At 45.2% G+C, this 121,896-nt stretch overlaps 1 protein-coding gene across 3 annotated transcripts; it reads left to right on the top strand.

Annotated features, from left to right (window-relative positions):
- The first annotated feature begins 24,429 nt into the window (after window positions 1–24,429).
- Window positions 24,430–112,641, top strand: Uaca (uveal autoantigen with coiled-coil domains and ankyrin repeats). 3 transcript variants are annotated; one of them, XM_041679671.1, is made up of 19 exons: window positions 24,430–24,605; window positions 73,391–73,524; window positions 78,444–78,532; window positions 81,743–81,807; window positions 82,561–82,618; window positions 84,007–84,077; window positions 84,173–84,279; window positions 87,264–87,445; window positions 89,566–89,603; window positions 92,386–92,454; window positions 94,361–94,468; window positions 96,438–96,470; window positions 97,191–97,289; window positions 100,183–100,219; window positions 101,530–101,582; window positions 103,294–106,011; window positions 107,528–107,680; window positions 109,356–109,421; window positions 112,455–112,641. In XM_041679671.1, the coding sequence occupies exons 1-19, from the start codon at window positions 24,522–24,524 to the stop codon at window positions 112,524–112,526; spliced, it is 4,236 nt and encodes a 1,411-aa protein (XP_041535605.1). In that variant the 5' UTR covers window positions 24,430–24,521; the 3' UTR covers window positions 112,527–112,641. The 3 variants fall into 3 exon arrangements, with proteins under 3 accessions (XP_041535605.1, XP_041535606.1, XP_041535607.1); XM_041679673.1 differs by lacking the exon at window positions 24,430–24,605 and adding an exon at window positions 69,876–70,316; XM_041679672.1 differs by lacking the exon at window positions 96,438–96,470.
- Window positions 112,642–121,896: the final 9,255 nt, after the last annotated feature.

Raw genomic sequence — 121,896 nt, 5'->3', positions numbered from 1 at the left:
GCCACCCCCTTGGAGCTTTAATCCTTCCCCCCAGTGTGCTTCCTGCCACCTGTAGTCTAAACTTAGTGACAAGCACGTCTTCCCCAACCACTTTGGCAGACCACCACACTGCTAATGAGCAAGTGCGCTCTCCCTCGTCAGGGATACCTTGACAGGACACGCTTGGGCAGGAGCCGTGATAATAATCTTCCGGTGGGTTTTAAACTTTTTCCCCCACTCTGTATTCATATATATGAAAACGAATAACATCCTTACACTTCTTACTGCGAAACCTCACTGCCAATATTTTCATCCAGGCTTCTGTATGTTTGTATTTGAATATGATTTTTAATTCTGACAGCAATAAAAGCTTACAGATAAAAACATTAGATGAAAATGAACAAGAGATGTCCTAAAACCCAGAAATAACAGTTAACATTTTACTAGGTTTATTTTCAGTGGTTGTAGTTTTTCTCTGCCTGCCTTCTGCTTTATATCCTTCCTTCCTTCCTTCCTTCCTTCCTTCCTTCCTTCCTTCCTTCCTTTCCTTCTTTTTGTCTGTCTGTCTGTCTGTCTGTCTGTCTACTGAGTTGAAATCATGCCTCTCTCCTTCCCTTTCCCAACCTCCACTTATTTTGGGAAATAATCAGTCACCACATTTTAATTCCAAACTGCTTCTGTCATTTCTCAACACAATATTCCATCATTTCAATGAACTGTAACTTGGCCATTCTTCTGCTGTGAACAGCAAAATAAAAAAGATTGTATTTCTCACCCACTCCCCAAAACTATGTAACTCGGAGGTTTACATTCTTATCCTTGACTCCATTTAGAATTACTTCCTTAAGATCGATCCGTGTACCTGAGGCTGTAGCTCAACTGATAGAGTGCTTGTCTAGAACCCCTGAACCCTGGGGCTCAACCCTCAGCACCTCATAAACATGTGTGGTGGCACACGCCTGTAATTCCAGTACTCAGGGGGCAGGGAGATCAAAAGTTCAAAATAAGTCCTGCAAGATGACTTAGCATGTAAGGGTGACTTGTCACCAAGCCTGACCAACTGCACTCCATCCCTGGGTCCTGCAAGACTGAAAAAGAGGACCAATTCCTGAAAGTTATCCTCCAACCTCTACATGCAAATTATGTACGCACGCACGCACGCACCCGCGCACACACACACTCAATGTAATGAAATATTTTTAAAAGCTTAAGTTCCTCCTTGGTTACATAAAATTTTTGAGGCAACCTGGGCTAAATAAAAATTAAAGATCGATTGCTAGATATAGGATTGATTATGTGGGAAAAGACAATGAATCTTTTTAAGCTCTGTGGTCTTTTATATGAAAACATTTTCCAGAAGAGCTTGAGACATTTCCCACAACCCCTTCCCTGGGATTTAAGGAGTGGATGTGGAGGGCAATCTTGATGTTAGTGAACCCAAATTCAAAGACAGAAAAGAAGTTGGGGTGAGTGGAAAACCATGGTCTAAGGGGGGGGGCAGTCGGCACGGAGGAAGGGAGTGTGAGGCTCTGCCTCCTGCAAGGGAAAAGCCTTGCAGACAGGGTGGTGGAAATGCCAGCCTGGTGGGGCTTTCCTCCACATATAGTGGGGAAGCCGCTCCCTCCTCTGCCCTCCTTCCAGGACAGCTAAAGTTCGATGACCACAGCTCTGAGGACACAGGACTGGGGCAGTTGTGCTGGCCAGCCCTTGAAGGATGGCTGTCCTTAACCATGGTGACCACCTGAAACATGGGAGCAAAGCACCCAGGAGCAGGGGACCTTCAGGCTCCTGCAGTGACGTTCACAACAAAGCCTCCAGGAGCGGAGCAACTTGTCTAAGCCGTGACTCACAGGGAGTCTGTGTTCTCTTCTCCATTCCTGTGTGATGATAAATGAAAATGACTGGGTTTCATTTGAAGGTGCACACCTTCCAGACACCATTCTTTGTGTGCCTGCCTTCCGTGTCCTGTGCCCTCCCTAACCGTCAAGGGTGTGGCTGGCGCTGTGCAGCTGCCTACAACACTTCAGGCAATTGCAAAAATTCTGGTACGGAAGGCTTTGGTTCCTGCCTCTCAGGTATGCATTACCTGGGCGAACTGTTTCTCATGTCTTTACCCATTTTCTGGATGCATTCAAAAGAAGTTAATTAACCGTAGGTCTCTGCCCACCTGGGCTCCAGCTTGTTTGGACGCACCCTCATCGTGAGGTATTGTGATCCATCGGAGAGAGAACTGTAGCAGCTAGATATGAAGTTGGAGGTGCCCCCTCCGTGTGTGTGTGTGTGTGTGTGTGTTGTGTGTAATGACATATGACATACATTGAGAAGAGAACCAAGGTCCAAAGACTGGGAAGCAAAGACTTTCACATTTATTTACAGTGAAGCACAGACTCCTAATATTGCTTCTAGTGGGACCTTTTCCATCAGTCATACCGAATCTCTCCCGAGAGCAGGGATGTCCACTTAGATGCTTTTATATTCTTTGTTTTGTTTTTGATTTTTGAGACAGAGTTTCTCTGGGTATCCTGGTTGTCCTGGAACATGCTCTGTAGACCAGCCTGGCCTTGAACTCAGAGATCCTCCTGCCTCTGCCTCCCAAGTGCTGGGATTGAAGGCACGAGCCATAACTGCCCATCACTGCTTATATATATATATATATATATATATATATATATATATAATATATATATTTGGTTTTTCGAGACAGGGTTTCTCTGTGGTTTTGGAGCCTGTCCTGGAACCAGGCTGGTCTCGAACTCACAAAGATCCACCTGCCTCTGCCTCCCGAGTGCTGGGATTAAAGGCGTGCGCCACCATCGCCCGGCCATTGCTTTTATATTTTTAGGGGGTGGTATTTTTGAGACAAGTTTCACACTCTAGCCAAGCCTTGGCCTCCTGAGTACTGGGATTTGTAGGGGTAAGTCACCACTCCCAGCCTACTTCTGTGTGTTTGTACATTCACTGCCAATGGACTGAACAGTTAAGGACCACAATGAGCACCAAGCACTAGCCATGTGCAGCAGTAGACCCTGGGGATGGATATACAAGGAGATAGTGGAATGGCTACGCTCCACGTCTCATGATCTAGTTATAGACGTCTTCCAGTCCTTTAAAACACAAACACATTTATAGGGTTTACCAAAATCCAGTGGATTCCCTCTATGGTGGAAAGAGGAAAGGAGAATCATTTCAAATGAGTTAAATGGGTGCCAACTGCTGTGGGTCGTGTTGTAAAATTCCTCCATCGGGGGTGGGGGGGACATAAGTGTCATCTACAACTTCTCATAAAGTCTCAACAGTGAACCAAGGCCCCATGTTGCCATGTTCCCTCTCGGGAACCAGTGACCCATTAGCTAGGATGGCCTTACACCTCAACACTTTAAACATGCCTTAATCATCTCTATGTGTCCATGTTTTAGATCTTACTAATTGGTTAGAAATTCATTGCATAATAACATCTACACCAAAGGCAGAGATTACTCTGTTTTCAAAAGTATGAACAAGTCATCAGGGCTTTCAATACACTCCCTGCGACAGCAGCTACCTCGTAGAACCTTCTGTTTCTGTTTTGTGTTGTTATGACAGAGCTGGATACCGGGCAATGAACAAAGACCTTGTAACCACAGGGTCTCAGCACCGCAGCACCAACACCGTGAATGCTTTCTTGGCCTTCACGATGCACGGTAAAGAAAGAGAAAGGAAACAGCTATTCACAAAAAGGGCATGTATACAAGGAAGGAAGCAAGAGAGATGTGGGGGCGGTGTCAGGTTCTCTTATTACAGCCCACACTCAGGAGCCAGGAAAAGATCCAGGATTAACCTTAAAGACTCAGTCATGTGTGACTAGTCCTGACCTTTTAAAGGTTCTCTTGCCTCAATACTCAATATTGCACCGGGGCCAAGCTTCCCTCTGCACCACCACAGTGGGGCTAAACTTCCTTGGTACTAACATACTGGGAGCCAAGCTTGCAACTTTGGGGAAACAAACCACAGTAGCGGAGAAATGAGGTCCACTGACATTAATTATCAGCCTACGCACTACCACGTCTTACTGTTCTGCTGCTGTGAGAGACACCATGATCAAGGCGACTCATAAAAGAAGGTGTTTAGGGCTGGAGAGACGGCTCAGCTGTTAAGAGCATTGTCTGCTCTTCCAAAGTTCCTGAGTTCAATTCCTAGCAACCACATGGTGGCTCACAACCATCTGTAATGGGGTCTGGTGCCCTCTTCTGGCCTGCAGACATACACACAGACAGAATATTGTATACATAATAAATAAATAAATATTTTTTTAAAAGGTGTTTAATTGGGGTCTTGCTTACAGTTTCAGAGGGTTGGTTCATGATCATCATGGTGGGAAGCAGATAGGCATGGTGCTGGAGCAGTAGCTGAGAGATTTACACCCTGCTCCACAGGCAGCCCACAAAAAGAGAGAGAGACTGAGCCTGGCATGGACTTCTGAAACCTCAAAGCCCATCCCTGGAGACATCCATCCTCCAGCAAACCCACATCTCCCAACCCTTCCCAAGCAGCTCCACTAACTGGAGATGTAGCATCCAAACACATGAGACTGTGGAGGCCTTTTCATTAAACCGTCATGTGCCAAGAACCAGGTGAGTGGCCGACAGCATGTGCCAAAAGCTTCTGTGAGGAAAGAGCCACGAATCACAATGACCAAGGAAAGCTTCATGATGGCAGCAAGGAATGCCAATGATGAGACGTACAGGAGTGAGCAGGGAACAGGTGAGGTGCACCATGGGAAACAGACGAACTGATCCTGCTCCCTTGACCCCAGAGGGGTGCAGAAAGAATATCTGTCAGGGAGATCAGCACACAAGACCTTTAAGAGTCACGGGGCCCCTCTAGGTTTCTTTGATGGAACTGTCATTTTCCAAATTCCTATATCCTTTAAGTAACCCTTTGGTTTTCCCGTCAATGGATTGAGTACTTGGTCAAATACAGGATTTGTTGTTATAATATTCAACTTCTTATCCACACGTTGTCTAACACCTAAGTACCAAGACAGAAGAAGAAAAGTGACTGGTGAAGAGGCTCCAAGGGTCAAAGGTGGCCACTGCCGAGTCTGATGACCTGAGTTCAAGTTCTAGGAACCCTCCTAGTAGTAGAAGGGATGAACAAAGTCCCACAGCTGGCCTGTGACTTACACACAAGTTTATTGGGCTTCCTTACAGAACTTAGGTGAGGGGTTACTGACAGGAGTGTGGGTGCCTCTCCCCTGCAAGTTATCATAATGTCTACACAAGTTTCTCTCTCTCCCTCTCTCTCTCTCACACACAATAGATAGATAGATAGATAGATAGATAGATAGATAGATAGATAGATGATAGATAGATAGATGTAACATAGAACAAATGGATATTCCACATAGTTGTAATCAAGCCTGCAAATGGCCACACCGTGAGAGGTGCCCCCGCACCGCCCTCCCTTTGCTGAAGAGCCAGCCAGCAGAGGACTGGCTGAGAAGCGCTCTGGGCCTGTGGAGGAGCAGAGCTGTGTGAGGCTGACAGAAGGAAAGTGACTGCTGCCTTCTGTCCAGATCACTCGCCCTCAGTATTAATTGTCATTTGGTCTCCACGACCTTAGAGCTGTTGATCTCCCCTCTTCCTCTCTTGGCTGCTCTCAAGCCTCTGTCCTAGGCTGTGTCCCTCTGCACACTTCCTGGGCTTGCCTGTGCATTCCCATGACTTGCCATCCCTTCTGCTGATATCCAATCCTTTATCTTCAGCTCCAGACCCACACGTCTTCCTGGATGCCGGATGTAGCTCAGGTTTCTCTAGTCTAACAGCCCAGACAAAACCTTTCCTATCTGACAAACACGTTACTCTGTGAGTGTCCACTTTTAGTCAAAGAACATTATCACTAAAGGTGTAGTTCAGGAGAGGGAACTTTGCTCAACCTGTGTGAGAGCCTGGGATCCATCCTCAGTGCTGTAACAATAAAAACAAACACCCCGTGAAATTACTCATTCATGTAGTCAAGTTTAAAACTGGGAAGTCAGCCTTGACTTTGCATCTTTCACTACTATCTATGAACGGGTTGTTCTGATTTAATTTCTGTCACTGTGATAAAATATTCTAACAACAAGCAACTTACGGGAGAAAGGGCTTGTTTGGCTTACAGTTTTAAGTTATAGGGAAATCAAGGCAGGAGTGTCAAGTGTCATATCCACAGTCAAGGGTAAGGAGAGTAAATACAGCTCTCAGAAAGCTCTTTCCTCACTTAAAGGTTTCCTGAACCCCTGCCTAGGGCATGGCGCCACCCACAGTGGGCTGGTCTTCTTATATCAATCAACAATCAAGACAGTCTCCACAGATATGCCACGAGGCCAATCTGATCTAGATATTTCCTCAATTGGGGCTCTCTTCTCTGGTAATTCTAGGCTGTATCAAGTTAACACAGCATGTAGGCTATCTGAGTCTATCAGTTATACCTCAGAATCTCTTAAGCCTGCATCCACTCCAGTTCCTGTGCGTTAACTTTTAACCAGCATGACTACAGCCTCTTAACTGATCATAGGCCATGCACATATCTCACAGTAGAATATCTCTTGCTGTTTGTCAACATTAAAAAAAAAAGACTAATGAAATTGGAAACTTAGTGATTTTGTCAATCAAAGTACAACCCCACATTCTGGTTCTGGTATTTTTAGGGGAGTCTGATGTCCCCACAGACCCATTAATTTATGGGTTGTGTCATGGGGTTGTAAAAAGCAGCCGTGAAGCAGCCATTGTGTATCAGCTCACACATTAAATAGTAATACAACTGAATTTATTTCTCTTGTGTAGGAGAAAATTAAGTAGAAATATAATTTTTAGTATTTTCTCCCCTTTCCTCAAAAGATTGTCTGAGTGACTCTAGGGGGCCTTACTTCACTTTGTGGACTTTGCACTAGTCCCTTCTAGAAATTGTTCCCTAAAAATATGTTCATGGCAGAGAGAGTTCAGGTGATAAAATGTTCCCTTCTCTTGCAAACATGAGGACCTATTCTAAAAACAAAAACCAGGCATGGTGTTATATCTATAATCCCAGAACAGGGGAGTCAGAGGCAGAATAATTCTGAGGGCTCCTCGTCTGCCAGCTTAAGTCTCAGGAAACAAAGTGGATAGTTCCTGAGGAACCACACCCAAGGTTGTCATCCGGCCTCCATAACCACGCACACACATGCATGAGAGTGCGTGTGTCTGCACACATGGGCGCATGTGGGCACGTGCACACACATGCACGCATACACGTAGGTACACATACACGCATGAACACACAGAAATATGTCTGGCTCTAACCCTTGGGACCTGTGAGTATCCATGTCCTTGTGTGGAAACAGGGTCATTGTGGATATAACTAGCAGGCTGAGGTCATCCTTGTGGGGGCGGGGGGGGTCCATAGCTCACTCTGACTGGTGCAGGAGAGGTGCAGGGGTGCTTAGAAAAAGAGGGTTTGGAGACCTACAGGAAGAAGGCGGGCAAAGGATGACCCTGCGGACGCTGGAGCCAAGTGATGCATCTACACAGAAGAGCTAGGGAACAGCAGCAGCTGTGAGCGGCCGTGGATGAATCTCCTGTAGCTTTGCCACCACCTGAATTTCAGGCCTTTGGTCTCAGAGATGGCCTTGACTTCGCACATTGATGGTGGACTATCGCTATGGTGGCTGTAGCTAGCCCATGTAAAAGAGACCCTGAAAATGAGTGAAGAAGGTCCAGAGAGGCAGCAGGTGGCCCAGGAGGTTGAGGTGACCCCTGGGCCTGAGGAGGAGAGAGCTTGGAAAGGCGAAGGAATCAGATGACACCTGAGGGAGCTGGAGGATGTGAGCAAAAGCCTTGGAACGCGCACGCTGCATGGGCTCTGAGCTGACGGAGGAAACGCCTGCCAAGTGGAGGTGTCCTGAGGACAGTCAAAATGCCCCTGTGTAGGATACGCAGGGCAGCTGAGAGTTCTCTAGATGCCCGTCCCTTCTGCTCTTCTGAGCTTGACTTCCCTCCTCTGGCACCTGTGTTTGTCACAAGCCCCCCAGGGGGTTCCCTCTAGTCATTGTGGTGGCACATTTCTGGACTGCCAAGTACCCATCCCCATTTGTCCAGCCGCTCCCGGCCCCAACCCTATGCTCTCTGCCTAAAATTCTACCTTATTGGAGTCTCCATCATAAGGCCCTTTTGATGAAGGTTAAATTCATGGCCATAGACCCCTTAATGGCACACAAAGCAGCTGTTGCTGAGTAAAAAGTAAAGTTTTTAAAAGGACAATTCTATTTTTACATGTAAAATTCATCCATGTGCAACACATTCTCCCTCAAAACAGAAGCAAAGAATTAAACTATCGAGGCCAACTTGCTTTTCAATGTATGTATTACGTATTTGAATTAAACACATGTATTACCTATTTATGTTATTTTATTTTTAAGTCTTCTCATTTTTATTTTGAAAGTCTTTGCGTTTATTTATTCATTGGTGGAAAGGATATGGCTTGGCATGAGTGTGGAAGTTGGGGCGACTTGTGACTGTCAGTGTTATCCTTCCACCATCAGTGTTATCCTTCCACTGCGTGGGCCCCAGGGGGTGAGCCTTTCCCATGAGGTCATCTCACTAACTCTCTAATTACTTTAAAAAATTAAGTACCCATTCTTCTGGTGGGGATGTCATAAACATTTGCATATGGCATGAACTCACTGGCTAGGACTAGATTGTGGAGATGATCTTAGTTAACCCAGGTGAGCCCATTCTAATCATGCTTTCTTGTAACAGAGAACCAGAGGGAGGCATGACAATGGAGAGTCGTCATGAGTTGGTTTTCGAGGATAGGAGGGGCCGTAAGCTAAGGAATGTGAGCCTGTCTCCAGAAACTGGGAAAAACTGAACGCTTTACCACACTTTGAATTCATCTGAGTGTATCTGTGTGAGATTTCTGATTTACAGAGTTGAGTTATTTTGAGCCATTAAATTTTTTGGTAATTTATCCAGCTGTAGTAGAAAGAATGCCTCAGATTCGTCCATCAGATTGAATAAAACAGAATCTCTGTCTTAAAGAATTTATATCTTACCAGGGCTTTTTTCAGGTAGATATGTTTGCTTGTTTGTTTAATGTGTATCTGTGTATGTGTGTGCCCAAGTTTATGTCTGTGTACCACACACATGCAGGTGCCTGAGGAGACCAATAGAGGGCGTTGGGTTCCTTGGAACTAAAGTTACAGGCAGTTTTGATTTGCCAGGTAGGAGCTCTGGTGACCAAATCTGAAACCCCTGCAAGAGCAGTAAGTGCTCTTAACCTCCTCTGAGTCCTCTTTCCAGTCCCTAGGTGGAGGTATGTAAAGAATACAGTAGAATTTCCTGGCGGCGGGGGGGGGGGGGGGGGTGTTTACAAAGAGCTACGTACATAAAATTTACCTGGGACATTCTGCTAATGTCCCCCATGTTGGAAAAGGCACACCAGCGTCACTGCTCACACTTCTGCAGTCCCCTTGCCAGGATGATTCTTTCAAGAGCTCACCTATTATTATAGCCCCCAACTCTTCTAGAATTTCCTCTTAGAGCCAAGTTTAGCTAGCCTTTTGCAGTCACTACCCTCCCAATATTACCTCCCTGTTGTCCGGGTGGCAAATGACCTCCACTGGAAACTATAGCGGTTGTCAGTCTTCGCCCAGCACACAGAGAGCAACACGGACAAGACTGGCCATACTTCTTTCCTTGATGGAGGAGCCCAGCTCCTTCACTTGGCTTCCAGCATCCCATAGTCTTAGTTCTCCTCCTTCATTTCTCCATCTGTGTTGTAGGTTTCTTATCTTTTCTTTGGTGTCTTTTAATTACATTTCCTTCACTGGTAACCTCAGGAAGTCTTGCACCAACCATATGCTGATGACCTCCAAACTTATCTGTCCATCTCAGACCTCATCGATGGCTTCTAGATGAAAGATCTAACCTGCTACGTGGACACGCCACCTGCTGCTAAACATGGCCAATATGGGAGTCCATCTTCCCGGCACCTCTCTACCACCTGCTCCGCCTACCGTCTTCCCCAACCACCTTCAGACAATTCCTTCCTTTTAGATGATTAAATTCATAATTGACTCTTATATTTCCCATCAGCCATCAGGAACTTCGACTGACTGTGTGTCCAGAATCCAATCACTTCTACGGCAGTAACTTTAGTTGTCCTAGGTTTCTTTTGCTGTGATAATGACCACAACCAAGAACAACTTGGGGCGGGGAGGATTGATTTCGGTGGATATTTCCAGGTCACAGCCCTTCATCAAAGGAAGTCAGGAGTTAGGACAGGAACCTGGGATCAGGAACTAAAGCAGAGACCACGGAAGAACGCTGTTTCCTAATTTGCTCCGCACGGATTGCTCAGCCTGCTTTCTTGTACAACTCAGGCCACGTGCCTAGGATGGCACTGTGCAAATCAATTGCTAATTAAGAAAATGCTGTGGACGACTGCGCGCGAGCCACTCTGGTGGGGAATAGTCTCAAGTGAGGGCTCTTATTCCCAAACAATTACAGCTTTTGGCAAGTTGACAAAAAACGAACCAGCACACTAATCTAGTCACCAGTATCCCTTACAAAGCCCTGATGTCCCACCAAGGAAAGTCCCACGCGCACTGTGTCCTACCAGGCAGGCTTTGCATGACTTAGACATCAGCCCCACCATGCACCTCTCCAGGCCACCTCCCCCTCCATGCTCATTCTGCTCCAGTTGCACTAGCATGAATTATTTTGTCACGCTCCACTGAACACAATTAGGGATTGTGTCAGAAGAAGGCAGGGCAGTACTGTGAGCACCACTTGGGTGCCTCTGATGTGGGAGGGATGGGGAACACAGATGAGGCCAAGGTGGGACTCAATAAAAAGGGGCTATTGAAGGGCATGTGAAGGGTCAGGGAAAGCCCCTACTCCTTTGGACATGGTGGTAAATTTTAAATATTCTTTTTGTGTGTGTGTGACAGGGTTTCTCTGTAGCTTTGATGAATGTCCTGGAACTCGCTCTTGTAGACCAGGCTGGTCTTGAACTCATAGAGATCCGCCTGCCTCTGCCTCTTGAGTGCTGGGATTAAAGGCGTGCACCACCACCACCACTCAATGAATTTTAAGTATTCTAAACAGCAGAACTCAATAACTGCTTAGTGAGTTCATGAATAAATTTTTGGTCATAAATTCCCAAATGACCTAATTCTCTCTATTTTGAAGAATGCTATTTGTAATGTCATTTGTTTGTTTGTTTATTAATATTTATCTAGACTGTTGATTTGGAGGCACCATTAGCTAGGTTTTTAATTTAACAAAAGACTGTAGGTTTCGGCCAGTGAGAACGCTCAGCAGGTAAGGGTGCTTGAGGAGCCTGAGGAGCCTGAGGAGCCTGAGGAGCCCAGGTCAATCTCTGTGGCCCACACAGAGGAACGAGAGAACCAACGTCTCTGATTGAGCTGTGACCTCCCTGTGCATGCCGTGGTGTGCTTCACCCCTCTCCCCAGCACACACACAAATAAATAAATAGGAAAAAAAGATTGTATTGTCCATGTGACTCCAGGGACATTGTCATTAATAAGCAGTTCTAGAGGACAGATCTCAAAGGAAACATAGCTCTACTTACAAGGCTTGTGTTAAGCCCGGAATCTGAGCTGTACCTGTTGTGACAAGAGTCATAAATGAAACTGGGAGGACACGATTCTAGAAGCTCACCTCCCAGTCACCCGTATCTCTGTGAATGCTCCTCTCTGGTGAGCATTCCTGCCCTAAGCTGGGAGCTAGACCATCAATGACCCTTTGTTTAGATGGAATGAAGCTAAGTCTCTTTGAGCGAATTGTTTTTATACAGAAAACTCAACCAGTTACATGGTCGGCTAAATTGACAGGAGTGTCTCGGGCTCCTACTCGGGAAAGCTGTGTCAGCTGTTGCTCAAGAACATGGGCCCTGGAGTCACAGGCACGCACACTCACGCACACACGGACATGTGCACACACACACACACACACACACACACACACACACACATCCGTTACACACGGAAGCGATCAGTCTGAAAAATCTCTATATTGAACCTTCATTCAGTTGTTGTCTTCTTTACACAAGCCTCTCAGGACTTTGTGGGTAACGTAAATGAGAGACCAGAACTGAATTTCTGTTATCTATTACCTATTCCTCACTCTGATATCAGCAAGTCATTCAAATCACTGCAATTCATACTTGATACTCCCTTGTTTTGTTCCATTAACTTGGTTTGTAGGAGGCTTGGTGTGTGTGTGTGATGGGGAAAGTGGTTCTATAATCTCAAATTTATCCTCATTCCCACGAGATACCCCAGATACCTTCCCTGGTGGCCTAGTGCTGTGCTAGAGTTGACTCACAGAAGCTTCCAAGAATTCTGGTGAGATGGTTGAGGTCCCATGCCAGTTTGAACTCCAGATGGAAGTATTTCCACCTCGGAAGTTGGCAGCAACTGAGATGAATCAGGTCTCTTCCCACCCAGTTGCAAAAAGCCAGTTGTTGAACAACTTACAAGCACACCTCTGGATGGGTCCAGCACCAGGCTTGATGACGTCAGAGTTCCTGTTTCAGCAGGAGCTGACTTTCTGTCTGAATGTTAACTTTCTATGGCATATCCTGTGTCTGTACAAGTTGTTTGCAGTTTCACGTGTGTCCAAACGAGTGACAGGCATGAATGTCGCTTCCAGTTGTGGTTTGACACCCATTTATACCTCTTGGTCCGTAACAACATGGCCTGATTCGTAATTGTAACTCTCCATCCTTCTCCTGGACAACTCTAGTGTTGATATAATTTAGCAGCGTAAGCTCCCAGTCCATTACTTAGTACAATTGGGATATTATTATAGAATATACTACCCATTTAGTTGCTGGGAGTATTAGGATAATGCTTGTAAAGGATTTAGCACAATGTTTGGCACTTGGTAATATTTTAATAAATGGTAGTTACTTGTAGTGTGGGGGGGCCGCTGAAGGGTGGAATATAGTGTGTTATCCACAGATATTTTGATCAGTCCCTTCTAGCTTTTGAACACAAACTGTGTTCCTGTGGCTCAGCTGTGGGGAGTCCAGTGTGTATGGCACTTGGAAAGACAGCAGCTGAGAAATTACCTCCCCTCTAGAAAGAACACTAGCTATTTCTGAGATCAGCCATACCTCACTGATATTAGGGGCTCTAAGCCTGAAATGTCCCGGCCTCTACATCAGACCTTGCTACCCCTTTTCAAACTTGCCCAAGCACTGCTCCCAATGATGATAGTGGTTCATGAGAGGCCTCTTCCTTCTATACCAGCCTAGTCACACTGGTATCTGTATCTTTCACCTTTATCCCCTTATTACGTCCCTAAGCTTCTAAGGGCTAACAACCCTTCTTGCCTTCTCTCTCTGTCTCTTTTAAAATGTTTGATTTAATTTTATGTGCATAGGTATTTGTCTGCATTAATGTCTGCATGGGGGTGCCAGATCCTCTGGATCTGTTGGGGGCTGCAGACTCCTGGCCCCTTGACTTTCTTTGCCTGCCTCAGACCCTTTGCCTGCTGGAGTGAACTGAGCAAAACAACTTGTTTACCTGTGCCTGCAGCTGCTCTGAGCATGAGACTCTCATGAGTTCCTAATGACAGGGGACTGAATTCTGGTGGGTTTTACAGCTGGAAATCCCAAGAGCTGGGGCGTGGCCATTAGTTAAGGAAAATCCTGTATAAGTTGTCCTGGAACACAATAAAATTGGCATTCTTGTTTCAAGGATGACCCCCACCCCCCGTGTGTGTTTCAATCTCAAGTCCCTTGCCTGATTCATGACCCCAGCGAGTTAGGGAACTAGGGATCTCTGAGAAATTGCCCTCGGGAATGGTGAGGGTGGATTGAAGGCGGGTATGAGTCTATGTGTTTTTCACTTGCCCAATAGTAGTTCCGGGTGGTGCAGGCGCCATATCCCCTAAATCAGATTTCTCCCCCAACTGAAGACTGGTAACACATTTCATTACCATAGTTATTTTTTTTTAAGGAGACAATAAACATGGGGAAGGAGAGCATGTTCCACATTAGGGAACCTGTGACTGCAGTCCTTGAGTCTGAAAGATGACTTTCAGATTCCTAATGAACAAAACCACACCACAAAAACAGCTGTTATATCAGAAGTGAAAGACAACAGGTTCTCAGCAATTATCAGCGCAGCATTCTGAAATACATGCCATGCAAGGAGTGGCTTTACGGGGAGCATTATAAGAGGCGGTCTCAGCTATAAGAAATGTCTTTGTTGGGCATCCATCCATTCCTACAGTAATTAGAGGTTTGTCACAGCTGATGTGTAAGACACTGACAGAGACTCAACAGGAATCAGTAAGCAAAGAGGTAGATAGTGGCCCTGAGTGGGTAGGAATGATGATGTTTTGAATGAACGATGTAACCATTCTCCATCATATTGGCCTGGGCTGACCATGGAGTCACCGAGTGAGGCTATAAAGAGGGAGTTCAGGTATAAGACTGAAACTTTTTGGAAAGGTGAGGTTGGAGACACAGATTTAGGGTTCATGGACAGAACAGATGAGTGAACCTTAAAACCATGGGAAGTGGGAGAGATATCTCACAGAGGAATACCCAGAGTTGTGATGCAGACACTGTGATGTTGAGACATCATGCAGAGAGAAGGGACCACAAAAGAGGCTGACAGGGAATGACTAGACAGCGGCAGCAGTCCAGAGAATGGAATGAGACAGCAGCCAAGAGAGGGTGGCTTCTCAAAGACCAAGGCTGCCAGGTACCTCTGAAAGACGGAGAGTACAGGAAAGATGAGTACTCAACAGGCTTCACCTTCCAGGTATTCTCAATGGCTTTGGTAAAACAGTTCCCAAGAGTTTAGAGGAGAGAAGGTCCATAATTGAAAATTTGAAATGGGATTGAAATAAAACCATTGAAAATAGGGAGTGGTCAATTGCTTGTTAGATGCTGACTTGGGCCAGTATAGAGGTGATGGGAGTTTTCTGGTTGGAAGGGTTTATGTGACAGCGTGGGCAACCTTCCCTGTTGTCAGTGGTGTTCTGTGATCCTCCACATCTGGGGACATCCCAAGTCTCACGACTCGAGTTACAATTCGATTTGCTGCTAGTTCTCGACTGTGAGGAGCCTGGATTCATTTGCATTTGTGACCTGACTTGTCACCGAAAAGTCAGGAGCCAGAAAGCTGACAGGTCGCAGGCTTCTACTGTTCCTTCAGTCCCCTGTCTCAGGGGTGGGAGGAGGTGCACCTTGGAGTTAGCTTTAGAATGCTCTGCCTTGATCCTGGATAAATGCATGGCTCCACCCTTCTGAAGTTCAAAGGAACGATTCTTAATTGCTGTTTAGTCCAAGGGTGGTTTTGAAGTTTATGGAGCATAATAGATACATACGTCTTCCCAGCACGATGAAATTAAAACGTAACTCGTTTGAAGTCCAGAGTGTGTTGGTGTTTTAGTGTGTTTGTTATTCTTGCACATATTCACTCGTGGCAACAGTTTTGATTAAAAGCGATAGGAGAAATGTAAATTGTAGCTGAATATTTGTTGGTATTTATACTAAATGAACATAGGTGCTATAAGGAATTTATCATGATGAAACCATGAAAGCAGATCGGTAGACAAAATTCTCAGAATAAAGTGTGCATTGAAAAGCAGTGCTGTGGCCTTGCCCTGTAGACAGACTGATGAATATCTTAAATATCACCACAGAACCTTCATCCAGCAACAGATGGAAACAGAGGCAGAGATCTGTTTTGGAGCACTGGACTGAGCTCCCCAAGTCCAGTTGAAGAGTGGGAGGAGTGAGAATATCAACAATGAGGTCAAGACCATGATGGGTACAACCACTGAAACAGTTTACCTGAGCTAATGGGAGCTCACCAACTCTAGCCAGACAGGGAAGGAAACAGCATAGGACCAATCTAGAACCTCTGAATGTGAGTGACAGTTGTATGGCTGGGGCATACTGCGTGTCAACTGGCGGTGGCACCAGGATTTATCCCTGCTGCATATTCTAGCTTTTGGGAACCCATTCTTTTTGGATGGATACCTTGCTCAGCCTAGATGTGGTAGAGAGGGCCTTGGACCTTCCCTAAAGCAATGTGCCTTACCCTCTCTGAGGAGTGGAAAGGGGAATAGGTGGAGGAAATGGGAGGAGGGGAGGAAATGGGAACTGGGATTGGTATGTAAAATGGAAAAAGATAGTTTGTTTTCATAAAAAAAAAAAAAACCAAAACACAGTTCTGATGTCCACAGTGTGACACAGAGCAACAGAACAAAGGTGGGAGCTGGAACAATGTCCCAGATTCGAGGCTTATACCTTGATTTAAAATCACCTCCCCTGAAACATGGCAAGCAACTATTACTTAGCAATTGCATTTTATTTTACATTTTAATCTTCAATGAAAAAAATATTTATTACTGTAGACAGGATTATAGAAGAGATACACAGGGGGAACAAACCACTAAAAAAAAAAAAACATTCTCTTTCAGGGATCAAAAGTTTAGGTTTTCACAATCAAAGTAAAAAAAATCATCAGTGAATCACGTATCATGCAAAAAATAATTTTTTAGACTTATCTTTGCGTGTGTGTGTGCACGTGCGCACACGCACACGGGTGCATGCACATAGGGAGGAACGAGGTCAGTGTTAATGTCTTCCTCAATCACTCTCACTTTATGATTTGAACTCAGCCACACTGGCTGGCCAGCAAGTCCCAGGGACCCCTCCGTCTCTGCCTCCCCATTGCTGGAATTGCAAGGACGATCCATCGCACCTGCTTCTCCCATGGGTGCTGGGAGAGAACTTAGGTCCCCGTGCCGGTCCAGCAAGCCTTTCATCAACTCAGCCAGCTGATCTGCCGCAGCATTAATCTTTCACAATATCATTTTATCTAGACTTTGTATTTTACATAAAAAGCAAGATTTACATGCAGATATATTCATTTGCTAGCATATTTGATGGAAGAAGTCAAAATAGCACTTGAAAAGATGAAGTTTTTATCTGTGGTCTCATTTAAAGTATTCTTTTATGTATAATAAATAATACAATATATGACAAATATTTACATATAATTTTTTCAGAACATGAATTCATCTGATACCTTTCAACAGAGCTTAATATAATCAACAGTAATTTCAATTTAAGTGTCTTGAGACTCTAAGTTCACTGTTGGTCAGGAAGCTTAATTGGTAGTTTTTTTTTCTTTTCTTTTCCTTTGTTTTTTTTTTTTTCCCCTTTTTGGTTTTTCAAGGCAGGGTTTCTCTGTGTTACAGTCCTAGCTATCCTGGAACTAGCTCTTGTAGGGCTGGCCTCGAGCTCACAGAGATCAGCCTGCCTCTGCCCCCGAGTGCTGGGATTAGAGGGCTGGACCACTACCGATCGGCTCAATTAGGTTGTTTCTTAAGTGCATTAGAAAATGAGAATTAGAAATTGATTTGTTCGTTTTTAAGAGTCTTGCTATGTAGGCCAGGCTAGCCTTGAACTTGTGATCTTCTTGTCCCTTTCTCCCGTAAACTGTGGTTGCAAACTTATACCACCGCACCCATTTTTAGTGTGGCACATTCCTTCTCTTTACAGTTATCTATTCGTGTGTGTGTTGCATGGACATGCGTGTGTATGGGTATGTTCCTGTCATAGTTTTCCCGTGGAGGTCAGAGGACCACTTGCAGTAGTAGACTCTCATTTCACTACCACGTGGGTTTTAGGGATCAAGCTCCGTTTGCCAGGCTCGGCAGCAAGCACATTCACTGGCTGAGCCATCCACCAGACGTAGCTTGACTTATTCTTCCTTAGTGTTCTCCACTGGGACGTGGTGCAACAAGTGGCCTAGAATTGACTGCATTATGTGCTGGTAATTTAATCATCCAGGCATGAATATTTACTGAAAATTGCCAGAACTTTAAGAGGTCCCTTGGAGATCTGAAAGAGGAAAAATAAAATAGTCAGAATAAGTAAATGTACCACTTTAAGATCTGTGGAGACAGACTTCGCCATCTTTTTCCATTCAAAATCAGTATCTTTTCTAGTATTTCACAGAGCTCCCCACTGGGTTTATCCTGATATTCCCGCTAAGAAAACTTCAAGGTTCAGAAATACTTCCTCAGGTTCACATCAGTACTGATCCCTGAACCGAATTCCTGGCGGTTATCTGCACTCGGATGACATCAGCTTGCTTTGAAAGGGGTAATGGAGAGCTTCAGCCTTGAGCCTGGGCTCCCGGGGGCCATCCGTCAGCTGACTAAAGGGAAGGGCACGGCATAAAGTTCACAAAGTTCACGAGATTGATAACAAAGGTCCGTTTTCACAACTGGAACCAGTTGGCTTTTCTTACTGAAGCCAGTGAAGCAACCCCAAATGTCTCAGCCGCTTTCAGATAACAAGGCTAGCTCTAGGGGCGGAGGGGTCTGGCTTTGATCTGGACTGTGACCCCACCCCAACCCCCTACTGCTGCACAGCTACGGATCAATGACAGTCTGTAAACGTCAAGGAGCCTCGGAAGGCTGAGGGAAAGCAGGCCTTTCTGTGAGATAACTGGTCAACAGGAGTCCTTGTTATGCTAAGCACAAGAAGCCTCAGCAAGGGAGAATGGAGAAGCTGGTTCTGTGGTTAGAGAAAAGGCTCAGCGGGTAAAGGGCTGTCTGGCACTGACAAGGACCTGATTATGATCCCCAGAACCTATATTAAAAGAAAAAAAAAAGGTGGGCCTTGCACTTCTATAAGCCCAGCATTAGGGGGGCAAGCAGACAGGCACCTGCTGGGCAGCCTACTTGGTGAGTTTCAGGCTCAGGACAGTGGCTGACAGCTTCCTCTGGCCTCCACATGTGCACACATGCATACATACCCCCGCTCACTCATGAGCCCGTTCACGTGTGTATATTTTTTTAGGTTGTTTCTGTAAGAGGGAATTGATAGGCCTAGAAGTTTTAGGGCAAACTCACACAAGGGCCAGAGGTTACACAGGGCAGAAACCATCTCCTCGGCACATGGTCCAAGTTTTCCAGGATGGAGTCACCGGACGGCCTGCACAGATGGTTTTACAATTAGGGGCAAAGCTGGACTGTTTATTTTTTTAAGGCTCACTTATGCAATGGATTTTGGTTTTGAGTGTGGTAAGGGAGGAGGGAGTGAGAACTGCTTTAGGGCTCTCATTTTGGGGCTGAGATCTGGATGGCAGTTTCCTTCTTCATGACCCCATGGCTGGGAGGCTTCGCCAGCTATCTGACAAAGCATCAGAACTCAGAGAGGCTGAGCAATGTGCTGGCTGTGGGGGCTGGACACGGAGCTGTTGACTGGTGCCATTGGACAGGAATGCTGAGGTCACCAGATGTGTAATTCCCAAGGCTCACTTGGAGTGCAATGGTCCTGGTTAGAGAGGCAGTGTTTGGGGAGAAACTGTTAGGTTCACCTTGCTTGTTGTTTACCCCCCTCCTCCTGAGAGGCCATCTTGTTGTCATTAGTATCTGAGTGTCTTTCACTCCTGCTCTCTCCCCGTTTTAGAAGGTCCCCTGGGCATCCTGGCCTACCTGGTTCTGCGGCTCATTCATGCTCCTTCAAGGAGTGGCTAGCCAGCCTTGGGCTCCTCTCTCCTTTCAGGCATCTCTTCTAATGGTTTCAGTCTGAACATGGGTCATATCTGCAACCCTGCTGTGCCTCTGAGGAAGTAGACACTGGACTGGCTCTGTTCCCTTCTCTAATGCTCATGTTTCTTGACAGGAGGTCAAAGAAGGAGGTTACTAGAGGCAGTGTGAATTCTTTGTAATATGGAGACATCTTGGTTAGCTTGTTATTTATGTACACAGACTGCCACCACCACCGTGTACACTGTGGCATACTAAAAAAATTTCTTTTTTCTGAGACACCGTTTTTCTGTGTAGTCCTGGCTGTCCTGGAATTTGCTCTGTAAACTTGGCTGGCCTTGGACTCTGCCTGCCTCTGCCTCCTGAGTGCAGGAATTAAAGGCTTTTTCCACCACCACCTGGCTACTAAAACACTTTTTAAAGTGCCTCCCTAGGGGGCTGGAGAAATGGTTTAGTGGATAAGAGGACTTGCTCCTCTTCCAGAGGACCCAAATTGAGATCCCAGCACCCATGTTGTCTAGCTCACAACCGCCTGTAACCGCAGCTCTAGGAGGTCTAATGCCCTCTTCTGGCTTCCTTGTGTACCTGCATACACGGACATAAACACCTACACATGACTAAAAATGTTTTTTTCCTAAAGTGTGTTGTCCTTTCTATTTACATGTATTTCTCAAAAGAAAAATAAAAGCAAAACCTAAAACTGATTTCTGCAGATACAGTATGGTAAGAAAGAAAATTTATTTAAGTGTTCTCTGAAGAGATTAAAATAATTTTCATAAAGTGAGAATAATGAACCAAATCAAAGCCAGCCTGGCTAAATGCAGCTTGGTGGCTGGACTTCACACACGGTGCCTCTGGATGAACACAGAAAGCCGTTCCGTACATTCAGCGCGGCGCTCTTTACTTAGTTTCTCTCAGATGAGAGTGAGCAGACGCCAGTTATCAAGTTTCTAGACTGGAAAAATCCAAAAAGGCCACTGGACATAGACACCACGCAGACATCATACAGACAGTTCATAAAAATAACTTGCCCAACATTTTTGGAGCGTGATGAAAACTATTCTTGTGGCTGTGTCTGCTTCCTTCGCTTTACCAGTAGCAAACAAAAAGAAGCTAGCCACCCAGACTACACCAGCAGAGAGTAAGGCCACAATTAACATGACAGTCAATTATGCAGGGGAGACAGGCTACTGAAGGCAACAGGGGACCAGAATGCAGGGGGCAGGGTGCTCATCTCAAGCCCTTAGCATAGGTGTTGAGTATTTGAGCGGCAACACAGCCCCCAGACTACTCCACCTGTGTCCACAGCTGACAGGGTCCCAATTAAACGGCACCTGGAAACTCAGAAAGACCAACCAGGATTCACTCCAATAAGCACAAACAACAGCTCAGTCCATTGAGAAGTATGTATTGAATATCCATCACACTAGCATTCCAGGACCCAAATATCTGGCTGCTGGGGCTGGGAGAAGACTCAGTGAGTAAAGCACCCATGTAGGAAGCCAGACAGGCTGTGAACTGTGATCCCAGCTCTGGGAGGTGGGGATGGGCAGACTCCCAGAGTCTGCTAGTTTGGCTGAATCACTGAGCGTCAGGTTCAGGGAGAGACCCTTCCTCAAGAAAAATAAGGTGAAGAATAAGCAAAGGAGACTTCTGATGCTGACCTCTGGCCTCCAAACAGTGCACACCACTGCCACCCACGCATGTGCACACAACACCCAACAATCCATATTAAAAATGATGTTATTCTCTTATGTTAAGGAATGAAGTTTGACATCAGTGACATCTGAGAGTCACAGTGACTGTGCAGAAGGGTGGGGTCAGCGGAGGGGTGGACTGCTTCTACTTGAGCAATCGGGGAAGCTATGGTCAGAGGAACACACTTGGGAAGAGTCCTGTTTTATTTTTTAAAGCCACCTTTTAATTGAAGCCTAGCCCAACCAGCTGGGTGTGGTGGAGCATCACGTCTGTAATCCCAGCACTCAGAAGACAGAGGCAGGAAGATGGTGAGCTCCTGGTCAGTCTGGCCTACAGATCAAGCTGGCCTCAAAACAAGCAAGCAGGCAAGCAAACACAAACAAGCTAAGAAACTAACACGCAAGAGTGCATAGGTCCCTGAACTGTGACAAATGGAATATACTGGTTGTGTGACCAGCACCTACATAACGGGGTGCAGCCCTTCAGGGTGTTCCTGTCCCTTGTAGTCCTTTCCAACCACTCTTGAGGACAGAATGTTGTCAGGTAAATGCAGGCAGGCTCTTCAGAAGACTACTTAGTCTCTGTAAAGATGTGGACACTGGTAGCCCTGGCCCCTGCCTGAAGAATGGGCCCAGGCTAGTTGACTTCCGGTGCCAGGTGAAGGAAAGGCTTCGTCCGTGCTGTAGAGCACTGGATGCCAAGAAGGCAGATTCTATTCACAAGCTACCAAAGGGTTCCTGTCTGGGTTTCCATTTAGTCTTTCTTTTGTTTCTTCTCCTTCTCCTGTTTTTTTTTTCTAATCCCTTCCTCTCCTGCCCCCACTACCTTTTCTTTAGCAGTGTCTTGCCACGTGCCTGGCTTTGAGCTCACAATTTTCCAGCCTTAGTTGTCTGTGGCAGTTTGAATGAGATGTCATCCATAAGTCGCAGACATTTGAAAACGTGGTCTGGATTTGGTGACATTTTGGGGAGGATTAAGAGGTGTGGCCTTCTTGGAGGAAGCATGTCATTGGGGGTATGATTTGAGGTTTCAAAAGACTCTTTGCTTCCTGCTGTGGTTCAAGATGTGAGCTCTCAGTTGCTGCTCTGGACTTTCATGTCTGCCTGCTGCCTGCTACCTCTGCTACCCCATCACGGACTCCAGCCCTCTGGAACCATAAGCCCCCCATACTTTTCATAGCTGCCTTGGCTATGATGTTTTATCAGCAATAAAGAAGCAAGCATCCTGAATGCTGGGATACAAGCACACATTAGCCCTGCCATAGTCCACCTGAGGAGTTTCGGGCCAAGGTTCCTGTGGAAGACTTTTTTGTTGATGGTTACTTTTACAGTTTGCTTTCTGCTGTAAAACACGTTGGGGAAGAAAGGGTTTATTTGGCTTCTGGTTATGGTCCATCACTGAGGGAGGTCAAGGCAGGAACTAAAGGCGAAAATCTGGAGGCAGAAATTTGAAGCAGGGGTCATAGAGGAATTCTTCCAGGGTTATATAGTCTACCTTTCTTAGACAGCTCAGGCCCACCTGCCTAGCTGTGGCACCGCCCACCGGAGGCCAGGCCCTCCTAAGTCAACCAGGAATCAAGACAATGCCCCACAGACACGCTCACGTGCTAATATGACAGGGACAATCCCTCAGCTGAGGTTGCCTCTTTCCAGGTGTGTCAGGCTGACATCCAGGATGAGACATCAATTAGTCACTCGCTGTGATGGACAAGGTGAGAACCGAGAACTGGGACAAGGGCTGGGACAGCTTCTCCAGAGTCCAGCGTGAGATAATGCTGGCTTTCTTCACAGCAGTGAAGACAGGAACCTGCCACCCACAGGCGGTTGGGTCACGGCCGGCTAAGTCAGAACAGATGTGGATCTTTACAGGGGGAAGAGTCAAGATTTCCTAAGCCTAACGAAGAGAAAACTGACTGTTTTCCTGAATGCTTGTTACTGACTTTACTGAGGACTGCAGGCTGGGTACTGTGCTGAAGGAGAGTGCTGAAGATTTTCTCACACATTTGAAACAAAACCTAGAGTCATTCTGAGGGAAAGCTGAAGAAACTCTCCTTGGAGACAAAAAGAGCCTTTGTGAGAATGGCAGGTTGTTTGTCTTTTCATGTGGTTGTATGGGAGAATTAACATTTTGCTGGGGGAAATCTCACTCCAAGGAAGACTCTTAAAGCCATCCTATTGACAGGACATTATTGGGTGTTGGTCACCAGACAGTGTCTTCATTCCATCCTTAGATGGTTTTCATTAACTCAGACTTCGGAGTCGGATGAGCAAATGCCTTGTATTTTTACATCTGTGCGGCTACAAAAAGGAGATGGCACTCTTAAAATGATATTTTACATTTATTCTTTGAGAGTTTCATATCCAATGCATTTCAGTTACATTTACCCCTAACTTCCTCCTCCAACTGCTCTTGGATTTCTTTTACCACTTCGGCTACATGTGAAGCCTTACTGAAGACACCTATTTCCATCTTTCCCTCCACACCAGTACATTAACAGGTGCCTTGAATTATACTATTAAGTCTAAGTGTGCGCCACCCACGGAGGCTAGAAGAGAGGAGAGTATCAGCTCCCCTGGGACTGGGGCTGAGAGTGGAACCCAGCTCTTCTGTAAGAGCAGTCAGTGCTCTGAACCTCAAAGCGTCTCTCCAACTCCACTGCACCCACTGATCCAGCTGTTAACTGTCGATCTGCTAAACAGCTCCTTTTTCTTACAAGCTTGTTTGTCCCAGAGTTTCCCGTGTGGCCGTGAGATTTGTGGTCCTGGGGTTCGTATCCTTATGAAGATCCTGAATGGGAACTTGCTTGAGGCTGGTTTGTGTGTAGGTATGCTGGGACTTGATGGAAGAAAAATTTTACCAGCTAAAAAGAAGACGGATTCTGGGGAGATAAGAACCGGTCTAGGCCGGATTTCTCTAACCTTAGACCACCCAAGTGTGCAGGCACCACAGGCCAGAACCGGCGCTGCGCCTCCGCCCACCCAGCAGTCCAACTCCACGCGCTGCAGAGCTGAAGTTCCCTAACTTTTCCTCCAGAGGGGAGAGGAAGGGTGTTATGAAGTTTAAAAGGGAAGTCCCGCCCCCTTCCCGGTTTCCAATTGGTCGAGACCGACCCCACCCTAGCCAGGCAGCGGGCCCGATTGGCTGCCGGAACGACCGTGTTGAGCGAGGCCCCCGGGCCCCAGGTGGCAGGTGGGGCGGGCCCGGCGCGCTCCAGGGCGTCCGCTGCTCTGGCCCTAGCGCTCGCAAACCGCAGCCGGGTGGGGACCGGGACCCTTGAGAACCGCGGCCATGAAGAGCCTCAAATCCCGGCTGTGGAGGCAGGACGCGCCCGGCCCGACATCGCCCTCATCGCCCACCGCGGTGGCCAGCACGGTGAGCAGCGCTTGCGGCGGGGACCCTGGGGACCCTTCCTGCTGAGCCCCTCACAGAGAATCTGAGCTTCTCGGAGGAGCCCCACGTCTCCTCCTCACTTTGACCTTTGCTGGGGTCCACCATTCCCATCTTTCCGCAGGGGACTCCCTCTCTGCCCTCCCGTGGTGTCCCCCTGTTCTTCGCGTGTCCCCATCGCGCTCACTACACGCGGTGCCGGGGTCCAGGTGGCTCCGGTCTTCCAAACCCGGTGCCGCCCCGCGCGGACTCCGGACCCGCCTGGGCTCCGCGGCTTCCAGCCCAGCCAGAGTTGGGAGAGACGTAGTGTGTCCTCCGCTGTCAGAGGGAAGTCTGGTTCTCAGCCAGGCTGGGAGAGAATAGGGATCTCAAATGCAGACAAAGCCCCGCTTGTGTGTTTAACCCTGGGGATGGCGAAGTCGGGAAGGTGATTGTCCTGTTGTTGGCAGAGTAAATCCCACCTGTGAGGCAGGTGGGTGCGGGATGTGGGTGCCCAACTGAAGCCTGGCCTCCGTGTGCGGCCGGAGAGAAGTGGAGCTAGCTGTACAGCTTCTCTGTGAGTTGGCAGAGAGAACAGCAATCTTGGGAAACATCCTGCCTGCAGATGTTGGAACTTGGATAATTTGGCAGGTTAGAATGGCCGGATCATCAAAATTCTGTCATTAAGGACGTTCTATTTAAAAGTTTTACAGTCAAACAGAGGAGGTGGAGTGTGCAAACTGCCTGCTTACCTGGTGGTCGTAATTAAAATAGACCTCTATAATTTTATACAGAGTTCACCGAGGGGATTGTATGCTTTTTGTGAGAATACAAATTAATTTGTGGCCGGTTTCGGACTAATTCTGATCAATGTCTTCCTGAAGGACTTCCTTTAGTAGTAGTTCAGTTGTTCTTAAAGGAAACAGGAGAAACGAGATTAAAAAAAAAAAAATAGGAAAAATTATTTGGAGTCTGGGTGTGGTGCTGCCTGCCTGTAATTCCAGCTTGTGAGGCAGAGGCAGGAAAATCACGAGTTCAAGGCCAGTCTGGGCTAAACGGGGAGTTGGAGTCCAGCCTGGATTATGAGATCCTGACTCAAAAACAAACCAACAAAATGGGTAGGGTGGGGAGAGAAAGAAATAATTGATTCAGACGGCTTAGTCTTTGACATTGGATGATATGTTTTGTAAACTCACAGGAAAATTTATTTGTTTGACTTAAATATATTTGACAGAAAAAACGTAATGTATTGGAGGTAACCATGGTTACAGATCAGTTTCTCCCCTGCTAGCAAAAGATCTGCCTTTCCCCAGCCTTGCAGCTGTATTCCTCCCAGGTTGATTAGCACCAAGGATTTATGTTCCCACGTGGAGGTTATGTCCCTTTTCTTCACTCCCATTTTCCAGACGCCCAGAGGTCGTAGCTGTTGCTGGTGTCTCAGTATGCATGCTGGCTCAAACACTTGGACCGTGAGGCTCTCGAGTTTGGCTTTCGCATGCACTAAACTGAGCATTCTGCCGTTTCTTAGCGTCATACAAGTTAAATGCATGGTGCGAAAACTACCCTCTCTGAAGCGGCACACACGGCTCAGTTTGTTAAGGCACAGGATATATTGTGTAGGAGTTTTAAAATGAAAGAGCTGGATGTGGTGCCCGGGAGAAGCCTGCCAAACCATCGGGAAGGACAGGCCTTAGAGCTTTTCAGTCTGCACAACCCAGAGCCTGCTTTGGCCGTGTGTGCGCGTGTTGTGTGTGCGTGTTGTTCCGTCCGGGTCTCTCTCTTCAGCTCCGCTTTTGGCCATAAACCTTTTTTTTTTTTTTTTTTTTTGGTTTTTCAAGACAGGGTTTCTCTGTGGCTGTGGAGCCTGTCCTGGAACTAGCTCTTGTAGACCAGGCTGGTCTCGAACTCACAGAGATCCGCCTGCCTCTGCCTCCCGAGTGCTGGGATTAAAGGCGTGCGCCACCATCGCCCGGCCCATAAACCTTTTTGATAGATCCAGCACCTGATTTAATGTCTACCAGGAACAAAAATATTTTCAACAGATTGTCAGTCTCTCATCTTTGTGCTTCAGCCCCACCTTCCTCAGAATCCCCTGGGGATATTATTTGCCTTCATGCTCCCACAGAAAGCGCATCCCAGCAGACACACACGTGCACGCATGTACACACTTTATAGAAATAACAGTGCAAAGTGTCTGATGGATAAGATACAGTGTCTCAGGGTACTTTAATCTTTTTAATCCCACGTTATTTACTTGTGTGTGTTTGCTTGTGTATGGGCATGTGTGCCACAGTGTGTGTGTAGAGGTCAAAGGACAACTATCAGAAGTCGGTTCTTTTCTTCCACGTGGGTCCTGGGGACTAAACTCAGGTCAGTCTTGGTGGCGTGTCCCTTTACCCACCAAGGGTCTCACAGACCCTCAGGATACTTTAGATCTGTATTTTCCTGGTGGATAAACTTGATCCTGTTTTCGTGTCCTTCTGAGCCCTCTGCATCTTTGCTAGGAGCCGGTCGTCCATTCTACTTTTCTGTGCATTGTTGATTTTTGTATGTACTTCCTGTCTAGGAAGCCCAGATTTTTCACACAAACTGCTCTTTACTATGATTCTTGATAGCTGTAGTGTTCCCTATGCAGAAAGTGGTTGTTTTCATACCACTTTGCTGTTGTGATTTTATGTTACATGTTGATCTTCTCAAGGGGCAATACTGAACAACAGAGCCCTCCCAAATTTGGTTTAGTGTGCATTTTTATTTCTTAGTTTGGTTATGTTTATTTCTTTAGGCAAGGTTTCACTATGTAGCCCTGGCTGCCCTGGGACTCAACTAGGCAGACCAGGCTATCCGCACAGACCCACCTGCCTCTGTCTTCCCCGAAAGCTGGGATTAGAGGCATGGGCTCCTCTACCTGGCTCAGTTTCATTTTTAAACATTTATTCCCTGTAATGTAAGAGGGTGTACAGCTTGGCTTCCTTTTTCTCCCTCCTCTTCCAAGTTTTGAATCTCCTAATGTGAGTCTTGAAATGTTCATTTAATTTTCATGGAAATGATCATAATTTACTCTGAACAACTTTGGTATGTTTATACCGTAGCTATCTTTGCTTACGTCTCAGCTTGACCAGCTGAGCTACAGACTGAGGGTGTAGCCGTGTGAGTATTTTATGACAGCATGTGCGCACACTGTGCTGTCCCCTGCCAGGCTATGGTTGCATATAGGAGAAGTAAGCTTCACCATTCTCCACGGCAGCAGCGTTAGTTAGAGCAAGGTCAAAGGCTTTAGAGTTCAGTGAATGAGGATGTGTTCATACACATATGAGTAAGTGCACTTCACAGTGGTCAGTATGGCTAAATATATGATTTGTTTTGTTTTGTCCTTTCTTTCTTTCTTTCTTTTTTTTTTTTTTTTTTTTTGAGACAGGGTTTCTCTGTTTAGTCCTGGCTGTCATGGAACTCACTCTGCAGACCAGGTTGGTCTTAAACTCAGGGATCTGCCTGTCTCTGCCTCCCCACTGTTGGCATTAAAGGCATTTGCCACTACACTGGCTGGTAGTGTGTATCTGAAGGTTGATCTCCTGTTCTCCTGTGCATTTATTAACCACAGACTTGGAAATGTTTGTGTTGTGTTCGCTTGTTTTGAGATGAGGTCTCATTTGCTATCCCAGGCTGACTGGGAACTCACTGTCTAGTCTAGGTTTAACTCATGGAGGTCCCCCTGCTTCAGCTTCCTAAATGTTGAATTAACAGGTGTGAGCAGCCACACCTGACATACATTTATTCTTAATTGCTAAATTGGAGCTTCCGATTCCCAATGGGATCATTAAATGGCTGGAAGTACTACATCAGATCTATGTCAGTTATATGATGTACAGTAATAGTAGGTTTATTCATTTTTGTGGAGTTCAGGTTAGGACATTTGAGCAATAAAATGAAGGGGCTGTATTTCAAGATGGAGCAGAGGGTGCTACAAACAAATATTGTAAACAGTTCTTGTCAGGGCTCTCCCCTTTAAATAGCACCTATCCTGACTGTTGTAACTTATTAAGCTCCTTTAAAACAATTGCGTGTGTGTGTTACCAGAAGAGGGTGTCATCAGATTCCCTGGAGCTGGAGTTTTGAGCATCTAATATAGGTGCTGGGATCCGAACATGGATCCCCTGCAAGAGCATCAAGATGTCTTCACTGTTGAGCTGCAGCCTGGTTTATTAAGTCTTTGATTGTAATTGTCATTTTGCTGTCCTTTCTCTACTTGTTACACAGAGCAGTGGATTTTCTAAGTTAAGGAAACTCTTCTGAAGCATCTTGCTGGTCTCTGCCCCTGATAAAAATATTGCTGTTTCTAAAGAATTAAGGTTTCAAGTAGAACAACTGTGGACAAAAACACAAAACCCCAAATCCACCTTTTATTCCCACCAGGGATATTAGGCCCTACGTATGAGAAAGCATAAAGGTTTAAACATGAGTTTGTTTAGGCTATGGTTCCGAGAATGAAGGCTTCAGGTTTTAGACCCCAGGATTTGCGTGTGTGCTAGGATGCTAAGTTATCACTGCAGTGACTTGGGGATCATGGGAATAATTGAGAGCACAAGTTGTTACACTTATCCTAAACTCAGGATGAGTTGCTAAACACAATTTACTTGTTGTCATTGAAGAACCCAACCTTTAATTAAAAACATTTATCTTAATTAATACTTTGTTTAGATAGCTTCTTATTGTTATCCCATGTTATTTCCTTGTGGCCCCGGGAGGAAGGTTACAAATGAAGAGGGTTTTTGAGGTTATGACGATGGCTCAGTTGGGCAAATGCTTGCTTTACAGGCGTGAGGACCCAGAGCCCCAGCACCCAGGTGGGAGATGCTGGTAGGGTGCCATGTGCTTATAACCGGGTGCAGGGAGTGGAGGTGGGAAGATCCTGGGTAGTGCTGACCTGCCCTGCTAGCCTACTTAGGAACTCTAGGCCAGTGAGAGACCCTGTCTCAGAACAAGGGGGACTGTCGCTCCTGAGGAATGACATACCAGGCTGTCCTCTGACTTTGATACGTGATGCTAGGTGCACACGTGTGCATGCACGCACCCACAGAGTTCCCTTTGTGTACCCCAGCTTCAGCCTTAATGCCTCATTGGGGTCACCTGGAAACTGCAGACTTACTGGCATTCCCCCCACAGTGTTCAAGCTCTTTTATGTTATTTTAAGATTTGTTTTTAGTTGTATGTGTGCCTGTGTGTGTTGCATGTGCGAGGGCAGGTGCTCTCAGATGTCAGAAGAGGGAGTCAGACCCAATGGAACTGGAGTTACAGGAAGTTGTGAGCCACCTGACGTGAATGCTGGGAACCAGCAAGTGCTTTCAACCACTCTCTCCGTCTATCAAGTGCTCTCTCTCCCTGTCTCTCTATATTATCATAATATGTTTACATATATAATGTTAATATATACACACTTTGTAAAAATTTCATACATGTATATAATGTATCTTAGTCACATCCACTTCCACTCATCCCTTCAGCTCCATCCACATCTTCCCAATATGTCTCCCTCCCCACTCCATGTCTTTTTCTCACATAGTCCAGACTTGAGTGATAGTTTAGGATTTTAATTACCTTATTATGCATAATAGACAACCCCCATATCAGGTTAGAAACTGGAATAGTCAGCTTATTTACTTTATTTTTAAATTTTTGCATGCTTGTGTGTTCACATATGTGCGGGTGCATGTGTGAGTGTGTGTAGTCATGTATGTGGAGGACAGAGGACAACCTCATGTCATCTTCAGGAGCACATGTTTGAGACAAGGACTCATATTAGCTGAAGCTCATCAGTTAAGCTAGCTCTGCTAGCCAGCAAGTCCCAGAAATCCTACTGCCTCCAGTTTCCAGGACTAGGATTACAAGCACATGCTATCCTGCCTTTCTGTATAGATTTGGGAGCTCAAATTTATGCCCTCAGGCTTGCAAGCCAAGCACCTAACCACTGATCCATCTCTCCAGCCTCACAGATGTCTTATCTAGTTTTGAAACTATGGAAAACATAAATTGGGCTCAATAGTGGGTTAATAATTATACCCTCTTTGGAGACCTGGACAATTCCAAGGCAAGGGCAGCAAAGCCTGTAATCACTTTTCTTAGTGGATGGAAGAATGCTATCAAAGATTGGACTTTGAAACCACAGTCAAGAGACCCTCGTCCCCAGCAGGAGCATCAATAAAGATAATGTCAGTGGACTGCACTCTGATTAGTCACCTGTGGAAGATGCTTAGGTACAGATGCATTCTTTTAAGCTCAGGGAAAATAAAGACTTCTTTCCCTGTGTGAACTGTATCTCAGCAAAACAGAATCTCTGAAAGAGAAAACTCTTACAATAGACGGAAAAGGGTTGAACTAGTACATCACATGTTCTGTTCTAGCTCATGAATGGGGTTCATACCTTGGGGTTTTACAGTCATGAATGAGTTACTGGATTTAGAGTCTGGACCAAGTGACCATTAGAGGCTACCAGTATCTCAAGAAAGACAGACATAATATATTTATAGTCCTTACCACCTTAGAGTTCTTATAAGAAGAGCCACACCCAAACACAGAAGCCTTTCACGTTCATAGCCAGTTTTTAGAAATACAGAAGAGGAACATGGGAAGCAGCCTCCGAAGTTCTGGTTGTGGGAAACTCTAAGATGAACCAGTGTCTTTAGAAGTGGGAAGAGGTGGAGAAGGAACCTAGAGGTCCTAAGAGAGTTAAGGGTTTAGAAGCCCTTAACCAATCGAAATGGTGGACTCTTTTGAGCCCCTGGCTAAATAGCTGTAAAATATACAAGTTTCTAAGACAGTCGTGGACACGGGACCAGCAGTTATAAACTTGACATGGAGTTATCCAACAGACTCCACTGTGATGGTGGTGACGGGTCTGTGTTTATGAAGACTATCACTGTCTATCTCTCAGTGGACTATTTAGCAAAGTACCCACAGATGAACTGATAGGGAGCCTGCAGCTTGCTTCAGAATATCCTGGGGGGATGAGAGGGGATATAGTTGAAATAGGATTGGTCGTGAGTTCATAACTATAGCTGGGGGCTCACAATGCATTTGCTTTAATGGGCTTATTGAATTTAGTCAATGCCCTAAGTGTTCTCAAAGAAACCCAGGAAAAGCCTCACTCAGTTCCTGTGGCTCCTCCCAGCACCTCCCATCCCACCCCCATCCTAAACCTCCTCCTCCCAGGGCCTGGGCTTCTGCTTCCCTTCCTCCAGCTTCTCTTTCCTGTAACTCAACCATTTTGGTTCTGTACTCTCTTGGCCTCTTGGTCTTTTTGCCCCCATCTCTTCAGTCTTGACAGCGCCCCTCTCCCCATGGCCTAGTTCAGTCTGGTGGCCATGTTCAATCTGTTTAACCTTTGGCTAAATTCTCCCTCATAGCTACAATAAACCTCATCCATACCTTGGAGTGATCTTGTTCTCATTTTTTCTTCACTAAGGTTTCTATAATAAACATCTGGTCACAGCCTCCAAGGATTTGAAGGGAGTTGGACATAAAACCCTAACAAGCAGTAGTATGAGCACCGTGGTAGCGGTCTGTGTAAAGCCGGAGCTGAGGAGGCGGCTTGCCAATAAGGGGCCCTGCAAGCGTGAAGACTTGAGTGTGATCTCCAAACCCTGGTGTCGTAGTACATGCTTATAATTCCAGCACTAGGGAGGTGGAGCCCAGGGGAGCTCTGGGGCTAGCTGACCCGCCAGCACAGCCTGCTTGGTGAGTCCAAGGCCTCTGAGAGCCTCTGTTTCAAGCAACTAGGTGGAAGGCCCTTGAGGAAGGTCTGCTGAGATTTTCATCTGTTTTACACACACACACACACACACACACACACACACACACACACACACGTGAATGAAAATGTACACACCTGCACATACACTGTGCACAAGAGGTCCATCTAGATTGCTGTGGGAGCACAGATGTGTAGGGTGGGGTCAGTAGAAAGGTAATATTAGAATAGCCTTCGAGGCAGAGCAGTGTGTGTGTGTGTGTGTGTGTGTGTGTGTGTGTACATGTTTAACTAAACAGTGCACTGAGGGGCAGCAGGTTTTTAAACACACTTTGGTCTTACAGTGTAGATAAAAGAAATCATTAGCACACTTAAGAATTTGGGAGACAGTAGGGTGTCAGGAGGCTGCTTGGGGCTCATAGGAGACTTTTTTCTTCCTTAAAAAAAAAAGCAAAACATCTTGAATTAAAATTAGAATTACTCGACAAGTTTCAACTGTTGTTTGGAGAAGTGGCAGGGCCATGAAACCGTTATCCTCAGAAGTTATCCTCACACTTGGAACTTGACAGCTTCGTCTCTTTCTCTCTCCCTTCCTGACAGACCTAAGAGTGAGCAGATTTAAGTTCTTCCCAGTCATGCGGACTTTACAGAAGACTGGATTAACACATTACACCATGGGTGTACTGTCTCTGCCTCTTCCCCATGCCTGGACACCTTTACTTCTCCCTGTCAGAGTTTGGCAAGCATCTGCCCAGCCACCTAAGGGTGCTAGAGTTCCCCCAGGCCTGAACAGTCACAGGAGATAGGCCCAATGATTCCTCAGGACAGATGGCTGAAGTGTGTCTCTAAAATCATAAGCAGGAGGGTGGGATGGTTGACTCATGTTGCCTTACTCCCCCCGCCCATGGTAACACAGTGAAAAAGTTCTTTAGCTGTATATAGCTAAACAATGTAGGTACCTCTTTTAGTGCTAAGAATATAGGAAAACAGCCAGCCAACCAACACAGTGAACCCAAACAAACACCCAACCAAACCCCAAACTAACCACCACAAATAAATTGGATGGTTTGTAATCACAAAGAGTTTTGTTGATACTTAAATTCTGACATCATGGGCATCTTTAAGTGGTGACATCTCCAACACAGTGTACCTAAGAGGACCTATGTGTTAGAGGGACTGATGTGTTAGAGTGACCAAAGACCCTGGCAAAGCAGGCTGTGATGACAAGTGATTGTTTAATCCAGTCAGGCATGGCACAGACCTTTCAGAGAAAGCAAACCTCAGACAACACCTGTCAGGGTAAAAGACTGTGGTCTTAAACTTTTCAGGGCTGGGGATGTGGCTCTCTGGCAGAGCTCTTGCCGAGCCTGTGTGAGGCCCTAGTCTCTCTTCAGCATCAGGAACGGGAAAGCAGACATTCCTCCCCACAAAATCGTGCATGTTTATTGTAGAAAACAAAATACAGTTGAGGATAAACAGCCAAATAGGAGTCTATTCACAGCACCGTTAATAGTGGTTCTGACTATCTGAAAGATGCCGAACCACCTTTTGGTTATCCAGTTAACGTAGAACCCCCTCGATCCTACAGTAATGACTTCTGAATCCTCTGTTATTTAAATTAACTTTGTACTTGAAAGCTGTACATGGGACTGGCAAATTGGCTAAGGGGTAAAAGTTCTTGCCCCTAAGCTTGACAACCTGACTTCCATCCCCCACACCCACATAGTAGAAGGAGAGAACTGGGTCTCCAGATTGTCCTCTGACCTTCACACATTAGCTGTAGTGAACACACATGAACACATTTGCACACATAAAGGCAAATAAGTAGAATATTTTTAAAAAGCTGTTAGTAACTTGAAAGGACCTGAGCAAACATTAAGAGCACTGTGATCGCTCGTGAATTGTTTGCACAGATATTGCTTATGAGTAAGGAATTTTAGCAATAGTCCCCGTAACTGATAATTACTGAATGCGTTGCCTGGCCTGTGTTCTAAGTGATCCGTGTTCAGTCTGTGCTCACAGCAATCCTGACAAATGGCCCTGTTGCCTTCATTTCAGATGGTGTTAAATAATTTACCTGCTCATGATTTATAGTTAGTAGTTAATAGCAAGCTTGGTAGCGTGGCTCAGAAACTCAGCCCCTTACCATTGCAAATAGATATAATTTAAAATTTAGTGCTGGGTGTGATGGCACACACCTTGAACCCAGCCCTCGGAAAGCAGGGGCAGGCCAATCTCTGTGAGTTCTGGGCTAGCCTGGTCTACATAGTGAGTCTAGGACAGCCAGGGCTACACAGAAAGACCCTGTCTCAAAAAGGCAAGAACAAAACTTTAAAGCTAGGGAGTGAACTGTGTGGAAATGGGGAGAAGAGGGGTCATTTAAGGGCAAGGAAGGACTTTATGGGCTGTCTCAGAACCAGCTCCTGTTTGTCAGTGATCTGCACTCCCACACCCTGCTGCTACTGAAGTTAAGGGTCTCTGCCAACTTGATAGGAGAAACTTGTTTTAAATTGTTTTCATTAACGGACATACACACCTGTTCTGCTGTTTGTGGCTCACTGGTACTCCTTCGTTTGAACTCTTCAGCTTCATTCTCTGAGGTCTCTTTTGCATCAATGGGAAGGGTGCTGCATCTTTGTTTTTGCTGCTTGTACAGTCACAGCCTTGAGAGGGGCTCAAGTCATGTCTCTTGCTTCATCCGGGCCTCTGTCTCCTTCCCTTCTATTTCTTAGCATTTTTGTCTTGGGTATTTAATTTTGTGACAGTTGTTACATTAAGACTTGGCTATTTTATCTTCCCAAAGAGTGTAACTCATGGTATACCAGTCTTTAGTGTATAACCCGTGGTATACCAGTCTCTGGTGTGTAACTCGAGGTATATCAGTCTCTAGTGTGTAACTCGCGGTATACCAGTCTCTAGTGTGTAACCCGTGGTATACCAGTCTCTAGTGTGTAAGCTGTGGTATACCAGTCTCTAGTGTGTAACCCGTGGTATACCAGTGTCTAATGTATAACCTGTGGTATACCAGTCTCTAGTGTGTAACTCGAGGTATACCAGTCTCTAGTGTGTAACCCGTGGTATACCAGTCTCTAGTGTGTAACCCGTGGTATACCAGTCTCTAGTGTGTAACTCGAGGTATACCAGTCTCTAATGTGTAACCCGTGGTATACCAGTCTCTAGTGTGTAACTCGAGGTATACCAGTCTCTAATGTGTAACCCGTGGTATACCAGTCTCTAGTGTGTAACCTGTGGTATACCAGTCTCTAGTGTGTAACCTGTGGTATACCAGTGTCTAATGTATAACCTGTGGTATACCAGTCTCTAGTGTGTAGCCCGTGGTATACCAGTCTCTAGTGTGTAAGCTGTGGTATACCAGTCTCTAGTGTGTAACTCGAGGTATACCAGTCTCTAATGTATAACCTGTGGTATACCAGTCTCTAGTGTGTAACCGGTGGTATACCAGTCTCTAATGTATAACCTGTGGTATACCAGTCTCTAGTGTGTAGCCCGTGGTATACCAGTCTCTAGTGTGTAAGCTGTGGTATACCAGTCTCTAGTGTGTAACTCGAGGTATACCAGTCTCTAATGTATAACCTGTGGTATACCAGTCTCTAGTGTGTAGCCCGTGGTATACCAGTCTCTAATGTATAACCTGTGGTATACCAGTCTCTAGTGTGTAGCCCGTGGTATACCAGTCTCTAATGTATAACCTGTGGTATACCAGTCTCTAATGTATAACCCGTGGTATACCAGTCTCTAGTGTGTAGCTTGTAGTGTCCCAGACTCAATGTGTCCCATTAGAGCTGCCATCTCCAGTTCCACACTGATGTTATACTTTCACTCTGCTCCATCTGTACTTATGCGTTTGTGTGTATATGTGTGCTCCTCTGGCACATTATCCCAATTGATGTTTAAGAAAGTGTAAATCATGAGGACCTAATCAAACTAAGATTGCCCGGCTTGTTGTCTGGAAGGTTATATGCATGTGTGGGTGTGTGTTTGAAAAAGGCATACAGTTTTTTGGTTCGGGTTTTTTTTTTTTTTTTTTGAGATGATATATTTTGATTGTATCTATCATTTTTGTTAAGACTGATTCTTTCTAGCCAGGCATCCTTTTCATATACATGTTGTGGGTAGTCATCATTGTCTGTGAGGCTGGGTTAGGATCACTCAGGAGATTCGTGAGGCATGTCAGAGAGGACTGAGTGGGGGAGACCGTGTGAGTGTGGATGGCACCCTCCCATGGCTGGGGTCTGGACAGAGTAAAGGGGAAGCCAGCAGAGAATCCTCTGTGTACTGCTTCGTTTCTGTCAGCTTGGCACAGGCTAAAGTCACCTAAGATGGGGGAACCTCAGTTGAGAAACACCTCCCTCAGAGTGCCCTGTGGGCAAGTCTGGGGGGCATTTTCTTGATTAGTAATTCATGCGGGAGCACCCAGCCTACTGTGGGCAGGGCCACCTGTGCTGGTTTGGGCTTATACCTGGGGAACAGGGCAGTAACATTCCTCTGGGGTCCCTGCTTCAGCGTCTATCTTCAGGTTCCTCCTCTAGGTTCCGGCCTGAGTTACTGGCCTGACTTCCTCCAGGACGGGCTGTAATCTGGAAGTATAAACTGAATGAACCCTTTTCTTCCTGAAGTTGCACATAGTCATGGAGTTTATCACTGCAGTAAAATCCAACTAAGATGCTGTGCTTCCTGGTGGGGCCTCCTCGTCCTCCTTCCCCCGCCCCTTCTCCACACATTTTAGGCAGATGCTCTAGCCACTGAGCTACAGTTAGCCCCTACAGGAATGCTTTGTAAACTAGTAAAAGTATGTAATTCTCCCATCTTTACTTGGTTTTCTCATTTGCAGCAGGCTCCTCAGCAGAGGGTGGGGTGTTTTAAAAGTGACTCTTTAGTGGGGGACCTTTAAGGGTGGCAGCTTACTGAGGGTAAGAGGGACTGTAAAGAAATACTGCTGCCTTATGGAGGGTTTTGACTGAGACTTTTCTAGCTAACCCTGGTTAAACTACGTAGTGGAGGCGAGTTCTGAACTCCGATCCTTCTGTCCCCCCCCCCCCCCCCCCCCGTGCTGGAATTATAGGCAGGGATCACCACTCCCAGCAAGATGTCTCATCACTATGATAGCTTTTAGAATTCATTTCTCTCTTTTTGACAGATTTTAAAAAAAAGATTTTAATTTTTATCAGTTCTAACTATGTGTGTCTATGGGTGTGTGCGTGTGAGCTTAGGTGGCCGAGGAGGCCAGAAGCACTGCGTACCTGGAGCTGGAGTTATTATGAGCCACCATTGTGGGTGCTGGGTAGTGAACTTGGTCCTTTGCAAGAGTAGGAAGTGCTTTTCAAAACTTTTAAAAAACTAACCAACAAGCTAGCCAGCCAACCAACCAACCAACCAACCAACCAACCAGCCAACCAGCCAACCAGCCAACCAGCCAACCAGCCAACCAGCCTGCTAACCAACCAACCAACCAACCAACCAACCAACCAACCAACCAACCAACCAACAAACCAACCAACCAACTCACCGCAAAATATAAACAACAATCATGGTAATGAATAAGAAGGTAAGGAGGGAAAGGAAGGCACTTTTCATTCCTAGCAAAGGTCTGTTGTGGGCCACAGAACGCCTTTCCACAGTTCCGAGAGCCCTGGACAGTGGGAAGTGTCACACACATGGTGCTCCAGGAGCAGGTGCTGAAGCCCACGTGCCTTGAGCTCTTGTCACTCCTGGTGGTTGGTTTCATGACTTTTGACAAACGACTTAAATGTATTTGTTTCTGTGTTTGGAAAATGGAAGCTAACACCTGTGTTTTGCCAGGTAGTTGGGAGGATGAAGTGAGATAAGGTACTTGACCGTGTGCCGGGCACTTGTCCTGTGGCTGCCTCCTTCAGAGACCTTGTCCCAGTCATCAACTGCTCCAACTTGGCTCTGTTGCCTATATTTCTAAAAGTCATCCGCATCTCCCTCTGGTAGCTGCCCTGGGGGTGAAGAATGCAGTCTCTGTTTATTAATGACAGAACAGTAATATTTCTTGAGCTCCTAGGCTAAGCCCTGGGAGATGAGAGGCTCTCCGCTTTGTGGAGGAGCTCTAGCAGTATAAAGTAGCAAGTGTGATATGAAGCTACCGGTCCAGTATGGAGTGTGTGATACAGTGCAAGCTACTGGCCCAGTGGGGAGTGTGCGATACAGTGCAAGCTCCAGACCCAGGGTGGAGCTGAGGCATGGGAGTGCGAAGTTAGCCAGTTGTCTATTTGATGTGAACTCTTCACTGATTCTCAATGCACTTACAATGCTATCAAAGCCACCTTTATCGACTTAGTTATATTCCTCTCTCCAGAAGGAAGCCACACACCCATTAAGCAGTTCTTCCCACTTTCTCTTCCCCTGTCCCCTGACAACCACCAATCTGCTGAGTGGCCTTTAAACTGAAGCCTAATGGAGGAGGGTGGAAGCCGTCCAAGCAAGGGCAAAAACCATTTGGAGGGAGAGACAGAGGCATAGAGAAGAGAAGTAGAGTAGAGGAGGAAACTAGTTCCTAAATCGGCAGCTCAGCATTGTTGAATCCTAGAATAATATCCAGGAGGTTGGGTGGGAAGGAGGCCTGAAAAGGAAGTCATAGTGTCTTAAAAATGTCATCTTTAAGAGTGCTGCACTTGGTGCTGGAGAGATGGATCAGTTGTTGAGAGCACTGGCTTGGCTGCTCTTCCTAAAGATCCGAGTTCAGTTCCCATCACTCACATGACAGCTCACAAGTGTCTGTAACTCAAAACCCAGATCCAATGGCCTCTTCTGACTCCATGAGCATCTTTCTTGGCATGCATGTGGTGTTCAGGCATACAGGCAGGCAAAAAATACCCATACACATAAATATCTATATATTGTCTGTCTATCATTTATCCATTCATCTACTCATCTATCTACACAAACATATGCATGCATACACACATTTATATATATTTAAAAATAGAGAGCATTGCATACCGTGAATGTATAGGCGGGAGTCCCATGTTCAAGTGTGGTTTCTGGGGAAGCTCCAGGGGGAACCCATTTGAGAAGGTCATCTTGAAGCAGTTCCCAGCTGCTCCAGTGGTGCAGGCTGAAGCTGCCACGGGCCCAGGGCATGCAGTGCTAGAGAGACAGGCACCCACGACCCACACAAGTGAGCAGTCAGGAGACAGATTGTCAGAACCTCCCTCACTCCTAGTCCAAGAGAATCCCACAAATCCCGGTGTTAAAGCTAGTCTGTGACTCCCTGGTAATTATGCTCTCGGGGTAGAGTCCTCTGCTTCCATATCTCCATGCATTAGCAGCCCGGGTGGTTGTTTAAACATTCTTATCTGTAGTCAGTTGGGATGAATGGCTCAGTGTGCTGTTGGAGTCTGGAAAATGCACAGCATTCTAGCAGATAGCTGGTTGGGTTCTCTCATTGTTTTGTGATGGAAAATTGAAACACAATTCAAGAGATTAGCACAGTGAAGTAGGATGAGGCTGGCCATTAGATTCAGAAGCTGATGTTTGACTGTATTTTCTCTTAAAATTACTTTTTTTTTTGCATTTTATGTGTGTGTATGGGTGTGTTTGTGTGTGTGTGTGTGTTTGTGTGTGTGTGTGTGTGTGTGTGTGTGTGTAAACTTGAAGGAGGTAGTTCTCTCCTTCCACATAGGTTCAAGGGATTAAACTTAAGTCATCAGGCTTGGTACCAAGTGCCTTTATACGCTCAGCCATCTCACAGCCCTGGCTATATTTTCTCTACGTTTGACTACATATACAAAATACAGTTTATATGCCGGCATCTTTCACTGAGCCAGTGGAAGGTAAACTGTAGATTATATTTCATCTTAAATACTATAGCACATGCCACTGAAGAATAGGTTGGCTTTAGTTAGAGAGATGGCTCATCAGCTGAGAGCGCTGTGTGCCTGGGTTCCATTTCCAGCATCCACATGGTAGGTAGTTCAAAGTGCTTGAAACTTCAGTTTCAGAGGATCTGACACCCCCTTCAGGCCTCTGTGAGCACTGCACACTTGCAGTATGCAGATGTACAGACAGACAGAACACCCATATACATAAAACAAAAATCTTTCAGAAAAAATAGAACAGGGCATCTTAAATATCCCCAGTATAATGTGTTGTGTGGTATAAAGAAGAATGCAAAGACATAGTGAATTTTGTTCTCTCAGGCTAACTTTCAGTCTGGCTGTGTTAGGACATGATGTGGGTGATTTCTGTCACACCTGTGAAACACTCCTGCTAATTAGTAATATGTTTTTATATTGTTTTATATACATAGCAATATAAATATCAGTATGCCCATTTAGACAGGAACCTGTGTCAGCCATCAGGTGAAAGGGTGGTGGTCCCCCAAGCTCCAGAGATTCTGTAGAGAGCAGTTAAGATTGCTGACATGGACTGCTGAGAGCAGGGGGCTGGTGTCAAGCATGTGGCCTCAGGCCGTGTGTGAGCTTGGAACTGGTGCCTGTTGGGCTCCAGACCCCATTCCTGCTCACAGTGACTGACCTGAAACTTCAAATGGCAGTCCCCAGGAGACTGTTGCCTGAGTATAACACCGCACTCGGAGGCTCTGTTCCTTCACTCCATAAGTAAATGCTTCCTGGTGTGTGGGCTGACTGTGTTGTGTATGTCTCTGTATGGTGCATGGGTACATTCTCGCGCATGTGCACATGTGCATCCCAGTGATGTTGGGTGTCTTTCCGTGAGGTTACACACTTTGTGTTTTGATTCAGGGTCCTCACTGAACTTGAACTCACTGATCCAAGCAGACTTCCTGCCCTCCCCCAGCACTGGGGTTAGAGATGTACATGGCACTACCTGACTTTTTTGTTTTCAAGTTTTATTTACTTTTGTTTGTGTGTGTGTGTGTGTGTGTGTGTGTGTGTATGTGTGTGTGTTGCCCAGGGAATATAAACAACAACAACAAAACCCTTCAGTGTATGTTTCTAAATAGTGTCTAAATCTTACTTTTTTGAGTCTTTTTTCTTTAAAATTAATCATTCAGGCTTACATTTAAGGATATAATGCTATTTTTAAATAGCTACATAAACTACCAAAATATTTAGAATAGCTCACATGATTCTGGAAATTAGAGTATTGGATCTCATATTTTGACCATTAAAATACACTTTCTAGTTTATAATTTTAGCCAATGGTAGCTCATTTTTTTGTTGATTGAAGTAGGATTTTTATAAATATAAAAATTTCTTTGATATAAATTATTCTATTATTCTGCTCTTTTTATAATTCACTTCATATATATGAATGTGTACCCCACAAGTGCCTGGGAAAGATAGGGTGATGGAATTTGAGCCCAGGTTCTCTGCAAAACCAACAAGTGCTCCTAACTGCTGCGCTATCTCCCAGCCCCCTACCTTGCTATTTTGGTTTGTTTGTGAAAAAGACCAGAGACACCAAGATGGCAGAAATTTTGCCTTGAGTCCCAGAAGTGTATCTAAAATTCTTGTATCTGGGACAAAGCACTTTACCTTAGTGAGCTGCACATGTTTATCTTGTGCCTCACCAGAAGTTTTAAGGTCTACAAAAGAAGCTGTGCGACACTGTGTAGAGAGAGCTAGGCACTGGCTGCATAATTGAGGCCCTGATTAGCTCGGTTCTGGAAGTAGAAAACGATGCTCACACCCTGAGGTAAAGGGTGAAGTTCACTGCCTAGACCCACAAGGAACAGGTCTTTGGATTTCACTTCAAATCATCTTTCATGTTGGTTTCTTGAGCTGAGATAGTGTAATTTTTGTTTCTCTGCAGAATAAGTTTGAGTGGTCAGCTGAACAAAGCTCGCTTGATATGGAACAGTCTTCACAAAGGTGACAAAGGGCGCATTTTTCCCTCCGCTAACTTTCAGCACAGAATGGAGCACTGTGTTTGGTGAAGGGTGTTATGCTTTGGACCGTTTGAGTGTCGCATTCCATGGTGTCATGCACAGTTGTCAATGTGCTCTCTCAACTGGTTGGCACTGGGGGGCATAGTCCAGGCTCATGGTACTGAGAATGAGTCATTGGAACTTGCAGATTCGCCAGTGTTCAAGTTATGGTTATTTTGAGAATAGTAATTCCAGCCAAGCGTGAGGACCTGTGTTGGGTCCCTAGCACCCAGGTGAAAAAAACTGAGCAGCGTGCCTGGCTGGAACCAAGGTAGAGATGGCAGCGGGATCCCTGAGGCTCACTGGCCAGCCAGCCTAGCCGAATCAATGAGCTTCGGGCTTAGCAATGGATTCCATCTCAAAAAATACAGATGGAGGGCTGTGGAGTAGAGACAGCCAATGTTACTGTAGTCTCCACCTACATGTGCACGTATGTGCATACACCCCCACACGCAGCATACACACCACACACCAACACACATAAAACAGTCAGCAAAGTTCAGTTCCTCTCCTACTTGGAGCTTTTTGTTTCTTTTTAAGTCTGGGCTCCTGTTGCCTACCCCGGTGTTCTCCCGTTCCTGGGGACTGTGACTCAGCCCCCTTGTAGACTGCCTGTCTCTGGATCTAGAGCCAGAACAGCCCGGTATTGGTAGAGTTTTTCTCTTGTTTTGCTCACTGGCAATTCTGTCTAGTAGTGAAGCTCCTGACAGCTAGTGGTATTCCAGTCTACTGTGTCCTGTCTTCATGTAACATCTAATTCCCACCTACGGTATGCCAGGTGCTTGTGGTGGCTTGACTAGGAATGGCCCCCATAGGCTCAGACATTTGGGTGTTAGGAGGTGGGGCTACTTGACAGGGATTAGGAGATGTGGCCTTGCTGGAGAAAGTACGTCACTGGGGGTGGACTTTAGGGTTTCAAATGCCCAAGCTGGGCCCAGTCTCTCTTTCTGCCTTCTTGCTGCCTGGCGATCCAGATATAGAGCTCTTGGCCCCTTCTCTAGCACCGTGTGTAATCCCAGTGCTGGGGTGCACACCTGTAACCCCAGCATCAGAAACTCTAAATCCTCCTTGTCTGCATAGTGCCTTTAAGGCTGGCCTGGGTTACATGCCGTAAAGAAACGAATGAATAAATAAATGCATGTATGTATGTTCCTGCTTGCTCCAGCGTCCTTTTAAATTGATGTCAATCTGTGCCTTTCCAGTTTTTAAAGCAGCCTTACATTTTATTGTATTTGTTAAATGTTTGCAGTCTTAGGACTTAAAGGGACCTCACTGTTTTCTAGTGCTGTGGCTTGGCGACCTTTGTGCTTTTTGACTGTAGCCTCCAGGGTGTGATCCAGAGGTGATGGGCAGAATTCCAGACTTTCATCCCTAATGCCCAGGGCCTGGAATGCGCTGAGGAAATGTGCTCATGGCCCTGCAGGGATGTAGGACAACTCTTCTGCAGCCGTAGAAGGTCCCCAGTCATTTCATTCCCAGTGAGAAGGAAGTGACTCCCAGTGAGGCTCAGGTCTCTGCTCTACTCAGATGAAGGTTTATGGACTGGGCCGACAGACTCTGAGGCTGGTGGTTTCAAGCCTTGAAACTACAGACTTAACGTTTAGGACTCTGAGTGCTGGGTTCAAGGCTTACTGCTTTACGTGACAAATGCCAGTGTCGGACACTTGCAGACTACTGAAATCGCTGTGTGCAGCAACTATCAACGGCATTAGTCTGTGCCAGCTTGCATTTCTGCTCTTAGCTTTGGATGTTGGAACCCTTCAGGACACGCCCTCTCCCCATCCCAGCTGCCAATGCAGGATCTTGGAACCTTCCAGTGGCTGCGGCCTGTAGTTGCTCCTAGCCTCTGACTCTGGCAGTCTTAACTCTGGGCACTGCTTTCTTGTGTTCTACTGACCTTATTGTATCTGCCATCTTTGCCCAGGCAGACCCCTGTCTCAGCCACTGTCTCGGCTGCTCATCTGCATGGTGTTACTGACTAGGCCTGACTACTGAGAACAACAATCACAAGCAAGCAAGAAGAAACATTCCACAGAAACTTTTTTTTTTTTTTTGGGTGGAATGTTGTAATATCTAGGGCAGCATAGGAGGGTGTCTCCCTGCTGACTCAAAAAAAAAAAAAGTGAAATTGGAGGCACAGCATGGGTGGGGCATGCAAATGAAGTGCAAATGGTACCAATCACTGACCTCTTGCTGTGTAAGTCCCAAAATGCTCTCCCTCAGCCTGAGGGAGAATCCAGGGTTATCTGCAGTTCACCAAGGCTTGCTTTGCTGGTGTTACCTTTCCTGGGTTTCTGGGTGGTCTGGTTGTGACTTGGGTGTGGTGTCTTGGAGGAGGAGTCACGACTTCATTTCCTGTGGTCCTCGCAGCAGGAATGTGGTGACAGCAGTGTCCTGAGCAGCCTGGTCGCCTTGAGGGTTTCCGGCTGACAGGTGTGAGGGAAGAGTGAGGCTGGTGCTCCCTAAAATCATGTTTGGCAATTTCACTCATTCATAGAAACAAAACAAAACAAAACAAAACAAAAAAAAAAAAAGAGGAGAAAAAAAGCCACTGTAGGGAGCTCACAAACAAACAAACAAACAAACAAAAAAAAAAACACTTAAAGAGCCCAACACAAAACTAACATTCTTAGCATTTCCCAGTACCCACCCTTGTGCCCCCACCTCCCGGTTGTGTTCCTCTGGCTCAGCACAACTTTCATATAGCCTGAAGGGATAGTAGCAAGGTGGGTCTTTTCTAAGTACACCGGCCCTTTAAAAGAAGCAATCCAGGGGATGCAGAGATGGCTCAGTGGTTAAAAGCAATTGATGTTCTTCCAGGGCACCAGGCTTTGGCCTCCAGCATTCATGTCAGGTGCATTACAACTGTCTGTAACTCCAGTTCAGGGGATTCCCCTTTTGACCAGCTTGGGTACTTGGCACATGTACACATTTGTTCACAGACATACACATGTACCCATAAAAATAAATTAAGGGGGTTGGAGAGATGGCTCAGGAGGAAGAGTGCTCACTGTTTTTATGGAGAACCCTGGTTTGGTTCCTAGCACCCACATGGTGGCTCCCCCCACCTCAGGAATTCCAATTCCAGAAGCTCTGACTCCCTCTCCTGACCTCAGGCACCTGCACACATGTGCACATAAACTCGTGCACACACACACACACAGATAAAACAAGTAAGTGAAGACTTTTTTTCTTCCATGTAAAAGGCAGTCAAGTCTTTTTCCCTGAGCTGGGCGGTGGTGGCGCACGCCTTTAATCCCAGCGCTCAGGAGGCAGAAGCAGGCGGATCTCTTGAGTTTGAGGTCAGCCTGGTCTACCAGAGCTAGTTCCAGAATAGCTAGGACTGTTACACAGAGAAACCCTGTCTTGAATACATAAACAAATCAGCAAGCCAGAGAACTGTGAAGGGCAGGGAAGGAAGGAGTTGTCCTGCTCTTACTGGCTTGATAATGGCTGGGACCACAGGACAGGGAATGTAGGTGGCCTAGGTGGCTGAGAGAGTTTCCTGGATCACAGCTAGTAAAGAAGAAAAGACCTCAGTTCTATAGCTGCATGGACTCTGTTCTGCCTGCAACCGAGTGAGCCCAGGTGCATTCTTCTAGATAGGAGCTCTTCCTCACTGTGTCTTTTTATTTTTAGCCTTAGGGAGATCAGACCTAAGGTCAATCCCACCCAGACTTCTGATCTACACCACTGTGAACATACATCTTTGTAGTGATTTGTTATTCAGCATGGAAATCAATATGGGGAGCTTTTATGCAAGTATATAGAAAGGTCTACAAGGAAATAGAAATCTTGGAAGTGAGAAAACTGGGGTAGAAGAAGGTACAGTCATAGCTCAGAGTCAGGAAAGTATTTTACATGGGCAAAGGCCTGACCAGACCCAGAGATGACCAGACAGTGTGTGGCAGTGTTAGAGAAATGTAAAGATTTTTCTACTTCTTTTTTATAATGCATTTATAATTAAAATAGATTTCTATTTAGTGTAATAAACATAATGCTAGGAATTTTATTTGGAGATTTATTACTAGGAAAATACATGTTCATAGGCATGCTAGGGGTACATATGAAGACACTATGGATGACTTAGTTTGTTTAATTATCAATAAGATAACTGGTGTAAAAGTCTGTAGGTAATAAAAACCTTGCATTTTAGAACATGGGTCAGTTCATTAGTCTACAAATGAGATATCTTTAAATAAATTTTAGTACATTGAAAAATTATTTTCTGTGTCTGTATGTACCTGCGTGCATGGTGGTCCATGTGACACATGTCAGAAGGCAGTTTACTCAAGTTGGTTCTCTCCTTGCACCATGGGGGTCCTGGAGATTGAACTCAGGTCCCCAGGCTTGGCTGCAAGTGTATTCCTCCACTGAGCCAGCTCTCCAGCCCCTGCTGAGATGACTTTTACTGTCCAGCATTGGTAAGGGGCTCACACAGGCCTGTACCTCTTTTAAAAAGAGGCCATATAGGGGTGTAAGTGGCAGCTGGAAAGGATCATTTCATGGCGGGGTTCAATGATCTGTATCTTTGTCAGTGTAGCTTCAGGGCAGCTCCATTGATCATGATGCTTTCCTTGTGTGAAGCAGAGCGTGTGGAGTGGGAGGCTTGCTCTGCATCCATTGCCTTCTTGCTGCATATTATGGGTGAGGCTGAGTCAGGAAGAGGAAGGAACTGCACTTAGGACCTATTACTGACACTTTAGGGTGTGGTAGTGTGTACGCCCAAGAAAACTCATTGTCTCATTTAAGGACTGAGGCTGCCCTGTATTTTTGTTTGGTTATATTGGCTCTAACCCTGGAGATATACTTTCTTATGGTTGCTTCTAACTGCTTAGAATCGAATATGTTCCTTGAGATGACCATGCTTAGAGAAGGAAAGCTATTATACTCTGAAGAGGGGAACCCTATCTGTTCCCATTTTTTGCCTGAAACTTACTAATTAATACTAACACCCCTGGGGCAGGAAAGATGGCTTAGTGGTTAAGAGCACTTCTGATCATCCAGAGAACTAGAGTTCATTTCTAGTTCCCACACCAAGCAGTTCACAACCCCCTGTCACACCAGGGGATCATATACCCTCTTCTGGCCTTCCCAAGCACCACACACACACACACAAACACACACACACACACACACACACACACACACACACACAGAGAGAGAGAGAGAGAGAGAGAGAGAGAGAGAGAGAGAGAGAGAAAGCTTAAATAAAGCAGTTTACAATTTGAGTTTGTATAATTAGTTTTTAATTATGAGATTTAGGTAAATATTAGTGACAAGAATATTAGCTCCAGAGGGTTTTCAACAAATAAATGGTATGATTTGGGTTAGGTTTAAGAAAACATTTTACAAAGCTGGAGAGAGGGCTCAGCTTTTTAGAGCCCTTGTTGCTCTTGCAAAGGACCTGAGTTCTATTCCTACCACACACATGTGGCTCACAGAAATCCACAACCCTAGTTCCAGCAGATGCTTCATCTGTACCAGGCACACACAGGCACATACATGTAGGCAAAAAATACATTTAAAAATTTTGCAAAAAGAAAAGAAAACATTTGACAGTGTACAGAATTAACCTGTGGAGCCAAGGGAGAAGCAGGGCCAGGGAAGTCAGTTAACTGTTAGTGTAGTCCGGGGGCAAAAACCGGAAGATGATATGAGCTACCATCCTTACTGCAGCTTGATAATATGTTGGTTTTATTCTAGGCTATTTTTAAAATGTTCATCTGCATATTTTCATATATTTTCACTTTAAAGTTATGAAAACTGTTGAGATGGTGATTAAAAATAATATATACATGAGTTTATTTCAAAACTCATATTTTCCATCATTGGTGTGAAGCCTAAAGGAACAGCAAGCAACTCTCTAACTTAATGCATGCTATATATTAATATAAATACATTACAGCACTGCTTTCCGAGTCTTTAGGACACTGAGCCCTAGTGGCTACCTAGTTATGGATCTGCTGGTTCAGAATGATAACAATATAAAGATACACAACTGTCTAGAATTTAGATGTGTTCATTATTTTTCCTTAAACTTGAAATAAAAAAAAGTCTGGGCATGACAGGTCATGCTGATAATCATGCAGAGGCAGAGGCAGGAAGATGTTTGTGAGTTGGAGGACAGCGTGGTCTGTGTAGTGAGTTCCAGGTCAGCCATGGCAACATTAGTGAGACTCAGCCTTTAAAATGTGTGCGTTTGTGTACATATATAAAACACTGAATAGCAAAAAATAACATGATGGATAGGAAAGCTGTCCGCACCCCTCGACGACACTGGAATGTTGTTGGTCAGCCTGTGAGAATGAGTGAGCTAAAACTCTTGTTACACCGAGCATCCAGTGCCCCACAATCAGCCGCCATCACGGCACTTGGCACCACCAGGCAGAAGGTTGTCAATCTCAGCACTTGTGCACTGCAGCTGTGATATTTGGATCAATATAGGTACCTGCAGTCACACTAAAAGAACACATAAGTTTTCAGGCTCAGAATATAATAAATTGAAAGTAGGTTGACTTCCTTGGCATTCTCTGCTCCTCAAATTATTTTATTCTATTTACATAGTAAAATACAGGATGGTTTGATAGAGCGAGAAGCTGACGAGGATGCTGAATTGCTTTTTGCTTTATCCTAGACTCAAGCTCTTCAGTTTTGTCCCCAGATTCCCACTCAGGATGTTGGTCACTTCCCACAACTGCATCCTAAAACACGAAAAGGAAGGTTTCAGGTGAACCGTTCACTGCGTTCACTTAATGTTGGGGAATATGATTTTAAGCTGTTTGGCTTTTGTTTACTGCATTTGTTTAACTCTGTGAAGCTGTGCTTCTTTGCCTGTCTAAAACACCTGATGGTCTAATAAAGATCTGAACAGCCAATAGCGAGGCAGGAGCAAGGATAGGTGGAGCTGGCAGGCAAAGAGAATAAATAGAAGGAGAAATAAGGAGAAGGAAGAACATGATAGAACAAGGAGAGGAGGATGTCAGGGCCAGCCACCCAGCCAGCCGTGGAGTAAGTGTGAAAGTAAGATATACAGAAATAAGAAAAGGGAAAAGCCCAGAGGCAAAAGGTAGTCCGGGTTAATTTGAGTTAAGAAAAGCTGTCAAGAAACAAGCCAAGCTCTAAGGCCAGGTATTCATAAGTGATTTATTTGGGAGCTGGATGGGTGGTGCCCCCCCCCCAATCAAAAAAGCCAAAATGAGTAAAACATTGCACTACACTAACGCACCTCTGAGAAGCGTGAGGGAGTGTGTTCTGGCCGCTCTGAGCCGCCTGAGGGGAAAAGGAGTAGATACCCAACAGCTATATTTCTGTCCACTAAGCTCACTCCTGGTTTTATTGCTTTTGAGGCAGTCTCTCTCTCTCTTTCTCTCTCTCTCTCTCTCTGTTGCACAGGTGCTCCTGGGCCTCGCCATCTCGCCTAGGCTGGCCTTCACTAGTGACGGGTCTACCTCAGTCTCCTAAGCGATGGTGTCACAGGTGTGTGTAGTCATGTCTGTGCAGATCTAAACAGGACAGAGACAGGCTGAGGGTGTTCACAGTAGGAGTGGAAGAACACACATGGCTTCAAGATGAGCAGGGAGCGTGACAGGGGCTGGTGACAGCCCTACCAGGCCTCTTTCAAGCCGCCCAGCCTCAGCGCTCTGGCCTCCCTGTAGCTCTAGATTTAGGCTCAGTGCCATGGTGGCTGCTACCATTAGCTTCCTGCAAGATTGCCTGGGTGGCGCTTTGTGTCTAAGATGAACCCTGTTTGTTTTATTGTTTTTTTTAATCTCAACTGAATAGTTATTTTATTCCTTCCTGCTTAAGAAGCCTGACAGAGCCTTGCTCCCTGTAGAAAATGTGGAAAACCCTGAGAACCTAAGGAAAACAGACCTCTGGTCCCACAGCCACAGCTGTGAACTGGATGCTGAGGTCCTAACTGCCCTTCCAGTGTGCCAGTCTCTATGTTCCTGTTCCTAGTCCAGGCGAAAGGAAACTGAAGCCGATTGAAAGGAAAGCAATTGGAGAAACTACTTAGCGAGTCTGTATTTTTAAGATCCGAATTTTGGAGAGATTTGAATGTATGATAAAAGAACAGCAGCGAATCTGTTTCTAAGATGTTGAGAAAAATCAGTCCTGCTTATAGTTTTCAGTTTTCTCTGCTTCTTGTACATTTGAAAAAGTTTTAATTTTTTTTTTTTTGATATTTTAGGTGACACCCAGTGATTGCCAGAAGGCCTTTTGCTTCCTTAATAAATTCATGTTAGTTTTGTTTAATCAGAGACTGAGTCCTGGCTGTGTTTTGAAGTGCAGCGTCTTGCTGAATTTGTTGCTGTGTTAAACTTCACCTTATTAATATATAATGCGAACTGAATACCTGGCTGGCGGGTGGTACTTCCGTCTAGAGTCTCTCAGTGGAGAAGCAAGCGCAGCAGTGAGGTGGAATCAGGACTGTGGCAAAAGTGAAAGCCGAGCCTGACGGATGGCCCTGGCCCTGTGTCGGAAGTGTGGTCTCTCCTCCATCATCCTCTCTGTCTCTACATGGCTGCTACCAGAGTCCCTGAAATTGTCCTGACTGTCCCTCTCTTCTCGTCCAGGTGCATTTAATTGTGCCCCTGTCCTTGGTCTTCATTTCTTGGTTCAGTGATAATTCAGGAAGTTCACTGTCAATGTCAGGTCAGAGTCCATCCGACTGTGTGGAGGCCGCTGACTTAGCTCTATCACAGAGACACTGGTTCAGGTTGGAAGGACGCCGTGAAAGGTGATAGATTTCTTCCCGTCAAGTTGTTGACTGCTTCCTCACAGTTGTCAACAGCATGTGCTCCCCAGCGACAGTTTAAGCGTTGCTGCGTTTCTTAAATTACTGACACTTCTGCCGAGTCTTCAGGAGCCAGGGAGGTCTTAGTTAGAGGAATCAGTGCTAAGATTACATTATCTGTTTTTCCATGGGAGAGGCCTACACATTTACCACAGGCCAGTTCTTACGGCTGGACAAGATGATTCCCTACGGAAGCCCAATTCTATCATAAATAAATATGAGCTATATTTAAAAATCTAATGTCTTTTATATAAACAGAGGAAGTTTCTTAGTCTGTACATCACTGTGCAGCTTGTGGGAAAAAAATTACTGTTTTGAAGTCATTAAATTTGCCAAAAATCCATCAGATAAAAAATATGTTATCCTAGCAACACTTTAATATAAGATCTATAAGCGAGGATTTTAGGTCTCCTTTCTCAAACACATTTTTTTTGCATGTGCATATGGTATGAATGCATGTGTCTGGGTACATGTACATAGTGGGGTGCACATGTATGTGTATGCATGTGGAGGACCAAAGTTGACCGGGGTATGCTCTTTAATCACTCCCCACTTTATTTACTGAGTCAGGGTCTCTCTATGAACCTGGAAGATACCAATCCAAGTCAGCTTGTGCTGAGGCCAATCCCCTCTTGCCTCCCAAGTGCTGGAATTACAGGTAGAAGCCACACCTCTTGGGTTTTTAACTTGGATTCTGAGGATTTGAACCCTGGTCCTCATTCTTGCATAGCAAGTGCTTTGTCCATCTCCCTTTCTCAGAAGTCGTGCATAAACATGCAGAAGAAATCTTACTTGGGGCCACATTCTCCCATCTGCTTGGGACGTTTACTGTATAGAGAAAATGTTAAACATGCGGGAATCACACTTTGAGGCAGCCCTGGGTTTGCCTCCCTTTAGTGCAGGCCCCACATCTTTCCTGAAGCTCCGAAGCAGAGCATTCTACCAGGCTTTGATAACAGCACGGACCCACTGAAGAGCAGCTGTAAACTGTTGTTCTCAGCTGAATATTGAGCATGAGAAGCACACGTGTGTGCACCACTTGCAAAGGTAACGTGGGGCTGCTAAAGGACATGTGTTTAGATTTCGGTGCTCTGATTCAACCCTGCAGGCCGTAGAGGGTATGGGCCAACTGGACTTCAGCCTGAGTGTTATTTTCTGCCAGCCTTCATGGGCACTAGCTAGCCCGAGAAGACATGCAAAGGGTAACACTTGGAATGGTATCACATTTATCTGAAGGAATCAGGTTTAGCAAGAATTCTCTAAGTTCAGTGCTTGTGGATTTTAGTTTATTCAGCGATTTGACAAATATTTAAATTCCTAATATAGGTTGAGAAGTGCTAGGTTCTGGGGCTGAGGGTGGTGAGCAGAACGTGTCCCCTTGTAGTATGTTCACTCCTGTTCTCCTAACTAACAAGATGTCTGGTGTTAACTCCATTTTACAGACAAGGACACTGGTGCCTCCAGGATTCAGTGATTTCAATAACAGTGGCTAAGCTGGTCCTGGTATTCGTGCTGCCAAATTTGTGTTGGAAAATAAGAATATTAACCGAAAAGTGTCGATTGCACACATCCTGGCTAAGTTATGCACCTGGGTGATTGATGCAGATGTCCTTTAGTATCTGGTCTCTTCTTGGTTGGGTCATTTTGATTTCCTACTAAAGGAGAGAAATCTCTCTTGGTGGCCACCAGAGGGAGCCAGAGAGATTGATATTTCAATAAAAGCTTTGATATTTTCCATCTAGGTAGTATTTACCTATCAGCAATTCTGTTGAAGTCATATTAAGAATAAATACTTAAGTGAAATAGTTTCCATTTTGAGTTAAAGGTTTAACGTGTATCTAGGTATTGAAAAATCTGGAAAGGTCGGTAACAAAATATAACGTGAATATGATTTTTAAGAAAGGATTTATTTTTAATTATGTATATTATATAAATGAGGATGTATGCATGTGAGCATAGTACTCATAGAGGCAAGAGGCATCAGGTCTCCCAGGATCTGGACTTGCAGGCAGCTGTGAGCTGCCTGATGTGCGTGCTGGAGTTGAACTCAGCTTCTCTGTAATAGCTTCCGTGTTCTTAACCACAGAGACAACTCTCCAGTCCTAATATTATGCTTTTCATGGAAATTTTCTTTTTTTCCCCTTTCCCTTTATCATCTGATTTGGTATATATATATATATATATATATATATATATATATATATATATTTGTAACAAAATAACCCATATATGTAGTTTAGAAAGGGAATTTGAAGGTTTCCAAATGATTTATGGGGTATTTAAAATACCTGACATGCATTACCGATTGTTTTGATTCATCATTAATCGCCTCAATTTTTTTTTTCATTTTGAAAAGTTGTACTGAGGACGTCACTTGTATGAATTTGCAGATCCTAAATCACTGTGGCATAAACTTCAGATTTAATGAGTAGAGAACAAAGGTATATTGTTTTAGATTCTTGGCTGTTGCATCTATAAGAACAATCAGAGTATAAAATAAGTCTGTGATGGGGCTGGAGAGATGACTCAGCAGTTAAGAGTGCCAGAGGTCCTGAGTTCAATTCCCAGTGACCACACAGTGGTGCACAACCATCTATAGCAGGATCCGATGCCCTCTTCTGGAATAAAGGTGTACATGCAGATAGAGCAGTCATGCATAAAATAAATAAATATATCTTAAAAAAAATCTTGATGAACAATATGTTTATTCAACAGAATTCAGCCTTAGAACTGAGTTTTAGGTATAAACATTCTCTTGTATTTATCATTATTATGCATGCTAAATGCCATAAACACAAGTAATTACTTTATGTGTGTGCCCATGGTGTGCTTGTGTGTGTGCCTGTGGGGGGGCACATGTGTGCATGGAGAGACTGAAGACTGACTTGGGTGTCTTCCCCAGTCCCTCTTCATTTGCTGAGGTAAGGTCTTTTTGCCAAAGCTTTCCCATCAGCTAGACTGGCTAGCTGGCTTGCCCTGGGAGCTGTAGTCTCTAGGCAGGCCACCCACCCACCTGAGTGGGTCCTGGCACATGTGTAGCAAACGCTTTATCCCCTGAGCTGTCTCTCCAGCCCCCAAGTAGCCACTTTTATGGACCAATTAGTAAATCTTTACTCTTTTTTGAGCGCAGGGCATAGGATAAAGGAACTTCAGGGCTTGCCCTGGTTGGAGTTTTAACTGGCACTTGGCAGCTGTGCAGCACAGAAAGTCACAGAGCTGCTGTGGGGTCTTTCCATGTGCGGAATGAGACGGTGATAAAATTGTCTTGGTTATAGTTGAGAACTATGTGAGCTACTGCCTTGGCAAACGCCGATGGCTTTAGTTTCCTCTCCTGCCTCTGTGATAAAATGCCTGTGACTAGAGTGGCTTGAGGGAGAAGAGGCTTACTTTTCACTCACAGTCCACGGGTACAGGCTTTCCTGGTGAGAGAGTCAAGGCAGGCATCAGGAGCTGGAGGAGCCAGTTGTGTCACATCTGCAGTCAGAAGAGAGGGATGAGTGCCTGCATGCTAGTGCTCGGCTGCTTTCTCCATCCTAGGATCCTGCCAGGGGAGTGGCGCCACCCACAGTGGGCAGGTCTTCTCACCCCAGCATAGTCAAGATGTTCCCCAACAGACATGCCCAGAGGCCCGTGTCTCCACTTCTGTCCTTGATGACCTACACCAACCATCTAGGCCATCTTGGGTTAACTTTGGTGATGGCCTCACTTCCAGCAGCTGGTAGAACTGATTTACCTTTTAAAGAACCTGCCTTTACCCAGTCTCCCCTTTTCCCTTTGGCTTCATCTATTTCAGTGCTAATTGACTTTGCTGCTGAAACCAGTAACCCCAAATCCTGGAGAGTTCTCACCATATTCTGGCTTATGTAGCCTTTGGCTGCTGTGCAGAATGGCTAAGACCCTGTGGTGGTTTGAATAAGAATGATGCTTAGGGAGTGGCACTATTTGAAAGGATTAGGAAGTGTGGTCTTGCTAGAGGAACTGTGTCACTGGGGATGAGCTTTGAAGGTTTAAAGGGCCCCAAGCCTGTCTCTCTCTTCTTGCTCCCTGTGGATCGAATGTAGAACTCTCAACATCTCCAGCACCATGTCTGCATATGTGCTGCCATGCTCCAGTGAAAGGTTCTCTTTCATGAGAGTTGCTGTGGTCATGGCGTCTCTTCACAGCAACAGAACATTGACTAAGACAGACCCCAGCTGAAGAAGCAGCCCCTGTGCCCACCTGCCATTTGCGTGGTTTGAGGAGAACCATGGCTGGGTGAAACTTGACATCCCTCCCAAAGCTCCTGGGAGGTGTGGAGAAAGCCCATCACCAAGGGGCAGGGGGCTTTGAGGTTAGACATCAGCAGTGGGAGTGTGTAAGGCTCTTCCAGTGATGAGGGCAGTAGTGGACAATAGTTGCTGGTCTAACATTCTTGCTCTCTGCATTCAGAATGTGCCTATTCCTTCCCACAGGAAGCCCTTCAAGGCTTTCATTCACAAAAGTCTTGACGTTTAAACCTCACTAACGTTTTTATATCCGGGTGCTGGAGAGATGAAGCACTTGCTGCTCTTGCAGAGGACCAGAGTTCAGTTTCTGCCTCCTTTGTTGGGTGACTCGCAATCACCCGTAATTCCAAATCCTCAATATCCCCTCTTCTGGCCTCTATGGGTATTGCACACATATGCACATACCTACTCGTAAACATAGACACACACAGATGCACAAATTAAAAGATCTCTATAGAATATCTTGTAGATAGATTTAGATCTTCTGGAGTCAAAAAGCAGGGTACTAAAAGACTGGGTGTAGTCAAGTCTGCTCCCAGTCTCCTTAACATGCTCTGGGTATGTAAGCACTCACTGTAAGCATCCTTGTTGAGCAAGGGGTGATGGAAACCGGGCAGTGGTAGTACACACCATTAATCCCAGGACTCTGGAGGCAGAGGCAGGCAGATCTCTGTGAGTTCGAGGCCATCCTGCTCTACAGAGCGAGTTCTAGGACAGCCAAACTACACACACACACACACACACACACACACACACACACACACAAAGAAGGGAAGGAAGAGGAGATGGGCAGCACTTGGCAACAGAAGTTGTGTTGGGCACAGGTTGTTCCCAGTATGGCTCTGTGAAGTGTTTTATTTAGGGCTGTCGTCCTTGGCCACACCAGAGGGAGATATATCTGATATATCCTTCCTGGGCAATGAAGTAAGGTTTGGGTTGCTTTCTCAGGCTGCTTCCTGCTAGAGAACTCAGAGACCCCGGCCCTGCCTCCAGCCAGGGTTGTTTGGTGGCTACTATTGTCTTTTATCTATTTGGTTGCAGCCATGTCTGTGTGCCAGGAGCTACGTCTTCCAGTATTGAAACATACATTTTTCTTTCTTTTTTTAAGATTTATTTATTTTATGTGCATTGGTGTTTTGCCTGTATATATGTCTGTGTGAGGGGGTCAGATCCCCTGGAACTGGCATTACAGAATGTTGTGAGCTGCCATGTGGCATGTGAGTACTGGGAATTAAACCTGGGTCCTCTGGAAGAGTAGCTAGTGCTCTTAACAGCTGGGTCTTCTCTCTCTCTCTCTCTCTCTCTCTCTGAGACAGGGTTTCTCTGTAGTTTTGGAGCCTGTCCTGGAACTACCTCTTGTAGACCAGGCTGGTCTCAAACTCACAGAGATCCGCCTGCCTCTTATTTGTTTTTATTACATTTGTTTAGTTTGTGTAAGTCAGAGGACAATCTGCAGGAGTTGGTTCTCTCTTTCTGCCCTGTGGATCCCAGGGATTGAACTGAGGTCATTAGGCACAGTGGCAAGCGGTCTTCATCCCCTGAGCCATCTCAAAGGCACTTTCTTGGTTTCTTCCCATTTGCACAAGTCCTTCTCTAAGCCATCTTTTTCCACTGAGAGGGTATGCTGGAGCAATCTCAATTCAGAAATCTTGGTGTGATCTGTGGGTCTGATTTGGTCTCAGCCGTGAGCCTGTGTTGTCTGGCTTTCCTGTGGAGTGGGTAATGGATCCTCATGAGGAGCTGGCACCTGAATTGATATGATCTGAGCTAATCTAAATGCTGAAGACAATGCATTGGGTACCTAAAACAGGGATGCAGACTATGATCTACTGCCTACTTAATATGTACTCTGTTAGTAGCGCTCAGGAAGTAATGTACTGTATTAGTTACTGCGATAAAACACCATGAGCAACGCAACTTAGAGGAAGAGTTTATTTGGGCTATGGTTTCAGAGGGCTAAGTCCATCGCGGCAGAACAGAGTCATGGCAAGAAGCCACAGGCAGGGAGCTGAGCGTTCACATGGTGAACTACAAGCACAAAGCAGAAAGGGGGAACTTTTTAATCTCAAAGCCCACCTCCAGTGTGGTACTCCTCCCAAACAGTGCCATTAGCTGGGAACCAAGTGTTCAAATATCCTAGCCTATGGGGGACATTCAAATGGCTGCACATCAGTCTGTGACTGTTTTCATTCTGTAATGGCAGAGCAGAGAAGCTGCAGCAGAGACTGTGCTGCCAATCACAGGACATTACCCAGCCTTTCAGCACAAAAGTTTGACAACCCTTTTCTCCCCAAGTTGTTTTAGTCATGGTGTTTTATCATAGCAGCAGTAACCCTGCCTAACACAGACACCTTCGAGTCTTGATTGGTCCCCCTCCAATCTCTTTGTTTGGAACCAAGGGCCTCACACACCCTAATTAAGCACTTTTCTTTGTCTTCATCCCTCTTTCTGCATTTCATTTTAGAGTGTAGTCTAAGTAAGCTGCCTTGACTAGCCTTAAATTCACTCTAGTTTACGCTGGCCTTGAACTTGTGATCCTCCTGGCTCAGCCTCCAAGGAGCTACGGTTACAGGCCTGTGCACCAGTCTGGCTATTGTATATTTTTAATAAACTTTCTTGAAGGCCCAGACAGTGCTAATAAAGGAGCCCACGTCTGCCTTAGTTAGGGCTGGACAGTCTGGTATTTAAGCAGTAGCTTAGAATAGAATCGAGCTGGGAGGCCAGGAACTCTTGGCAGAGTGTTGCTTTCTTTTGATTCTAGTTCTTTAAAAAAAGTTTTCTTCCAGATTTCACAGTCACTTGAGATCCCAAAGAAGTCAAGCTTGTTATTTAAATCGCCATCGTTTTTACCTCAGATGTGGGCAGGTGCACATGTGTGCCCACACACGCATGCCCATTGATTTGTGTGCAGGCCCGAGGTTGAGGAATGTCTTCCTCAGTTGCCCTCTGTGTAGGCTGGTTTTATGTCAACTCCTCAGAGAAGAGGGCACCACTATTGAGAAAATGTCTCCATAATATGATTGATTGGTAAGCAAGTCTGTGGGGGTATTATCTTGATTGATTATTGGTGTGCCCAGGGGGTGGTGCACCCCCAGGGCAGGTGGTCCTAGATGCTGTTAGAAAGCTGGCTGAGCAAGCCACAAGGAGCAGGCCAGTAAGCAGCTCTCCCTCATGGCCTCTGCATCAGCTACCTCCCTCCTGCCCTGTTTGAGTTCCTGCATTGACTTTTCTCAGTGATGGACTGTGATGTGAAACTCTAAGCTGAAATAAACCCTTTCTCTCCAAGTTGCTTTTGGTCACAGTGTTTTGTCACAGTAGTAGAAATCTCAACTAGAATGCCACCATCTGCCTCATTCTTGGAGGCAGTCTCTCACTGAAGCTGGAGCTCACTGATTGGCTGCCTGGCCTGTGGTGCGGGACCTGAAGGAAGATCCTCATGATTGCATGCAAGCACTTTCCCATGGAGTCATCTCCTAGCGTGTCCTTGTTAGTAAATAGAGGAAGTCATTCAAGTGGGGTGAAATCTCCTATGCTTTCATCAGGAAGAAGGTGGAGTATACGCTCCCTTCCCTCCATTTGTCCAGTGAGACCTAATACCACGCTTTCTGGGCATGCAGTGGTAGGGTAGATAGCGAGGAATGGGGCATCACGTAGGCGAGCAGGGACAGGGAAAGACTCATGGAGAAGAAGAGTCGGTCTGAGGCACAGAAGCTGGCTGTACAGCGTTTGTTTTCTTAGCTCATTCTTTTTCCTTCCTCTTCTGTTATATAAGAGGGGGTCTAAATGACCTTTGGACTAACCAGAACCCAGGAAATCTTTGTAACCACCCCAGCCCAGTGAGCCGCAGAGCAGGTCTTGGTGTGCAGCCTAATCTGTGAGGAATGTGAAAGCCTGGGAGCTTTGCTCTCCGGTTGCTTGGTTCTGAGCAGGGCTGGAACCTGCCTTGGGTTTTAGTAATGAGGCGTACTGGTAATGACAGGGTACTATAGAAGCCGGTTGGGCTGTGTTTCAGGCCGACACTTGGAATTGTTTAGCATGCTCATATATTTCCTTTTTTTAAATTTATTTATTTATTTATTAAAGATTTCTGTCTCTTCCCCGCCACCGCCTCCCATTTCCCTCCCCCTCCCCCAATCAAGTCCCCCTCCCTCGTCAGCCCAAAGAGCAATCAGGGTTCCCTGACCTGTGGGAAGTCCAAGGACCACCCACCTCCATCCAGGTCTAGTAAGGTGAGCATCCAAACTGCCTAGGCTCCCACAAAGCCAGTACATGCAGTAGGATCAAAAACCCATTGCCATTGTTCTTGAGTTCTCAGTAGTCCTCATTGTTAGAAGGTCCTGGATAGAGGTACTGCATATATTTTCTACAAGGGAAGATTTTATTTAGTTGTCTCTAGAGCCTCCCCATAAAGGCTTTTATCTTGAGATTGTGAGCTGCTGGTTTTAATTAAAACTATTTATTTCTTTATAGACAGGGTCTTACTATGTAGTTCCAGGGGGCCCAGAACTCAGAGATTTGCCTGCTTCTGCCCCTGAGCACTAGGACTTAAGGGCATGTGCCACCATGCTGCATGTTTGTTTGCATGGTGGAAGGAGGGGGCATGCATGTCCCATGGTGCATGTGGAGGGCAGAGGACACCTTGCAGGCGCTTCTCCGCTTCCACCACTGGATCCTGGGGAGCGAAGTCATGTTGCTGGGCTTGGCACTCTCTTTACCTGTTCAACCACCTCAATGGCTCAAACTTCTATTTTTTTTAAAGTATAGTTGAAAATTTTGCTTGTATTTTTAGGAACGGGTGAGGTAGATTATGATATCTGGTGGTTTCTAGTAATTACTTGGCCTTGTAAACATTTCAAGTGGTTATTCGATATAAAATCTTGGAAGTGTAAAAAACTTTGGTGTGAGTATGTGAGTATAGTATATGCATACATGTATGGTATATGCACATGATTGTGTATATATGTGCATGTTGTATGTGTATGTGTGTGGTGTTTGTGCATGTGTGTGTGGTGTATGTGATATGCATGTGTGTAGTGTATGTGCATGTGTGTGGTGTATGTACATGTGTGTGTGGTGCATGTGTGTGTCGTGCATGTGTATGTGGTATATATGCATGTCTGCATGATGTATGCACTGAACCTGGAGTTGGGATAGCAATAGCAAGCCTCACCTTTCTTCATCCGCACAGTGTTTGATTATAGGCACACAAGGCCGCTGGGGATTCAAATTCCAGTCCTCACACCCTCAATATTACCCTCTAAGCTCCCTCCTCAGCCAGAGGTGGTTTCAACATGTCCACAAGAGTCTCCTGAAGGCAGTCACACCGGTCTCTGAGGAAGTTCCTTTGGAAACAAATGTGTTTATGCTAAAACTAGGAATCCATGTTTTTGGTCTGGGCCTTGCCCTCCAGCATGTATCTCCCCTAGAATTCCTTCATCTTTCTTGGAATATACCAGGCTCCTTTCAGCAGTGGGTCCCTGCTGGGATGGAAATCCTTGTGGCTGGTCCCCATCACTCAGAGCTGGCTCTCTGCTTTCCTACAGGCCTCAGAGCAGCCTTTCCTGATTGCCATGCTTGACTCCTCCCATCTCATCCACCTCATCTTCCCCAGCTTCCTTGACAGCGCCTCTTTCCCCTGGTTTACCTTTTGTCCTTCACCATTAGAGCATCACGTTCTACTTAGAGGGAGGTTTGGGCTTAGCATTCCCAGGGCCAAACCTTAGGAACAGTATGTAATTCAGACAGTACATATTGCTTATACAAATGTAAATGGTTTCTTTCTTTTTTTTTTTTTTTTTGCTGTAAAGGCTATCACATCTGAGTTGTTTATCATTATATTGTTGTTATTTTTGAGACAGGTTCTCACTGTGTTGCCTGGCTAGCCTGGAACTCACTATGTAGATCAGTTTGGCCTCAAACTCACAGTTGTCTGCGTTTTCCTCCGGAGTGCTGGAAATATCAAAGACATGTACCCACATGAGGCTTAAAGTTATAAGAGATATTTGTATTTCTACATCAGGATTTTGTTTTTCATTTGCTCAGAGAAGAAGAAATAGTTTAGTTCGTAGAAAGAATACCAGCCAAGAAGTCTTAAAGGCGTCTAAGTGTTCTGTAGCCTTAGAGTAGATGGCATCCTCTGGGGAGGACAGAGGGCCTGCAGAATGGTTGACAGTCTCCATGGAAACGGGGAAGACCAGGGCTGGGAGAACTTCCTGGAGGGTACACCCCAGGAGACGAGCCTGCCCTGAGCATCTCTTTATTCTGAGTCTTTAGCTGTAGCCCTGGCAATTCTGTAGTAGTCTCTCCAAAGGGTGGCCACTTTTTGGGGTGTTCTGGCAGATTGACCAAGTAGAAGAGGGGATTGTGGAAACATGATTGGTAGCCAGCCTGACAGAAAGACAGACCACAACATGGGGATGGCAATTGGAATGCCTTAGTATGTTTTCCTGTGGCCATAGCAGAATACCCGAGACATGGTGGTTTCTAAAAGAAGATAAGTTTCTTTTGATTCAGCTCTAGAGGCTAGGGAGTTTAAGATCATAGAGTCGGGATCTTTTTCCTGGGGAGGGCATCCTAACATGGAAGACAAGCAAGGCCCGGTGCCCTCACCTCTCAGCACTGCTGTACTGGTAACTAGCCCAGTCCTTCAAGAAAAGCTTAGTCCCTGTCAGCGACTGATCACCAGACACCCTGAGGACCAAATTCAGCGTGAACAGTTTAGTCTGTTTAAATCATAGCGTCTGTGATGTGGGGGCTGCTGGGCTCTCTACCTGGAAGAGCAGGAACTACCTCCAAGTAAGAGTTCAGCTATGGGACACCCAGGTGTCACCTGCTTGGCATGTGGGAAACTCTGCATGCATCTGGTCAGAGAAGTGTTTGTGGGGTTGAGAGTCATGGAGGAGCTGAGCTCTGCAGGTCTCGTAGAATGCGACTTTAGAGTGAGAGCTCTTTGTTTTAATGTGATTGTCAAAAGGGATACTTGGTACTGAATTGTCTTTTGTGAGCATGCATGAGGATGCTGTGGCAGTCATACTGGGGAGCAAACTCAGGCTGCCAGCCTTGACGGATGGTCTCTTCACTAGCTGAGCCCTCTCACTGGCCCCAATTTGCCCATATTTTAAGACCTTCCTATTTCTTTACATCTATAACTTTTTCCGTTAGGACTTTCTATCCTGAATACTAAGTAAATTTACACCAAGTGTTGAAATCACACAGATTTTTAAAAAAGGTCACTCCTTACAGTGGGCATGCCAGTTAGTTCCTTTTTCTGAGACAAAATGCCTGAGCTGTCAACTTGTAAATACTCAGTGACCAGATACCTGGGGGGTGGAGGGCTCCCCACAGGCCAAAGAATTTTCCAGCAACTGTTAGTCGTATATCCTGTAATTTAACTTACTTGACACTATTTGCCTAGAGACGAATATCAGATCGTGAGGCTGAGACAATCGGCTTAGGCGTTTTGCTCAGTTTTGGAGTTTTGTGTCCGTGGCTGGCTCTGCCACTTTCACGTGGTGATGAGGCAGGCATTGTATTGTCAGGAGTCCAGAAATGAGAGGGGTGTGGGAGAAAAGGGGGGAAAGAGGACAGCATTATCAGTGCCTTTAAAGAGGCCACCCCCAGTGGTCCATTTCCTCCATTTCCCTGCAGTCCGCTGCCTCCAGAAAACCCAGTACATATTCATTAACGGACGAATCAGATCATGAATCAGAGCCCTTGGGATGCAGTCACCTCTCAAAGGTCCCACTCTAAGGGCTACTGTCCAAGCCTTCAACATATGAACTTTTGGGGGCATTTCAGAACCAACCCATAGCAGGGAGATTATGGGTAATCTCCATTTACATCTATAAATGTAAAAGTAACCTAGGATTTCTGGATTGAACATGCATTTCTTTTGTTGCTGTTTTGTTTTTGAAACAGGGTCTGAGGTCTTGCTGTGTACTCTGATTGTCCCAGAACTCACGCTATAGACCATGGTTTTAAACTCACAGAGATCTGTCTGCCTCTGCCTGTGAAGGTGTGCACCACCACACCTGGCCCAACACACAGTGCTCTAAAATTTTCCAAAAATTTTATCCCATTTCTGAAAAAGTTTTGAATTTACAATTGGTATGAATGGGGTGCCCATGTTAAGACCTGGGAGTTCTTTACTTTGTGTTGGTTTAGTCACGTCTCTGCTGCTGTAATAAAACACAAGGACCTAACATGACCTGTGAAGGAGGGGTCATTGGGCTTCCAACTCTGGAGGGAAAGTCCATAATGGCAGGGGGAGCATGGCAGCCGGCAGCTGGAGCAGGAAGCTGAGAGATCACAGTTCCATCCATCCACACTTAGAAAGCCGAGAGTGTGAACTGGAAGTGGGGCGAGGCTATACACACTAAAAGCTTGTCCCCAGTGACTTGCTTCCTCCAGCAAGGATTCCGTAATAAATGATCCATAACCTCCCCCAGACAGCACTGCCAATTGGGAACCAAGTTTTCAAATGCCCAGAAGGGGGACATTCCTCACTCGAACCACTACAGGGTTTAACATTATCATCCAGCTAGACCCACCTAGTGAAATAGCTGTTCTGCGTTAGAATGTTGTATTTATCCTTTAGAAGCAGCTGTAATTTGACTTTACCATAGGTATTTTGGATAGCTGCATTTGGAGCTGATTATCTCCTTCTCAGACCAGTGTAGTGACTAACCATGGAACTGTCTTTGCTGGAAGATGCCTCATTTGGGAAAATTCTTGCCTTACATGTACAAAGACCCAAGTTTAACCCCCAGAGCCCATGAAAAAATGCTGGGTGGTGTGGCCGACCCATAATCCCAACACAAAGAGTCAGCCAGAGGAGGGTCCCTGGGGTCCCTGGCCAGCCAGGCTAGGAGGGTGACCCGGAGGCTGTCCTGCATCTTCCAGACACAAGTGCACATGTGATCCTGCATACATGCAAACACACACACACACAAACACTTATGTACATACACATACACCTAAAATTAAAAAAAAATGCATGTTATCCTTTGGGTAAACACTTGATGCTTCTCAGGAAAGTCTGGCTGCTTGTGTTCAGACGTGTCTTAGGGTTTGTGTTGCTGTGAGGGAAACCATGACCAAAAGCAGCTTGGAGAGGAAAGTGTTTATTTCAGATTACAGTTCACATCACAGTCTGTCTCTGTGTCTTATGTCCTTTCTTTAAATCCACACAGCCTGTGACCAGTGGTTTCTAGTCCTGCCACCCCGGCACAGTGGCGCCATCTTGGAACCCAGGTGCCTTAACTTAGATTACTATTGCTATGGTGAAAAACCATGGCCAAAAACACCTGGGAAGGAAAGGGTTTGTCCCACTCACTGCTCCATGTAACAGTTCATCATCAAAGCAGTGAGGGCAGGAACTCAGGCAGGGCAGGGACCTGGAGGCAGGAGCTGATGCAGAGGCCATGTAGGGGTGCTGCTCACTGGCTTGTTCCTCATGGCTTGCTCAGCCTGCTTTCTTATAGAGCCCAGATCCACCAGCCCAGGGTTGGCCCCACTCACAGTGAGCTGTGCCCTCCCACACCAATTATCAACTCAGAAAATGCGCCACGGCCTTGCCTGCAGGCCAGTTTGGTAGACCGGTTTCTCTATTGATGTGACTTCCTCCAAAATGACTCTATTTTGTGTCAAGTTGACCTAAAACTAGTCAGCACAGAAGACTTGCATTTACTCCTGCAGGGCTTTCCGTAAGTGTCTGGCTGCCACTTGCCAAGACACTCTGGGTGTTCGTAGCAGGTGGCTTTGTAAAGGACTGCAGGGGGACAATGGGCTACTGCTGCTTTTGGTGACCACTGGGCCTCTCTGGTAACCGGGCAACGCAGTTTTTAAGATAAGGTTCTCTATTAAGTGTGTGGATCCACGTGTAGAGCAGGTAAGTCCGAGGTGCACCAGCTAACTCAGCAGGCCTCCCCGCCACCAAGACCATGTGCTCAGCTGCCATCAGCTGATGTCCACCCTCACCTGCCCTGGTGTTTTAAAAAGTTATAAGTTTGTATTAATCTTTTTAATGCTATCATAAAAAATCACATTTATTTTAGAAATTATTGCTGGGCTGAAAATCCTAGCATAATATGAAACCATTCTACTATAAAGTGTAGCATAGACTCATGCCGATGTTAAGTGTGCAGTTAAGTGTGTTCACAGTGTCCAACAGCGGAGCTACAGAAGTTCCTCAGCCTACAGGGCTGATCAGTCCTTCACCAGCCACTCCTCTCCCCTCCCCTCCTGCTGACTCTGACAACTGACTACCCCATTCGGTTTATTTGTTTGTTTGTTTCTGTGAATTTAATTACTTTAGAGTCTATGAAGGTGGCCTTAGTGTGTGTGTGTGTGTGTGTGTGTGTGTGTGTGTGTGTGTGTGACAGAGAAGGGAGAAACGGGAGGAGCAAACAGACAGAGAGAAAGAACGAGGAGGAAGGGAGGAGACCAACTTATCTTACTTAGCATGGGGTTCCCCTGGGATGTGATTGCCTTCATTGTTAAGAACTGTGTAATATTCCGTTTCATTCATCAGGGATCGCCTGGGCTGCTTCTGCTCCTGGCTGCTGCAGAGGGCATGGGGATTCTTTGGAATGGATGCCCAGGAGTAGAGCGGCCTCATTGCTCTCTTAACATCTCTTTTCCTTTCTTTTTTTTCTGATGGTAGTTACCCTAATGAGTATAAAATCATGTCTTAGCAATCACTGCTGGGAAAACTGGTTATCTACTCACAAAAGAATGATGCTAACCTCTTATATTACATCCAGTTGAAAGAAACCAGCTGCCTTCATATGCTCACAGACCTTGACACCACACGCCTTATTACTGTAAAACCAGAAGAAACACAAGAGAAGCCTTCACGATGGCGTTGCCACATAGGACGCCATAGCAGAAGCGATCCCAAAGAGTCACCTCCAGTGTGAACACTTCCGCCCAGCAGAAGCAGCAGACAGCTGAGTGAAAAGGCAGGGTGCTAGTTAATCATCTACCAGATAAAAGGCAACATGGAGATGATAAACGCAGTTTTAAATCTTTTGCTGTATTTTTATTCCATGTGGGTGCGTGTGTGTGCATGCCCCAGTGCACATGTGGAGGCCAGAGGACAACTTGCAGGAATCTGTTCTCTCCTCCACCATGTGGGTCCTGGGATTGCACTCAGATGTTTCTGTGCTGCGCCTGTCTGTCAGCCTGACAGTCTCCTTGATTGTGGAAGGCTGCCAGAGCTCACCAAATACTTTGCTTTAGTTGAGAAGCTGTCCTCTGTCCAGGTCACTTAGTGTATGATGCTGTTTGATTTCATTCCATGACCCCTCCTTAAATTCTAGGGATGGATTCTGTCAGTATTTTATTATAGTACTTCATTTTTCAGATGTGCTATTGAATTTGGTTTCCACTGATTATTGTTCAATGTCCTTAAGTGTGCAGTCAGTAGTCACAGTCCTAAAGCTCACTGCCTTGCTGCTTGTGTGTTCATCTGTTAAGATTCCCATGTCCCTTTTAATTTAGCTACTTCCATCTTTATTTCTTGCTGTATTTTTTTTTTTTTAGATTTTATGTGTTTGAGTGTTTTGCCTGCATATATGTGTGCTGTGTGTGTACAGTGCCTGTGGAGGCCGGAAGAGGGTGTCAGATCACCTAGAACTGGAGCTACAGTTGTGTGCTGAGAATGGAACACAGATGCTCTGTAAGAGCAACAAGTGCTCTTAACCAGTGAGCCATCTCTCCAGCCCTTTCTTGCTGTTTTTTTTTTTTTAAAAAGAAACTGATTGCCCCTATTTTTCTTTTTATTTTTTAAAAATTTTTATTTCTGTACACTACATAGTACATTTATGGTTTATTATATTCCTCTCTCCCCTTGGATTTTTTGTAAAAGATTAGTTCCATAAGTTTGGGTAGACTTTTATTTTTAAATTTTTGCTTAGACCACTTCAAAGGTGATGGTATGCTCGGCTGCCAGGCGATGAAGTCACCTTTGTGTTACATTAGCAGTCACTAAGGACCCTGACCCAGAGACCCTGACTGAGTAAAGATTGAAAAGGGTTTTTTCTGTCCCAATACCCTTATAGAGAAAATCGTAAGGGATCAGTTGGGCAGGAATGTTGGCCTGGCGTGCATTGAGTACCCTACAACCTGGGCATGGCAGCACACTCCTAGGACCCAGTACTATAGCTGGCAGATGGAGGCAGGAGGGTCAGAAGTTTATAGTCATCGTCTGCTGTGTGGAGTTCCAGGCCAGCCTGGCTGTGTGAGACCTGCCTCAAAAGATCAGAACAAACAGAAGCAGAGCGGCTGTCAACTGAGTTGGCTACCTGGGGTGAAGAGGACAGAGGAAAGAAGGAAGAAACGCTTGAGTTTTTTTTTTTTTTCTTTTTACTTTTTTGTTCATTTTTGAAAATAATTTTTTTTGTTGTTGTTTTGTTTTTAGTGTCTCTGGCTAGGAACACTTGTAACTGACCAATCCCTTCCACTTTGGATATTTGGGTCCAGTCCCCTCACCAAGCTTTTTAAGTGTATCCAGTCTTTGGTTTTGCTGGAAGCTTTCTCTGCTGCTGTCTTTGAGGTCAGGGACCAGAGGCTCAAGCGCATAGTGCTCCCCTGGTGCACACTGCAGGTGCTGGCAGGCCTGGCTCTGAGCTCAGGTTTGTCCAACACTGAAGCTCCTTCCTAAACCACTGTCGACAGTGCTTCTGAGGGCCCAGAGAGGTCTTCCAAGTCTGACGGGCAGACCTGAGGGGAGGCCCAGAAGAATCTTTTGTTAAGTGAAGGACCCACTCGCAACTAGCTGAGCCACCCACAGCTTTCTGCCACGGGCAGTGTGGATCCTGCGTAGTTAATGGGGAGTGTGGGAGAGAGAGGATTCAGGGACTGGAATTTTCCCTACCCTGAATAGGAACCCAGTGGCCCCAGGAAAAAGAACAAAGCCCTCTGCTGTGTAGTAGATTTGGAGGGGTCGTGGGGGATGGGGAAGGGATGGATGTAGGAGATGCCTACAGTTTGAAGAAAGGTCCCTGGGACTTGCTAGAGGGATAGGGTGGAGTGAGGGGGGCACGCTCAGATACAGGGGTCTGTGAGGCTTCTGGGGACATGACATTTTGAGAGTCACTCCGTGGGAGCTAGGGAATACCCCACCAGATCCAGGGGCAGCAGAGCCAGGGCTCTACTCTGGTTCTTAGGGAGCCTCTGTGGAGGGGGTGTGACTAGGGATGGGACTGTGGCTTTTGGGGCAGCCGTCTGCAAAAGGCACACAGCCCGTCTCCTGAGCCAAGAACCCCTAATGTATCTTTGGAGAGTCCTTTCAGCCTCCTCGTGCTTGCTTTGTTACCCCAAAGGCGGAGGGGGGGGGGCTGAGCTCTAGCCCAGATCTCCCCTGAAGAGTGAGTGGGCTGGGCGGAGTCTCTGGGGCCACACAACCCCTTGGTATCTCCTGTGCTCTGGGAGGAAAGCACCTCATTGTTTTCAGAAGAATTCATCTGGGTGTGTGGCCATGTATGCTTTATAATTAGAATATGGGCCTCATGGTTTATACTGCAACCGGAGGGAACCGGTTCCTTGTTGAAGTTCATGCAGCATTTTTAACTGGCAGCGTGATCTATGGTGGGACAGTCACCTCCTTCCTCTAAGCCTTGCTTGGTATCTGTCACATTCCAACCAGCAGTTTTCCTGAATGTGTGTTTTTAGAGAATATATAAATCATCCTCATGCTGTTGTGATATGTAGAACACAGTAAACACACACACACACACACACACACACACACAACCACCACCCTGGACTTGGAGGACGGAACAGCCTAGGTAATATGGGGAATCTTGGTATTGTAGGAATATGAGCACAGGGGGGCTGTTGCCTTTCTCCGCCCACATAGCTGTGTTTATAATGAAGCTCGGCTTCCGGATAGATTGGTTTCCTTCAGTTTTAATCAATTTATTTTTCTGTGTTTTGCTTTTATCCACGAATCCAGATCATTTGACTTTCCACTGATACAGTGTGTACTCAATCTAACAGGCAGGGCACTTAGTTTGGAAATGCAGAGCACTGAGTTAAATTTAAATTTTTAAATTAAAATTTATGGCACAGACTTCACCACGATGTTGTCTTGGCAGTGCCCTTGTCCCTTCTTGTTTGACATGCAAGGAGACAGACTGGCAGCAGTTGTAAGCTGAAACCTGGTTGTATGCAGAGCAAGCCTGCTAGGGGTACTAACATTCAAAGTGGGGTGATTGTGTGTGTGTTTCCTTAAATGAAAGCATGACACATTTGCTTTAAATAGAATTGTATATCCTGTTTGTCTAGGCTAGTGAAACTCTGTGTTAGATGACCGTAAGATTGAAACCAGCTCTAAATACTGTGTCGTTGAACAACCAGATCCGTCTGTGCTCCTCCCGGTCACCTCCCCACACACTTGCACTGATTTGTACTGATGCGGTCAGCACGTTTCACAATGCGCTTGAGTCATTTCCCCAGGAGACCCGGGTTTGGTTACTCAGAGGGAAGGCATGCATTGACAACAAGTTCCTGGCCCTTTTCTATCACCCAGCTGTCAGGTCCTATGGAATCTAAAATAGAACTGTGCTGATGGTTCCAGGCCACACACTGTTTACCGGTCACTCTGGAGGTGGCCAGTCGCCTGCACAGCAGCGCCCGGGCTGCTGTGTGGATGAAGCAGGATGTGGGGTGTCTTCCAGTGGGGTCCCTGAAAGAGGACGACTTTTAAAGCCAGCCGCTCACGAGAGAGGAAGAAAGAGGAGGAGTTACATACCTGACTCGGGCAGCTCTGCCTTCAGTGCCTGGCAGCAAGGAGAAGTTTTCAGCCTCATGAGTGTGGAGAAGGGGCCAGAAGATGAAGAAAATAAGTCTGGAGATTCAAGCTACATGCAGCCCAGCATGTGAGGGGCCGAGGCCCTTGCAAGGAGTCTACAGATGAGATTTGTAATTTAATGCAGGGTTGGTCACGGTCGCAACAGGAACCAGAAGCCTGGCTATGATGAACTGTTGGCTCTCTTGTGCTCCTAAGCACACAGTAGGTACCTTGTGGGACAGATCCGCACACAGGCTTCCCGTGTGCTTTTAAAGTGCTCTGTCTTACTAACGACGCCTCTGTGCGTTTTCCTTCTGGTTTGCCACCGTATCAACAGCAACTGACAAGAGCTTTGTTTTTCTGGGCTTAAACAGCACAAGCTAGAATGCTAGTAACTGGGCGGCAGAGCTGTTAACTGACCAGAGCTGGGAGCGGCGCTTGATGAAGTCAGGCTTAGAACCACTCACTAGCATGAGACTTTAGTCACATTGAATTATCTTTCTTCTTCTGTTTGTGAAAGCCTTCCTTTGGAGTTTGCGGGCTGTGCAGAGCTGTTTTCTGCCCAGCAAGTTTCCTTGGGGGATCCGGGCTGTTTTAAGTCTAAGGATAAACTAATCAGTTTAGAGCAGGTATTTGTGTGGTGAGCATGACCTAATCATCCGGGCATTTGACAGCCCAGTGTCTCTTCCTCTAAATCCACTGCTGCTCACCTAACCTGGAGCTAGGCTGCTTTGCTCTGAAATGAGAGGGAGGGGGTACCTAAGCTGTAGTTCAGGTTTTGAGTCAGAGGGTAGACTTTATTCCCATGTTGACAGTTTGAATTTTTGAAGTTAGAAGAGATGGATTGATTACTAAATTTAACCTTAGTACATCATTTTTGAAGTCTTTAGGTGCCGAAACCAGGGTCTGTTAAAATAAAGTGAGTTAAAGGAAGTGAATTAGAAATTAAACTTTTACATCTGTCTTCACATTCAATCTTTTCATTTTCTCTTTCAAGTACTTCATGAGTCAACTGGTAGGATTTACTATAGAAATTTAGGAAGTTGATGTTTTTTCTGGTTAAATGTTTAGTGGGTTTTGTGGGCTGAGTATTGATTGACTTTGCCAATTATGTGACAATGCTTAGATCTTGTGGCGTTACAGAAACAACACTGAGTACGGATTTAGCAGTGAATTCATATAATATTTATTACATTTTTAAAAACTTTTGTTGTTTTTTGTTTGTTTGCTTGTTTTTGAGATAGGATTTCTCTATAGCTTTGGAGCCTGTCTTGAAACTAACTCTTGTAGACCAGGCTGGCCTTGAACTCACAGAGATCTTCTTGTCTCTGCCCCCTGAGTGCTGGGATTAAAGGCGTGTGCCACCACCTTCCAGCTTTTAAAAACTTTGTGTGTGTACGCATGAGAGTGTGCACACGCATAGCTCATGTGCAGAAGGCAGAGGACAACTTGGGGATGTCAGTCTTCTCCCTCTACCGTGTGACGTGGGAAACAAACTCAGGTCGTCAGACTTGGTGGCAAGCACCTTCTGAGTCATCTCTCCATCCTCAATATGATATCTTAAAAGGTTAACTCTTATGTGCTTAAAAACATCTATCTTATCACTCAATATTAACTCTTTCTTGGTCTCCTTTTTAAATGTTATACCATATCCACACTTTAGATGTTCACATATATGTAAGCATATTTTCTTTCTAAAAATAATTTTACTTTATGTACATTGGTATTTTGCCTACATGTATGTCTGTGTGAGTGTCAGATCCTCTGGAACTGGACAGTTGTGAGCTGCCATGTGGGTGTTGGGAATTGGACCTGGATTCTCTGGAATAGCAGCCAGTGCTCTTAACCACTGACTCGTTTCTCTAGCCCCAGATGTTTATATTCTCATTCCATGTTTTGGCACATCTGTGTACTGAGAAGAGATCTCACGGTGTGCTGTCTGATCAAAGCTGATATAACCTTGGTGTTATTGTGCTACTTCCTTCTGGGTTTGAAATTACCTTCATCTTCCTTTTAACTATATATGCGCTAAGTTTTTGCAAAAGTACAAAACCTGCTGGCAGTGGTGGTGCAAGCCTTGGGAGACTGAGGCAGGAGAATGGGCCCCAGTTTGAGGCTAGCATGTGTGCTATAGGGAGCACCTGTCCCTTTAAAACAAGAACAACAAAAGGTAGTGCTTTATAGTCTTTCTTCTTTAGTTTTTTTCCTGTATAAAAGTTTCTTTTTATCCTAATGTGTATGTTTTTATTTCTTATTCTATTCAATATTGTTTGTATTCTAACAATACAGTATTGTTTGTTTTCTAACAATGCCTTTGAAATAGGAGGCATTCTGTAGTGTCTTACAGTACACATGGCATTCCATTGCATCTAAGGGTGCTGGGAAATAGTAACCAGAGACAGCTGTGAAAGGATGAGCCCTAAGGGAACAGGGAACAGTCAGAGCAAGACCCCACTACAACATGCAAGTCATTTGATGCTGACTCCTTTCTTCTGTTAAAAGCATCTCATAGGGCTGGAGAGATGGCTCAGAGGTTAAGAGCACTGATTGTTCTTCCAAAGGTCCTGAGTTCAATTCCCAGCAACCACATGGTGGCTCACAACCATCTGTAATGAGATCTGGTGCCCTCTTCTGGCCTGCAGGCATACATGCACTGTAAACACTATAAACAAATTAATTAAATAAATAAATCTTAAATAAAAAAAAAAAGAGGCACAATGGTCTCTTTAAAAAAAAAAGCATTCTCAGTATTCCTCATTGTCCGCTATAATCCTTAATAAATAAATAAAAAAAAAGCATCTCATAATTGTAGCTCTTTGGTCTTGAGGCGTTGTGCCTGACTTGGGGCGGGTGGTCAGTAATTATTAATTTCTTTTCTTTGCCCCAGAGATAGCTAACAGGATATTGAACATGCGAAACAGACATTTTCTTATAAGTTTAAGGTAAATAGACATCTCAATGAGTCACATATTTGGAAAGGCTTTGTATGCCTTTAATCCCAGCACCCAGGAAGCAGAAACAGGTGAGTTCAAGGCCAGCCTGATCTATATAGCAAGTTCTAGGCCAACCAGGGATACATAGAGAAACCCTGTCTCCAATAAGTTAGTAAGTAAGTAAATAAATGCTCTTCTATTCTGGTGAAACACAGCAGAGAGAAAGAAATTTGGGGTACAGCTGGAAATGGAATGATGCACTGTGTAGGGCTTCTCCCCCTTTCCCCTTTCTTCTTTGAGAGAACTGACTAATGCAATGTGACTAGCATGTTCCTTTATCCTTTTCATTTGTTTGTTTTGTAGCAATCAGCAGAGTGGAATAAATACGATGACCGATTGATGAAGGCTGCTGAAAGGGGGGATGTGGAGAAAGTGTCCTCCATCCTTGCCAAAAAGGGCGTCCATCCAGGCAAGCTAGATGTGGAAGGCAGATCAGCGTGAGTATTGCCCTGTCCCTGGGGCCTGGGTAGAGCCTTGGGATCCAAATGCTCCTGTGAATTGTGGCTATTCCCCTTGTGATTTTACGAGCCAGGACTATGGACTAGTTCTGATTGTCCTCCATTTAATACCTCCCAGTGTCCAGCTGCTGAGGTTATGTACAGCCTCTGCTCTTTGGGGTTTTTTCTTCAGTCCTTGTATTCGATCTTTGAAGCAGCCATGTAGAAGAAGCAGTTTGATGTCTGCAGAACGTCTCTAGCTTGTTCTGACCTCAGGAGTCCCTGAGCTGAAGGAGGGCCCCAGCGTTCTCTTATATTCCTTTGCCGCATTCTGTAAAGGACACCATCCTTTCCTCCAAGCCCCAATCTGAGCTTTTCATTTAGATCATTAGTTTCTACAAGACTGGGCAGAAAAGCAAGGATCTTTGGAATACCTAGTGTGCCTCGGATAGGCATGGTTAGGGAGCCCCCCCCCTCCTTTGTGGGTGAACTGACTCCCAGCTTGCTGTGTGCCTCTAAGCCAGAGGTCTCTCCCCCTCCTGTCCCAGATCTGCACCATTTTCCTCTGGAGGAACAGAAGCAGCTGGGTTAAAGGGCAGATCCTGACTCTGTTAAGGCTCTAATTACAGCCTCTGCAGCCTTAGCTGGGAGCCCTTCCAGCACCACGGGTGAAAAGTTCCCTTTCCTAAAAGCCCTGTCTCAGCCTTGCAAGGTTTTTTCCTTTCGAAAACTTATAGTTGGAAGCCAATGTTAAATATAGAAGTGAATATTAGGAAGTTGGTCATTATTGTTTGATGCCGATTATGACTTTGGAATGTATGAATGTATAATGTTTCAGTAGAGCAAAGTGTGACTACACATTCAGAAGGTTTTAACAGCAATAAAGCTGGGAACCTATTGGCTTCACAGTCAGATTTATCCAGCAGCCTTCTGATTTGTTTGTTTGTTTTCATGGAAACAGGATCTCTCTGTGTAGCCTTAGCTGACTTCACCAAGATGTAGACCAGGCTGGCCTTGAACTCATGGAGATCTGCCTGCCTCGGCCTCCCGAGTGCATTCTTATTTACAGGAAATAAGTTATTGTTATTTTTATTTTTTTCTATTTTGTTTTAATTCCATGCAATTTGATGTGGCTCATGATACAGATGGTAAAATGTAATCTCTACAAGTGAGTGTCTTTCTAGTTTCTTTCCCCAGTGCTAAGATGTTGAGCAATGAAGTCCTTAGTGCGACTGTTTCCTTCCAGGGTTTGGAATGGTTGCTAGAATACCTGCTGGGCTCTCTGGTCAGAGCTCAGTCCTGAGATTATCCGAACTGACCGAGCCATACAGAATTGGGGTCAGGGGTGAACACTTGTGTCCTGTTAGTCTTCCAGGAAGGTCTTTGTAGGAAGGAGTCTTCTTCCTGATGCTCACATGGCAAATGCTTTCCTTTTTATTAATATGTACTATATATTCTTTTTTAATGAAAGCATTCTATATTTATTTAGTGTGTTACAGATGTACGTTCTATGTTATCTCTAGTAGCAAAACAATTTTAATTTTAAATTTTAAAGGATAATTTTATTTTGAAAACACTGTTTTTATTTTTACTTTTGAAAATTGTGTGTGTGTGTATGTATGCATGTACACACGCACGTGTATGCCCCAGTGTATGTATGTGCACCATAGGAATGCAGGAGCCCACAGAAGTAGAAAAATGGGTTGTAATCCTTGGAATCGGAGGTACAGATAGCTGTGCTGGGAAGTGGGCAGGGTCTTCTACAAGAGCAGCCAGTATAATTAACTACAAAGTGATTGCTTTAGTCCCAAGGTTTTGAAATTCTACTAAGGAAAAAAAAAGCAACAAGTATTTGAATTTGTTGTGGCTCCAGAAAGGAACTGGGGGTGGCTGTGGTAGTAGAAACCAAGCTCAGTGGGCAAGAATATCCATGTCACTGGGGAGTGGGGGTGCATGCTTTCATCTTGGCACTTGGGAAGTAGGAGGATCTCTGTGAGTTTGAGGCCAGCCTGGTCTACAGAGTGAGTTCTAGGACAGCCAGAGCTGTTTCATAGAGAAACCCTGCCTCAAAAAACAAAACAAAACAAAAACAAGAAACAACAACAAAAATAAATATCCATGCTGGGCAGCATATAACCTCCTGTAACTCCAGCTCCAGGGGATCCAGCACTCTCGTCTGGCCTCCAGATACCTTCAAGCACATGAACACACACACATACAGACACACACAGACATATATACAGATACACACAGACATACACATGCTAACACACACAGACGCACGTACGGGGACACACACACACATGAACGGATACACACACTACATATATTTAAAAAGAATAGGTTCTTGCTGGGTGGGGATTGTGCACACCTTTAATCCCAGCACCTGGGAGTCAGAGGCAGGCGGATCTCTGTGAGTTTGAGGCCAGCCTGGTCTACAAGAGCTAGTTCCAGGACAGGCTTCAAAGCTACAGAGAAACCTTGTCTCCAAAAACAAAAAGAAAAAAGGAGGAGAAGGAGGATGAGGATGAGGATGAGGAGGAGGAGGAGGAGGAGGAGGAGGAGAAGGAGAAGAAGAAGAAGAAGAAGAAGAAGAAGAAGAAGAAGAAGAAGAAGAAGAAGAACTCTTAGTAGCAAAGGAGTATTTATTTCTGTAAAGTGCTTCCTCATGCTTCATGTACAGGTCTGTGCATATGTTTCTATGATTGACATGTCCTCTTCCTGAAGTACACCTGCTATTTATAGCTTGGGGCAGCGTAGGCAACACCTCCTGCCATCTTGCGCACTGTCTGTGTCAACTGTTTTGAAGACCACAGTCTTCCAAAGTGTGGAGCTGAGGATGAAAAATGACCCTCAAACTGGCATTTCCTAAGACATAACCTTAGGAGGCTAAGGACCTTAGTGAGAAGGAGGCGCTACCGCCTCCAAAGGGCCATAAGGTGTGTTTCGGAGTCCAGTGGATTTCTTCCGGGTCTCAGGGAGATTGAATGATGCTCATGGTCCAAGTGCATTTGTCCTATTAAAATGGAGAAGGAATTTGTCTCGTGACACCTCTCCTCTGTCTGATTTAAGCCGAAGGCAGCCCTGCTGCCCCGAGGAAGGCTTGCTCTCTAGTCTGCGTCTCACCTGTCAATAGTGCTAGAGTCACACGGCAGGGACGTGATATCTGGAAGGGAATTTGCAAGCTGCTCTGGATTTTGTCTCTCGGCATTTTACTTAGCAGACATTTGAGAGTGTGACTTCTGACACGGGTGTCTGGGGATATAACAGAAAGTAAAACATGGTCACCTTTGTGTCAACTGGGTTTGCAGTTGAGTGAGCAAAGAACCGCAGACTGGAGAGAATCAATACTGGACTTACATGGGCTAAAAATGTTAATCTACAGAGAGTAGTGAAGACAGTGCTTGACCTGGCATTTTGGAGCCCATTCTTGTTTGAGGGATACCTTGCTCAGCCTAGATACAGCTGGGGGGAGGGAGAGCGGTGAGGGGGAGAGGGTGTCAGTCCTGCCTCAAAGTGATATAGCTTGTCTTTTTAACAAAAGGTTTTATTTGATGTGTATGCATGTATGTTACACACATGCAAATGGGAGCCCGTGTGGCCAGAAGGAGGAATGCCTACAAGTACTCTTAACCGCTGAGCCCTCTAGCCTGAGGTTAGCATCTTAACAGGCTTGACTTACTTTGTTAGGGAGCTTGGTCAATGAGGCCTGCTTGTGAGAAACTTCAGACACGGGCGGAATTCTGTGTTTCCATTAGTCACTGTCAGAAGGAGAAAGCATTGGTTAGGCTGTTAACTCTGAAGAGAGAGAACCTTTGATCTGCTTTGCTCTTAACCCTTTTCTGTACCTTTATTTTTTGGGCGGTTCCAATATATTTTAAATCAAACAAAATAATCTCATAAATAAATAAAAATGTTTTAGTATGGGTTCTGGGAAAATAGCTTAGAGAATGAATGCTTGCCACCCAAACACGAAGACCAGAACTCTTATCCCTGAACTCGTGGAAATGCTGGGTGCATGTGGCCACCTGCCTATCATTTCCTGAGCTCTGGCTAAGAAAGTGGAGACAGGCGGTCCCTGGGCAGGCTGGCTGCTCAGACCAGCCTTCTCAGGAAATCCTGGGCTCAGATGGGAGACCCTGCCTCTGTAAGGCAGAGCCTGATCGAGGAAGACTCCTAAAGTCAGCCTTGGGCTTCTGTGTGCCCGTGTGTACATACACATGTGCACACACAGACACACATGCATACACATGTGCATGCATGCATGCATCAGTCATACAAACATGCCAAAAACAAACAAAAGGAAAAATTCAAGTGTGTTTTATTCAATTTCAAGCACCAGGGTTTTGATAGAATAATAAATTACAGGGCTAATGATATTATATAATAACATTTTAAACAGCTCTTATTAAAGCTATTGGATATTAAAATATTTCATGCCTAGGAGGTATTTCTGGAATGCCTTGGCTTGTTTTATGAATCAGATTTTTAAGCATTTCAGATTTGGGAACCAAAAAACGTTCTATCTCTAAAGGCAATCTCACAAAACAAAGCCTTTGTAACAAGTGTGTGTGTGTGTGTGTGTGTGTGCGCACGCATGTGTGTATGTGTATATGTGTGTGTGTTAAATAAAGGATGATGTTAGTAGAACGTTTTTTTTTTAATATGCATGGGTATTTTGCCTGCATGTATGTCTGTGCACCTGATGCATGCCTGGTACCCAAGGAGGCCAGAAGAGGGTGTTGAGTCCACTGGGACTGTAGTTGCAGATGGTTGTGAGCTACTGTATGGATGCTAGGAATTGAACCCAGGTCCTCTGGAAGAGCAGCCAGTGCCCTTAACCCCTGAGCCATCTCTAGCACCATGAACTGTTGCCTTCGTTAGTTTCCATGGCATAACAGATGTTCTCTCCCATTTAGCTTCCATGTTGTGGCATCCAAAGGGAACCTAGAGTGTCTGAATGCCATCCTCACCCATGGAATTGATGTTGCAACCAGCGACAGTGCAGGTATGCTTTCTCCAGGAAGAGACTGGGGCATTGTCCATCATTGACCCCTTCTTCTGCTTCTTACTTCCTCCCTCTCTTCCCCCTCCCTCTGCCTTCCCTCCTCCCTCTTCCCTTCCCTCCTCTCCTCCTTCCATCTGTCCCTCCCTCTCTTCTTTTCTTCCTCCCTCTCTCCCTCCCTCTCTTTACCTCTCTTACCCTTTCTTTCTCCTGCCTTCCTCCTCCCCCACTTCCTTTTCTTTCTTGCTAAAGACTTTCATATGCTGCCATGCACTCTACCACCCAAAGTTATACCCCCAGCTATTCCTCACCTTTTAAATCAGACCTAACTGTAGCTGAAGACGTGAAATCCTGAAGTTTCTGTTTACTTGTTTGCTTACTATTTACTTTTTAGATTAATTTTACACGTATGTAGTGTATACCTGACTGTATGTATGTGCACCATGTGAGTGCAGTGTTGGTAGCGGCCAGAAGTGGGTGTAAGATCCCCATGGAGCTGGCTGTGAGCTGCCTGGTGTGGGTGCTGGGAACTGAACCCTTGTCCTCTGCAGAAGCAGCATGGGTGGCATCTCTTCAGCTCCGAGTTTCTGAACTGAGGAACGTTTATTTGTGAGTGTCACCCTGGGAGAGGTCAGGAACCTGCCATCCAGTGCTCATCCTAAAATGCCCAAGTTTAGAGACTTCCCGGGGCTGTTTCATGTATATTCCTATCCTGTGTATGTCCTCTCTGGTGGGGTCGTTTGACACTCGTTTGGATGTCTTCTGTGCTGGAGGAACAGCAGCCTCGGCAGTGTAGATAACAGTAATGACAGCTGCTGTCCCTGGAACATCTGGATGGCCGCTCTGCATTCTCTGAGTGCTCCACACATCACCCAGGTTAATCCATCTTGTCCTCAGCCGGCGAGGGTGGCAGCCACTGAGCTGTCAGGAACTTGTTCTGGGCCCCGTTAACAGGCAGTGTCCATAGGGAGCCTGTCCTGGCTTTGCCTGGCAGTATCACAAGGGCTGTTTATAGACAGTTGGAATCTATTTTTTAACTTGCCTCTTGTTTACCTCTGTCTGTCTTTAAATCTCACTGCTGAGTTTGCACATTTAAGGTAAACATGCAAGTATTTGAACACAGCTGTTGGGTTTCCTTCAACGAGTTTATTAGATTTTGATTAGTTAGGGTAACCGTTTTTTCTGGGACTTGCTTTTATATTTTTATTTATTGTTTGTGTGGGTGAGTTTGTGTTAGTTAGCACTCGCATGCCCCAACACAAATGCAGAGGTCAGAGGTCAAAAGCAGGAGTTGATTCTCTCCTACCATGTGGATCCCAAGGATGGAACTCAGGCCATCGGGCCGGGTGGCAAGTGCGTCTACCCACCAAGCCCCCTTGCCAGCCCTCTGAGCTACGTCTGCGGCTTGTGAACTAACATCTAAAGCAGTCACATCTAAGGGACTAGAGGATGTGTGGGCGCAGTTGGCTGTGCTCATCAGGGCCGGCTCACAGACCAAGGCTCTCTGTGCTTTGTGCTAGAATCCGGCTGATGAGCCCCGGAGAAATGTAGGGCTTTCCTAAGCTCACATAAAACCGTATGCAGATTGAAAGCCTATGTATTTGTCAGTCCAGGACAATCAGAATGCAGTTTCTTTTCTAGCCACTGTGATTGGAAAAGCAGGCTACATATTGAGGTATTGGAAAAAAAAAAATAAAACGGAAAAGCATTACAGATAGGGTATTGGCGTAGCCTAGTCAAACCCTAAACCTTTCACCAGCTAGGTGAGACGTATGTGTGTGGGAATACAGCAAGATAGCTCAGTGGACAAAGGGGCTTGCCACTAAGCTTGGTGACCTGGGTCTGGTCCCCACATGGACCGACATGGTGGAAGGAGAGAAGTTGTCTTCTGACACCGCCACACTTGCTTTGGGACATGGGTACCTCCACCCACAGAGAGAGAGAGAGAGAGAGAGAGAGAGAGGAAAGTACCGAGTGTTCTTTCCAGTGTCATCCTCTTTGGAACTCCGAGTCAATCTCTCACACTGAAGACCTCCTCACCAGCCTCTCAGACTGAAGATCTGGCCCCCAGCCTCCCACCCTAAGGCCTCCCCGCAGCCTCTCTCACTGAAGACCTCCCCTCCCCAGCCTATTTGGCATTTCCTTTACAAGGCGCACTTTGGGACCCACAAGATTGTAAAGCCCTTGTTCTAAGTCTCTGTCCTGATTCCGAGTCACCAGACCCTCAGGAAGAAACAACCGACTCCCTCAAGTTGCCCACACTCTCAGCATGGCACATGCACGCCTCTCCTTGACTAAATATAGACTTGATAACATTTTAATCTTGAGTTTTAATTTTAATGTACATTTAGAGTCATTATATTTGAACTAGCTGTCTGGTTTTCAGAGACACAGTCTCAACGCTGAGGTTTAGCTGACGAAGCTGACAATTGAGAGAAAACTGTCCTGGGAATCAATTTCTTAACATTCTCTATCCTCACACTAGCTAGTCAGAAATGTTAGGTGACATCTAGGAATTTCTTTTCCTTTCTATAGCCTTACTTACTTTTAAAAATATTGATTTATTTCTATTTTATGTGGGCTGACATTTTGCCTGCTTGTGTGACTATGCACCATGTGCATGCAATATATGTGGTGGCCAGAAAGGGGCGTCAGATTCCTTTGGGACTGGAGTGACAGATGGTTGGAGTCACTGTGTGTATCCTGGGAACTGAACACAGGTCCTCTGCAAGAGCAGCCAATGCTCTTAACCACTGAGACATCTTCTGTCTCTATCTCTTTCTCTCTCTCTCTCATATATTTATATTTATATATATATACACACACATATATATGTATGTATATATGTATATACATATGTAAATATGTATCTCTCTCTCTCTACACACACACACACACACACACACACACACACACCCCTTCCCTGTGCTACTGTGTCTCAGGCACTGCTCAGTGCTGGAGATTGAGTGGCACATGAGAACACATTTCCTACCCTTTAGGAATGTGCAGGATTCCTGTTCCTTGCCGCCCTCAGAGTTGTGTGTGCCTTCACCATAGTACTAAAATGTCTGTCATCTTAGGACCAGAAAGGCTGTTTACAAATTGAATATCCTGTCAACCAATTGGGCAGAAAAATGTATTATTTCTATTAAAATTCTTGTGTGAAAAAACCAATCCTTCACAGAGACTTGAAACGTTTGCTTTTGCTTGTAGGGAGGAATGCTCTTCACCTGGCGGCTAAGTATGGACACGCGCTGTGCCTGCAAAAACTTCTCCAGGTAGATGTGCGGAAACACTTCAGTGGGGGACTCTGAAGCTTGAGTGTGCTCTTGCTGTCTTCAGAGTGTGAGATCCGAGGGGCAAGCTCACTGCTCGCTTGGCTGGCAGTTTTCCCGTCCTCTGTGGAGGAGTGTGAGCAATAAAGGGACAACAATGCGAGGGAAGTGCATCGCATAACTCAGGGTATTAAAAATAAACAACAAAGGCCTGACCTTCCTGTTGATGTGAGCTAGAGACCAGCCTTTTCTGTTGCCTAGAATGGGGCATGAGATAGTGAATAGCATAGGGTTTGTGTGTTCCTATGTCTCCACACAGATGACTATATGACATGATATTAATGTCATGAGTCTTTCTTGGGCAACCACAGGATTGTGCTAGCTACTTGGCTGAATGAAGGTTTTGGCCAAAGTGTCCAGCCCTGTGTTGACACTTAGAACTAATTCCTTCTCCCAATTCAGTAGTTCGTGTTAACTCTTGCTTGAAGGAACAATGACATATTTGCAATACTCCATGCTATTGTAATGGGCATATGTTTCCTGTTTAGTGAAACGCTGTTTAGCTCACAGTTATGTGGCATTATTTTATTTGTTTCACGTCAAAATATTTAGTAGATTGTCTGAACGCCTTTATTTTCTTTGATAAGTGGAATATTTTAAGATGAAATAACAGCTGTTCATTCAAGTGTGGCTCTTGAGTTTTAAGACCATACCCCCCCCACCCCCGCCCATCATCACGTTACTCTGTTCCTACAGTACAACTGTCCCACTGAGCATGTGGACCTGCAGGGAAGAACTGCCCTTCACGATGCAGGTGAGCAGAGGTTCCAGGCACAGTGGTTCCGGGAAACATGGGATCCTTGAAGGCAATTTCAAGGGTTCATCATGAATTTCTTTGGATAATTTGTGGAGAAAAAGTATTGAAGAATTTGTATGCTTAAAATTGAAATGTATGAGCTGGGTTGGTGGTGGCGCATGCCTCTAATCACAGCACCCAGGAGGCAGAGGCAGGCGGAGCTCTGAGTTTGAGGCCAGCCTGATCTACAGAAAGAGTTCCAAGACGACCAGGACTGTTATATAGAGAAACTCTGTCTCAAAAAACAAAACAAAATTGAAATTTATAAATCGCATCTGTAGAAGAGGCTTCTACATTACAAATTGCATCTTCATCCAGAAGCTGGTGAGATGGCTCAGAGGACCTGAGTTCGATTCCCAGCACTCATGTTGGGTAGCTTACAAATACCTGTAACAATAGTTCCCAGGGAACAGGATGTCTTCTGGCCTTTGTAGGCCATGTATGTGCACATCATTCCTGTCCCCACATACACATGCAATTAAAAGTAAAGTAAGAATGGAAGATTCATTCAGCCAATATTTACAGATTTGGTAGATAGGAAATATCTGAAGGAAAATAATAGAGATGTCTATTAGCCAGGAATGTTGAGTACTGTGTGTGCATGGCGGGGAGAGAATTTGGGAGAAGAACTCCCTTCTTATTTGCAGCGGGAAGCCCGAACCTGTGCAGGCAGTTATAATTAGCCGTAGCAGGTTGATCTCTGAACTTACAGGGGAGCCGTTGTTTATTTGGGGGTTTGGCACTAGATTTCATATCTATGCATGTAAAATATTATTTACTAGAAACCTAATATTTCAAGAATTGTTCAGTATCTAAGTTGTGTCCATTGTTATTTTGGCGTCATTAAAGTTAGAGTTGGAAGTTAAATAACTTTTCATATAGAGAGAGTTTTTGTATAGGATAAGGAGGCCTGTATTAAACTTTTAATTTCCTTCAGCTTTAAAAAAGATTTATTTTATATTTTGTGTGTGTGTGTGTGTGTGTAGGTGAATGCCACATGTATGCAGGTGCCCATGGAGGCCATAAGAGGCTTCACACCCCCTGGGAATAGCAACAATTTTTGGTACTTTTATGGCATTCAATTTCTCATTCATCACCTTTTCCTCTCTTATTTGTTTACAGAATGGTATAGTTTGCAAAGCCAATAAATAATTTAGCTATTATTCAGAGATTCTCTTTGATCAGTTTTAAGATAGAAAATGGATGTCTGCCGTGCTTAGCTGAGAGTGGATGATGTGGACCTTGGTAGCTTGAAGTAAAGAGTTTAGGTTGTCTCCCATGAACCCAGAAAAGCCCGGATGTCACCAGATGCTCACCATTTGTCCTTGTCCCTTTGTTTCTCAAAGCCATGGCAGACTGTCCTTCTAGCATCCAGCTGCTCTGCGACCATGGGGCCTCCGTGAATGCCAAAGACATAGTAAGTTGGTTGGTTTGTTTGCATCTCAGCCCATATGTTGTATCACATTCTGGAAGACTTGTTGCTTTACCGTTGGTTGTTTCCCTCGTTGTTAGGATGGACGGACACCACTCGTTCTGGCAACACAGATGTGTAGGCCAACAATTTGTCAATTGCTGATAGACAGAGGGGCAGATATCAATTCCAGAGACAAGCAAAACAGGTAATTCTTTTATGATGGCCCCTGTAGCAGCTGGAGGTCCGTGACACTGTTGCTATAACCTGGTCTACCCACCCCACTTTCTGTCCTTGGGTGAATGCTGAGGAAAAGCAGCAACGAGGGCCCATATGTAGGTCAGAAAAGTAGGAAAAGAGGAGTCCTACCCTGGCTATTTAAGACTTTCTAAAGGTCATTAAGGTAATAGGTACAAATAAAGACATTAAAAAAATATCTACAGTGTTTCTTTACATGAGAGATTATCTTGAGATGAAAGCAGTACTTGGCAACCCTGGATTTGACATTGGCCGGTTTGGGTTTTTCTCGGGGTTTCTCCTTTGCAGGCTCACAGTGTCGTCTCCAGGTCCGAGTTCACTTTGTGCCTTAAATTCTCGTTCTGGCTTCCTTTCTGTTGCTATGATAGAGCTCTCTGAGCCCCTTAGGGGAGGAGGGATGGCTTTATTTTAGTTGACAGGACACAATCTGTCATTGAGGAAATCCAAGCCAGGAACTCAAGCAGGAACTTGAAGCAGAGACCATGGGGTACCTTTGTTTGCCGGCTGACTTGCAGGCGTGTGCTCAGCTAGTTTTCATATACAGGCCAAGCTACCTGCCTAGGGATGGTGCTGTCCACAGTGGGCTGGACCCTTGATTAATAATCAAGAAAATCCGCCACAGAGATGCCTACAGGTCAATCTGGTCTCGGTAATTCCTCAATTTAGGCTTTTCTTCTCAAATTACTGTAGGCTGGCTCAGTTGTCAATCAAAACTAACCAGGACAGGGTCCCTTCATTGATACTGCCGTATTTAATGCTATTTCAGTTGATATGGTCTAGTCATTTCTATTCAGAATTGTCTCCTTTCTTGATCAATATGTCACAATGCTTGCTTACACTAGAATTATGATAATTTTGGTCACTAAGTCTCTGTTGACTAATAACTGGAAAATACTCCCTCAACTAGTTTATTTATTATAATAGTTTATAACCAAAATTTCTGAGTTTTTATAATTACTAACAAATGCCTGTTTACTTAATTGTTTTCTTCTAAACATGTGTCCTGTTGTTTGTAACTCATTGGAAGTAGATGGGTATAATAAAACTGTATTTAGGTGTCAAAGTTTTTACCTTGAATTTTTATTATTCAGATATTTCTTTTAGATATTGCCTAAAATTCTCCTGGTGTAGACTCCTTACACATGGTACTGCGGTCCCCAAGGGCATCTTCATACAAGCATATGTTGTATATTGGTCACATTCTGCCATGGCTCCCTGCCCTCCCCCCATCATGAGTCCCCTTTATTTTCACAGATTTCAAAGAAGGACATTCTTAAGTCACCAGTGTGATCGAGAATGTGACATTTCTGCAGATACTACACTCTGATTCTAAGAATGACTAAGGAGATTGGTTTTAAAGTTAAATTTAGGATTCCAGCAGGGCGACCACACTGACCTCATTATAATGCTGGTATTTTTATCCATCTTATATTTCTCAAAGCACTTTGTTTGTGTTGTAAATTCACCCCAAAGTGAGGCAAGGTCCTGGGTGTTTATATAGGGTTGGTAGTGGAATACGGTTTTGACACTATTTAACTTTTTCCTTTTTTTATCTTTAGCATATTTTTTTAATGTAAGAAAACCATTAATCTCTTATGTATAGACATTTATAATAGCAACCATGGAGGGGGTGTGGCTATAGAAGAGAGCTTGCGTAGAAAAACAAGGCAAGGATATCCAGTATTCACAATTGGGGCAGAAATCAGATATAGGATAAGTTATGTTAGTGGAGATGGGGTAAGTCATTGTGGGAGAGATATGGGAAGTCACTTTAGAGGATATAAGGTTAGTCCTTTCATTATAGGTGTAGGATCAGTTGCTTTAGTACATGTAGGCTAGGTCACATTAGTAGATATAGACTCAGTCATTTTATTAGATAGAGGATGGATGAGTCACCTTATTGGATGTAGGGTCAGTCAGTACTTCAAGTGTCAGTTCCCTCAGTGTTAAGCGTAGATTTGACGAGATGGTGTCTAGGATCCTACTGCTTCTCCCTGAGAACTTAGTTAACTCGTGACTGTCCCTTGTGGGTACAGTCTGTGATGGTCATGTGCTGATAGTGAATACAGAGGAGAAAGAGGTCTGTGATCAGCAGAGTGTGCTTCTGGAAGGCCTGCATGGAAGGAAGCAATGATCTTCCATCCTAGCATCTTTGTCTTATTTATTTACTTACTTAAGACTGGGTCTCATATATCCCAGGCTGGCCTCACACTCGCCATGGAGCTGAGGATGACCTTGGTCTTTTGGTCCTCAGGTCCTCATCTCCTGGGTGCTGGGATCACAGGCATGTACAACCCTGCCTACAGGTACTGGGGATCAAACTCAGGGCCTTGTGCATGCTAGGCAAGCACCCTACCTGTGTCCCCACCCGGCTCCCTTAAACAAGACATCAAGAAAAGAATCTGTTTTCCTCCGCTGGGGGTAGAATTTGCAGGGGAGTTTGTGTGACATGGGTCACTTCACCAGAAGCATGCAAACATTTGGGTTTTGAGCAGATTAGGCCCCAGCTGTAGTTCAGGAAGATTTTTGCAGTCATTATTTGTAGGACATTGAAGAGCTGGAATAAACTAGGTTAATATAGTGGCTGGCATAGTTAAAGTGTACTAGTGATGGAAGGGCAGGTGTGGTGTGCATGCTTGTAAGCCCAGCACTGGGGTGGAGGCAGCAGGATCAGTGGGATCCTTCACTATACAGTGTGTTCGAGGCTGACCAACAGTAGCAAAAAGAGGTTAGAATTTTCTTTCTACTGCTGAACAGAAAGCAACAGGATTTTTGTTTTAGAAATGTGATGAGTCAAAATACAAAAAGATAAAGTATCTGAGTCCATGTGAAATACAACTTCTTGAGGTTGGAGCTGCCCTTTTTCCTAGCAGGGTACTTCGGGAATATTCTATGCAATTCCCACAAGCTTTTGACTTTCCTATCTGTTTTCAGGACGGCTCTCATGCTGGGTTGTGAATATGGCTGCAGAGATGCTGTAGAAGTCCTGGTTAAAAATGGTGCTGATGTGACATTGCTGGATGCCCTTGGCCATGACAGTTCTTACTATGCGAGAATTGGTGACAACCTGGACATTCTGAACATACTGAAGACGGCATCAGAAAACACCAACAAAGGTGCTGGCAGGTTTCTATAAGGGACATCGTTCTTTAAATATTTTGAAGTTTTATTTTTAAATATGTATGTCTGGGTACTGGTTTGTGCATGTGAGTGTAGGTACCTGTGGAGGTTAGAGGAGGGCGCCAGATCCCCCAAGAGCCAGAGCAGTTGTGAGCTGTCATGTGGGGATTGGGAGCTGCCCTCTTGTTTCAATGCAGCTGGGCTACACTATGGTCTGACTCCTCGGTCTGCCCTGATGACTGTGGATTGACTCATGCTGAGGGAGAAGAGGCAACAGGAGTATCCTACTAAAATCATAATGGATGCATAAAAACTGCCCATGCAAATGTTTTAATAAGGACTTGGAATGAGGTGATCAACTTTTATACTTACCAAGGTTTTTATTTCTTTACTTTGGGATATGTAGCCCTGGCCACTGTGGGATTTATGTAGACTAGGCTGGCCCCATAGAGATCTAAGGTTGTTTTGTTTTTTTAAACTTCTTTAAAATTATGTGCATATATCTATACCTGGCGGGGGAGATATGTACACTAGGGCTGTTAACCATGGAGGCCAGATGAGGGTGACAGATCTGCTGGACCTGGAGTTATAGGCAGTTGTGGGCCACCAGTGTGGGTGCTGCGGTCTGAACTTGGGTCCACAAGAGCAGTAAGTGCTCTTAGCTACTGACCCACTTTTATAACCCTAGCTTGTAAAAAACACATTGCTTTAAAGAAAGTGTCAGTGTATTTAAAATATTCATCTGGCATGTGCCAAATGCCTGTGCCAAGTATGTGTCTGTTTCTTAGGGAAAAGCGAGATCCTGCAGAATAACCCACCTGTGGAGCCTCCGTGAACATTTCGGTGCTTACCCCTTCCCGTCTGTTCCTCAGCTGTAAAGTGACATGCAGGCCCCCTGAGCTCTGCCTGGACCTGAGCTTTCTTATGTAATGCATGTGGAGGGCTGTTCCTTTCCTAAATAGTTTTGTAGTGTAATTTTTATTGATGCACAGAATTCCATTTATTTAAATTTAGCTTAACAAAACAGCTTTTGATAGGTGGTGCTTAAGTTATTTAGATTTTTACTAGTATGTTTATAAATATTTTTACATATTTTATAATTGCCCAGATCAGTCCCTGGAGGACTGGAGGAATGGCTCAGCTGTTCAGAGCACTTGCTGCTCTTCCATTATGACCTGAGTTCAGTTCCCGGCACCCAAGTTGGTTGGCTCACAACTGTAACTCCAGCTCCAGGGGATTTGGTGGCCTAAGAGGACACTGTAGGCATGTGTCCCTCCCCACATACTCACATAGAAAAAAATAAAATAAGTCTTAATAAAGATCATTCCCTACGTTTTGAATTGTTGAATTGCAGGATATGCAAATTTATTTAAAATTTTGTATATATTGATAATTACCTTTCTATTTATCTGAATATCATCCTTTTAAACAAATCTTTGCTAATTTGGTAGGCAAGACAGACTATTTCACTACTGCGTTAAACCTAAGTTTTGGGAGTAAATTAAAAAGCAAGTGTTAAAGGAAGATTAAAGCTGTAAAAGAAAACTGGGTATTGTCTCAGTGGAGCAGTTGGGGATTGCCTATCTGCCCAAGTGACCCCGTGACCCTAGTAGAGCAGTTGGGGATTGCCTATCTGCCCAAGTGACCCCGTGACCCTAGTAGAGCAGTTGGGGATTGCCTATCTGCCCAAGTGACCCCGTGACCCTAGTAGAGCGGTTGGGGATTGCCTATCTGCCAGAGTGACCCTGTGACCTGGTGGAGCAGTTGGGGATTGTCTGTTTGTCCAAGTGACCCTGTGACCCTGGTGGAGCAGTTGGGGATTATCTGTCTACCTAAGTGACCTGGTGGTGCAGTTGGGGATTGCCTATCTGCCCAAGTGACTCTGTGACCCAGTGACCCTGTGACCCTGGTGGTGCAGTTGAAGATTGCCTATCTGCCCAAGTGACCCTGTGACCCTGGTGGTGCAGCTGGGGATTGCCTATCTGCCCAAGTGACCCTGTGACCTGGTGGAGCAGTTGGGGATTGCCTATTTGCCTAAGTGACCTCGTGGAGAAGTTGGGGAATGACTTCTAAGTTATGCGTTGCTGTCTCATACATTTTCTCTTTAAATCCTTAGGGAGAGAACTTTGGAGGAAAGGAGCATCTTTGCAACAGGTGTGCCTTTATTTTAATTTTTAAAACTGTTTTACTGTACCCTTTAGCTAATGTCTTCCTTAAGACTGGTTAGTGAGTCCACGTGGGGTTTTGGGTTTAACTGTATATCGTCTGTCTCAGTTTGTCACTGCCCACGGAGTAGATCTTAGGGCATGAGGTCCTGTTATAAATACTGTGTCACTCAGCACGAGACAAGGGACTTTAATTTCAGTGAAGGTTTCCGGTAGGATGTCATATCCTAAATGGGGTCTTGAACATCCTTACTGAGATTCTTCAAGGGATTTTGGCCTTAGCAGCAGAGCTGATTTACTGTTGTAGACGATTCTTCCAGTGGAATAAGAAATGAAGGAAAAAGTGGATTTGTTTTGGGGTTTGGAGACAAGTGTCTTGCTGTGTCCATGGTCATGCTGGTCTCCTGTTTCAGCCTCCCCTGAACGCTGGAATAATAGGCCTGTACCACCACCCCCTGCTGAAAGCAGTTCAAAACTGACTAAATGATATGATGTCAATACTACTATGAAAGGTTTTATTTCTTTTTAATGTCATTTCCATGTGCATTTAATTGAGGGCTTGGCTAATTAAAAAAAGCATGATGCGCAGAACACTTTACTTGATATTAATTTTAACAACTCTCACGTGACCCCTGCTTGTGTCCCAGTTTGAGTGAAAGTCTTAACACAGTCTTCTCATCTCTCCAAGTTAGAGTGGGGTTTGGTTCAGGACACCCCCGGCTAGTGCTGGCGGCAGCTCCCCCTCCTGCTGGCTGCTCCTTTCCAGGCCTCCCACTTTGCTCAGTGGGGACGTCTGGCCACTTGCAGACTCTGAGGAGGAAGGAACCAGGTACTTTGCCAGCGTCCTCCATGCGCACTGCATCATCCCCTCCTCTCCCAAGGCCTGCTGCAGCTGCAGCGTGGCTTCCATTCTCTCCATCAGAGCGCATGCACACTCATGCATGGGTCTTGTCTGTTGATAGTGTCTGTCGTCTTCCCTGACCCCCAGAGAAGCTGAAGCGTGGCATTCTGAGATGCACATCTATTTAATCAAGAGCATTGATTATTAGTATGGAAATGAAACTTTGTCCTTGATGTAGGAGTTATCTAAGTGAATGCAAGGAGTCAATATTTTGCTGGAAACAGTAAGACAAATTACTCCAAATCCCATGTTTTCTTAATTTATTGAATGTATCTATAGAAATCAGTCTCAGAGTGGATTTGTTCTTTGCTGGGAGACATGTGTCTAGTGCCAGAGAACCCAAATGGTCAAAGGCAGACTGGCTAGCTTGAACGTCTGTGGGGTGCCAGTTGCCATTCTGAGCACTGAGGAATGTGTGGTATGTTGAGTCCCTACCCTCGTGGAGTGCTCTGGTTAGGAATAGAGGTGCAGTGAGCAGAGGAAGAAGACATGGCATCGTGGCAGATCAGTGAGGGATAAAGATAGAAAGATCCTGAGCTGTGAGAGAAGCTTCACAGGGGGAGGTCCCAAGCCCTTTGTGGAGGTATGTGTCTAAGGCCAGTGCGACTGCAGTGGTTTGCACAGGCGTGAAGAGGCCAGATGCCAGATTAAGAAGGTTTTGTATGGTCGGGACTTCGTATGTATCTTATCAGTGGACTTTTGGCCACCAGAAGGCAGGATGGAAGTCCTCAGTCAGTGTGGAGCGCCATCCCAGGGAGCCAGAGATGCCTGGAAGGGCCTGAGCCTTAACGGTTGGAGTTGATGTAGTTTGTGTGAGGATGACGACGGGGAAAGGAGGAAGAGGTGGTCGGATGGAGGGAATGGAGAAATGTTAGGTACCAGGAAAAATAGTGCAGACCAAATTATGGCTACAGTGCTCCTGTGATGGAACCCCGCCTTCTGATTCTCCATCCAGACCTATGGTCAAGTGATGCTTTAAAACTCGATTAACCAAAACTCAAACCAGCAATATAACGTACAAAACCAAACCAAACAGAACCACCTTGGAGAATTGAACTTGTAGCTTTAGAAAGCAGCCCAAGAGCAGAGAAATGGCTCTCTGATCAGCTGTTGTGCCTGCTTAAAGACGGAAGTGGGTGAGCAGCAAGGGGGATTATTTGTCCTTTGTCAACCGCTGCGCTGTGTTTGTGTTAAAGCAAATCTCTAAGCTGGAATAGAGTTTCAAAGCAGCAGATGTAGAAAAGCAGACGCATCCCCAGTGCAGTTCTGTGGGCTCTTTGTGCAGATTAGCTGCACCGTTGCCTCTCCCTTCACTGGCTTCTTGAGGTTTTGTTCCAGCCACGCTCAGATAGAAGCCCATGCTTGTCTTTCAAACAGCACGATTTCCTCTTCCTCCACCGGACGTTTTTAAAAGGGTTTCTTCTTCCTCTGCGTGGTGGGTGGCGGTTAGAGAATGACTGTTTTGTTTTGTGTCTCTTGTGTATTTTCCATTTGAAATGTTTGTATCTTTAGTTAAGACGCATCCTTAGTAGAAGTTTAAAATTCTAATTTAATGCCTGTATCTCTGGAGAGGGTTTCATCTGTGGAAACACTGCCACCTTGTGTTGTGGATGGGGAAATGTAACATTGGATGAACTGAAAGCCACCCTTCCACAGGGATCGCATATCAGATGTTTACATTATGATTCTCACAGTAGCAAAATTACAGTTATAAAATGTCAGCAAAAATAATTTCTGGTTGGGGTCACCACAACCTGAGGAAGTAACTGTCTCGCGGCATCAGGAAAGTGAGAACCACCTGTTAGGACAAAATGTACTTTTCTTTCACTTCATACATCCTAACCTGTGGTTTCTTAATGTCTTCCCAAAGCGGAGTTTGTCACACACTCAAGATGAAGGAAACGTGAAGTCAAATCAGCGGGAGCATCGCAGCTTTCAGGTAAGAAGGGGAAAGCAAGTGTATGCTACCTGCCTTACACAGCACTGCAGGGCCCACGAGAGGGCTCAGCACATACGGGAGCTTGCTGCCAAGTGTAGTGACCAGGGTTCAATCCCAAGTAGTGGAAGGAGAAATGTCCACTTTAAGCAAGTGACCTCCACGTATGTGCCTTGGTGTTCTCTCTCTCTCCTTTTCTCACTCTCTCCCCCTCGCCTCCCCCCCACATTAAATAAATTAAATCAAATAAATAAATGTAATTCAAGAAGGAAACCAATTTGAATGTTGTGTGTAGTGGGAAGAAGAGAATAGAGATAATGGCGAGGTGGACTGTGGTCTGTGGCCTGTTTCTCACCAGTCCCTTCCTTAGGAACTGACTTTTCTCACAAATGTTACATAATTAAAACCTATGCCATTGAAAACAAATATGTATAATTTAATATATCATCATATAAGCCATACATTTATGTTCATTTTAGAAAATTATGGTGCTACAAGTGAGAGCCACTAATGTCAAGGAAATAAAGCCTGAACTTAAAGTAGTATTTATTTTGGTTAAGAAAAAAATAATTCCACTCAGCTAACTTTCACTTTATGCTGGTTAAAGTTATCCGGAGGAATTATTACTTTCTATTACATGAAAAGAACCTGAACTAGTTTCTTGATTGTACCACTGTTGAACTGAATTGAACAGCTGCTTTTTGTTTTGTTTGGATTTTTTACCTTGTTGTATAGCATTAGGAAAGTAGACTACAGCTGGATGTGGCGGCTTGTGCCTGTATTCCCAGCATTTGGGAAGCTGGGCACAAAGACTGTCATGAATTCAAGGCCAGCCTGGGCTATAGAAGAAGACCCTGCCCCCCCCCCCCCCCAAAAAAAAAGGGCTTTGGGAGCGGGTAGAGAGATGGCTCGATGGTTAAGAGCACATACTGCTTTTGCAGGGAACCTGAGTTCAGTTCCCTGCACCCATGAAAGGTGACTCACAACCTCCTATCTATCTCCAGCTCTTGGGGACCCAGCACCCTTTTCTGGTCTCTGGGAGGATTGCATTTGTGTGTGTGTGTTGTTGGGGGGGGGATGTGTACATTCTTGCACGTGTGTGCATGCGCACACACACACACACACACACAAAACTTAAAAACTTAAAATGTGTGAACTGAGCCCTTATATAGAAAATTATAATGTTTAGTTAGAGCCATCATATAAGTATCAGTTTGGGGGAAGAACTGGAATGTTCTTATAAGTTTGGGAATTCTTAAGCAGAAGCTAAAAGCACACAACCTTCTGCTGCTTTGTTTCCATTAGGTTGCTTCTAGGTTTCACCTATCACAGTGGAAATTCTGTGCTCTTGTTTGGCTTGTACTTACCGGCTATTATAGCACTGATATATATATATTCCTGTTTTGTTTTAGATTTCTCAGTCGTGAGAGTTGTTGGAACTATGGTATTGTGACTGGGGGTGTGGCTTGTGGAGGGCATGTGCGGTCCTGGGCTTGGAACCCAGCAAGCCAGCAAAACAAAATGCACAGAAAACTTAAAAAAAAAAAGATTCTTTTATTTTGTATGTGTGTGTGCGTGTGCATGTGTGTGTGAGAGAATGTGTGTGTGTATGTATGTGTGTGTATATGTGCGAATGCATGTGAAGTGGATGCCCACAGAAGATCCCCTTGGATCTAGAGTTGCAGGTGATGTCTACTCAGCATGGGTGCTGGGAACCTAATTCAAGTCCTCTGCAAGAACAGAAAACACTTAACTGGTGAGCCATCTCTTCAGCCCCCACACAAAAAAGTATCATTTATACTTGAAACTGCTTTCTCGGTGCACATCTGTATGTGATAGCAGTGTACCTTCAAAGTCTTCCTGTGGCATTGCTCCGTTATGTTGATTTATTATGTTTTTATTATTAAAGGATCTAGAGATTGAAAATGAAGATTTGAGAGAGAGGTTGAGGAAAATTCAGCAAGAGCAAAGAATACTCCTGGACAAAGTCAATGGCTTACAGTTACAGCTGAATGAGGTAAATAGTCCGAATTTTTTTTTTTTTTTTTTGGATTTTTTTCGAGACAGGGTTTCTCCGTAGCTTTTGGTTTCTGTCCTGGAACTAGCTCTTGTAGACCAGGCTGGCCTCGAACTGAACAGAGATCCGCCTGCCTCTGCCTCCCGAGTGCTGGGATTAAAGGCGTGCGCCACCACCGCCCGGCCAATAGTCTGAATTTTAAAAAGAAAACTCAAAGCTGTTGTATCAGCTGTAGCAATCATCCACAGTCACTCTGCCTGGGTCCTGTCTCTTCAAGTCAGGGTGCTGATGGAGGTGAAATTCATTGGTGGTACTTGCTGGGTGTCATAATCTTATTGGGGTAAAACCCTTCACTTCAGACATTTAATGTTATACATGTGAAGTGGCATGGGACAGTTGACTGACTGACAGTGGGCTGTTAGGTGAGAGGACAGATCACCATGGGCTGCCGCACCCGAGGGGTCTTCTTATGAGAGATTGTGCTTCACTGAGTTTTGAGAGAAAGCCAGATGGGCCGAGGAGGTAGTTCAGGGTATTGCTCCAAGCAGGATCCCAGAAACAGTGGTATACATGTCGGTGCATCCTCTGGGGTTTACAGAGTTGGATGTGTGGGCTAGAGAGGTAGCTCAGTGGTTAGAGCATGTACCGCTCTTGCAGAGGACCTGGGTTCAGTGCTCAGCACCCACGCCCAGCTGCTCACAGCCACCTGTAACCCCAGCTCGAGGGGATTCAACACCCTCTTCTGGCCTCCACAGGCACCTGCACCCCCAGCTTGAGGGGACCCAACACCCTCTTCTGGCCTCCACAGGCACCTGCACTCATGTGCACATTTGTGCACATAAAACTCATAACGTACACGAAAAGTGAAATAAAATCCTTTTTCAAATGGATATATAAGAAATTTCAAAAGTAAGAAGTATCTATACGTCATTATTTTCAGTAGGGAAGGAGAAAATACTTGTAGTTCAGTTCAGCTGAGTTGTACTTTGAGTGCCTGTTTTATCCAAGGTGAGTTGTCATGGGGAAGTCTCTAGGGACGCGTGTGTTCATGAGGAAGAGGCACACCATGGTTGTCCTTCCAGTGCTAACATTCTCTGCTCTTGCAGTAGATTTTAGATGTCCTTAGCTGGTAGGCCCAGTTGCATCGTCTCGCTCTGAAGTCACTTTTTCACACTCAGTGTACAAATGAGTTAAGGAAGAGGCACACCATGGTTGTCCTTCCAGTGCTAACATTCTCTGCTCTTGCAGTAGATTTTAGATGTCCTTAGCTGGTAGGCCCAGTTGCATCGTCTCGCTCTGAAGTCACTTTTTCACACTCAGTGTACAAATGAGTTCTCCACTCATTCTTGAATTGAGGAAAAGCCAAAGTGTCAGATAACCTAAGAGAGCCTCAGCCCCAGGATGTGGATACCAAGCAGATATTGGAGAAACACAGAAGCAATGGATTGTGCAGAGAAAGGAAATCCAAAAATAAATCTCCAGACTATCCACTGTTAGTATTATCCATAAGATAAAAGGATGTTTTATCTATAAACATAGATATAAAAATAGGATGTTTTAAAGAAGGAACATTCGGATTCCAAAAATAAAACTAGTGAAGGGTAAGGACTTGATGAGTATGAAAATTTGGAGTTGGGAGAACAGGTAAGAGCCCCAACCTCTGAGTTAATAGGTAACCCAGAAAGAGAAGAGTGATGGAAATCACAAGGACTGAAGATTGTTGACAGAGGAAGAGGGAGAGCGTGTGAGTCAGGGAGACTCTTGATTCAAGTATCAAAATATTTTTGCAGTTAGTGAGTAGCATGAACAACAGACAGCTCACAGGACAGACGAGGTGCCCAGAGACATAGCTCCTCACATCCTGTCCCCAATCTCAAAGGCACCACTCATCCTCAAGGTGTTTTCTAGGCTCATGCTTTTTAAGGAAAATGTTCAAGAATTAAAATGCATTTCCTCTTCTTAACCTTAGGAAGTAATGGTCGCCGATGATCTGGAGAGTGAGGTAGGGTGCTACATTTTATTTTAAAGCCCACAGACGGCCTGTAAACGGGGGTGGCACTAAGGTGGAGATCAGGCTGATCGAGGTGAACACAAACATGCTATTTCTGAACTCTGTGTAGTATGGACTTTACATATAGAACTCAACATAGTATAGACTTTATATGTAGATGTTACACATAAACCGCTATGTAATATGGACTTTAAGTATAGACATCGTACAAGAACTTTACATATAGACATTTTCCATATAGACTTTCCATATAGACCTTTTCCTAATGTAGACTGCATATACTGAACTCAAAGTGCAGCCTTTGGGTCTGGCTAATAGGACAGCGTAAGTTTTCATCCGTATGTTTTTACAGCACCTTAATTACTACAGTAAAAGTTTTGAAGGTAAAACAGAAGCTGTGCATGGCTGGAAGACTGTTTTGAATGTAGTTTTCATGAAACTTGTTAAGGAAACAAACAAATATAATTATAAAGATGTCTGAAAATACTGATTTAAAACAATGAAATTTCAAATGCTTTAACAATATTGCTTATAGAGAGATATATTTTATTGGTACATTTCTATAAATTAGAAGTTCTGGTAATAGTTAAAGTCTACCAGATTGGAGACTCTCTCCAGCCAGTCCCCGGCATAATTCCAGTTCACGTTTTCAAAGTAAATATTTACCCTGTCTCAAACAGAGGGCCAGTTTATTTTTCCTTCCCATTTCAGAGAGAAAAACTGAAGTCCCTTTTGGCAGCTAAAGAGAAGCAACATGAAGAAAGCTTAAGAACCATTGAGGCTCTGAAAAACAGATTTAAATATTTTGAGGTACAGACAGATTAAATTATTTCCTCTATTCTTCTTTACAGTGGGTAGTGGGAAGGGGCCTGGTGTCAGAACTGAACTTGAATTATGAATCCACTCTTTATTTCAAGTCCTTGAGTTTGTGGCCACTCTGGCAGAGCTGGGGTGGCTTTCTTAACTGCATAGATTTTGTAGGCTTGGTGAGAACATTTTAGTGAATGACATGGAGGTGACATTTAGTTGCTTTCTAGGCTCTCGTCCCTAATCTTCTTCAGTGTTTATTTGTACTTTTTCAAAGCCTTATGCACTGTTTTAGCTTGTGGCCTTACAATGGTGTCACTATAAAGATGGGGAGATGCCATGTAAGTGAGCAGTGACGCCCACGGCTCCCAGGAAGGGCTCTGTTGGGCATGGCGCTGCTCCCAGACTGCTGTAATCGTCTCTGTTTTGATCTGGATTGGCATAGACAGATGTGCACATGCGGAAGGTCACTGCACTGCACAGGTGATATTGGGATACTTCAGTAAATTTTAAAAGTTAGGACAAAAATCGTGATTTTAGATTTATGAATGCCATCGAAAGTTATTTAGAAACACAGCTCTGGAGCTTAAGAACAAGCTGGTGACATTGTCTTCTGTTTTTCCTCACACTTGTGGTTGCCACTTTAAATCTGGTTTTGAAATCGAGCAGTAGGCCGTGTTTTCAAAGCTCTGGCTGTAGGTGGGGAGCCGCTCTGTGCAACATGCCTGCATTGGCACGCATGTAATCCCATGTGAAGGCTTTATTTGACAGAGTTTTTCCCAGAAAGGGGCTCACCTATGGGAAATGGCAGACCCAGGGCTTGAACCAGGCATTGTTGATCTTCTCTGCCCTAGGGTGCTCATGAGTTCATCACAGTCTGACACCTGAAATCCGCATGCTGCTTAGTTTTCAACTCAATTTCAGGAGGCAGATTCAGCCTGTCTTAGAAAGTCACATTTTTCCATTGCTTTGGACAAACGCATCAAGTTTAGAACTTTCAAAAAGGCTATGCTAACCTAGAAGAAATTCATTTATTTTTCTTATCTCAAAGCCAGAATGTGTTTTTTATGAAAATTATGCTTTATGTGTATGGATGTTTGCCTGCACATATGCCTGTGTGCCACATACCAGTGGCCACGGAGCAGAAGAGAGCATTGGATTTCCTGGGACTGGAGTTACACACAGTTGTGAGCTGCCATGTGGGTGCTGGGAATCAAAGCTGGACCTTTTGGAAGAGCAACAAATGCTCTTAACTGCTGTATTTATTTACTTTTTAAAATAAAAATTATAGCTAAACTAAAAGTAGATAGTGTAGTCTTAGTGGTAATGAGCACACGGCCAAGGTCTTTTGTTTCCTTTGCATAATTCGTGTGTTATTTCCTCTTTCAGTGGGTGCGATCATGTTATATGCCCTGGTTAGTCGCTTTCCCATCAGGACAATGGGGACATTTTCCTGAGTCAGTACATATTCATTGTGATGAATTTTTATACAGGCATTTTTTTTAAGCAAAAGGAAAATTCCAGGGCCTACTTACATGTCCCTATGAAATGAGTCATTTAATTCAGACTCACCATTTACAGAAAACTCTCCATGTCCCTGTTCCTGAGCTCTGCATCTGCAAATGAAAGGACAGTACATAAACCACTAACGGGGAATTTCCCTACTGAACATGGAGAGCTGCATTGCTTCCTGTTATTTTCCTAAAGTAATTCCATATACCAGCTGCTTCCTTGGTGTTTACCTTCTGATGGACATTGCAAAGAGTCTAGAAGTTAGTTAAAACACGCGGGAGGATGTACATAGTCCAAGCCATGCTCTGCGCTCTGCCATGTGAGAGATCTGAGAGTCTGTAAATCTTGATATCTCTGGACACACAGGCATGACTTGTGTGTCCACAATATTCCTAACGATTGCACATCAAAATTATTTGGAGATATTTATCTTGTTTATCATTGGGAGAAACCTGGGCACTTTAGAATGAGGCTAGTTTTATGTTTTAATTGAGAAATTAAGAAAAGGTAAGAAAGCCAAGTTAAGTCTTTTGAACTCTTGTGTGTATTGTGTCCCCCCCCCCACATATACATGTAAGTCTGTGTAGTGAATGATCATAGGCTCTAATATTAAATGCCGTGTAGCATGAACAGCTTACCTACCCTTCCATGTGCTTCGCCTGCATTTGGGCACTAACATTGGAGGTGAGTTAGTTTAGTTGTGAAGTGCTGGGCTGTAGGTGACACTAGTTTAGATGTCAAATACTGGGCTGTGTTTGCCGTGCCCCCAAACTGAAGGTTGGCATTGAGCTGTTGTCGCTGATGCACCTTGACCCTGGGAGTAAATTATTTTCACCTGTGCACTAGTCTGTGGCCATCCTCACTTGGGAAAAGGGATGACCCAAGCGTTTTAACCCAGGGTATCTGAAACGTCTCCCTGCCTTTTCCTTACTGATGGCTTTCTGCCATGTTTAGGGCTTTGCCCCGGTTTATCCTGGCAATAGTAGTAGTCTGCAACTCTGAAAAGGAGTTCCGATACCCCAGAGTCTGCCCCAGCTGTGGGAATGGAAATGAGTCCTTGCTATGACTGTGGCCACTTCCTTCCCTCCCAGGCACAGCTATAGCAAGTGGGAGCCTCCAAGGTTTTCAGTTCATTTGTAGCTCATTCTTCCTGTATTCAAAGTAGTGCAGTTTCTCCTTGGAGCTCTTGGCTGAGTTGGTTAGTGTGCTTGCTCCCTCTGACCCCATCTGTTGCTAGCACGCTGTCCTTTGTAGGCTCCAGGGAAGCAAGGCATGTCCAAAGGTGTTTTCAGGGATGGGTCCTTTAGAACTAAAACACATAGAGCATTTGACAAATTGGGGCCATGTACATCTAAAACGTTCTAATTCACACTTCTGATTTCAGAGTGATCATTCAGTACCCGGAAGTTACTCCAGTAACCGTAAGTATGAATATGTGGGCAAACAGGGACGACTGTGCCTGTGGGCTGTACCCCTCTATACACGGTGCTGCAAACAGGGACGACTGTGCCTATAGGCTGTACCCCTCTATACACGGTGCTGCAAACAGGGACGACTGTGCCTATAGGCTGTACCCTCCTATACATGGTGCTGCAAACAGGGACGACTGTGCCTGTGGTCTGTACCCCCCTATACATGGTGCTGCAAACAGGGACGACTGTGCCTGTGGGCTGTACCCCCCTATACATGGTGCTGCAAACAGGGACGACTGTGCCTGTGGACTGTACCTCCCTGTTCACGGTGCTGCTGCTGCCCAGTGTCAGCTCCTGTCTCCGGGTTACACCCCACCAGATGGAAGGGTTGGCTCAGATGAGCACTTGGCCTCTATAGTGAAATGTGGCAGACACAGAGGCCCTGCATGTAGCGCCCAGGAGGCCAGAAGAGGGCTTGGAGCACCTGGAGATGAAGTTACAGATGGTTGTGAGCAGCCGTGGGAGTACAGGGAATCGAACCTGGATCCTCTGGAAAAGCAACCAGTTCTTTAAACCACTACACCACCATCTCAAACTCAGGATTTATCATTATTTTTTTAATGGAAAGAAACAAATGTAGTTTTTCTGATGGGGGAAAAATTGATTTCAGTGCAAATAAATATTTCACATGTTAATAGGCAATTGCTTATTTATTTAGAATTACCCATATTTCACCTTCTCTTTTTATTCTCTAGTTTGATATAGTTTCTCTAGAAAACCTATCTTTTTGCTTCTCTAGCTAAGACCAACAGTAATGTTAACTATAAACTTGACTGATTATACATTTGATAGTAATCCTGTAGCTTATTTAACCTAACAGTCTTGTGGATTTCTTCTTTTAAAGTATTTGTTTTATTTTAAAGTACGTGTCTCTATGTGGATAAGTATGTCCACAGAGGCCAAAGGAGTGTCAGCTCCCCTGGATCTGGAGTTACAGGTGGTTGTGAGTGTTGGGGACTGAACTCATGTCCTCTGGAAGAGCACAAATGCTCCTGCCCACTGAGCCATCTCTCCAGAAAGTCTTATGTATTTCTGAAAACCAGCCCTAGAACCTACTGTTGAGCTCACTGTAGATGCTTTCCTTTTACTGACAGAAATGATACAGGAAAAATATGGCTACTTCAGAACAAGAATAGTTTTATATTGTACTGCTTTTGTATTGATTATATAGTAAAGGGCAAGAAATTATACCTATTTTTAGCCTACACTATGCCAACTTTGTCATGAATATTTAAAATATCATTTATTGGTTTAATTAGGAAAAGAAGACATGCTTCAGAAACAAGGTCAAATGTACCCAACAGACTCTCAGGTGAGACTTTGTTATTCAGCCTAAAAAAACCTATCTAAAGGGCTCTAGATATGGTGGCGTTCACTTTTGTAGCAGAATCTCTGGGAGTTTGAGGCCAACCTGGTCTACATAGCAAGTTCCAGGCCAGCTTGGAGCATAGTGAGACACTGTCTAAAAAGAAAAAGAAAAGCAAAACAAAAACTTCATTTTTTAAAAGAAAGCATCTGGATTTGTCTAAAATGAAGAAACCTCGGAGGGCGGTGGTGGCACACACCTTTAATCCCAGCACTCGGGAGGCAGAGTCAGGCGGATCTCTATGAGTTCGAGGCCAGCCTGGTCTACAAGAGCTAGTTCCAAGACAGGAACCAAAAGCTACAGAGAAACCCTGTCTCGAAAATCAAGAAATCTCTGTATATCTATTAAGTACATTAGCACTGAGTAAGGCTTTCATGGCCCAAGTTTGTCTTGCCTTTTTGAGTTTAATGAAAGTACACACCGACTGCTGTTTCTGGGACTTAGAGAGTCTGTGGTGACAGCAGCTTAAGGTTGAACTTCCTGCCCTGTCCTTGATCTTCAGCCTTCATCAGGAGTGTTAGCTCCTCCGTGTGCGAATCATTCAAAAGGAGTTGGGCATTAACATATATTTTTTTCTTCGCGATTAAATAGTTATCCTCTGTTTCAAAATTGAGTTCAAAATAGAGAAAGTTTCCAAGAGGTAGAAAGAATATTGACTGATTTCTTACCTACTTATCTGGCGTGTGTGAATCCCTGGGTCCCATCCACAGCGCTGCAGAAGCCTGATGTGCTGATGCCTATCTGTGAGCTCTGCACTCGGGAGGGGAGGCAGGAGGAGCGGAAGTCAAAGGTCAGATGCAGAGGGTTTTTGAGGCTAGCCTCAGCTACTGAAACCATCTCAAGAAAAGAATAATAATTACAGAGTGAGTGATGGATATCCATGAGTCCTCAGTGTTTGGGAAGACTAGAGAAATATTTGATTGTAATAATGTATAAATAGCGTGGACGTTTGACTCTGTATATATAACTTCTCGGCAAAGTATATTAGTGTTAGTCCAAAGATAACTGAGGAATTAGAAGCTAGTCTAGAGACAGGCCAAGCCCAGGAAAGTGTTTTATGCTGGCAATTTCTTTCTCTTGAAAAAGAGCAAGGCAGTTTTAATTTACCCAAATAGCTTTAAAGAAAACATTCTGTTCATTGAAATGATAGGATGTCCTCGTGGTCCATGCATTCATTGATGAGTTAGTACTTATTATATAAAGACCATTGCTGCCACATAAGGAAAGTAAAAATATTGAGTCCCCCATGATGATTTGCCCTGATAGTTGAACTCTCTCTCTCTCAGAAGTTCTGTTATGCTTCTTTTTTGCCAGCATTAATTAACCAAGGGAACAAGTTATTATCAATCAAATTTATATTAAGAGCTGCGTTCCTAGTTATAAAATTGATCCTTTAATTTTTCCCACACCCATCTCTCCCATCTCACTGTCTGAAAGCCTTTGACTGCTGCTGCTGTAGATGGCAGAGGTCTCTACAGTGTCTTCTGTCGGTCCTGTGGTTGATCCTTTGACTGCTGCTGCTGTAGATGGCAGAGGTCTCTACAGTGTCTTCTGTCGGTCCTGTGGTTGATCCTTTGACTGCTGCTGCTGTAGATGGCAGAGGTCTCTACAGTGTCTTCTGTCGGCCCTGTTGTTGATGTCTGCTTTTCCTCTGCAGTGCACGTCCCCGGGCGGAGCCGCCCATCTGCAAAGCAGGTCTATGCTAAGACCTCTGGAGCTCTCTTCACCCGGTCAGACCTCATACTCCGAAAATGAGATTTTAAAGAAGGAGTTAGAAGCGATGCGAACTTTCTGTGACTCGGCCAAGCAAGACCGACTGAAGCTCCAAAATGAGCTGGCTCACAAGGTCGCAGAGTGCAAAGCCTTGGCTCTGGAGTGTGAGCGCGTCAAGGAGGACTCGGACGAGCAGGTCAAGCAGTTGGAAGACGCCCTCAAGGACGTGCAGAAGAGGATGTATGAGTCCGAGGGGAAGGTCAAGCAAATGCAGACCCATTTCCTGGCCCTGAAGGAGCACCTGACCAACGAAGCAGCCACAGGGAGCCACCGCATCACCGAGGAACTGAAGGAGCAGCTGAGAGACATGAAAGCCAAGTATGAAGGCGTTTCCGCGGAGGTGGGAAAGCTGAGGAACCAAGTCAAACAGAGTGAGATGTTGGTGGAAGAGTTCAAGAGAGACGAAGGCAGGTTGGTGGAAGACAATAAGAGGCTGCAGAAGGAATGCAGCGCGTGTGAGATGGAGAGGGAGAAGAAAGGAAGACGGCTGGTGGAGGTGGAGGGCCAGCTGAAAGAGCTTCTGGCAAAGCTGGCCCTCTCCGTCCCCGCGGAGAAATTTGAGAGCATGAAGAGCTCGCTATCTAGTGAAGTCAATGAGAAAGCGAAAAAGCTCGCGGAGGTGGGCCGGGACTATGAGAACTCTCTAGGGGAAGTTCGACAGCTGAAAAGGGAGCTGGAGAGTGCCAGGGCCAAGCTGGCCCAGCACATCAGACCCGAGGAGCATGAGCAGCTCAGGAGCAAGTTGGAGCAGAAGTCGGGAGAGCTGGGGAAGAAGGTCACAGAGCTAACCCTCAAAAACCAGACGCTACAGAAAGAAGTGGAGAGAGTCCACGTGGACAACAAGCGTCTCAGCCAGCAGGTGCACAGCCTCACGGTGGAGATGGAGACGTGCTACGTGCCTCTAAAGGTGAGTGAGGAGATGAAGAAGGCCCATAACGTGAGCGTGGAGGAACTGAATAAGAAGCTTTCTGATGTAACACAGAGGTACACGGAGAAGAAGCTAGAAGCAGAGAGGCTGCTGGTGGAGAGGGACAGGCTGACTAAGAGTGTCAGCCGCCTGGAAGCTGGGTCTGTAGCTCCTGAAAAACATGAAAAGGAGCTAATGGGTCTCAAGTCCAATATTGCCGAACTCAGAGAGAAGCTGTCTGAACTTAATAAAAAATGTGCGGAGGATCAGGAGAAAATGCGTGCACTCTCATCTGAAAACACTAGCTTGAAAAAGACTCTGAGTAGCCAGTATGTGCCCTCCAAAACCCATGAGGAGGTGAAGGCCTCACTGGGCAGCTCACTGGAGAAAACCAACAGAGCGTTGCTTGATGCCAAGAAAAGGTTTGACGACATGAGTCAGGAGTTTTCAAAACTAAGAGATGAGAATGAGGTATTGAGAAGGAACCTGGAGAATGTTCAGAATCAAATGAAGGCCGACTATGTGAGCCTGGATGAGCACTCAAGAAAGATGAGCACCGCGAGTCAGAACCTGAAGGAGGCGCAGGACGCGAACACTGCCATCCTGGCCGACTACCGCCGAGGTCAGGAGGAGATCCTCACACTACACGCTGAGATTAAGGCCCAGAAAAAGGAGCTCGACACCATCCAGGAATGCATCAAGCTGAAATACGCTCCCCTTGCCCGCTTGGAAGAGTGTGAGCACAAGTTCAAGGCCACGGAGAAAGGACTGAGGGAGCAGCTATCAGAGCAGACACACAAGTCGCGCCTCAAGGAGGAAGAGGTCAAGAAGGGCAAGCAAGAGAATGAGCGGCTGAGGCAGGAGCTTGCTGCCCTTCAGAAGGAGTTGAAGGGTAGGAACGCTCTGGTGGAAGAGGCCAGGGAAGCGGAAAGAGCGCTAAGCGGGAAAACAGAAGAACTCAACAAACAGCTCAAGGACCTGTCCCAGAAATACACCAGTGTGAAGAACGAGAGAGAAAAGCTGGCAGAAGAAAGGGCCAAACAAGCCTCCGAGGTCCTCGCAGCCCAAAACCTTCTGCAAAAGCAGCCCGTCCCACTGGAGCAGGTGGAGGCTCTAAAAACATCTCTCAACGACACAATCGAGCACTTACGGGAGGAACTGAGGAGTAAACAGAAGTGTCTGGAGAAAGAGCAGCAGACAGTGAGCAAGCTTCAGCAGCTGCTGGAGAATCAGAAGAACTCCTCGGTGCCCCTGGCGGATCATCTGCAGATCAAGGAAGCCTTCGAGAAAGAGGTCGGAATCATGAAAGCCAGCCTGAGAGAAAAGGAGGAGGAGAGCCAGAACAAAACCAAGGAAGTCTCCAAACTCCAGACTGAGGTTCAGAACACCAAGCAGGCGCTGAAGAATTTAGAAACCAGAGAGGTCGTTGATATGTCAAAATACAAAGCCACGAAGAACGATTTGGAGACCCAGATCTCTAACTTAAATGACAAACTGGCCAGCCTGAACAGGAAGTATGACCAAGTGTGTGAGGAGAAGTTCGCTGCCAAAGACGCCAAGGAACTGCTTCATCTCAGCATCGAGCAGGAGATCAAGGACCAGACGGAGCGGTGCGACAAGTCCCTGACAACCATCATGGAGCTGCAGCAGAGGATACAGGAGTCTGCCCAGCAGATCGAAGCGAAGGATAACAAGGTAGGCACGGCGCTGATGGAGTGGCTGTGCGGAGGAAACCCACATGATAGATGTGACTCCGTAGCACATGTCCCGCAGACAGGTGTGTGAAACCATTCCTGACACACCACCCTTCCAATTGACTATGGGTGTGTCAAAAAAATCTCTAAATTGAAAAAAAAAAAAAAACCTCAAAGGCTTTCTTCTTTCTCTTCCTTTGGCTGAAAGTTAAGGGAAAGGGGGAGGATAAGGTTCACTTCCTTGTAGTGACGAGTCAGAATCTGGTGGGCTTCTTCCTTGAGAAGTCAAAGTCACTGGGAACATCCAGACACCATCTCCCTACTCACCCGGACCAGGGCACCGAGCCCACGCCACCGTTTTGCAGACCTGGCCTGGGATGTTTTGTCTTTCTTGTGTTGTGCTGTGTCCTGTGTACCCTGTCATCCTCCATCTTTACCCTGAAGTCCACAGTGGCCAGCCTCACCTATGGTTGGCAGTTCCTCCAAAATCTCAGGCTTTATTTTAGCTTCGTCATTCATTAAATTAAATCATTTTAAGAGCAGGATTTATAATTTATTCTTCCCTCTTGGTTTTCTTCCTTATGGTCCAATTTTACAGAATAGCTACATAATAATATCTTTGAAGCTGGTAGGTGTCTAGTTTGTACCATGGAGATAAAATATGAAGACTGATCACAGCTTAATGCATTCACTAAGTAATTATGAAATGGCCTCTACCCACTGGAGAAATAGGGAATGAGTAAAAGCAGGCTCAGATCCAGCTCTCCTCAGCAGCGCCTCTCCCCGTAAGATGCAGCATTTAAATCCACTCAGCTTATGTGCAAAGTCGTTAGGATGCAGCAGCACATCGTTGTGCTAGCTAATGCCTGCATCTACTTACACACACCGCCAGTTAGTAAACAGTGCCACTCCCGGGGCCGCAGAGCCGGCTTAGCAGCTAAGAGCACTTGCTGGCTGCTCTTCCAGAAGACTTAGCACCAATGTTGGGCAGCTTACAACCCTCTGAAGTTCCTGCTCTGGGGGAGCATGATGCCATCTTCTGGCTTCAGTGGGCACTGCACACACACCAAAAAGAAATCTTTTAAAAAAACTGAATAAATAATACAACCTTCAATGGGAAGAGAAAGTTAATTTGCTTGTATATGAGCCAAGCTCTTTTACTTCCATGCTCCATCTAACAAAACCCCTTTCCAGTATTCACGCCTCACCTGGAGGATAGTTCAGATGCCCCAAAAGACCCTTCCTACTCATAGAACGCCAAGCTCATGACCCAGGCCTAGGATGTGCGTGATGTTTATTCTCAGTCTGGTGTTGTCTTTGGAAGAAATTTCCTGAGGGACTCCAGGCCCAGAAATTGTAAGAATAGTTAGTACGCCGTGGGTGCCGTTGGGAGATTCTCGGCAGCATCCCACCTGCTGGTTACAGCTTGCCTCAAGTGGGGAGTGTTTTCTGTGCAGAGGTGTTCATCAGAAATGATGGCACGTGGTTTCCTACAACCTCCCTCTGTCTCTCAAAAGATCACTGAGCTGCTGAATGACGTAGAAAGACTGAAGCAGGCGCTCAACGGCCTTTCCCAGCTCACCTACACCAGCGGCAGCCCCAGCAAGCGGCAGAGCCAGCTGGTGGACACTCTGCAGCACCGAGTGAGAGACCTGCAGCAGCAGCTGGCTGTGAGTGTCCAGGGCACGAGGGGTGGGGCCGGCTGAGTGAGTGTGAGTGTGTGTGTGTGTGTGTGTGTGTGTGTGTGCGTGCGCGCAGCTTCCATGCAACTGATTACACACTCGTGTGTAATCTGCTTAATGTCACCATTACTTGTGGTATGATAGTGTCATTTATTTGATGCCTACTGTATACCACTACAATAAGCATTCCGTCATTTTCTCTCTAAGCTGTGCCTCCACCCCATTCTACAAAGCAGGATGGTTTAACGAGACTTCCTTGACTCATGACTCTGGAGGGACTGCATCTAGTGTGGACCTTCTGGCTGTGTCACAGCATGGTAGAAACTGTCACACAGGAGAACAAGAGTGAGAGGGGGCAAAGGACCCTCATAAGGACTCTGGCAGGAAGAAGCCTGTGAGAATGACGCCAGTAATGTGGGCACTGGAGACTGGGAGCTGTTCCTGCCGCCTGAGGTGTAGAGCACCTTCCAGCAGCTCTCTCCCTGGCAGGGAAGGCTAGCAGGCAATTGGGAATTGGCTCCAAAGAGGAAGGAAGAACTTGGCATGAATCTGTAAAGCATTTTGATGGGTGAAAGGAAGACAGAGGAATCTTCCAGGCCACGAAAATAGTGTGGGAAGACCCGCTAAGGCAGAATCTAGCCACCATGACCAGAGAGAGATGAAAGGCACAGTGGGGTGTGGCAGTAAGCCGACATCCTAGAGACAGAGGATGGGGGGGAGGGGACTCAGCAGTAACAGCACATGGTGCACAAGCCTGACAACCCGGGGATGCACATACAGGCAGGAGGAGAGAAGCGCTCCTCAGACCTGCCCTCTGCCTCCTTGTGTGCCCACGTTCTCATTCATATTCTCCCCCTCCTCCTCCCACACTAAAACAACAACAACAACGCCAACACAGTTTAAAAAAAAAAAAAAAAGACCTGAGCTTGAGAGATGGCTCAGCAATTAGAAAGTTAGAAGCATATACTGCTCTTGCAGAGGACTCAAGTTCAGTTCCCTGTACCCACGCTGAGCACAGCAGCTCACAACACCTAACTCCAGCTCCAGGGGATCTGCTGCCTCTGGCCTCCGTGAGCTCTGCACTCTCTGTCTCTGTCTCTGTCTCTCTCTCTCACACACACATGCACACACATATACACTTAAAATAATAAAAATAAATTTTGAAAAAAGACTTGGCTTTTGCTATTTGAGACTGAGTTTTGGGGGGCTCGGAAGACCAAACTGATACATTGGGATTCTTCCTCATATGTAAGGAGGCAAGCCCTGAGGTCTTTGAGCCAACACTGATGAAAAGGAAGAGCTAGCTCAACCCTGGAAGCATGACAAAGGGGACATGGGAAACAAGAGGGGAAGCTTTTGTAGTGGCCTGAAGCATCAGTTGCCAAGTTCATAGCAGTAGAGGTAAACTGAGGCAGCAATCCCCTGTGACTTAGGATAATTGGTATTGCTTTCCCAGTAATAGCCCTATGCATTATGGGAAAATCTTATACTAGCTCCCAACATGAGTAATTCAGCATCTGTGGTTTGTTCTAAGAGTGGCAGGAGCCCTTTACTAATCTGCCAGTCTGCAGCAGGAGGTCTCGGCACAGCATTGCCACAAGCCTCTTGGCCTTGCAGATGTGGGTGCTGATGTTGTCATCTGTCTACCTTCCCCTGGTTCTAGGATGCTGACAGACAGCACCAGGAAGTCATCGCTATCTATCGGACACACCTTCTCAGTGCGGCACAGGTAAGCGCTGCTGTGTCTTTGGAAAGACTGTTCATTTTAGAGAAAAATAAAATACTGTTTTTATTTTTTGAATAATCTTACATGAATATAATTGACATTTGAAGTTGCTCTAGCCCATATGCTTATTTAAAAATAATTGTGTTTCTTTTAATCATGGCTTGCATATCTCCCAGAACAATTTACAAAGCTATACAGCAACACAACATCTTAAATTTAGTGTTGTGTCCATCTGCTTGTCACTCATCCTCTAGACAGTTTGGCAACACACGATGGCAGCTCACGTTAGCAGTGTCTCTAGCTGGGATAATGCCTGACATCGCACGTGGCTGTCAGCAGGCAGAGGGAGAGTCGAGGGGACTGCATATGTTTCCTGGTGGCTTCGGGGGTTCTTTGAGGTACAGAAAACGTAGTCTGAAAAGGACAAAGGGGGTATGCTTCGAATTGTTATAACTAAGGAAAACTGTTCTGAGACACTTGCTAGTGATCTATGGAGCTGTAAACTTAGAGAAGTAGAAGGCGGTGCGTCCTCTTGTTTAGTGGTGGCCTGAGAAAGCCTTCAAAAAACTCATGCTAAGAAAATGTTTAGGGTGTGAGAGAGGGGTGTTACTGCTCTGTGGCAGTGGTGTGAACAGCGTCTCCCGGGTTCTCAGAATAAATTGTTCAGGAAAATGAACTGAGAGAGACAAACGTTGGAATGACAGGCAAGCGATAATAGGAATTATTTGGATTTGGAAAGTGTTAGGCCACACTGTTCTGAAAGAAAATAAAAGAAGGGAGGGTGAAAGATGGATGCTGAGAGAAAATTTCAAAGAAACATGATTTTTTTTTCAAAGAAAACTTAAGTAGTAAATGGACTCTCTGACATCGAATTCTACTTGTTCTGTAAGGATGGAGGGGCCCTGAGAGGGAGGGATGGTATATGAAGGGTGCTTCCCTGCTCCTGTTTGGGTGGGAAGGACATTTGCTGAGATCTGAAAGGTTGTTCAATTTTTAGTGCTATCAGTGGGCAATAGAGTAGCGCTTTTACGAGGGGAATTAGAGAAGCACTGGCCTGGCTGGAGAGATGGCTTAGTGGGTAAATGCAGGATACCCACCCAATGTCCTTTCCACAAATTTGTGTGTGTGTGTGTGTGTGCGTGTGTGTGTGTGTGCGCGTGCACACACACACAAAGAGAGGGGAGAGAGAGAGAGACCGATATTAGAAAGGATGAGAAACATTTTGGTCTTGGCCAGAGGGGGCAGAGCAAAAAAAAAAAAAAAAAAAAAATGACAACTTCACAGACATTCCTCTGAAATGTGAAGTTGTTTTCTGCTGAGTCCTAATGAGGCAACAGCAGCAGTTGGCATCTGAAGTCTTCTTGCCGTCTGGCATCATACAGTTAACTATGGATCCAGATTAGTCAACTGTGGCTAGCATTTGAAATTTAAAAACAGATTTGGGAGGCATGACTTTTTATATTCATTGACACGTCCTTCCAAAATCTATTCAGATGCTTCAATAATAAATTAATAAAAAAGAAGAAAGTAGAAGCATGTAAGCCTACCACAGACTTGCATCTGTTTAACCCTGCTGCTTTAAACCGTGTGTGTGGCTTGCGCATGTGTGAGTATGCAGGTGCATGTGGAGGCCAGAGTAGGACACCGAGTGTCTTTATTTCTCTGCGCTCTGCCTTATTGCCTGGGCAGGGTCTCACTGAACCTGAAGCTAGGCTGGCCAACCAGAGAGCTCTTGGGATCCACCCATCTCCACCCTGAAATACAGCCTTGCCCAGGGTTTTTATGTGGTTGCTGGGGATTCGAACCCAGAACCTCACGTTTGCACAGCAGCCATTCTTCCTCACTGGTCCTTCTCCCCAGCACCTGGTTTAATGGCTTCCTCTAAAATATAAATGGCTAGCACACTCAACTTTGCAACGGGGGAGACGCCAGTGTGTAAGAGGTACCTTTAGCTGTAGTGTGGGCCAGGTGTTTGTAGAATGGGGTCTTTTATGTTCTGTTGGGTGGAAGTGTAAATTGTTCTTTCTAGTAAAGAAAATTTTGAAGTACTTTGAAAGTATAAATATTGGGCTGTTTTGTTGTGGTGGTTATTGTGGTTTGATTTTTTTGAGTCAGGTCTCAAATAGCCCAGACTGCCCTTAAATTCCTGATCCTCTTGCTGCCACTTCCTGCGTGCTGGCCTTATAGCTGTTTACTGTGCACCCAGTGCTAAACCTGCCTTTTGAGCCAGTTATTTCTTCTCCAAGTGTCTGGCTATAAAGATTGTGTGTGTGTGTGTGTGTGTGTGTGTGTATCTTAAATCTCTGAAATTAGGAAAGAGGCAAAGAAATTTAAAGTCTGTATACTGGGATATTACATAAAAAGATTAACAGCTAGCTGACCTTGGAGAAAGATTGCTGTGACACTGGGTGCGAAGGCAAGCTGCAGAGATATATCATCTTGCTTATGTAAAAATTATAAGCATGGGAATTATTTTTTCTCAGTTCTATTCTCCTTAAAGGGGCAGAGCAGAGAGATGGCTGAGTGGGTAAGGCACGGTTCCACAAGCTTGAGGACCACAGTTAGATGCTCAGCTATGCCGAAACGCTGAGTTGGTATGTCAGCAAGCTCTAAACCCAGCTGGCAGGAAACAGAGACAGGAGCCCTGGGGCAAGCTGGCTAGGAAGACTCATCATCCAAATGGCAAACTCTGGTTTCAAGTGACAGCCCCTGCCTCTGTATAGAAGGTAGAGGATGTTTGAGGACACATGTGTACACGCATACACATGCGTGTAGCTTACTGTTTCTAATGTATGCAGCCCTGCACAGCAGAGACCATTGCTGTCCATTGGGTTTTGCTCATAAGTGTTAAGAGCAAGAGCCCCTTCTTGTGACCGGACACCTTTATTTCCGTGGCCCAGTTCCTGTGGGGCTCTCTTACCTTGGTGAGAGGTTCACCCGTGAAACAGCCAGATGTGCTCTAGGATAAAGGCTTCCCCCTTTATCAGTTCAGTAAAGATGACATGCGATGTTTCTTCTCCTCTTCCTTCTCTCCAGGGTCACATGGATGAAGACGTACAGGCGGCCTTACTGCAGATCATACAGATGCGACAAGGCCTTGTGTGCTAGTGTCAACTGACCTGGAGCCTGTCCTGCTGGTGCTATGCATTCTGGGTGCAACTCCATGGCTCTTCTGGGCCTGACTCTAATAGTATCAGTAAAATAAAATTTATTTTGTTCTGTTGTTGAATTTTATTTTATTTTTATGAGACAAACATGTCATTGAATTTTTCAGTTGGTTCAAACCTTAGATTTGTATGTTCACTTCACACAGTGGCAAATGGCATGCACTATGTCTTTTCTATTCATACTTTTTAAACTATATGTCTTAAAAATGGTGAGTCCCTAATGAAATGTGAGCCATTCGAGTGGGGCCATATGAAAAGGGGCCAAAGTAAGCACTTAAAGATTGATTTTGGAGAAGTGAATTCAGCTGTTAGCTATTTGTAAGTGCATCAAAAGATCTTCCAGGAACTGAGGAGATGGCTTAGTCAGTAAAATTCTTTTCAGGCAACCATGAGGATCTGAGTTCAATCCCCTGATCCAGTTTCCCACATCCAGGTGCAGCAGGGTGCACCTGTAATCCCAGCACTGAGGAGGCAGAGAGAGCAGAGTCTCTGAGCCTCTGAGCCTCTGAGCACATCCAATCAAAGCAGCCAGATGCAGTTCACAGAGACCCTGTCTCAAAAAATAAGATGGAAAGTAATTGGTGAAGATGCCTCCACATGCACACGCACACATGCGCACTCACACATGCACACGCACACATGCACATACACATGCACACATGCACACGCGCACATGCGCACACACACATGCACACGCTCACACGCACACATGCGCACGCAGACATACACATACACACGTACATGCACACGCTCACACGCGCACATGCACACACACACGTGCACACGCGCACATACATACTCACAAACACATCATTTATTTTCTCATGTGATCTTTAACCTTACAGACTTTGGAGGAGTGGCTATGGACTAGCCGAGGTGCATCTTTATTGAGCAGCATGATGAGTCCCTTCGGCTTTATTTTTCTTCTTACACTAATACCTTTTAAAGTATATTTCCCTTCATAAATGTTTTCGGCGCTAAGTTCCACTTAGATCAAGAAGAGGCAGGAGTGGAATATTTGAGGAATTTATAAGAAGATTGCCTCCTGGTCTCCATGGTGGAGCATTAGCCTTTTGTTCCTTGTGCTTGACATTTCTTGCCATGGTCTTTCAAAAGAGAACAAAGAGAAGTGATGCACGAAATTTTTCAGTGTCAAAAATTTGACTTTTTTGCAATTGCTTTGCCATTTGTGGCTGTTGTAATCAAGCACTCGTAATGCATGCACCCTCCAAATGTTTCAGACTTATTTATAGGAACGTTATCTGAACGGGATTAATAACGTGAAACAAGTTTCTTGCAAAAATATGCGTTAGAGAATTGATTTGGGGAAACAGCATCAAGTTTTAGACAACAGTGCTACAATGCAGTGAACTACCAGAATAAAGACAGCAAGAAGATAATGGAATTGGAAATGTTTATGGTGAATTCTCTAACCAGCTATTTTACTAACTGTATCTTAGGAGAACTTATATGTCTTTATTTTGATTACTATTTTGTTTATTGTTCACACTAAAAGCACTAATTTGACATTTAGCAAGTAATTGCACAAATGGATCATTTCAGCTAAACTCTTGTATGTGTGTGTGTGCACGGTGCATATATGTATGTTCATGTGTGTACGGCATATATGTATGTTCATGTGTGTGTGTGTACATGCACAGGTATATGCATACACAGAGGCCCTAAGTTGATGTCGTCTGTCTCTCCACTGCTTACCGCTTACTGAATCAGGGGTTCTCATTGAGTTCAGAGCTCGCCGGTAGGCTAGATTAGTGAACCAGCTTGGCCTGGGGATCCCTCTTATTGCTGGCACCCTGGTGCTGGGATTATAGGTGGCTACTAGGCCTGTCTGGCTTTTATAAGTCAGCTCTGGGGACCCAAACTCTGCTCTTGAGATGCACATGGCAAGCACTGTGTTTACTGAGCCATCTCCCCAGCTCCTGAGTTTCCTTCCATTGCAAATTGCACCTTAATCCTTGAGTATTCTGAACCAAGTTTTTTAAAATCTTATCTTTAATGAACACAGTTGGAAAAATTGCCACTCATGTCAAGGATATGCCATTGTATTTCTTCTTTAAAAAAGCATTTCTTCAAAATAGACAAGGTTTACATACGGCACTTCCATGCAAGGACATAAAGAATTTTAAAAATACTCACCCCTACCCCGACACCCCACCTCATCGGTCCCCCTTGTACTCCCGGATAGTGTGACTTCTGCTTTCATGTAATCTGTATTCATATGGTTTTATGTCTCTATAAAGTTTGGGAGCCACAAATGAGAGAAAAGCATGTGTATCTGTCTTTCTAAGACTGACCTGATTTGCTTACCGTTGCTGTCTTCAGTTGTATGTATTTCCCTGCAAATGGCACAACTTCATTCTTTCTAAGTCAGCGTTTTCCACGTTTCTTCAGTGTGTAAACAATGAAAAGTCAGAACTGTTTTATTTTTAACTCTCAAGGTAGATACGGAAAGTTTACATGAATGACAGCTGGTTCCTTAGTTGCTATATTTAGTACTGTCTTTAGTCATGGATTCTGTTTTCAGAGTTTTTGGCCACTGATTGAAATCTAACTGAGTGATGTTCTGAACTGAATACCTGTGTTCAGATCTGTGTTTTCCTTAGTAGTTGGGGAAGTGACCTTGTGCATATTTTACTTCATATTTTAAGTTTTGTTCTTTTAAATCTTGTGTATGTGTGTATGTGCACAGGAGTGCAGGTGCCCACAGAGGCCAGAAGGGGGCATCAGATCCCCCTGGAGCTGGAGCTATAGATGGTTCTTAGCGTCCTGACACAGGTTCTGGGAACCAGCTTGAGTGCCCTGCCAGAGCCGCGTGTGATCTCGCCCACTGAGCCTTCTCCCTAGCCCCTGCCTAACTGTTTTCTTTTGAATTGCTCAGAGTATCCTTATAGAAGACTAGAAAGCTAAGGAGTCCGTTCCTTATTTCTGGAGAATTTAGAGTGAAAGCTGCCAGAATCTAAATATGGAAGATGATAGTCATTTTGGTGGACTGTCTGGAACCCTCTTAAGCCAGCCCTATTGTCACCCGCTCACCTGGTGAGGTGCCAGGCTGAGATTGCACCTAAAGCATTGATGACTAAAGCCTTTCAATAAGAGTAGAGCATAGACCGTGAGAGATGCTTGTCTTTGCCACTTTATGTTCAGAAAGACCGTGACCTGAAGTGGCCAGTTGTCACCTAAAGATCCGCAAGGTCACTGAATTCTAACAGGGGTCTGATCCTTTATTCTTCAATCCTTAGGGTTTTTTTTTTTTTTTGTCATTCCTGCATCATCTCGTAAGCTCATTCTTTTTGACCTACAGCCAGCATTAAGAATTATCTATTAAAACTGGGGCAACGAAGGGCTGGAGAAATGGCTTGGTGGTTAAGAGCACTTACTTGCCGTTCTTGCAGAGGACCTTGGTTTGGTTTCCAGAACATTCTCCATATGAGGTAGCTCACATCTGCCTGTAACTTCAGGTCTAGGGTGTCCAGTGTCCTCTTTTGGTCTCTTCAGGCTCCAGTCATGCATATGGCATACATACATATGTAAAGATACATGTATACCAAAATAATTTAAATACTGGACTGGCGAGACGGCTCAGTGGGTGATGGCATTTAACACCAAACCTGACAACCTAAGTTTGGTCCCCGGAACCCACCTTGTGGAAGGAACTGACTCCCTCAAGCTGTCCTCTGACCTCCATGCACTTGTAGAAATTGGGTGCGTACTCCATACTCCCAAATTATTACCTATTAAAATTAATTCATGCAGTGGCTAGCCACTAGGTATACCTTTCTTATTCTAAAATCCCAATTGAAGTTAGTGTAGTTTTTGTTATGAATTGGATCTTAACTGTCTCCCCAAACCCATGTGTTAAAGGTCGGTGACTAGCCCGTCGTGCTATGGGGTTGGTGGGGTGTGGAGGAAACTTGAGCAGGCCTAGAGAAAGACAGTGAGGCATCAGATAGGACCCACAGAATCGTCTCTCTGACCCGGTACTCACCTTGGCCTTAAGCGACTGTACAGATTTAAAAATGAAAAGATGAAGCCAGGACAGTGGCTCTTCTCCCACAAGTCTCCCTGGGCGGTGGGAAGGCTGTGGTTAGCACAATTAGGCATGTGGCCTCCCTTATGTATTAGAGGGCATTCTTGTTATTTATGCCTGCTTGAACAAACATCACCAATGAATGGATCCAACCAAAAGAAGATAACAAAAATGCCACATGTAAATGAAAAAGAGGCTTTTTGAGGGCCGCTTCCCTAGCTATATAGACACATGATTTGGTCACATATATGTATACATATTTATATGCATATATGAATTTATATGCAATGAAATAGAGGAGGAGACATCAGAAAAACAATGTCCCCATCATTATTTGGTATCGAATTGTCTTATTTAATAGGCACAAGTCTTATTTATTTTATGCAGGTTTGCAGATTTATTTTTTATGATAGCAGACCTGGGAATATCCTGAATTCTAGAAAGAGTTTAGAGAGGTTATTGCCTTCTTAATAATTTAGAGCGTCTATTGCTGTGCCAAGTCAGAAGATTAACATTTAATAGAAAAAATTATATATCTATAATTCAGTCACGGCTATTAGATCAGATGGATTTTACATTAAGTGAAAAAGATGTTGAGCATTTAAGGGCCATTAAACTACAGGACTCTTTTATTAGGTTTTAAGGCCTCGGAGCCAGGTCCTGCTGTGGGGAGTATTTATTTTACATATACAGAATGCATTAAGGATGGAGAAAGGGCACACATTTTCAAAGAAAACAGGCCATGAAAAATTGTGATTTTCCACATTGTGAGCAGCTGCCGTGCGGAGTCCGTCTTATTTTATAATAATTCGTTTTATGCATCATTAAGTAGCTTTCTCGGAGATGAGGAGCATAGGGTGAAGGCCATTTCCCAATGGTACCCACAGGAAGGCTGAGTGACAGCGTCTCCTCTGTGGGGTAGGGCTTTAAAAAATCCTATTTCCAAATCCTGAGAGGAAACTGAAGGTTACGGTGGGAATACCTCTCCAGAAGCGCTTTCAGGACCCGAGAGACGGGAGTGAGGCTAGAAAATGTCCTCCCTCTCTCTTTCCCTCCCTCTCTCCCTCCCTCCCTCCCTCTCATATGCATGTGTATGGGTGTGTGGGTGTATTCACCTCCACCAGCACTGCGCTGGTGGAGGCCAGAGCTTGGCTGCTGATCTTCCTCCAGTGCCCTTAACCTTATTTTTTTGAATCAAGTTCTCACAACTGAATCTGGAGCTCACTGGTTTTTTTGGCTAGCCTGGCTGGTCAGCAGGCCCTCAAGATCTGAGGCTGCCAGCATGTGCCACCAGGCCTGATTGTTTATGTGGGTGCTGGGATTAGAACTCACGTCCTTGTGCTTGGGAGAAGCACTTTGCCAATGCCACCATGTCCCCTAACGGTGTTTCTAAACCTTTTTCTCATGGCACCTCCATTGTCAGTGAGGGGCTCGAATTTGGTCCATGAGAGGAATTGCATGCTAGTGAGGAGAAAGTCTAAACCATCATTTTTATTACATATATGCTCAGAACACATTTCACATTGCAGGAACAAAAGCATAAGTTATATCTGACATGCTTCTCTTACTCCTTACACCAAACTGGGCACCAGGTTCACATCAGGGACTCTGAGATGAGGCGGGAATGAAGTTGGTCTCATCAGTAACCTTTTCTCCTCTACTGTGTCCAGATAAATTTTGCGCCTTTTTTTCCTTCTCCCTCTTGCTTGCTATTCTGAGCTTTTTTTAATTGCCTGAAGTGGGGCCTTATGGGCTGTTTAGGCATTTTCCTCAGGATTTAAAAATGAAGCCAATTTATATTCTCAGTCTTCTTGCTAAAAATCTGTTAAACCACAATAAGAAGGACTGCTACTTAAAAAAAAAAAGAAAGAAAGAAAGAAAGAAAGAAACCCTCTTTGTCATTGCCACAATCATTGGTCCCTTGGAGCTGCAAGATCTCCTTTATGCACAATCAAAAAGGTGAGCTGGGCGAGCGGGGAGTGCCGAGCTAGCCCAGGGGAGTGGCTCAAGGGCTGAAGACCCCCTGCTCTGTCAGAAACTGAGACACTCTCTCACAGTTCCTCACCCCCACCCTGCTTTTTCTAAGTAAATTGTTCCAGTTGGCCCTAATCCCTGAGCAGTTCAGCTCCTTTAAAACCATCTTTATTCATTCACACCAATTGACACTTTAAAAAAAAAAAATCCCCAGCGACTATTCATCTGCGTCTAAATATATCCGTCAGAGCCGAATGTGTTTAAGGGGATTTACCATCTGCTTATTCAAAATACTATTTGTTGTCAATATTTTTGGTGTACCAGCGTCAGGCTTGTTATTATAATATGCATAGCCACTTTACAGCAGCAGAGCCCCAAATCCATCGCAGCAGCGTTGGAAGGACCTGAAGGAGGGCTTTTCTCCAGCTCTGCTCCACTGTCTGACATGGCTGCTGCGGCTGTGAGCACCGCACCGGGAAGAATGCCTTAATAAGCTCTCGCTCTCCTTCCAGGCCCTTTTGGGCAATCACACCCTCCGCGTTCTCTCAGTAGCGAGCAGTTACCAGGACAACAGAGACTTTGAGGAAGGTTTAATTGTGACTTGATGTCGAACCAGAATAAAGCTCTAGTGTCTTTTTGTGTGGATTCTAGGTCCCCAAACAAATGCCAGCGTGCCTGTTTTATTAGGTTAAGGAGGCTTGCAATTTTTTTTTTTCTTCGCAATAAGAGAGGAAAGGGCAGGGATAGTCCATACTGTAAAGGGTAGGGAAGCAAGCAATGACTTTGACCCAGAAAACACTTGGTAAAAACACATCCTGTCTTGCTTGCTTTTCTGGAACTGACCTCAGTTTGAACTTCCTTGTATCACACAGGAGGATGAGAACCCGTGTCTGCCTGCACCACATGCAGCCTCCATTAAGAACAGAAACACTTGTTCCTAGCTTCTGGTCTTGTGGGTCCAGCACAGTAATTGGCATCTTCTCAAGCTGGAGTACCTACTTCTGAGGGCACATGGATGGCACAGTTTGCCAAAGTGCTTCCACTGGCCTTGCTGGAAAGAAGGCCCAGCAGCCAGGAGCACTTGTTGCTCTTCCAAAGGATGCCAGTTCAGGTCCCAGTACCCATGTTTGTGGCTCACAACTGAATGTAAGTAGCGGCAGGGGTCTGGTGCCCTCTACTGGCTTCTATGGGCACCTGCATGCATGTGACAAACAGGCACATAAATAAAAATAAACATTTAAAAAGCAGGTAGACAGTGTTATAACTCTATTGCCCTGCTCTGTCACCTGGGTACCTTGTCCCTTTAAGAGACAAACTTCTCCTACCCCGAGTCTCCCCCTGATCTCGTACCTCCTCTCCATCTCTTTTCTCTCTGTCTCTCTTTCTTTACCCCCCCCCAAACCCCTTATATTCTTCCCAGTACCCACTAAATAAATTCTACACCCAAGCTCTCTCTGCATGGCGTATCTGTCTGTCTCCCATCCTCTGCGGTCCCCCACACCAGCAGGGGACCTGCCAGGGTCGTGCCACTATAAATCATGATAGGCAGTACCTTTGGAACAACATGCACGGTTGTGCATTCGTGGGTCCTAAGGATTGAACTCGGGTCCCTGTGTAGTGTCCTGTGCTTGAGTGTGCTATTTGAGGAGGTGTCTACAGCATGAGTCTACTTGGGTTCACATTCTGTTTCTCACTTCATTCCAGGCCCACAGATACTTCAAACAAGCAAATTCCTAATGTCCAATGTCTTGGATATTTTTTTTAAACCTTCCTTTCTACTTTTTTCATTACCAGAGCCCTCCCCCTTCTGGCCTCATCTGTGTTTAAAAACTTTTTTTTTTTTTTTTTTTTTGCTCAGCCAAACTTAAGGCTGGTTCCAGAAGCTTCTCCGGGCCCCTCCCTGTATATGTACCAATAAATTCCATTTTAACCAAGAGTGCTACGAGGTCAGTCTGGAAGGAACCTCTAACCCAGATATCTGCTCAGATCCCTCCTCTTCATTTCCCAGGTGAGGTCTGAATTCAGGAAGAAGCTGGTTTAAGAAGGGGATCTTGATGTCTCCTCTTAGGAATTCTTGGTTAGTTACCTGACTCCCACCCTGATTCTTGGTCATAAATTTCCACTGGCTCAGACTATTCAGGTTGAACCCCATCTCCTTCCAGACCCAGTGGTTCTTTCTGCACAGAACCTTCCCTTGCTTGTACGAGTATCATTGACACCTCTTCCTTTAGTGTGCTCAGGCAGTACCTTAAATGCCCCATTTTTTGTAGCACAATGCCAACGTCCTAAATGCCATGCACTCTAGTTTCCCTCTACTCAGAGATAGTAATCTCTGAGGCAGGAATTTTCTATTTTCTGAGGCAGGAATTAAAATGCTCTGTGTCCAAATTAATCCATATAGCTCTAAACTATCACCAAGGTAAACAATTGTAAACAAAAGTTTCTTTTAAACATGTCTAGCCATCATGGAGACTGAAAATGTCAAAAAGGTTGTTTTCCCTCAGCTTCTTGCTTCTGGTGCAGGTGTGTGATGCCAGGCCAGTTCATTCTGTCCTCCGTTTCTAAGTATTGACAATGGGACTAAGTGGCAGTAAGAAGCTGAGGCAGTGCTGGGGAGGTGGCTCTGCAGATGAAGTGCTGGTACACAAGTGTGTGGACCTCTGTTCAGATCCTTAGCACTCACATAAAGCTGGGTGCGGTGGGACGCCTTACAATCGCAGCATTCCTACGGCGAAATGGGAGGCAGGGATGGGAAAATCCCAGGGCACTCCCAGGTCAGCTAGCCTGCTGTGCACATGCAAACAACAGCAAAATAGATGTGCAGAGATGGGCGCTGCACAGGCTGTATTACAGGATCATAAACACACAGAGATGAGAGAGATGCAGAGAAGTAGCAGAGACAAGAATCCAGTTTTCTGACAGGAGGGACGGTTGGGGTCACACCGAAGTTCTGTTTCTGGTGCAGAGATGGAGGTGGTTCAAAGAGCATCTCACATGTGATGAGCATCATCCGGAAGCTCGTTTCTGCTTCTCTGGCCCAAGCTTCTCTGTGCTTCGGGGTTCAGCCAGGATCAGTGCCATTGCAGCAAAAAGAGAACTTAGCTATTTCCCTGGATTCAAAGCGATGGGATATTCCATCTCGTTAAGTTTGTCATTGTGGGCAAGAAGAGAGAGATGAGGAGGTTGTCTTGACCTCTGCATCTAATTTAAGAGCCATCTCCAAAAGAGTACCAACTTTTTGTTGCAATCTTTTCCTGATTTTATTTTTTGTTTTAATTTTTTCTTTCAC

Source organism: Microtus oregoni, unplaced genomic scaffold (assembly GCF_018167655.1).
Source record: "Microtus oregoni isolate MIOR12 unplaced genomic scaffold, Mior012 000032F_ref0000030, whole genome shotgun sequence".
Lineage (NCBI taxonomy): Eukaryota > Metazoa > Chordata > Mammalia > Rodentia > Cricetidae > Microtus > Microtus oregoni.
Note: the sequence above shows the minus strand (reverse complement) of the source record. Positions and strands in the feature narration are given on the sequence as shown.

Bases quoted from the DNA above. Each gene is read 5' to 3' on its own strand.
- Uaca (XM_041679671.1), top strand. From the start codon at position 24,522: ATGAAGAGCCTCAAATCCCGGCTGTGGAGGCAGGACGCGCCCGGCCCG. The intron at 82,619-84,006 runs GTGAGCAGAGGT...TGTTTCTCAAAG, and splicing joins AACTGCCCTTCACGATGCAG to CCATGGCAGACTGTCCTTCT. The intron at 92,455-94,360 runs GTAAGAAGGGGA...TTATTATTAAAG, and splicing joins GGGAGCATCGCAGCTTTCAG to GATCTAGAGATTGAAAATGA.